The sequence below is a fragment of the Manacus vitellinus genome, unplaced genomic scaffold (genome assembly GCF_001715985.3).
Source record: "Manacus vitellinus isolate BGI_N305 unplaced genomic scaffold, ASM171598v3 scaffold_15_pilon, whole genome shotgun sequence".
Classification (NCBI taxonomy): domain Eukaryota; kingdom Metazoa; phylum Chordata; class Aves; order Passeriformes; family Pipridae; genus Manacus; species Manacus vitellinus.
Window position 1 is genome coordinate 6,253,371 of NW_021939122.1, and position 118,555 is coordinate 6,371,925.

General features: G+C 38.7%; 2 protein-coding genes across 2 annotated transcripts; both read right to left on the minus strand.

Moving 5' to 3' along the window:
* Window positions 1–28,326: 28,326 nt before the first annotated feature.
* PTPN20 (protein tyrosine phosphatase non-receptor type 20) lies at window positions 28,327–51,881 on the minus strand. Its single transcript, XM_025894755.1, has 14 exons — window positions 51,842–51,881; window positions 51,008–51,182; window positions 45,922–46,008; window positions 45,427–45,491; window positions 43,664–43,825; window positions 42,632–42,800; window positions 41,301–41,377; window positions 39,188–39,276; window positions 37,680–37,795; window positions 35,644–35,792; window positions 33,879–33,969; window positions 32,427–32,761; window positions 30,403–30,465; window positions 28,327–29,602 (listed from the first exon to the last, which is right to left on the minus strand). Exons 1-14 carry the CDS (start codon window positions 51,842–51,844, stop codon window positions 29,531–29,533), a joined length of 1,653 nt encoding a protein of 550 aa, XP_025750540.1. The 5' UTR covers window positions 51,845–51,881; the 3' UTR covers window positions 28,327–29,530.
* A 999-nt stretch (window positions 51,882–52,880) lies between these two features.
* On the minus strand, window positions 52,881–106,852 carry FRMPD2 (FERM and PDZ domain containing 2). The gene is made up of 29 exons (XM_029958551.1): window positions 106,829–106,852; window positions 91,600–91,756; window positions 89,447–89,604; window positions 88,440–88,505; window positions 87,038–87,227; window positions 86,054–86,176; window positions 84,205–84,336; window positions 83,260–83,339; window positions 76,115–76,186; window positions 75,279–75,453; window positions 74,443–74,593; window positions 74,208–74,346; window positions 73,161–73,313; window positions 70,846–71,031; window positions 69,816–69,972; window positions 67,134–67,344; window positions 66,144–66,247; window positions 65,033–65,131; window positions 63,882–63,989; window positions 63,644–63,760; window positions 62,943–63,178; window positions 62,271–62,375; window positions 60,961–61,054; window positions 60,402–60,487; window positions 60,064–60,211; window positions 58,873–59,087; window positions 57,901–57,999; window positions 56,390–56,742; window positions 52,881–53,208 (listed from the first exon to the last, which is right to left on the minus strand). Exons 1-29 carry the CDS (start codon window positions 106,850–106,852, stop codon window positions 52,881–52,883), a joined length of 4,266 nt encoding a protein of 1,421 aa, XP_029814411.1.
* Between the last annotated feature and the right edge of the window lie 11,703 nt (window positions 106,853–118,555).

The window sequence follows — 118,555 nt, forward strand, 5'->3', positions numbered from 1 at the left end:
TTCCTTTCTTTTATACACTGAAGTTCACTCACCTTGTTGCTTTTGTGGATCAAATGTAATGGACCAAGGAGGAGCTCCCTGCAAGCCCTTTCTGTGTCACCCTGTTTCTGATTTCCTGCATTGCTGGGGATAGTAGTAGATCACAGCCATAAGGGTAAAGCGAAGTTCATTTGGTCACACATGGCCTTAAAGTTGAACAGTGATGAGCTGGAGAGGTGTGCTGCAATAGTAGTGGTGATCTCTGTGCAGTAGCTGGTTACATAGCCTCCCCTCCTATATAACCATAAAATTTTGTGTTTGCAACATATTTATATTTCTTTGCACCTTTCCACAAAGGACAAGTGTTTTCCTACAGAAATACATCCCATGGTCAGAAAAACACCTGCAGAACAAAGTGCCAGAGGCACTTTGGTCTCATTATGTGGCACAGTTTCAGCTGTTCCATCCTTTTGAGATGATGAGCACCTCTAGGTTGATATTTTACAGCTATTATCTAGAATATAGGGCACTTTGATGTTATGGGATTCACTTCTAGGGTAGAGCACTAAGACAGAAAAAAACTTACTCCATTATCTCATGGTATGTATTTGTACTGGTGAAAGAGTAAGGAGTTAATATTTAACAGAAATCGGTGCTTAATTACAGCCTGTAGATACTAATAGTCCAAATAGTCTAAAACAATAGAATGGTGCAGCTGTCAATGGGAATAATTGATGTACTTCGTTCTGAAAATGCTCCCTTGTACCTACCAAGATAAAAATCCCACACTGCTCTCTCTGCCTTAGCCGGTAAAACAGCTCCCTCTACTGCAGCCACGTCAGAAGTCTCGTCTGTAACAACCTGTGCTTCAGGTTCTTTGCCAACAGTATATATATTATTTATGAGCTACTTTCAAAGAGCAAAATAGGTGTTTTCAAGGCCAGTTGAGATGTTGAACATTACAGCTGAACGGTTTTTGTCTTTCCACTTGCACCATATCACAGTTTGACAGGGATCCTTCTATGATACAAGAAAACCTCAGCATCTCAGCACTTTGATGACAATATTTACTGAAAAGTGGACAAATATTTTCACCTACAAACTAAAGGGATATTTAAATCTTGTTCTTAAATGTGGGTAAAATATGTGAAATAAGGAATTTGGAATGTGAAACCTGTTCAAAATAGAAAGAATTATGAAAATTATGAATGAAGTCTGGCCTTGCATTCCAGAGAACAGAAATCCAATTTCTGACCATTGGCTGATTGCATCATGTCTCTGGGACGGGTTCAGGATTTCCTTGGCAAACAGGGATAGTATAAGAATAATTCCTAATGATTGTAGATGGCTCAGAAGCATTAGTGAATGTGATTTGAAAAACAGCAGGCCCACAGCAACTCAGTCTGGTGCCTCAGTGGTAAAAGATTGATGACAAATATTGGCTTAGTCCATTACAAAACTCAAACCCAGCTGTTGCTTTAATACGGTTGGATTTTCAAGAGCATTCACTGAAAAAATATGCATATGAGAGTTTACACTTTACCTAATCAGCATGCCAATTCTCTGCAATACTATAATAGACATCAGTTTTCAAATGCCTTTAACCTATAATGTGAATTAAATTGATCAAATTGGGTTTTCTCTTCCTAATATTATCTGAAATATTTTGCTGAAATTACACAGGCAATAGGATCTGTAACACAGAGATACATATAACCATATGGTGACAGATAAATGCTTTGAAATGTTTTGAGGCAGTTTCACAAAATTAAATAGTCTGTACTTTTTGCAGAACAAACTCAAAAGGATGATTTTTGTTTTTCTGGCTCAAAGCTCACCTCTTTTTAAAGATTTTCCAAAATACTGTTATGGAGTAGACCTTATCTTAAGTTTCCCAGCTGGGTCTCAAGGAAGCAGAGAAGCCAGATCATTCTCTTCCTGCTGCCCTGCCACAACTGCGATCAGTTATAATACCAGACGTACAATAGGCTTATACTTGTGCAGACTGGCAGCTGACCCAGGGGAACCTCTGTCTGCGGATGTGTTGGAAGATGTTTAGAGAGCAAAGCCTTTGAAAAGAAGGGATGGAAGGCCTTGGATAAAATTCTGAGACTTCAATTGTTTGTGGGGTGGGAGAGGTTCATGACAGAGACTGATAAAAGAGAAATAAACAAAAACCATGTGGCTGCCTTGCTACGGCTCTTTCATCAGCAGAAATTGTGTGGGGATTGAGAACTAAGCATGATGCCGACTCCTTGGGTCTGTTCTGGAAGGAACTGGAGACAGGCATGTATGGAGAAGTTGGGACACCTTGTGTTCCTTGCTTTTTAGTCTGTCTAAGGGAAAAGTGTCTCATTCCAGGCCTCATTTACAAGTAGTTCCAAATCAGTTTTGCAGGAAATGGCCCCTCAAATGCAGAGCATAGTGGGAGAAAGAGAGTAAGGAGGGAAGCTGTACAGGTTCCTCTTCCAGTCTGGCAACCAGCTGGAAGAGGAACCCTTCCCATATACAAATTCTGAGGAAGAAATTGGATACAGCAGCAGCTCCCCATCACTCAAGCAGGATCACTGGGCCCAGGCAGAATAGACCCAGAACAAGGGGAAAAATACAGAGATTTCACCAAGAATTCTTGGACAGAGCAAGACATGTTTAGTGTTATGTGAGTGTGTGACGGGAAAAATAAAGAATAGGCGGTTGCAACCCCAGCAGCTAATGAGGCTTTGGAAAGACCAGATATGACTGTTAGCTCAGAGCTGGAGTGGGAAGAGAAGAAAAAGGCTGTTGCTAAAGTTAGGAGAGAAAACAGACAATGTGGAGGAGGAGAAAGTCTTTAAGTGGGGGAAAGGAAACAGAGACAAGAAATAAAGGAATCTGCATGGGAAGAGAAAGAATAGGAAGGCTGAGATGTTGAAAGAGATTAAAAAGGGGATTCATTGCAGAAAGAGCTGTGTGAATATACAATGCAGTCTTCTGATTTGATCTCCAGAGCAACTGAGTTTCCATACCAGTTTCAACACTAAATGCAAATTACTAGCTGATCCCCTCTGGGATCTTTCTTGTTAGCTAAGGAGCCTCAGTTAGGCCTGTTAGCTTAAGCTGATAGCTCCACAACATGGCTGCACAGACACAAGTCCAGTGTGGGGCAACTGTGAATAAAAGTCTGAATTAAGTCTACAGTAAAGATTTACTGTGTGCTTTACAGAGCATTTACTGTAATGTGACAATGCTCTCAGCTGGAACTATGGGCTCCTAATGATGTACAGATAATATTTAAAGGAGAAAAACTGATGTTAGATTGATATTGGAGAGGGAGGAGGAATGAAGTTATGCTTTTTTGGTCCTTGCAGTAAAAAAATGGGTAATAAGCCTTGAACTTCTTGTGCTACTGTTTTTGACATGGAGAGTGGCCAATGAAGCCTTATTTTCTGCTTGAATGCAAGGAGCAGATTTGCTGTTGGACTTGCGGAAGGTCATACAGTGATGCAAGTGATTCATAGTAGCAGGACGGTGTTCTCCAGAGAGCATCCATGAAATCTGAATTTGCTAACTGGAAATAATGATATTGTGGTGGAAGGCTCTCATCTGTTGCCAAAGCCTCTTAGTGGAAGCTTGTTCCAAACCATGTTTACCACAGTTGTCTCTTTTCCTTTCTCTCACTGTGATCCTTTCCTGGCACTTAAAGACGAGAAGTATCATGCAATTTGCCACTTTTCTTGTCCAGACAAAAAAAATTTGGAAATTCTGACTTTGCTCAGAAGAGGCTTTAGGGGAAACAAATCAACTCTGTTCACCTCAGTAGTGCTTAAATGTCAGTAAAAGTTTTATTTATGTGAAATAGAACTTACTGACAGCTAGACCCATTTTTGAACCTCTCCAACCTCTGCTGAGTACATGACAGTTGGACTGGAGCTCCTTGCTCCTGCGGAGGCTGTGAGGTTGTGGAGGCATTGTTTGTGACAGACCATGAGGACAGAACAATTAGGGACTTGGAGGGCAGAGCAGGACAGGCTTCTCTTCTCTGCAGCTTTTACGAGATGTTTTACCGTTATACAAGATTTACTTAAGCAGAATCAAATTCATGGTGCAAAATGCTTTGAAACGGGAACTGCTCACGATGTCCCATTTAGTTTGTTTTGATCATGGATTGAAACCTAGCAAGAGGTTGCTGCCTCTGAAGTTCAAAGTGATTCAGAACAGAACTCAAGAAACATTTCAAATATTAAAAACAACCTCCTTTTGTTTCTGTGGTGCTTACTAATGCTTGCCATGGAAACGCCTGCAAGCCTTACTCTGACATTTTTATGACAGTCCAGTTCTTACAAAAAAATCTCTTACTACTCTTATCTCCTTTAGAAGTTATATGGACTTACAGAGATTTGTTTCTCTTGTGATTTGGGTTTTGCGGCTTTGTGGGGGATCTTTTTGGTTGGGTTTTTGTTTTTTTTTTTTTTTTCCCCGATGGGAAATGAGAGAGTAAAAAAATTGGGTATTTCCTTTTATTTACTGGAATAAAAAATTGAAATCTAGAAAATTGCTAGTCAGAATAAAAAATAATAAAAAGAGGTTGAATTTCTTGAAATGTTTTTTCAGTAGTTTAAAAACATTGCTTCACTTTGATCTTTTAAAATGCCTGCACTTTGTGTGTAGAAATTTCATTTCTAAATAAAATTTCACATTGAGAAGAAAAATAAAATTATGAGGGTCTGCAATCCTCATAGATTTTACAAGTTGTGCTTTTTAGAAGGTGTGGTTTGTCTGCATAAGAGTCCAGTGACTCTGCTTTGGTTTTCAATACATTGCTCTTGGCTTGATATCCCCTAAAGATGGGTTATCTGTTGTCTTCTGCTCACAAGCCGAAATTATTTCTAATCTATTGACTAGGACAACTTGCTCATGGTCCATTTTTTTCCCCATGCTCAGATTTCTGAAAACAATATAAAGGAAATGGAGGAATATTGTTTTGAAATGGATCAGCCCACCTTTTCTATGGAGACTAGTGAAATCCTTGTGTTTTCAAACCATTTTACGTGTCAGTTACAGTGTAATGTTCAGATTCATATACACAGAGGTACAAGGCAAGTTAGTAAATACTAAAGTGATTAATAGCTCTTTTTCAAATTTATCTAGGCAGCCACAGCAGGTTGCTACTGTTACTGCCCTCCACCCACAATATGTAAAGTGGATTGTGTGTGCTTCTGAAGCAAATGAAAATGATGCCACAACAAAAGGATTCTGAAAGAGAAATCAATTCCAATTGGGAGTTCAAGTTTGTTCTTATCAAATCAAAAGTGAAGCAAAGAGCTGTGGAGGTGTAAACTGGATTATATTCAGGAGGTATAATGAGGCAGCACAGGCAAACTATTCTCTCATCCTTTGCCATTATGTCATTATGAGACACTAACTGTATTGCATGTAACAGTATTGCTTGGGAAAAAAAGTCTCTCCACAGTCCTGTTTCAGCAACACAAGATTCTAGATTTGGTGCTGTGGGTGGGACAGTAAAAGCTGACTTCAGCAGTAGCGTGTGTCTTATGATAAAGAACAAAATTGAATATGATATTGTTCATCAAGAGCAACAAACAAGTAATTTGTTGTTAAACTGCTTACCAGAACCCGAGCAGCACTCTGTAAATTTCAAGGAAATCTTTGGCCACACCACCTTGAGTTTTTCTAGGCTTTATGGGGTTAGGCTGCAAGCATGGAAATTCATGCATTGAGTATGCAATGGGAGGACTTTCTTATTGTTCCTGGAACACAGCAGAAAAGCATGCTGAGAACTGGAAGAACAACTTGGCAATAAAAAGGTGAATACGACAAATAGTTCCCATGGTATGAGCTTTCAGGCAATGCAAATTAATTCCCCATCCCATCTGGTCTGCAAGTAATGGGTGAACCTCAAAATAAGCGGAGTTTGGTTAAGAATTCAATAGCTGGAATCTCCCAGCAGTCAGAATCATATGACTGTGCTTTATCTCCAAAACACGAATCCTCACAAAACCCGAGCAGCAGAGCACTCGTTCAGGAATGAGCACACAGATTCATTCCTGAAACTGGAAGTACAGCAATTACCACAAAAAGAAAAAAAATTAGCACCATCTGCTGCAGTCTTCAGGTTGTCTTTCAACATTTCCTCTAACATACTGAACAAGATCATGATGGTGTTTGGTCCTGAGGTTTGGTTAGACTCCTCTCCAGCAGGGAAGGCTGGCTTGGAGCAGGCTTCACATGTAGACTTGATCCTGGAATTATAACAGAATGCATCACTGAAATGAGGAAACTGTTTGCTGCAGGAGGCAGAGGGTCTAAGCAAAGAAATTCTGGTATAAACAAGTGAAAAATCAGCATTACTGATCAGAATTACTTTTATGAGTTAGCAGGCTGAAAAAGCCTGACATTCCTCTGGGCATGTCTGATTGGCATGTTTGCTGCAGATAACCCAGGCTGCCATTGACTTGGCCAGAAAATGAAGGACTAATATTTTCCTTGTATAAACTGTTCCTGAGCTTTTTTTCCCCAAAGTATTGGACATACTTTTCATCAATATATGTTGGCATGACTTCTTTTTCCATCTGCTTTGAGGAGTGGGGCAGGATGGAGTCAGTATTTTAATTTCTAAAAATAAACATACCAGTTACACTGCCAAAAAGTTGGAAACCTTCACTCAACAACAGTATTTAGAGTTTCCATTTGCTTTGGCTTCCTCCTCTAGATGCCAGTGTTGTGGAAGAATATTTCCTGTATGAGCAGTACAGGTTTATATGAACGAAAGCTTAATCATGCCAATCCAGCCAGTCAGTAGATATGGCACCTCAATGAGAACAAGGTGCATGAGTTTACAGAACAAAGTGGGGTAGGAGGGGCTGTTCTTCTTAAGGCATTGAAAATTCCAGATGGAAAATCCAAAGAGAAGCAGATCCCCAGCCCAGCCCCTGTAGGTCATCACAGATGCTTTTGCTTGTGCTTGTGCTTGCTTTTTTTTCATGTAAAAGCTGCTGCTCTGGCAAGTGCATGGAATGGGGTGATTGGGGACATAATGACAATTGTAGTTATGGGAGCTATCATCTGCCACCTACTGAACAGTAATTAATAAAATCTGCCCTGAACAATTCTGCTGGCTTGTTGAATGCTGACATGTGCAACAAATTCTAAAGGGAAGAGACGCTCCATCTGAGGTCCCACCCATCCATCCCCCATCTTCTACCTCATCTTCTTGCCCTACTTAGAAGCAATTTTTTTTTCCCTTTTTTGTTTTGTCTCTGCCCCTCTTCTACTCTCCCCCCCAGCCCCCCCCCCGCCCTCAGCATGACTGGAATTAAATTTACATCTGTTCTTAATCATGCTGCAGTCATTGCTTTCCATTAATTTTATTGGACATATCAGGTGTAATTTTATCAGATGAGTCCCATGAAATTGTAGACAATGCACATTATTCCATGGCTGCTTTTTAGCATTTGGAAACAGGTGCTACTGACCCACTTTTGTGGAATACAAAACTGAATGAGAAGGAAGAGACTACCCACTTCTCCCACAAAAAGTTTAGACAGGAGTGAACTGTCCTGAATTTGACTACTTTGAATAAAAGTGAGAAAGTGCAGAGTATAAGTGAGAAACTGCTGAGTATGTTTTATATACATGCACATTTTCTTTTTTAGCAGTAGTGACTCAAGACAACTGGAAACTTGGCACCTTTCCTTATCCCAGGTCTGGCATTGTGCCCACTCTGTACATAGAGGGAGTGAAAAGCTTTTCAATTTCTCCAATCCAATTTATTATGCAGCAGTTGCACAAGTTGCCACATGTGTGCTGTTTCAGGAAGTCTCAGCACAAATGGAAATAGACCTTGTCACAAAATATAGGCATTCCTCACTGGTGATGCTGAGCTTCCCCACTTGGAGAATGATTAGTTGTCTTGAAGTTCATTTACAAATTGATCAAAGCCATGAAATGGGGCTGACTCGGCTAATCCTGTTTATTCCCTCGTGCCATTTGGAATAAATTGGAGAAAGACCAAAGGATGAATATTGTATATCTCAGGTAAGAAAGGCTGTCTGCTCTGAGATTTGTAAATCCCCTTTTCACTAGAATAAATGGCAAATTTTTACAATTACTTTTTGAATTGACATGATGTATGGATTTAGCATAGCAAAAAACCCCAAAACCTGAGGTTAAATAATTTATGATCAGGCCCTACTCAGAGCAGCCACTGACTGTATAAAACATGTGGGAGATCCTTAGAAGTTGATTATTTCTCATTGTATGTCAAATAGTACAAATGGCTGGACTGGTTCTTTTTGTTGTTTGTTTCTCCTTATGATCTGGACAGTCCTAAGCACTTGCAGCTTTGCTTGAGTTCACTGAAGTGCTAATGGAATATAGGCAGGGGTAAAATATCTGGTTTGAACTTCAGAGGTTTGAGGCTTACAGTAATTCACCTCTGAAGACTACATGTCCAGGAGAATAGGAGAAACTGAAACCTTCACAAGAAAATGGTGGCAATGTCACTTAGATTACTAACTGGCAATGTCTCTGTTAGCAACAGGAAGGGTTATGCTGAGTGAAGTCACCTCCTGAACAGTGAATTAAATCTTACTGATTTTTTCCTAGCACTGTTTTGGTTTTGGTCATTCCTAAAATCAAAAAAGTGGAAAACAGTTTTAATATAAACTTTATGAGTGTTTGGAGCAGAGGTTTTGGTATTGGATATATCTCCAGTGCAAATGTACATAAAATCAGATATGATGTTTCATAGACTAATTTTAGAAGACAGCTACTGAACAGCACCCATTACAATGAAGTCTCAGCTCTGGTGGGAGACAATTTGCACAGTGTAATCAAATAATTTCTGTGATAACAGCAGAGATTCCTTTCATATTAAGATGATAACCTTTCATATTAGGAAGATATCAGTTCCTTTCCTTATTTGATAATGCCATGAGACAGCAATATTCCACCTGCTTGCATTGCACCCAAATGGATGCAGACTCGTCTTTCCAGTTCTGTTCTACTTGAAACAGTGTCTGCTCAAATGGATTCTGTGGTTCATCTTGGCAGCTTGAAAAAGTTTGGTTCAAGGGGTCCCTTTTTTGTTAACAGTGGTTCTTTTCATGGCTGTCTCTATGGCCCCCAATTCCAGCTGGAGTCTGAAATGGAAGTTCTGTGTTAATGCTCCACAGCACAGGCTGAGGTTTTCCAACCCAGCCAGATGCTGGAAGTCTTGGAAATCTGGCCAAAGAGCCTGAATATATCTGCCAGCTCAGTTGTTGCTTGGTGTTCTACAGCTGTGGAGGACTGGCTTTGATGGCCTGGATGCCCCCTACCAGGCCTGTGTTCACATATTCAGATTTAGATGGTTTGGTTGGGATTTAGAGAGAAAAACAGAATTTTTAAGATACTTTGCCAATTTTTACCCTACCCTCTCCACATAAAGTTAGTACTGGCAGGTTGCAGTGTATCTTGAGAATGGTATGGCAAAAAGCTGTAAAGGCCAAGGCTGGAAGCAGATTGTCACTTGAAGGAGAAAGAGTGGCTGTGCTTCTTCTTTTTACACTAAAATTGTATTAAACCTTACCAACTATTTTTTTTTTCTGGGTAGCTTTTTCTTGTGCCAGATCATTTATGCTGGGCAATGTACTGAGAAGGCAGAACTCATCTTTTCTGTACCTGGCCTTTTCCTCTTGTAAGGACAGGGCTAATGACAATTCTGCACTGAGAGTGTAAGGAACTTTAAGTACTTCATTTATTCCCTCTGTTCTGAACAATTGCATGGATAGTACACTTGCTTGTGATATTAGCTTGGTACACAAAATGCTGCTCTTTCTTTATTTTTTGCATCTTCTACCCAGTGTCAAGTGTTAGGCTGCTGCTGCCTGTTAGGTTAAGAGTGTAACTGCTGATTTGCCAGGTAACACCAGGGATCAGTGAGTATGCACTGACAGACACAGATATCAGTAATACTAGATTCTGTTACATGTTAGATGTACATTTTAGAGGAGAGAGTAAGTAAAGCAAGCAAACATCTTACCATAACCTGAGTCTAGGTGGGAACAGGGAAAAATTGTTTGTGCCAACCCTTTTCCTCTCTCCCCCCACTTTTGTCCTACCATTTTAGTATCAAATAAACTCAAACCTTTGGAGTATCTAAGCTATTGGAATAAGATGTTCTTTCATGTCTGGTTTCCATCTGGGTCTGGAGGCAGAAATGCCAGAACACCACAAGACAAGCCTCTTGCATACTACTTCTGATCATGGGCAGGAATCTGGCCTGCTCCCCAGAAGGGCCTAGATGTGTTACAGGATTAGCAGGCAACCCCCAGAGCTCTGGGAAGTAAAGAAGGGTCAGACCATCAACTCCTTATACTGTACTTTCTTGGTTACTGGGCACATGCAGACCTTTTCATGCAACTGTATGAAGCACATGAGGGCTTTCTAAGCACAGAACAGGGCCAGTTTGTGGCAACTTTTGTGAGCAGATCATGAAAAGTATTGCCCAAAATGCCCAACAAAAGTGTGTAGATCTCAGCTGTTCTCAATTGTCTTTCAATTTACAGCTCTCCCTCTATGTTGTTAAGTCACAAATATATTAATATATGAAAGAGGACCTTTCCATAAAAATAAAAATGGCATTTCTGAAAACGTGCAAATAAGTGCAAGTTTCTCGGAGTACAAAGATAAGAAGTAAGAATGTGTTGTGATATTGGTTACGTTTGTTAGTTTAAGAGCATTCTTTGGGCTTCTGTGTATAGCAGCAAAATCCCTCCAGTCTGTCTATCTTCCCTTACCCTGACAAAGTGCTCTCATTAAGGGCTTAAAGATGTTATTGCAATACTATTCATAATGTATACACTTTGCAGCCCCTCACATCTGTTTGCTGCACTATTTATCTAATCATCAAGACCCTTATTCATATTTGCCTTGGAGATAACGGGCCAGGATACCAAAGGATTCCTGGGCTGAGAGGAAATGGCAGAGAGTTGCTGTAATGGAATAATTAAAGACTTCAAGGTCAGACTAGGGAAATCCAGAATGCTATGGTGTGGAGAGAATCACAGGACACACAGCACTATCCCATTTTTAATGGCACTGGTGTGATGAAAACCACCTGAACATTACATTCCAACAAAAATGCCTGTACCAGAACTTCTGACAAATGACTGATGCTCTCAGCCACACATTAAGAGAGATGACAGGTTTTACTTTGCATATGAGGAATTATGAGGAATCCAGGCTGCTTGTGAGAGCAGAGAGCTTGCTCTCCATCAGGCACTGTCAGGCCACATGTGAGTCAGTCAGACTTTGCTCTCTTCTTGCTGACCTCTCAGTTGTTTGACTGTCTTGCCTAAAAGAGCTCTGATGGCAGAGTAAAATATAGTATGAAGGTGAAGTCTGTGTTCTTTTCAGTATGTAGTTGTAGATAAAATGCCTTCCCATATCACTTCTACTGCCAATATGTGGAGTTGCAGAATATTCCTCTATGTGATTTATTATAGAAATGGGCTCAGTGGCCAAGGTCCCTGGGTGCTACTTAGGTTTCATTTCAAAAATTCCAAGAGAAAGAGAACTATAGAAAATTGCACTGCAGAACAATGCTTTATAAGACAACACTTTTAAATTATATCATATATCTCTTCACTGAGAGATGTGTATGTTCTATATAAGATGGATGAAATTAATACAAATTTTCAAGTCAAACCTAAATAATTTAAGAGTTGGAATTATGAAATAAGGTTTCCTGGATACTTTTCAGGTGTTACTTTGCAGATAGCAGTAGAGAGCAATGAAACTTCCACTGGAAATGCTGCAAGTAGTTCCATATGGCACCTAAATATGGCTTGTGAAGCAAGAGTTAAGGGAAACACAAGGAAAGATGCATATTGTAAAAGGTAAAGAATAAGGATATGTGTAATAAACAGAAGTTACAGAGTGCAGGCTATTTTCTGGACCAACATGAGTTTTATTATCAAAATTTTATCATCAAAAATAAAAGCTTCTGAGCTGCTAGGCTTAATGAATTAGAGCCATACTCAAGAAGGGATGGCTGTAGCAAACTCAGACTCTTTGTGACCTGGCAATTGGATACTTAAAACAAGTGTGAGGACATTTCAGCTGTCTAAACATTGCCCAGTGTTTTGTAGAGATCTTTATGTAAGAGAATTTTAAAGAGACATTTGAAGAATTTTAGGGTCACATGCTCCTTCATCTGGTTAATGTCACTAGCAAATCAATTCTAAACAAACGACTGTTGAAGTGTGTATTTAAGGAATTGAGAAGACTTGCCAAAATAAAAGAGATTCAAAGTTTAGAAAAAGAGGGAGCTTCAGTCTGCAAGAGTAATTTACCAGCCTCCAGGCAATACTGCAGCTTCTCATTTTCCTCAGCTATAGAGACAGCCTAAATGAATCGTTTTGGCAACCAAGTCCTTTCTTCTATTACAGACCAAAAGGATATTTTGCAGAAGGGCATATGGTGGGTCCCCTTGACTATCATGTCCCATAGCAGGGTAAGTCCTACTATGAGACAGGGGATGCATTCTGCATGGCCAGAATTCCCACACGCTCTGCAATGCTACTGTGCTCATTTGGAGGATATTGGCCTCTGCTCACTCAGTGGACGTAGCTGCAGTTGCCCAACAACCTTAGCCTCTGTAACCGGCTGTGAAGGTGTTCTGCTTGGAAAGTTCCTGTCTCTGCTTTAGAACACCCAGAGCACAAATCCATTTTCTGTCATTGTATCAAAAGCTCAGTTTGGTTATGGATTTAGGAAGAACTAGTAATATAATCATTGACTTCTCTGACTTGGAAATACAGTAGAAGCAACTGGAACTGGCTGTACCCTAAAGCTTCAATGGAAAATCCCTTTTGAATTTGCTCTAAAGTTCTGCCTTCTTTCAACTTCTTCCCACACTGTATCTCCTTTATTTATAGTGGTCTGACTCAAACAGCCCTACATGAACTCTGCTGAACTAACAGAAATTGATAGTACAGATAAGAGCAGCTCTTCAGACACATTTCTGTTTTCTTACCTGGGTATTAGGAAGTGTTTATCTGCCACTGGTTTCCCCCAGAAAGTGAATTGGCATAGGGGCTTGCTGAAAATTGGTGTGGCCTCACCTGCAACATTGTGTGCAGTTTTGGTCACTGCAACGTGACCAAGAAAGATATTAAGAATTAGAAAGCATCCAAAGGAGGGCAACAAAGATGGTGAAGGACCTTGAGGGGAAGCCCTATGAGGAGTGGCTGAGTGGTCTATGAGGAGTGGTCTGTTCAGCCTGGAGAGGAGGAGACTGAGGGGAGATTTCATTGCAGTTACAACTTCCTTGTGAGGGGAAGAGGACAGACAGACACTGATCTCTTCTCTGTGGTGACCAGTGACAGGACCCGAGGGAATGGCCTGAAGTTGTGTCAGGGGAGGTTTAGGTTGGATATTATAAAGAGATTCTTCACCCAGAGGGTTGTTGGGCACTGCAACAGGCTCCCCAGGGAAGTGGTCACAGCACCAAGCTTGACAGAGTTCCAGAAGTGTTTGAATGATACTCTTGGGCACATGTGACTCTTGGGGTTGGTCCTGTGCAGGGTCAGGAGTTGGACTTGATGATCCTTATTGGATATCTTCCAAATCTGCATATTCTGTGATTCTGTGAAAATTACCTTAAGGTCAGGGAATGGAATGAGCTTTTTTTTGGCCAGAAGTGGCTATTGTAGCAAACTATAACCTCTGAATTTCAGAGGAGTGGACAAGAGACTCAGGGCTGAACCCAGAGATGGGCTAGCAAACAATCTCACTGCAGTAGGTATCACAGGTATTTAGCTACTAAATCTCCTCTCCATTTCCTGTCATCCACGCACAGGACCTCTGGAGCTGGTTTACATTGTGGAAGAACATGTTAAACATGTTGCACTGATTCTAGTTTGATTTTGATTGTCACAAAAGAAAAGTACACTAGGATTTGTACAGTTTTATTGTGCCAAATTACATGGCTAGTGGTTCAAAATATGTGAATTCCGCTTTTTTTTCCCTGGCTTCTCAGGTGACCATGAGAAAGTCACTTTATGAATTTTCTTCTTTTCCCTTTCCCCACCACCTAAGTTGAATCTCCTTTGTAAAACACTTGAAAATCAGTGGATGAGAAGTATAAGATACTGGTCCACACTGGTGAGATTATGTAGTATTATAGTCATATTAATAGCAAAGAAGGTGACTTTTGTGTAGTCTTATATATCTGGTCTGAAGATTAGGACCTAATCAGAGATGTGATTAATTGGGTTTTCACAACCTGGCTAGGGCTTTGTCCACTACTTCCTGGCAGACCCAAGGCATCATTAAAGGGCAGGAGGCCACTTCCTTATGTGTTCTTACTATTTAGTGATCTGAGGAGAGACAGTGACCAGCAGGAATGGCCATGATGAGCAGCACACCCCCTGCCTGTCACAGTCACAGGTTAATCAGGGTACAGTAATTTGTGAGAACATTAATAAATACAAATCACTCTCCAGAGGGCTGCAATACATTATTTTACCTCTCAACAATAACAGACCTTATTATCTTTCAGGGAGAAGCTCCTGTCAGGGCAATCAAGGATGGCTACTTTTAATGAAGACAAATGATCTCCTTCAAAGGAGCGGTGAGCCTTGATTTGGCTTAATGGCTCACTAGTATGAAGCATGGATTTAATCAGAGCTCCAGCTTCTGTCATGCATGGGTCTTGAAGTCAGGTAATTGGAGGCAGGTGCTTAGTACAATTTAAATGAAATGTCTAGTTAATAAGGACAGTTTGAAACATGCAATTTATACACCTCCCCCAAGCCCTAGTCCTCTCAGGGACATGAAGGCAGCCAGCTGTGCTCAGGAATCAAATGACTTAATTTCTCAGCATTGCCTTTCTCACTCCCAGCATTGTGCTACTACTTTTAGCTTGCCAGATGTTCCAGTTGGAGTGATCTTCTTTCAGACAAGATGGGCAACTGAGGGACTATCAGAGCTCAGTATGCTTTGTTTTGTGCTGGAAGAGGCAGCTGAGCCAAAATCTGGACAGAGGTGAGGTCCATAATATTCTGGCTCTTAGGCATCTCAAAGTCTGGTGAGGGAAAGAGAAGGAACAGGGTAGTTTCCCTAAAATGTGTATTACCCCTAACTGTGGAGCTGAATGAGGGAATTTGGCTTTCCAGGCTGTATTGTGCAGGCCATTTTAGATGGTCACAACTGCTGTGGCTGTATGACCCCCAGTGCCTCTCATAATCGAAACTGAGGAACCTTCTGAAGAACACTAAGGCCCCCTTTCTCCTGCCTGCTAACCTGTTATGTTTCTTTCCAAGAACATCATCACAGTTTGTATTTACATGCATATCTTTTTCCTTTTTGGTGGTGATGGGGCATGAAGGGGATCAGATCCTCTGAACTTGTGGGTGCCAACAAGAAGCTTCCTACTACCTGGGATCTATGTGTGTTTTCCTTTGGAACCATGTAGGAATTGTTGTCATCACTAAGTCTTATACTTTAAAGAGAAGTCTTATGACATTTGTGTTTGTTTTTTCCCCTTGATGACCTAGATCATGGAGTCATTCTGCTTATGAAGTAAAAAATGCTTGTGTCTGGGGAAGAAAATCTGAACATATTATTTCAAGCAACAACACTTCAATGCCTCACTGAAAAATACTTTTTTAATGAATCTTACAGTTTTGAAGAAAGACCTCTCTTATATTCACCATTTGATACCAGCAACACTGAACCTTATAGAGTATATAGGGAGTTATAGGAGGTTCAGTGAATTATCCATAATACGTTTGTCATATTTTTGATTTCCAGACATGAATCAACAGAAAACCAAACTGGGTTTTAAACTCTTACTATCAGTTACTTAAAAGTAAAGTCTAACAAGCAAAAGCATAAGAGCAGTACTGCAGGCACTACAGAATCTTCTTTGTCCCTTTTAGGCCTTTCTGCCATTCCTTGAAAATAACAGTTAAGAGGTGGTGAATTTATAACTAAAACAAGATTTTACTTCTGAGGGAGAAAGTAATTAGCCACTGGGTGTGGAAGTATTTTCCATTAGCAATTTTTTAAACTCAGACTGGAATGCAACTATGCCTGTAGGGACTGCTTGACTGGGAGAAACCACAAGTCTTCACTACAGAGAGATTTCTATAATCAGCTGCTGTAAGACTCATTTCTTAGTCAAGGAAATACAGGAAACAAGGACCACTGATGCAATTAAGGAGTCAGAAATTTCTATGTGCTTTCTCAGGGTGCCGTGTGCTGTTCTGCTTTGCAGCAGGGCCAGGCAAAAGGTAGGGCTGCCTCTATACAGCAGGACTAAAGTTACTAAACCTGAGCCATGGTAGGTAGGTGCACCTATTCCTAAGAGCATGAGATGGCAGTGTCATTGGAAATTGATTTCTCTCCATTAATGCTTCATTACAGCAGGACTGTTCAAGATTAGCTTCCCTCTAAGGAATCTTTTTAAGAGAAGAATTAAAGTAATCCCACTTACTGAACTGCTTGAAAACAAGAATTGTTCCTGGGGCCCCCTGCAGTTTTGCCTAGATTTTGGGAAACCAAAGAGAGTTTGGCTTTACAGATACATTTTGAAATTTATTGTTGATTTTTTTTTCATTCTTTTACCTTCATCTGTTTTTTTTTTTAATTGGGAGAAAAATTATGAGCTACAATTAACAGACAAGAAATAGAACAATATTGAGAAGGCAAATGGATCAGGAAAAGAGTCATAACTAAAATATGGGCTTTTTAGATTGGAAGTTAATGTTCAGCTGATCAGTCCTGCTACCCTCCTGCATTTTGGCTTGAATTCCTTACAGTAGCCTCAAAGGTGCAAATTTTCCCACTAGTTATAAAACAAATAACAAGCAGAATGTTCAGATGGCCTTTCAAGTTCATAGCAAAATTGTGGTCCCAGATGTCTTTGCAACTCAGGCAGTGCAAAAGAGCTGCCAGCTGTTAGATTACTAAGTCTGGCTAAGTTGGATACCAGAAGTAGTGGACATTCAATAGCATGGGCTGCACAACAAACTGAACAAGGCTGGTTGATGAGTGAGCAAATGCATTGTGTAGATTGTGATCATGTCTGCCTAGTGAAGGAGAGAAGGAATGTTCTGTAAGTGACAGAGGTTTGTGCTTCCAGTCCTATAGTCACTTCTTATTCATGTGTGTGTAAGCAGGGCTTGTCATGGGCATGCATGACAATAAATGCTGATGGGAGGGAGAAAAGAAGAGTAATTTGATTCTGGATCAGATGACAAGGTCTTACAATGTCCACCTTGCATTTTAAATGTTGGTTGTTTCTGTGGACCTGTAAAAGCGAGATGTTTATGGCAGGAAGAGAAACTATTATTCCATCAGAAAATGAAGCATTGGAAATACAATGATACTGGTTTTGTCATTGACCCAGCTGAGGGAAAAGAGAAGTTCCCAGAAGAAGAGAAGGTATTTGTGATAACTGTAGAGATCACTTTTGTTGATGTAGGAAAAAAACAGTGGAGAGAAAGCCCAGGCTGGAATTGTAGTTCCACTCTCCTTCTTAGGAAGAAGAATTGGGACCATGTAATCATGAAGTGATGAGTGGTTTTTCTGTGTTCTGTCTGCAGCCATGAACTTCTCAAAAGATATATACAACTCTTACAGATAACTCATACATTAAAATGAATTCCAGTTCTAGATTGGAAGCTATTTTGGTAGGCCAGGAGAACACAACACTGCAGTGTGCAGGGCACAAAACTAAGCAGGGTTACCTGCCGAGTCACAGGAATAATGCATGAGCTAATTCCTGAGCTGAATCACCCTATGACTGTAGTCAGCTTGTCAGGGCACCAACAAGTAAGGCCAAACTGTGTTTGTTCTTCTGCATGCCCTTGTCTGCTGTGTACACTGTAGGGACCAACGTGCAATCCCAGCTACACAGGCTGGGACAAACAGGCTTTGCTATTTTTATGGACAAAGATCTCTTAAGTACAATCTCACTTGTGAGAGCTGGTGCAATGGAAACCAGCTGCCATGCTTCCCTATGAGCAAGGTTGCAGAAATAAGGCACTAGGCCAGAGGTTCATTGATACTGGTCAGGATTCACTTTCCCAGATCAGGGATTTGTTCACCCTAAGGCCAAGTCATTTTGCATCCATGTGTACTTCAGTGTCTGTAAAAAAGCCCATAAATAATGCTCTCAGAAGAAAAATTATTTGAAGCCCTCCATGAAAGGTGCTATGCAAGCCCAAACTGCCATAGTCAAGCCAGCCCCAACAATACCTCATGGAATGTGTGCCTTTCACATTTGTTCTGAGGCTATGGGGAACAATGCCCTTTCAGGACAAGAGATGTCTGCAATTCATGGTGAATTTCCCTCCCTTCTCTCATTAAAATCCATTCATTTTCAGTTCAGCCTCTTCATTCTCAAAAATACATCTTGGATATTTGTCAACTTCTATTCATCTTACTTAGTCTGTGCATCTAATCTCTTTGAGACTAAACATTCCCTCCAATGGCAGACCCTTAGGAGTGTTATTCTGCCAATTGGGACACATAAGGAGAGCCTCTTGGCAAGCTGGCTTACTCTTGGGGAACAGAGAGACATTTTTGATTAGTGAGACCTCAGGCATTTATGCTGTGCAGGACACCACAATGCTCAGCACTCAGTGAAATCAGAAGAGAACCACTGCCTTGAAAAGCAAAATGCTTACTGGCAAATGTTTTTTCAAAATGGGTATTGGAAAGCTGGCTTCAGTGCCCAGTTTAGTTCACTACTCCCTGTGCAGTTTCAGGCAGGCCACTTCATCTGAGCCTGTAGCCTGGAAAGCAGTAACACAAACTTCCTTCTTCTGCATGTTATTCTATCTGCTTCATGCTCTGACATGAGGAGAGCAGAACTGTGATGGTGTTATTCCCTAGTAGTAAGTGAAGGGAGATTGACTCCTATCAGATTAAACTGGTCCAACTGTGAAATCATAGCAGCTTCGGCTCACTAGCAATTTAGAAGTGTTTCATCCGCTGACAAAGAAAGACTCTGTCCTCAGCTCCTTACATTTGCTGGTTTACCCTGTCCTCTTTAAAAGGGAAAGGAATTGTCCGTGACAGCCTCTCAAGCAGGACGCTTCTACTGCACTTCTACTGCCCTACCTCGAGAGATTTCTTGAGAGCTTAGTGACATCTGGTGGAAACTGGAAGGATCACAAGACTTTTGTGATCACTGACGTAATTTATAAAAACAAATTTTCAAAATAGTCCCCGAAAAACAAACAACAAAAATGTATTGATTTTATTCTCAGAACCACAAGAGTAAAAAATCAAAGCACGATGTTATAATGATACATACCAAATATTGTACAGTTTGGAGATCAAAGTGCTTGAAATGCTGATGAGACAGAACAGAGCTGAAATATGAGGAATTTGGCAGTGGATTTTTGCAGGCATGTAAATTATCAGCCTGATCAAAATACCAGTATAAAAACCAAATTATGCGGGTCACATTTGCTCATCATGCAGTGCCAGGCCCCTGTGACATAACCAGTCTCCATCGTGTTTAAACTTTGCACAAAGCACGTGTATGCCTTCGCCTGGAACGTACCATTGTGGGTTTTGTTCCACAACCCACTTGTGAGCAGTTAGATATGTGTGCCCAGAGTTAGGATGAGGTGTGGGTCTGGAAATGGACCTAGTTACAAGCATTTATTGTATTTGCCAAAGGTTTTGTGAGGCCTTTGATAAAGGGGAAAAATCTGAAATATTACTAATCAGTCTCCTTTTCCCCTTCATCCCTTTTTAGAATTTGTAGTGGAAAAGAATGAATTTAGAAGGAGGAAATCAGTAAAATGATGGTCAAAGTTTTCAGAAGCAACTGTGAAGGCTACAGCACAGATCCAGCTGCTACTGAGAATCCAGAATGTGGATACACATTGAAGAGTCCTGAACTGGGATCTTAATGCCGCTGGTAAGTTTAACAATCGCAGCCTGGTGCTACAACTTACCTTCTCATTCTCTGGTAAGAAAGAATTAGGTTAGAGGACAAAGGAGGGTGGATTTTCAGCCTACCAAGTCCAAAGTGGATACCCTCTTTGCTACTCAGGAGAAAATTTTTCAGTCTAAGGATTCATGTTGTCTGCCCCGAGCTCCTCAGACCTCTGCCTGCCTTCACATGCAAGCTCATCTCTGCAGTGGTGTCATGATGTATAGTATCACTGCTGGTAACCTTATTAGCAGAGCCAATTGTCCAAAGACCTTCATGGATGAGGCTGCTTGCTATTGTATGAGCTCTAGCCCTATTGTTCATGACAGCACTAGGTGACCTAATTCACTCCAGTGGGTCCATCACACTTATCCTCACACCCTCTGACAGTCCGTTGTCGCCATCCGTCCTGTTAGTGCTCTGCGAGCCCTCGCTTCGTGTTCGTACAAGCACAGAGCTACACACAGATGGGGCCCTGACCAAAAGGCATACCAGTCAGTGGGGATTTACATGGGCACAGGACATGAGCCTAAAGCTGCTTGGGCATACCTTAGGCCTTTAACATAGCAGACAATATGGAGTCTTTGGAGTTTTGAGTAAGCCCGTTATTTTAGCTTCCCTGACCAGCACTGGAGGAGGATAGGGTTCTGCTGATACTGAGGAACTCGTGGAACTAATATGAAAGAGTAATAAGCCATTAAGTCCATACACAGAGAGAAAGCCATGTTCAGCACCACGCTATACACATGCCATCTTCTGAGGCAGAAAGATTGTCCCATACAGATAAGAATGAAGATAAATTCCCCACATACAAAGTCTCTGGTAGCTGTAAAAGGTTGAATGTTTTTGATTCTTTTCTATAGAGAGCAGTGTTACGTACATGCACTCACACACAAGCACACACGTTGTAGCTTGCTTTTGTGTAGATTAGTCTCTGATTTGGCAGAACAAAGGAAAAAGAACATTATTACAAGAAGTTAAAGAAAGGTGGGAATTCTCTCTGCTTGCCCCAATTCCTATATGATTTGTTGGCAGCCTGCATCCATCATCATCCTGGGTCTAGTGAATGCATCCACACTAATACAGATGCCCTTCCCAATCTTGCCAGTTTCCTCACAGACCAGTAGAGATCAGGTATGTTTGTGATATGAGATCGATTGGGAATGAGTATATTCTGTCTCTTCCAGAAGCCAAGACAGTTGCAATGCACAGGCTTGGCCCTGCCTGAACTGTTGAAGAAGCAGTTGAGAGTTAAAAGCAGATCAGCCACATCCCAGTCACTGTTCAAAGAACAGCCTGACAGGAAGAGAAGTGCTGACATTTTGGAGGGAAACCACAAAGGGAATTGAACATGTGTATGCCCTGTGGCTGAAAGCTGTGGAGAGGACAGGGTGTCCTCCCTTTGGTGGGCAGAAGGGCAGCCAGAATGTATCTCACAAACACATTAGTTACAGATCATTTTGGTGTAAATGGTGGAAAAGGAGAGATGAGGGTGTGATTAAGGTTTACCAACATTGCATTGGTAAGAAGCAGACAAGTGAACAATACCAAATGTGCTTTGATTATGGGCCAGCCTCATCTATCAGAGCAGAGTGGTAGAAGTGAGGTGTACAAACCTGTTGCTCTATTGACTGAAGAGCTGAGAGGGGAGAAATATTGACAAAGGGGAACTAAAAAAGTTTTATGGAATGAATATTTTTAACATGTTTACTTGTTGTTTGTGCTCCCAGTTTAATCTGTGTCCTTCTCCAAGGAAGTAATTGAATTTCATCAGATGCTTTGATAGAGCTCAAAACAGTGTTATGTAGGTCTCCAGAAGGACTCTGTGTGTAATTGAACCTGGCCTTTTGAGCCACTGACAAAGTCTAGCAGAAGAACATAACTCAGCAGCCACCCAGCTCTTAGCTAGGGATCTAAGTGAATGTTGATGAGAAGGCGAGTAGGTGGAGAAGTCTCTATGAGATTGAAAATCTCAGCAGGAGCTGGCATGGAATGCTTTGGAAGGAGATGCTCTTGCCTAGAGCAATATTGCTCCGAAGGAGCCGGGCATTTGTATTGAGCTGAGTGGTGTGGTCATCCCAGTGCTGCTGGCATTCCAGGCTTTGTCTGGGCTCTGACTATGGGAACAGTTTTCAAACTTTTGATCTAAAATTGCTGTCAAGCAGAAGCCTGTGCTAAGTGACTCAAGTTAGGTGATGCTAGCAGAATTTCTATCTGTCAAAAAACTACTTTGTCCCTACTCACTTTTCCAATGATACATTAACAGAATCCTACTCTTTCCCCTGGTGAAATGTTTCCCTCAATGATGCAGCAATAATTTCCTAATAATAGAGATAGATATATGCTACATGTATCCTAATTCATGCGCAGAGGTGAAGGGGAATGTGTGGTAGCTGAAAAGTGCAAGAATGAAGAATATTTTATGCTTCATATCGTCTTTTCCTTGAGTACTCACTGGACACTTAGCAAGCATTGCCTGTGACTCATGCGTCTTCTTTAAGACAGCAAAGCAGCAGACAAGGAAATGCTGTCAAGAAACTTATCTTACAATAAATTATCCATATGGTGAAGAGAGGAACCTAGGAGTTCTGGAGGAATATGTGTAATGCTATTACAAGTTAAATAAACTAACGTTTTATTTCTTAGATCTACTGAAAGTCAAAATTCCCCAAGAGTCATTCAATTATTTTATTTTAAGATTAAAAAAAAAAAGGTCAGAAAGCATTGTCCGTGCTCCTGTTGAATCCTTAACTACAAGTTTTGCCTGGTTTCAGTGGATAAAAAAGGATGAAGGCAGTATAGTTTAATGAGAGACCAAGGCTCATTTCCTGCTTCTGGAACGATGCCAGCCTCTTGAGCACCATGAGAATGTTACCAGGATGGTTCCTTTGACAACATAGTGCTAAACCTGCAGTAAAGTCAGGAGCAGTAAAACCAAGACTGAGTGAGGTTTGAGATTTTCTTATGAAGACTCAGTTTTGATCCGTTGTTTCACCCAGCATTTCTGAAAGTGTGTGAGCTAAGTTTCTGTCTGCTACAGGTGTACTTTTGTTACCTTTTGTGGCAAGACTGCAGGCCTGGCATGCTTTCTCCTGATGCTGTAGCCCAAGCTCCTGCTTTATCAGCACTTTTACACGTACAATAACAGCAGTTTCCTTGCACTCTTAGTGGGGATTTGCTTTGTGAATACTAGTGTTGCTATAGCTACATTTCCCTAATGTTCATTATTTCTCATAGTGTCCTTGTCACTCATCCAAAGATGCCAGCATTAAGCAAGCTCACAGCAGTCGTTTCTGCCTTGGGAGCTATTGGTAGGTGTACTGAATGAGCCAAGAGGTACTACAGCTCGTGCTTTGCCTGGGATAAATCTGCTTCAGTCATGAAGGAAGTGGTAATGGGAGTAGTTAGGAGCTTTTTTACAGCAGTGTGATTGGAAAGGAAAGCCTACAATCATTGGCATGCCTTTCAAAGAGGGTTGAACAGGAAGGAGGAGAAGGAATTGTCATCCCTCAAGAGAACAAATGCAGGGAGGGGAGGGAGCACAGGCAACTTCAGTTAATTGCTCAGTTGTGTAATGAGCTGGGGTGCTGGACAGCTACTGTATAGTCCCTATTGTGTCTGTCGCCTGGTTGGGGGTGTACTGCTCTCAGGCATTTTAGCTGCTTTTTGTTTTTTTGGTTTTGAATGGTTCAATGAGCAAGCTAAATAACACTGTAATTCAGAGTAGGATTGCAAAAAGTTCACTGTCCCTCAGGCGTGCATGTGTAGCTGCTGCTGTGCAGAAAAGGTGATGAATTCTGAACAGCCACCTACTTCATATGGGAGGACACTGAAGAGTTAAGACTAACCAAAAAAGTAGAGATGGTCACTGGCAGATCTTGCAGACTGGCATCCAAGAGATGGTCAATACTCTGCGCCTTCACTTAAACTCTCATATTGATCAGTCCTCAAGTGCTACTAAAACAGCAAAAAGCTCTCACAGGTAAAGTAGGCACCAAAAAACTATATCTCCTAATTTCAGTAGACATGCAGCTGTTGAATGGAATCTTATCCTCTCCCTAAACAAGTACTGGCATATTAAGGCCACTGTGATGATTAAGAAATTGGAATGTCTGTTCTATAAGAAGTTGAGACAATTGTGCTTGTTTAGTTTAGAGAAGAGAATGCTCAGAGGGAACTTATCAATAGATACAAATTCCTAAAAGGGAGGAAGTAAATAAGAAGGAGGAAAGAGAGTCCTCTTAGTGGTGTCCAGAGACAGGATAAGTTGCAATGGGTGCAAACTGAAATCCAGGAGGATGGTCAAATATCAGAACAGGTTGCCTAGCCTCCACCCTGAGGTATCCAAAACTCACCTGAACATAGTCTTGAGCTCTAGGTGACACTGCTGTGAGTTTAAGGGTTTAGACTAGATGCTTCCCAGAGGTTCCTTCCAATCTCAACTATTTTCTGTCATGGTTCTTATTAGTTTTTGGTTGTTCCATCTATTGGGTCTGGAGATGGAGGAATGAAGTATGAGGTTCTGTTATTCCTGGTATGCACAAAGTAAGTAAACAAGGAAAAAAAAAAACTTATTTCTGTATGGCACTAGAGAACACTCTTATGGTTTCACAAGCTTGTTTCTAAACCTGCAGAGCTACATCAGTGCAAGATTATGTGCAAATCATAAAACTTTACTGTTACACATATCTTTATAAGTGCTGTGCCCTTCCATCACACACGTTGCTGGACATTTAAAGATTCATCAGATATTGGACTGTAACCCTCAATATGCTTAGCCTGTAAGGGAGACCTCTCTTTTCAGTATAAAGATCTCAACTGATATCTATTTTTTGTAGTATTACAATATATTTGGTCATCTTTGCAAGCAGTAGGTAGGCAATCTTCATTTTGAGTCAGCTTTGTGATTTAACAGCTCTGAGAAATACTGTTGTCCTTCACTGGAGTGTTTTGCATCTGGAGTTGCTGTTCCAATGTAATTTCAGTAAATAAGGCACTCAGATTATGCTAAGTGTCATTTAAAGTGCTATTAATTAGCCCTAACACTGTAAACGAAGAGACGATAGTATAGATAAACTTAAATCCTCAAATGCTGAGAGCTCTTCGAGTTGTGGAGCATCAAACAGGCATCTGGTCTGGGTGCAGCACACCGTGCAGACACTGTCTGTGGAAGAATCACCCTGTTTTGGTCATTGAACTATTGTATTATTTCCCAGAATGAAACAATTCTGTTGAGTATTACTACTGTCCACTAGAAAGAATGTTCATATGATAACTTCTTGCTGCACTTTTAGGCAAAGGCAAGAACTCACGGTGACTTAATTTCGAGTAGCAAGTGAGAGCAGCCTACAAGCCCTCTGTTACACTTAACTGGCTATGTTTATTCTGAAGCTAAGAGATATTCACAGCACAGCACAGCACAGGCTTGGGCCTGCTCAGGTTAACCCTCATGGGGATCACATTCCGTAGTATGCAATGATCAGGGTTATCACACCACGATGTGTGATGTTACCTCTAGCCCTCATTCTGCAGATGAATTTGCAATATAGTGGAAAAAGAAACCAGTTTACAGAGATTATCTCACACTAAATAAACTCCAACTGAATTAGATTCAGACACTCACAGTGTTCTATAAAACCAATTTTTGTAAAACTCTGGGAGGATTTCCCATTACTCACAATTTTCAATAAGAAAGTGCTTCATTCCAAAAGCACTCCTGCTTTAAGGTCAAGAGCAAGGTTATTCATAAATTAGCCTCTTATCAGATTTAGACAGATCTTTTCCTGAGGCTGTCTGAGCACTTCATTATCATTATTTTAGGCTCTGTAGGACCAGGAGCAGTATGGGTGTATAGTTGTCAAAAGCATGCAGCACCTGCGTGGCCAGGCAGGAATTTGCCAGGCTGGAGCAAGAGCACTGCGTCCTGCCAAGCCTGTCTTGGTAACACTTTTGAGTGAACTTCAGTGAAAGTTCATGGAATGGTTCTGTGCAAAGGGCACGGGCGACTAATTGCGATTAATGCTGTCACAGTGACAGTCACGATTTGCCCCTAGATGGCAGTGATTGCTGCTCTTTGGCAGTACGAGCCGTGTTTGCACGTATTTTTTCCATCACAGAAGGACCTGTTCAGTAAAAAATCCTCATCTCTTGTATATTAGGATGTGTGCAAATTCCAGTCAGAGCACTTTATATGCTAAATAATATCTCATCAGAAATTGGCCAGAGCAGTATGATCCTATTTTCTGACTGAGGAAAGATAGTTTTATGTGTAGACAAAGAATCAGAGCTTTCATCAACTAGGTTTAGTTCCTAAGTTTTTCAAAGCTCTGTAGACCTTCACCAAATCACCAACCATTGCTTCACTTCCCTATGATTGAAATAGGACAGTAGGTTTTCCTTTCTTTCCAGTTTATCCTGATTTCTCAAGTCGTTTGAGCTCTTTAAAGAGTGGATTACCTTTTGTTCCAAATGAATGCATATCAGTGAGCCTTGATCTCCACAGGAGTTCTATGTGAATGAAGAATGAAGGAGTGGAACTCTGATTTCTGCTGTGTATGGGGGGAAATGCTTATCAGCTGCTGGATGTAGCCAGAATCCCCTATACTTAAATGGTTAAGTCTTTAACTGTTCTCAGTTTATCTACACTTTGAGCTCAGTAGTCCTATCTACAAAGGATGTGAGTGTACCCCAGTAGTACAGTGTAAAAGAAGAAAACTCTTAGGTCCAGATAATCCTGCTTAAGTGGTTTGGCCTCTTCAGGAAGTCTGCAGCAAAGCTCGAAGCTGAATCCCTGAATCCTGCCTTTAAAGAGGGAGCTGACAACATATGATTCCTTACCATCTCCAAGAGACCATATATAGCAGTCACATCTGCCAAGCACTTTCTCGTGATGACTCATTGTTTATTTCTCCAAACATGGTGTCTATTGTAGGATAAGCTGTGTCTATCATTTCAGTCCTTCCATTCCTCAAATTATGTGCTGTCTAGGCTGACTGTCAGCATGGAGATCAGGAGCAGACCTGGACTGAGGTGACCACCTTTAGCTTCAAACATGTACAGAACCCTTGCAAGTCTTCAGTTTTCTTAAAATATTTTCAAACCGTGGATTGAGAGACTTGCTCTGTAGGATTGCCCCAGAACTGTGACAGATGTAGGGCTTGTCACCCAGCATATGGTAAATTGTGTCCATTTGGCTCTGCCTAAAGTTGGTCTCAGAGCCTAGGAGATTTTCTGTGAGTGAGAGTTTCTTTGTTATGAAACAGATTACAGAATATCTGGAAGGACAATTCTGTTTTATCTTACTCTGCAGCAGCCTTAGAGGACCAGACCTGTATAAAAGTGTATGTCTCATCCAAACTCAAGTCCAGTTTGAGGGAGTATGTCATTATGGGGATCATAACCATAGTATCTTTATCTGTATAAAGGTATTTAATTATCATGTTCCCAAAGAATAAGATCATGACATATGGCAAAATGTTTAGAGGTCAGTAATAAGGGCTTCAGAGCAATTTACAAAAGGTACCATCATCACAAAATCTGCCTTTAGAGGAATTTTAAATATAAGCTTCAATTAATAAAATATTTTTCCCTAGAGCTCTTATTAGTTAGTAGTTAAGTATTGCAGCTGCTCTTTCATAAAACAAAATTGAAATTAAACAAATTATTTTCAGAAATCTTTTTAATATCCCTGTAAAACAGGAAAAACTTATGTCAAACAGCAAACACATCTGTCAAACAGCTGCAAAGATGATGCACAAATGTGGAGAAACAAATAATGCTGTGAGGATTGTCTTCTAAATCCAGAATGCTTGTTCTAAACTACAGAAAAAAACACCTTTGCATCAAGTACAGGAATATTTTCAGAGATGCTTATTGAAATTGTTGTGGTACAAAAAGTCAATTGTGCATTCATGCGCAGTGTAGTGCATTCATTGCCTAGTACTTGTGCAGTAATTAAAGTCAAAGTGAAAGGCCAAATACCAAATGAAAGTAACAAAGGTATGAAAAAAATTTGGCTGATGACATTTGAAAAAATTGTGCGAACAGTCCCTTAAATGCAACATGAAATAGTAAATGCAGAATGTATGGAAAGTAATGCTGAAAGAAAGGAACAAATCCAATGAATTTAAGACAAAACATTGAATTCTGCTTATGTTTATACCACTATAAATCCAGGGTTACTCCTGGATTTATTTAGCATTATTCTGAAACTTTATCAATATGTTTGAAATTAACATCTGGCTCAAATAATAAACTGCATTTCTGTCTTTTGCTGCCTTCTAGCAGACCATTGGAGTCCAGAAAGAAAAAATTGGCCTTGGCCTCAATTATGGTTATATTACAGTGGATTTTTCTAAAAGTCATACTTTTAATTAGCATTTAATCTCCTGTTCTTTCTGAAAAATAAGCCTCTTATTCATAATGAAAATAGACAGGCATTTTATTGTCTTACTTCTACTTCAGTTTTATATCCAATGCCTCTTAATATTTTTTTCTTTTCCTGAAATCAAAGAATTTTTAAAAATATGTACAATTCAGTCGGATTGCTACAGTTTCCTGTGTTTAAAAGTTATTCTTCCAATGGACATGTAATCACTTCCATATACATCACCTTCTAGATAAAGGACTTAGAAGTAGTACTATAGAAACAAGTGCAATCTTACAACTTTAACAGCATATTTGTGCTCAAATCCATTCACATGAACAGAAATACTTTTTACAAGAGAAATAAACTGTACAGAGAGTTCTTTACTCTAATTTAAAGATTTGATTCAGCCCCTACTGAAATCAGTGGGACTTCCCATAGATCAGTTCAAATCCTAGGTAAGAATTACAAGATAGTTAATCAGTGGAAAGGATCAGGGGAAGATGAAATGTATGCATGTGCCACAACGCACATACAGTCATTTCACCTGGCTTAGTGTTGCATTCCTTTTTATACAGATGTAGAATGAAAGAATACTGTTCATCTACATCTGTGCATATTGCTGGGTTCTTCCTTTGAAGAGAACCAATGAGAGTTTAAAGGCATTCTATTTTTACTGTTAGTTTCTTGATTTAAGATGACTATTGAAGGTGGTATAAAACCCTAGGCTGGAGTGATGACTGGAAATGGTTCTACATTGTTCAAGCAACCAAAGGTAATCAAATTGAGTCCTTCCACACAAAAGCATAACTACTCTAATAAATACTGCTTTGCAGTCCAGAAGCCAGTAGTGCATAACAATAGATGAGGAACAACTAATCTTCCACAAACACCAGCAAAACCTTAGATCTTTATAGTTGCCGTCTGGAAAGTAAAGCTAATATCCTTGACACAGTCCCAAAATATTTTCATAACAATTAATATATTATTACACAGAATGTAAAAATTGTCCATGGCAATTTAAAGCAGCAGTGTTGCAGTGCTGGCTGGCTGCTTCTCCAAACTTTGAGCCAAGATTTAAATGACTTACCCTTAAGCAAGGTTTTGAAATGCCTTAGAAATCAGAGTAATCTAAAAAAACACATAATAACACTCATCTGTCCTGGCTTAACATCTCTTTAAAGTAACTGTTGAGTGGTCCCTGGAGTCCAAGGGGAAAGCAACAGGGAAGAGTCATATTGTAGTCAGTGGGAATCCATTGTTCGGAGGATCTGAAGGACTTCCAGCACAACTTCATAACAGAATAAATACTCATCCTGTATGAAGAGACACCAGTGTGAAACACCTGGTAACATTCAACATAAATTCTAGACAAAGAAGGACAGACTAGTTGAATCGCTGTTTATAACATCATCATCTTTGTAATATGGATACAAAACCTTACATATTACAGAGAGTCCTTGTTCTTTTTTTCCATCACTTGCAGAAGTTCAGGAATGCTGTATTTTAAGCATGTGTTCAACTCTCATGTAGGTCAGTGAAGGTTATCTGTCTACTTAATTTTAGTCACATGCTCAATCATTACACTGAAGAAAAATGTATCAAAGCATGTGCTAAAATGGAAGGAAGAACTTATCCTAGTCTTCTCTTGCTTTTATTCCCACCACCTGTTTTCTCTGAATTGACTTAGCTGCATCTTGTCTTTTGCTGTGGGAAAAGTCTTTTTGAGAGTTGTTTTAACTCAGCAGTAGAAGGGTTTACTTGGTGATGATAACTCAGCAATAGCAAGAATTCAGCTGAAGGCTGCAATTTTGCAGGGTAGAGTTTATAGTATCTCACTGTTTTTGTGAGCCTTGCTTTTCTTCTTGCTTTAGAAACAGAAAGAGGTGTATGTTTTATCTGTACTATACTACTGCTTGGCTTTTATTTCAATTATTTAGTGAGGGACAGACTTCCATATTTTAAACTAGACACCACTTGCCTGGAAGGCTGTTATTTTCCACAAATGAGAGCACTAAAATTATATTTTAAGCCCCAGATTTATCAAAGTATGTGGATATGTACCACTAATTGAGGCTTTTAAAAATCATAGTCTAGTTGAATATTGAGAACTTACCTTAGTTTGGATCATGCCAAAACGCTGATCTCTCAAATCCCTCACTATCTGCTTGATGTTGAACTATAGGAAGAGGACAATTTTTATTTGGTTGACATGCAAATTATAAAGAAAGATTTAAGCATATTCAGGTGGGGAAGCTGTGACACTTCTTTTAGAGATAGTATATTAACTTATTAACTTTGTTGTTCGAAACAAAAGCTGGGTTTATTCACCTGTTTTGTTAGGGTGAATTCTAAGAGGAATTACTCTGTTCTAAGATGCCCCCACCATGCTATTGACATCCATACCAGTTTGCAATACTTAACAATGATCTGTTTGATACTTACACATAAATCTTTTTCTATATAGCTGAGCAGAATTTCAGTACACAACAAAACTCCACTTCTTCCAATGCCAGTGCTGCAGTGAGCAACAATAGGTCCTGTACTGTGAGCTTTTCTCATGTGACAAATAAATTTTACAAGCTGCTCGGCCAGTTTGGGAATATTGTGGTCTGGCCAAGTGGTGAATTGCAAATGACTTATAAAGCGCTTCTCTTCTGTCTGGAAGAGAGAGACCAAAAAGGTTAAAAGTTATCGGTCCTAAAACCAATTTTCAGGGAATTCTACTAAAAATTTTCCTTTATCCTCATTCTTAGTCAATTGTTTGTGTACCCTGAAATTCTTCAGCTTTTAATATTTGGCTCTAATAAGATTTCTTTAGGTTTCCAGTAGTGCACTCAGAAGACACAAACCTAGGAAATTTACTTTGTATGATTTCGATGTGACACTGAAGTTATTCTGTTGCCTCAAAAGGATGTAGTTATCTCATTTGTTGTTTAGAAAGGAAAAAAAAAACCAAAAACATTTGTTAAATTGGAACATTACAGTACTGTTTGCTAAAACTGTTATTTTAGCTGAATTAAGCCTTACTAATAGAAGGGCAGTAATATGAATGCCATGATATTAAGATCATAAATGCTATTCTGGCTATCAGACATAAAAGAATAACTTTTAATTAGATACCCAACAAGAAAACTAACTTAAAATTGCTTACAATACTAAATAAAATGTAGGTTAAATAAAGACTGATATTAATTGAATGGTCCTGGGTCAATACTTCTTGTTGCCAGCTCCTTAGTGCTAAAGAACTACCTGGATTTTTACTGTCAGAAGAATTGGAATGCAAATATGGATTTCTGCTGAAACAAACCCATAGCTTTCTGTAGTAGTTTGATATTGGTCCAGTACAAATATAACAAACTTAAAATTGTCATTTAAACAATCACATATAACATACCATCTTCCCATCTTAAGAGTCTTTTGGAAAGATTCTCATCAAATGCTTTACTATGCTTCACACTTAATAGCATATGATGAACTGTCTTTTCCTCAAATAGAAAAACTGTCTTGATAGAAAAGACACCAAGTTAGTCTGGCACAGGTACAAGTCTTTTCGTTATTCCACTAAATATGTGTCCTGTAGAAAATTTTACAGTTACTATTGAGGCAAGACTGAGAGACTTATAGTTGCCCTGATTTCCCTGTTCTTACACCTGGATTCTGTATTTGCTAAGTTTCTAAGAATTTGCTGCTAGATTCATAGTTTCACATGTATTCATGTCTTTTGATGAATGAAAAAAGTATCATTTGATCTAAATTCTAGGATAAAAACCACCTTCTTCCCCTCTTTCCATTCAGCCACCATTAGAGGATATGAATCTACTCTGGCACAGATGTGATTTGATGAGAACCATAAGCAATTCTGCAAAACACTAAACACACCAGCTCTGTGACTGTTAGAGGACCCATTTTTCAAAGTTCTTGTCTAAAAGTCTGTAATATCAAATCCATTGCTTGTGGAATGAGCAAAGAAATATTATTTCATTAACCCTAAATTCATGCCTGTTATTCAGATTTTTACATTCCTAAAAAATCCAAGCACATGTTATGGAAGAATCAAGCAGTACTACTGGTATCTACTCATTTTAAATATATAATCAATTTCATCATATATAAAAGTATTAAGTCTACTCAACTTACCTGCTTGTTGATCACTTCTATTTTTCTAATTACAAAGTATTCCAGAATCTGGTAATTGTCTAGCCTGAGATGGAAATTTGCCAGGTCTTTAGAATCATTGGGAGGCTCAGGCCAGTATCGATGACATTTGACTTCCCCTAACTCCACTTCTTTTGTCATCATGGCAATCACGTTTGATTCACTCTCCCAGACCATTTGCCAGAAATCTGCCATAGTGGATGGCAGAGGCCCTTGGGTTATGATATAAAAATGTTCCTCTTCTCCAACTTTCATTCTAATATAACTTGCGTTAATGTAGCCATTCTTTTCTCCCAGAGGAACTCGTGTCTTATCATCTGTACAGAAACAGAAAGATCCTTTTGAGCTGTGAATCCGAATTGGAGTTCTACTATCTCCAGCACTCATGAGATAGGGAACCTCAGTCTCTCCATCAAAGTATGGCTCTGGATTCTAGAATAGAATTTGACTAGTAGCACTGATATTAATCACTGCTTATAGGAATTTCCACAGATAAATTGTATTGTTCACTACAGCTTTATTTCTCTTAAGATCCTTGTGTAATACTCTGACAAGACTTCTAATTACCGTGGAATTGTTTGGCAGTGATTCAACATAGTGTGTCCAGTGCTGCTTTTAATATATTGCATAGGAATATTGACACTGGATTTTGGTGTTCTAAATCAGGAAAACTTTTAAGAATATACTGCATTTACTGATAAATAGAGATGCTGCAAATTTTTACATGTGTTGTCCTGCTGCTGCAGTTTACAAAGACATCAAGTGTTCAGAAAGTGTTTTCTTTCTGTCATGATACCTCTCAGGGAATTATTGGGCAGTACATTATTTTTTCTTGGATCCTTGCTAATAGCAGTCATTCAGTGCTTGGACCCAAATCTTTCTAAAATGACTTCTCGTCAGCGATGAAATTTGTTTCTGACTCTGATCAGAGCTGAGCAGCTGAAGGGTCTGGTTGGATAATATATTTTCAAATACTTTTGGAAGAATCTTTATCTTTTGAAGAGTTACATAACTTCGTGATTTCCACTGTACTTTTCAGAATTCCACTGTGTCACAAGCAGTAGATGTAGCTGTACATTTAAATAGGTTTAAAGAAATGGTATAATTCAATGTCCACAGAAATGTAGATCAGTAATTCTGAGAACAAGGGAAGGAAACACCAAGACAACTAGTCCCCTACCAGACCAAGTCCTGCCTTGTGGAAGATGATACTTTGAATAATTACATATTGTACAATGCAGACATGCTTATGTGAACTCTATCTCTTTTGGAAAAATCTCATTAATCATAATGAATAATTCCATTATTAGCAAAGCTCTCTGTGACTAAGGATATGGTGAGATTTGCACCTCCTACGTCTCTGTTATAACTGTTTTTCTGTTTTCTGATGTCTTTGTTCACCCAGTGTATGTTTTTGTTACTGTGCATACTTACATGGAAGAATGTCTTGGTATCTGTTTTTATGCCGGTTTTCTGGTGCTTTGCCAGTTCTGCACTCATCTATTGGTTTCACATGTTCTAAAGCCTAGATCAAAAAGAAATAGTCAATCCATGATGTTCACATCCTCTATAGATAACTTTCACAGTGTCAGTGTGAGAAAACTTTACTGCAGCATATGACCCAAGACTAGCAAATAGACTTCTTACAGAAGAGAATCAGTACACCATTCTCTAAACTCCTAGGTAAGGAATTCAAGTTGCTTTATATTTTCTTCAGCCTGAATAACATTTCTAGGCTTTTCAAGTGAGATTTCCAACCTTCATCCTCAGCCTCTGTCATTACAAATCCCTGTTGTATATTGCTGTATGACAGATGTTTGGAATAGTGTCTCGGCCAAATGTCAGCATTTATAATGGATAATCTACTGACTAAAGCACTAACTGTTGCACTATTAGCAGTGCAATAATGACAGTGAGTACTTTTCAGTGATAAAGTGATTAATATAGAGAACACCATCAATGGTACTGAGTGCAAATCATATGGTTGTTAAGTACTTCATAGTAGATTTAGGGGAACATAATACAGTGTTGTTGGAAGCAGAAATGTGGAAGTTCATTTCATTTACAGTTTTGAGTTACCTTGACTCTTTTTTACTCTTGTACCTATTTGATATGCATTGCATAATGCTCAGCCATCACATTATGCTGTTATACAGTCTATATGAACTGAAATACATGTTACAATTCTTGAACACCTTCATCAGTTACTAGAGGTTTTACTCAGTTAAAATATCCATTGGCTTTAGTAACCAGTTCCCTATTAGATCTTTACGTGCAGACATGTGACTCAGCTCATAGTATGCTATACCTACATTAGCAATGGAATAGAATGGAATGAATGGAAATTAATACGTGCCCTTGAGCCTTCAGGGAAAGTCAGCAAATCCTGTACACTTGAGCCTGTTGGATTTTGTACCCAGAAAGTCAGAGATATAAAGGCAAGTGAAAGAAACTGATAATGTTGCAATTACTGTGGAAAAGTGGCAGCAATCCATTTCACTGCTACATCCTTTTCACTGGTACATCCTTTAAGGGAAAATTCAGCACTGTGTTGAAGAGTTATGAATCTATTCTTTGGGAATTTGATGATAACTGAGTACTCTATTTACGCCCTGAAACAAGCGATTTTATATGCCTTCCTAATTTTACATTTTTTCATTCTTTAAATGCCATCAGATGTAATTATGTGTTTTCAATACCTATGGAGTTACATTACTTTTTGTTTTAATTTCACAAAATTCCTGACTTTTTTAGCACCTTGTGGCAATGAGTTCCGTGGATAACTGTAGCATTGTGTGAAATATTTTCCTTTCAACTGAGTGTTTCTGCATTAGTGAATCCCTGGAAGCATGAATTTCTTGCTTAGTGCAGCCCTTGGGGTAGTTCTTAGGCAGATGTTCAGCAGAGCTGAGGGGGTAATGGGAAATCAGTCTAGGAAAAAGTGATTCATTACACATGGGCAGTATCTTTGGACAGAGAACAGTGTAAGCCTGACCTACGTGGAAAGAGGAAGATACAAATACTCAGTATCTGCCAAACAGCAGAATAGAAACCCCATTCTAGCTGGAATAATTCTCAGGGAAAGTGGATTGAATAAAGACATACAAGTTGATCTCCCATGCAGTATGAAGAAAGCTATTAAAACCCACTTTCTTAGCTGTGCTAAACAGTTAGATCTTAAAAAGGAATCACACTTTACCATAAACTCCTTTAACACCTCTTGATTCTCAATCCGCAACTGAAGGCCTTGAATAAGACCTGTGATGCCAGTCCTTGGATCTAGTCCAGACCGTGATGGTTTCAAGTTAATTAACTGAGTCAGCTCATCTCCAGAAGCAAAGGTTCTGTCTATATATCAACAACAACAACAAAAACCACAAAACCAAAACACAGCAACAAAAAAAACAAACAAGAAGTTTTTAATTATAATTGTTCATAGTGCAAGGTCCTGGCCTAAAAAAACTAGGGAGCTGGAGTAGGTATGTACATTTTGATGCTTGTATTGTGGAAGCAAAATGTGAGAGAATGTGAGAAAATATTTTTGGCTTACTTATGTTCACAGCAGAAAGAAGAATAAGTCAGCACCATGGATACAACCAGCACTACATTTCATGTTATTTGGAAGTAGATCCAACTGTTGCAACTTATTGCCTCATACAGTTTCTAAATACAGTCTGTTCTAAATAAACCATTCTTGCTGAATTGTAAACTTTATACTGGTATAGGAGACTGGCTACATCTTCACAGGGAATCATCTTCATGTTTCCAACACTTCCCTGAAAATTAGTATTGCCACACCCCACTGCTAGGAATAATCACTGCACATTCTTCTTTCCTGAAGTTAGAAAATATTTTTTCTTCTCATCTTATCTCACACTCCACTTCAAAAAAAAAGGTGTGAACTACCTTTCATGCACCAAAGTCAGGTTTCAGTTTTACTAAGTTGCTCATCCTGAAGTACATATTCTGATCCAATACTTGACAAATTAAGAAAATGGATAAATATTATCTCTCCGGAAATATCACTGCTCTACTGGAAAAACTTTTGTTACCATGTTGAGTAAGAACAGTAGCTTGTTTGGTAAAAATTAATGGTTTGAGGTGGGGGGAATTATGGAATTTGTCTTTTTTATTCATAGGCTACTGTTGGCAAAGAATAACATGCCAGCTGTCTCAAAGAAAACCTGATTATATGTTTCACGGGTTTGTTATAGGCTGAAGACAAGGAGCAATGCTGTGTTCTCCTCTTGTAAGATATCATTGCTACTTGGCACTATTCTCTGTTAGAAAAGTGTTGTGCTTGCTGTGTTTCTGTCTGGGCTACAACTTTCCTCTGCCTTTCCTGAGCTTCTAAGACACTTTCTGCTCACTTTCTGTTCTCTGACTCTCACAAGTGTGAGGGTGTTCCTATTAGCTATTCAAGAGTGCCGGTGAAGAGAGATCCTCACTCCAGACAGAGGACACTATTTCCCATATACCTCTCTTTCCTTCCAGATCAAATGGAATTTAAAACTCCTGAACTCTGAGCAGGTAGTAGATGATAGATCAGTTATAATTTTCTGTTTGCTCTCCAGCATGGCTTGGTAGTCTGAGGGAGATAACTGTGGTTTGCTTCTGATAAGAGTTATCAGCAATTCATTGTTTCCACAGGGCAAGAAGAAGCAGAGAGAGAGAGACCTGCATTTCAGATAATCTATGAGATACTGCAGCATCCTGAGTGTGATTCCTTTCACAAATTATTCTGATCTGGGGCAGAAAGAGTTTAATTTCCATAAAGGAACAATTAGGTGGATTCTCTCTGTAAACTCTTCTGGTGTCGAAGAGGCTTTGGCACCTGAGCTGTGAAAGTGCTTCAGTATGTGCTTAAGCACATCAGTTCTAGAGGTTTTAATGAAGTTGTTATGTGAAGTGAAATTCAGTGATTCTGGGAACAAAGTCTTGAGATATAATTTGGCCCTTCATTGTGCGTTTTTGTTTAAGTGTTTAATTTACTTTTCTGAAAAGTCGTATGAGAGCAGTAAGGGAGATAGAAGAGAGCTCCTGCTGTATGTCTTCTTTTGGAGATGCCTTCATATGTGAAAGTGGTAAAAATTGTGTCTTGAGTGCCCTGGTTTTTGAGACTCAAAGAGCAAATCCTTAGCTTGTGCACAAGGGACTACTGTTGTTCTCAATGTACATATATGGAGGAGGGGGGCTATAATGTTAAAGAAACAAAAGAAGTTTTTGCATGGTTACTTCTAGGTAGAACAGGAATCCTGTGGGGCATAACATCATCTTCATTGTTCCAGCTGTCTGACTCAGACTGATGATTTTCTCTTCTGCAGCCTTCACATTCTGAATATTTCTGTGACCTGTAAAACAGCGTTAGTTGAAGTGGCAGACGCTTTGATACTCTGAACTGTATAAAGATCCTAGGTTTAATATATTTTTGATCACTTTCAACTTTCTTGAGCAACTACTTGCAAGAATTAATCTGAACTCTAAAGAACATAAGTTCAAGGAGTAGTAGGAGCATTTTGTCTGGAGTATTGTTCGCAACTATAGCTGGTGAAAACCACTATTATTTGTATTGTATGTGGTGGTTGTTGGGGTTTTTTTCTCAGAGATAAGAGCATACTTAGAATAAAAAGCTGCTCAAAGTTGACTGGAAGTAACATTTCCCACAGTCATAGACAATTTTTCATGTATGACCTATTTCAGTTGTTAGGCAATTACAGCTTAATTGGCTTTGAGTGTTAATTTTTCCTAAAATATTTAGAACATTTTAGGGCACTGTAATATGTTTTAGGTAGAAGCTAATTCTGCAATCCAGAATATAGCTATAACATGTGCAGCATGGTTTAAATATTCCTCTACTGACTAACTCAGATACCCTTTAGTAGGCTTAAGCATATCACAGTCTTACACTACCCTGTCCTATGTGTGATCATAATGTTAGAAACAGTAAAAGGTACACTTAATAGTGAGGGGCATCGAGTCTGTGTTCACATGGATGTTCTCAATTGCAGATGCTCTCAGAACTTTAAAAACTTATCTCTGCAAGCAGATAGGGAAGATTTTCATCGCTAATTGATTGGCCAAATAATGTTTTACAAAATTTTGTTTTAAATGTGAATATTTGTCCTTTTTTTCATTTATTTGGGTTATAAATGCTAAAAAAGATCATATTTCATATATTTGGCATAATTGTAATAAAACTGTCCACATATTACCAATACTCAATTATTCTTAGATTTCCCATTATCTTAAAGATTTAAAATTTGAAGTAAAATTCTTCCCTTCTTGTACTATGTACTTGCTTTGGAGTAACATCCTCTAATTCTCTGGATTCTTGTATGTCTGGACTTCAGCATCTGTATCGTTACAGCCATAGTGCCGCAGGGTCCAGCCCAGGCTGCAAGATCTGCTTGGAACTCTTAGTAAAACCCACGGGGACCCTGCCCACTAAGGTGGCAGTGCTACCACTGTTCTCTCCCCTCCTCAGCTGGAAAGGCCAAAGCTGGTTTAGGCAATTCTTCATGAGCTGTTACACCTGGAAGCTTACATTCCATTTGTCTTAGTAATTGTGTGGAAGCTGTTTAGCAGCTCTTGCTGCAGATGGAGCTGCATTCCAATAGATCTGTATTTCTGTCGTTTGGGACATGAGTGCATTTGCATACCATTATTAGGACAGCTCTGGAAATATAAGCATAAATTATCCATACTATTTATTTTAATAGTTTTACTTCATTTGAAAGACTTACCTGTCTGAAATGTTACTGATGATATCCCTATAGTCTTGTCCAGCCAGCTGACCTTGAAGAGAATTGTGTGTACTTTCTAGATCCCGCAGCTGTGAAAAAATCAGTACACAGAAACGTCAAGAATATAGTTACTTTCATCAGCATTCTTTCTTATTTCTGACAGAAATGTGTCCTTCACTCAAGAAGGAAAATAGTTTCCTCTTTCAGAAGAAAGTATGTATTGCAATATCTACTGGGAGTAAAAAGCCCTTTCAGCTGCATTTATGAGTTTCAGAACAATACAGTCTTCAGACATCTCTACAGCTTAGCATGCATGAATGAACTTTGAAAAGGTTCATATTTGTTATATCCTCTTTGATCTCATAAAGAGAATTCAATCACAGGAATCAGGAGTCACACTCCTCACCAGCTCTTGGCAGCAGAAAGCACATGTTCAGTGTCTGAGATGGAACTGTTGGTAATAATTTACTTTTTTTTATCTCAGACACAAAGATGCCAGTGGAAGAAGTAGGATGCAGCTGCTCTGCTGGAGAAGTGCTCAGCTAGCAGAGAAGACAGACTCTTGATCACTCTCCATATGCAGTAGAAGCAATAGTATTGGTGGTTGGTTTTCCATCCTAGAGAGTAATTCTAGGTCCTGCATTTAAATAATGATGCAGGACATCTGCTGTTGGTATGTGAAAGAAGTTCCTTTTCAGCTGTAACAGTGATAGAAAATTATTTAAATATTAGTTCAAAGTGGTGTTTCTTCTTTCCTTGTTTGATATTCCAGATGCACTCAGAAAGTGCCCTGGCATACTACACAGTATAAAGTAGTGAATGCCCCACAGAATCTTAATGGTAGCCACCACTTATACATATTTTCTTACTTTTGTGCATGTTTTTCCACACTAGAATGGGGACATTCATAGCTGCCTATTTAACCATGAATTCATCTACCCGGTTTCTGCACCTTCTGACTATATAGATTGGAGACTGTTATATTGATTTTTGGTTTTAATTTGCAAAGGAAAGGTATTTTACTGCTTCTCCTTTTTTGCATATATATTTTTTCAGTAGTTTGTCATTTTCAAAGTCTACATCTTTGGAGTAGATGATAGTTGTGCTCTACAAAGTAAAGCATAAATAGTTTCTATTCATAGGAGACAGCTAAAGGTAAACTGGAAATAATGAAGAAGAGAGAGTTAATGGAACCAATTCAACAAAAACACTTAGCATGTGCTTTAGGTTAGGCATGTGCTATGCTGAACTAGACAGACTTAACCCTATTTACTTTAAAACCACTTTAAAACTAAATTTGTGCCTTAATACCTTATAACTCAGGGATCTGATAAGGAACCTGTAACCCTACCACTATCTCCTACTTCTGATATTATTTCTTGGGTGTACTTTTTTGTCAGATCTTAGACATGACCTTGTTTTGATATTAAATTTCACCTATCTCTAAAAGTTTGGTTCCAACACCCATTCCAACACTGTATTTAAAACCTCCTCAAAGAAATTCCTCTTCAAGGTTTTCTCAGCTTAGTCATATCAAGGATTTCTATCACTTTTTCTAGTTTGATTATATTGGTTGAATCAGGGTTTAGTTTTTTTATTTGAGAAGACCTAAATTTCTCATATTTTCTGAGGGGCTTTACAGTTGTGAACTTAGAAATATTGTGAAATTTGATGTGGAATGTTTTTGTGGACTTATTAAGATTCAAAACATAACCATGTTTGAAGTTTAGATGCCTTGGACTCATGAATATTAGTGAAAGACAATTGAATAGAAATCTTTTAATGTATATACTTTAGAAATACTGAAAGGATAGTAAAATTAATAAATTATTTATTTCAGTATTATAAAGAATCAGAACAGGACTTGCATATGCAACCTTCCTTCCCCCCAACCATTTTGCATATGTATTATATTAATAATATGCTCTTATTTCAGTTGAATTCCCTGACTCACTCCAGTGTCAGCAGCTCCAGTCATTGCAGCACATTTCCCTCACATTAATCTTTTTTCAACAAGAAAGTGTGGTTCTTGCCCACATTGCAGCAAACCCATTTTGTAAACAAACATATGAGTACATTGCCCAATAACTTCTGATAACTTCTCCAATTTTACCTTACTGCACATCTGGTTGGAGCCTTCTTCCTTGAAACTGAAAACAGGTTGAGCTCGCAGACTTTCCTCAGCGCTAGCTGAATACCAGAAAGCAAAATCAAAACAAAATGTGTGAAAATATAGATCCACAGATCTTCTCTGACAGCTACATCAAAGGACTTTGACCTTGGAAGAGGCACTGAGATAAGTGTAAGAAACTGGCATGGAATATCCCTTTCATGGATGGTCTGAGAGGGTTAGTACAGCACAAATACCATGTATCACCACTGAAGAAGCCAGCATAATTCAGACTTGAAAGATACACTGAAGTACAGCCCTGTATAAACAGCAGTTATAAATAAAAAAACTGAAACAGACTTTAAATCTGCCCTCCCTAACCCAGCCCATTCCTTTGCAGTGCTAAGGGGCAAATACCATAGATTAACTTTGGTGTCAGTGCTTCTATAATACCACTGGGTTTTGCTGGTCCAGGAAATCAGTTTAAACTTCTCAGAAACTGTGTAATTCACCGATGTCATGTAAGATGAAAATAGCAATGGCAGTGTCTTCTTGACTGAGAATACTTGAAAGAGAGGCTCCAGTTTGTAACCAGCAGGTCAGAAGGAGGAATTCTATATGCTTCCCACTGGAGTTTGTCCACATTACAGGAAACATTTCAGTATTCAAAGAAATAGGAAGTTGAGGACCACAATCTATTGGTAATATTATATCCTTGCTTCCACTCTCAGCTTTAATTAGTGTTTAATTTCTGAGTATTCAGTAGAGCAGAGCATAGAGCACAAGTTTCTTCCATAGAGTTAGTCAGCTCTCTTAGTACTGCCCTGTGCAAGATGGGTGTGCTCTCAAATTAATAACAATCAACCTGGGAGCAGAGGCTTCTGGATTTGATCAAGAATAAGCATAGAAGAGAAATTGTCTGCCAGACAGAACAGGAGGTGTAGTAGGAATGTAGGAATGGTGGGATGTGAATTATTGGGAAATGTATTTTAGCAGCTGGCTGTGATTCCATCAGTGAGTTGTATAAAATGAGGTAAAATCAGACCAGGATTCGTGACTAAAAAACACAAGCTGAGTTAAAGCATTTTTGAGGGCCTTGCAGCTTTGCTTCCACTGTTCCTAGACTTAAAAATCACACTTGGATATTCCTTTCCTGTGGTCCTGTGTCTTGAATAGTTTAGACAGTGCTGCAGATCAAGGTGAAGAATGTGTTTGTATCTACAGCTATGAATCAAACTAACTGCAAAATTGAACTGTTTTGCTAATAGGAAATATGAGTTCAGGCAACACATAATCCCTCTTTTATCATATACTGAGTGGATGTAGCTGCTTACCAGGCTCTGCTTTTGTGTTTGTGGGGGAAGGTCTGTTACTCTGGTTGCCTGAATAAGCCCAGTGCAAAGCCACACTTCGACAGACTGTGAGTTGGACGGTTCCTTGAGCCTTGCGCAGCAAATCCGTAACTGTTTGGCGTGGCAGACCAGAGACAAAAGTCTCATTCACCTGAAAAACACAATGATTTGTATTTCCAGATTCCTGTAACAGAAAGATTTTTTTTTGATCACATATCCTAGCCTTGAGCAATCTTTGCATAACTTCTTTGCACTTCATGTGCCCTCATTTTCTCCAGTTTTTGCTTGATCCTCTCCTCTCTACGTCTTATAGTATAATTGCCAGCAGGACACCACAAAAGTACAGTCTGAGACAGTAAGAGGACAGTGTTTCCCCCATTCTTCAGACAGAAGATGGAGAAGCGAAGGAAGTAAGTGAAAAACAGAAAAGCAAAGAGAAAATACTGAAACTCCTGGAGGGGGAAGAAAAAATAATTTGAGGTAAAAAAAAAAAAAAAAGGATGATTTATATTAAAAGGTGGTAAGGTAAGGTGGTTAGGATAGTAAGATTTTAAATAAATAATCAAAATCTCTGTATTCAGCTTTGCTTCTCTTCATAATACCTAACTGGCATCATGAAGGTTCTTCCCAGTGTCCCCATGGTTAGCTGTTACATGCAGGCTTGGTCAGCTAACAGTTGTTTCCCTGATCTTTTCATCTGTAATCTTCAGTGGGCACAAATACAGTATGGTGTAGTTACAGTTTACTGCTTGCTTTGCTATTCTGGGTCTGCCTCTGCTGGAGTGTCCAACTGCCAGCTGTGGAGAGGCCCAGTCCCACAGGAGGCTGAACTCTAGGAAAGAAGTAGGGGCCCCTACTTCTCTGACCATCAGGAGGTGAGGGACATCACCTTCTACATATTACCATGCCAAGCAGCACCAGATTTCCAATATGCACAATCTTTATACTGAACAGAGGCTCGTTATAGACTATATAGAGAAAATGGAGGCCAAAGCAATGAAGAACAAGCATTACCTTAAGTAGAATGTCACCAACTTGAAGCCTCCCATCTAGGTCTGCAATGCTGTCTGGGCTGATGGCTTTTATTAGGATGGCCCTGCCATTTCTTCCACCTACCAGTGCAAATCCTAGGCTTCCATTTTCTGCTTTTTCCAGCTCGATCTTAATAATGAAGTCCTACAACAGAGAAGGATGCAGTCTAAAGTGGAGTTTATTCAGGGCTGTGGTTTTTTTGCATTTTTATTACCAAGAAATCCCATTATACTTCACTGGCTGATGTAGATTATGGGATATATCCTAGTCTTGAATAGATGTATAGAGCTTCCAGGGATCAACATAGCAGCTCCATGTATGTATCAGAATGAAAATAGTACATACTATTTTCATAATCTTTTTAATAATTGCTGCTGGGGAAAATAACCTCTTAAGAGCAAAGAAATGTGTGCTTCTATAATCCTTTTATAATATTTCAAATAAATCACCGTCATTGACAAACAAGGCACTCCGATCTCCAGCGTGACATTAATGCAGTACATAGTTCATTCTTTTATTGTTCTATAATGAAAATCTTAATCTTGCAACCTCTACATTCCACCTCTTTGGCTTTAGCACTTCATTTGGTTTTAAAATCAGCTGCCTTTTTAGGGTCAAGTACTATGTCAGAAATAGCAGCAAACTAGAAATGTTTAGGACTTGCAGCATGACTAGTTCCAATGTCACAAATATCAATCTTGGAAATTATTTTTGCAAGTTGAACAGATAAACCATCATGGATTAAATGGTGCAGAAGAAGCAGTAATAGGGATGACTTAATCAAAAGTGAGGAAATTGTTGCAATTTTTCTGCCAGGTTGGAGGTCTAATTTTAACAAAAGGCAGCCTTTTTTGCAAACCATGATCAAGAGAAAACTAGTACATCTATTCACATGAAATATCAGTCCATGTAGATAATTTCAATTAACATTGTTTTGCATGTGTTTTCACAAACAGAAATTATGTTTGGACTTGTAAGAATTTTGAAGCACCGAATGTTGGTATTTTCCTGAAGAAAAATTCCTGTGTATTTTAGGAATTCATAATTTCAAAAATGGCATTCCTCTTGCCAAATTCAAACCATTATGATCTATGTCAGTGCTGCATAATAGTCCAAGGGCTGGGGTAATTTTACCCTCTTTTCAAATGTCCATCTGGTAATTTCAGAATGAAACCTATTACAGAATCACACAATCACAGAAATCACAGAATATGCAGAGTTGGAAGAGACCCAACAAGGATCATGGAGTCCAACTCCTGGCCCTGCACAGGACCATCCCCAAGAGTCACACCATCTGCTTGAGAGTATCATCCAAATGCTTCTTGGACTCCATCAGGATTGGTGCTGTGACCACTTCCCCAGAGAGTCTGTTACAGTGCCCAACCATCCCCTGGGTTTACTCTCAGGTTTCAAAGATTGTTGTGGAAAATGTTTCACAATTACACCTGTTTTCCCAAGAATCCCATGCTATGACATTCTGTGTCTTTTTCCTGTGCTACTTTCTTTTCTAAGCATTGAAAAACAGCAACAGAAGAGTTGGCCCCAGGAAGTGCTTAGTACATTCTAGTCCATGAATGCTGAAGCAATTCCATACTTCAAAGTACACTCTCCAAGTGTATTATATTCATATTTTCAAAGAAACTGGAGAGGAAGAAAATACATTAAATACCACTATTGAAAAAACCTCCCCTCTGTATAGCCCACTTCATTTGATTGACCATCTCGCACTTAAAGTTATCACTTACTTTACATTCTGGAGAATCAGGAGTGTTTTGCTCAGCACCACAGTTTGTTTCCTCCAAATGTTTCTCTGTGAAAAAAGCAGCAGTAATTTTTACGTAGTTGTACTGGTAAACTGTTCTATGGTATAACACTCAAAATCTTACTCAGAGACATAATAAAACATTTTATATTTGATATATGACATACAAAAAAATCTGGTGGATTTCTGTGGGCTCAAACTCCTGAACTGTGAACTGAGCCTTCTGTGCATTATCCCTGGAGACTTTTTACCTTTCTGTGAGCAGGTTCCAAAACAAGCTTTAAAAGCTGCGTGTTATAGCATCTAAGACACCAGATGGACAACAGGTATAAAGGTTCTTTGCAACTCCAAAGAAGGCGGGTTTTTTATGAAGCATTAATCTTTCCCAGGTGCTGCCAGTACCACCTAGAGACTTAGTTTCTTTTAGAGAAGGCATAAAATTTTACAAATTCTAATTGAAAAATGCAAAGTTACTTACCATGTTGATGCAACAGATGCTGTTCTCTGGAATTCAGGTTTTCATTTGACAAAGAAATATTGGCTTTCTCTGTCTCAGCCAGTGGCCCTGAAAACATACAGGTATGTTTGTTCTGACAGGCCTCCTGCTACCCTTCATCTACACATGGGAATGTAAACCTTGTGCTTAGATTATTAAACAAAGCTTCAAAATCCAATATTGATAGTATACAAGGCAATTTGAGACACTTACTACTGCGTGATTAAGTTTGCCAATTTGCATATGGATATAAACAATTGCAGAGATATTGCATCTCTGCCACTGCTGTTTTAAAAATTGTAACAACAATCAGAGAATAGACTGAATCATTCTAAACATGTGGCAATGATCAGGCAGACAAAGAAACACACCTCTACCCACCCACACCCAGTTTTGAGGTTTTGCTTTATCATATGTTGGTGATCTTAGTTGACTTCCACAAAGTACTCTTAATATGTGAATTATAGAAAATGATGAATGTTCTGTTGTTTAAAAAAAAGCTACCTGTTGCAGTTGCAATTTTAGTATGCATTTTTATAATTATGAGAGTCTATAAAAATGAAGGCTTGCTTTCTTAATAACAAATTATTACAGATTTCTCTATAAATCTATCAGTGATGATAGCAAACAGAACATCAAATACCACAGTACTGTAGATTTTTTAAAGATTTTTAAAAGAGAAAAATCATAGAAGAGTTTGAGTTGGAAGGGACCTTAAAGACCATCTAGTTCCCACCCTCTGCCATGGGCAGGGACACCTTTCACTAGACCAGGTTGCTCAAAGCCTCATCCAGCCTAGACCTGAAGACCTCCAGGTACGGGGCATTCACAATTTCCCTGGGCAGTCTGTTCCAGTGTCTCACCACCCTCACAGTAAAGACTTTTCCCCTAATATCTAATCTAAACCTGCCCTCTTTCACTTTGAAGCCATTCCCCCTTATCCTGTCACTATATGCTTTTGTCAAAAGTCCCTCTAGCTCTTCTGTAGCCCCTTTAGATACTGGAAGGTGCTGTGAGGTCTTCATGGAACCTTCTCTTCTCCAGGCTGAACACACCCCAACTCTCTCAGCCTGTCTTCATTGGAGAGGTGCTCCAGCCCCCTGATCATCTTCATGGTCCTCCTCTGGACTCACTTCTTTCTTGAGGGTCCCACAGTCAGATGCAGCACTTGTGGTGGGGTCTTACAGAGTAGAGGGGCAGAATCACCTCCCTCAACCTGCTGGTCATTCTTCTTTTCATGCAGCCCAGAACATGGTTGGATCCCTGGGCTGCAAGTGCACATTGCTGGGTCATGTTGAGCTTCTCATCTACCAACACCTCAAGTGGTTTTCCTCAGGGCTGATCTCAATCCATTCTTCACCCAGCTTGTGTTTGTGCTTGGGATTGCCCCGACCCAGGTGCAGGACCTTACACATCCTGTTGTGTAAGAGAGGCAGGTAACTGTACCGGTGTAGAGTTCATAACTCTGTATCAGAGGTGGATCAGACCTGGTTACTTATTCTGAAGGTGTCTTGAGAAATCTTCAAATCTGCAAAGCTCACGGAGCAAGGCTGTATAACCAAGGTCCTACCAGGATATACATTTGCCATGCTTTAGTTATACCACATTAACTGAGAGTACACAAAGCTTTATTTATGTCTTCTGGTAAACCGCTTCAGCTGATAGAAACAAACACATGGGTACATGTGGTAGAGTAGGAAATCTGTAACTAGCTTGACTTGGAATAATTTCTTCAGGTAACCATATGCCAGTATTCAGATGAGTGTAGGCATGTGAACAATTCTGGTCCAGGGTTACTTTTTGAGATCATCTTTGCGTGATTAAAAAATTAAAAAATTCAAATATCCAGTCAGGTAAATGAAACTGGGGTTAGGCCTGACTTAATCCTGCAGCCAAATGTACACTGGAATTCCTACTTTCATAGGTAACACACTTTGCATGTGGTGACCTAGATATGATACCTATCCTTCCACCTGATGGTGCAGATGCAACCTCTGCTTGCTGAGGGTCTTTCTACAGCTAGAGCAATACTGGTCAAGTATTTGTAGTGAAGATGTATACTGAAGTTTTGTATCAGTTATAGTATTGAATATCTCCTGACAAGAATGCTCTTATGTTAACTGAGAAATATTGGTTCTGCCTCTTTCTGATTTTCTATAGTTTATTGATAACAGTTTTGAAAGGTGGGCTAGATGATGAAGTAGTGGCTCATAGTAAACAGTGGCTCAAAAAGGGTAGAAAACTTGTTAAAGAATAGTTTCAGTCAAAACAGATGTTGAAATATGACCACATAAAATTCCCATTTAATAACAACAAATTAGAAATAGAAACAGACTATGCAAAATGCAACAAATTATTTTTTTTACAGAGAACTATACATTTTATTTCTGTCTTTAAATAGCCACCGAATTTTCTTCAGAACCTTAGAATGGCTGTAACAGAAATACTGAATGCCAAATTACAATCTGTTAATAGCTTTTTAAATGCAATGAATCAAGAGTTTATGCTTATTTTCAAAATCAGAAGCAAGTTTTGAACTAAAACCCAAAAATATTAGCCTTACTTACTATTTTCCTGCTCTATAGGAACCACTGGATTGCCATTTCTGAGGGCAGAAAAAGTGAAATATGTGAGCCATTAAGAGCTGCATGCTTCGTAAAGCACATATTAAAATTATTTTTAGAAAGGTAGTTGTCTAAATTGTAGTTGTGCTTCTATGATTTTGTAAATGGTGCCTTTCTAAAGAGCATTTATATCAGTATATAAAATATTTTATTTTATTTAACAGTAGTGAAACATTTTATTTAAGTGGGTTTGGGGGAAATGGGAATGTTAAATCACCTGTGCCAAAACAGAACTGCTTTCTGGTACATTTGGAATTCAGCTTCGGTTACTTCTTTATAAAGTGGGAATGCTCTTTTTTAAGTTCTTTTACCCTGTTTCTCCTATTTGTCTCCTTAGAATGTAAATTCTGATGATCAGAGGGTGCTACCTACTGACTAAGTGTAATGAGGCGGCAATTTCTTCTACTAGACAAGTGAAAGTTAATAAAACATTGATAAAGGTTTGAACTATGTTGAAACAGAGATGACAGCCATACTATCACTCATTCTGGTTATGTAACTTAGTTTTTCACATGCTTTTGGGTTAATATTTGACTGCTCCTCTGAGATCTTTGAAAGCTATTTCTGTATGGCTGCAGGACCTGTGCTGGTGCTATACCAGACTGTGGAACATAATTAATCTAAACTGCAGCCATGAACTAATGAGGGAAATCCATTACTGTAGGTTGTTGTTTAAGCCTGGGATGACTTTTTGTTACATGCTGCAGATTAAATGCTGCATTTTTAGTACCTAACTAAAATGTTTGGCTGTTAGAAGGAACTCAGAATTTCTCATCAGAGGTAGTTTCTTGCCTGTAGTTGTGTATCTGAGACTGTATGGAGAAGATTGACGCAAGTAGTGTAAATATAAAGATTTTCCCTAGAGAATGAGATACATGAAAATGGTGGTCAGCCTCACAGTTAAAGGTTCACATTTGTATTTGGACGATGAAATTTGAAGAGTTCTCATTTGTGGTGTGAGTCTACTTGTACTCGCTGTGTTAGTTGTAGTTACATGGAGTTAAGATATTTTATGAATGTTATTTATCAGGTTGAAAAATTCAGACCTTTGAGATAAAGCATTTTTCTTGTAGTTTGTCTTGTGCTGATTGACTTGCTGATGTAAAAATTTAGAAACCTGCTTCACCATTAGGACTGAGATCGAGTATGCACAGATTTACCTTGTGGCTTTGATTTGAACATTCTGCGTGGCAGCTTCACACACTCTCACTGCATCATCCAGGCTAATGCCCTCAGTCCATAGTCCACAGATGTAAACAATCTGATCTCGTGGCTGCAAACTGCCTTCCACACTGGCAGGAGAGCCGGGCACTATCTCTAGCACATAAATACCTTGTAACTTGCTTCCAGCTCCTCCTGTCAGCTTCAAGCCTAGAATAATGCAGAGAAAGCATCTTTTGTGGCAGTGTGCTTTGAATTTCACTGTCAGCGACATAAAGTCTAGCGGAATTGATGTGAGTCATTGAAATATAGGCTGAATAAATCACTGACTTTATAAACAACAGTCTTGCCCCAATAAGATGGGGTATACAAGCTGGACTGAGAGTGAAATGCCATTAGATGTTAGAAAAAGTATGGAAAAACTTAAATGATGCTGTCCATCTCTATGCTTCAGTGATTCCGTAGTGCTTTATTTCACCTGATGTTCAATAATCTTTTCAATAGGACTCTCAGCTGCATAGCAGTAACTCCCTCATTACCAGAGCACTTAAGTGCCTCACAGTCTTCAGATAGGGAATGGAGGCCTATGACAACTGAGGAGATACCTATACAATGGAAGTCTGAACGGTGCAGTGACATTCAAGGAATCTCTGAAGAAAGTAGTTTCTCACCTGAAAACAGGATATAGTACCTGAGCAAAGATAGCCATACTGTTTCCTGAGACTACAGTTTTATCTGTGTCCAGTACTCACCACATTCTGCAGAAATACCAAGATACTCACATTGTGGGGATTTCCTTTTATCATTTGTATTGCACAATGCCTTATGCCTGTGGTGAATCAAGGATTTGAGTGGAGATTTTTTGAGTAGCAAAATGTAGCCCTAACCTGTGGCTCATCCCTCTCAAACTTTACCTTTTTTCTTTTTTTTTTCTTTCTCTCCAAATAGATCTTTATGTATTTCCACAGGTAGTAGACATTATTATCTAACTGCCCACAACTTATGTATATCAGTAACATAAAAATATGAGACTGAAGGTCAGCCAGAAACTTCAGCTGATAGGGTGATAATGCAAAGATAATTTTTCCAACTCTCTTCATTGGTCTAATAAGAGTCTTCCCTCTTAGGCCTTGCTCAAAATAAAGCTCATGGGTGATGGCAGAGACCATAAAGGTGTCAAGGTCACTCTGAATCATATTGATCCAAGACCACAGTTGCTTATGGTTATCTTATGATTGCTGTAATCCCCGTCCAAAATAGAAAGCACAGTATTTACTACACACCTAGCTGTCCATTGGCACCTTTTGTGAGAGTAATTACAGGAATCTCATCTGGCCTAATAGAGGGATGTGGATCATTGTCAGCACGACCAACCACGAGGTGCAGATCAGGAGGAGAGCTTTGCAGTAAAGTCAGGACTTCATTGCATGGTAAAGATGTGACATCAATTCCATTCACCTAAATGACAAACAAGGAAAATCATGTCATAGATCTCATTGATAATCATGTACTTGTCCCTCCACTCTAGTTTTGCATATGAACTTAAATTGGTTTTCACTTTCATGTTACTGCTTTGCTGTGGTATTCATTTCAGTGAATGCAACAGTTAAAATTGCAGTAAGTTTTCCTTCTTGAACTTTTATATTTCTGAATACAGAGCTTTCATAAAAATAGCTTTTTTTTTTTTCTTGAAACTCAAGGTCTTCTTGCAAAAAAACAAGGAAGAGAGTCTAATGCAACAAATTGTACATGAACCAGGCTGGAAAAAAAAAGGGTTTATTCATACATTACAAAGGACATAACTCCTGCATCCTTTGTACGTCACCTATCTTATTACACTAATTCAGTTTATGTCATTTAATTGGGAAAGCATTTAATGTCTCATTTGTCTTGCGTTGGTGCTAGATGATTCATGTAATTTGCCTGGTCATAAAATCTATTTGGTCTGAAATTTATCCAACTGAAGTCAGCAGAATTAGGTTTATTATATGATTAATTTGCACTGGCATACCTTAATGTGCGATAAACTGGATGCTACCAAAGGAAGAATGCCAAAGCTAAATGAGATTGATCTGCAAATATTTTCTCCTCTGTATAAACTCCAACAGTTACTGTACCATAATGATTCTGTCTCCCCTTCTCAGTCTTCCATCAGAAAGAGCAGGGTCATTCAAGATTTCATCAACATACAGGCAGGTATCCACTTTGTTAAGAACTACAGAGAATCCATACCCGTTGTTCTCTGACTTGGTCAAAGTCACAAATATCTCCGTTTCCTATTAAAAACACGCACAAGATATGTTTGATGTAGGCTTTTCTGTTGCTTTATTAACATCTTCCATTATGTTTTATATGCAGATAGGAATCAGATCCTCAGGCGGTATAAACAAGAGTATACATAAGGGTTTCTCTGACTATGTTCCAGAATTAATTTTCCTTCTTTTTACCTTGTGGAGTTTCATGTTGATTGATTGATAGGGCCTAATAAGGCAGAGAATGCCACCTGGGCCTGGAATTTTGCTTTTGAAATATGTAAAGAAAGGCCTGGAGTCCTCTGAGCTGACAAGTGTTGCAATAGGAGGGTGCAAAGATTATTGTTGTCATTGCTATTACTGTCCCACTGAAGGAAATGGATGGAGCTAAATTTTGTCCACAGTGCTCCCAAATTAATAGGAATTCAAAGCTCATTAGTCAGTAGGAATGCAAGATGTTCCGCATTTGGCAGGAGATTGAGCCTTATATTTTGAATAGTAATTAGCACAAAAATCATACTTTCTTATCAGAACATTACAGTAATATCACTGTAACAAAGTGATTTTCCACATGGGCTTTAAAGATGACAGAAAAAACCCAAGTAGCTGACTCCAATTAATTTTAGAGGCTACTAGAGGACTTTGAAGCCCTTGTACACTGAGAATAATACTGCAAAATGCTGGAAAGTTGGAGAAATAGTAAGATGTAAAGACCAAGGAAATGGCCTTAAGGCAAATAGTTAAGAATTCTGGAGAGATAGACTTAGTGGAAGGTCTGCTTTACTTGAAGATTGTGGATATTCAGGAAAGAAAAAAAAATTCATGTAGAAATAGCATAGAAAATAAGTTAAAAGTAATGTTTAAGAATGTAACACTCTTAAAGTTGTTTCTTTTCCCTTGTATTCTACTGGTTAATGATTTGGTGCCTATCACAAACCTGAGTGCAATCTTCATTTTCTTCCTTCTCTTCCTCTGGTTCCTCCAAGTCTTCCCATTCATTGTCACTGTCATGTGTCTCTCTGGCAGGTGGGGATGATGATAAGGGACCACAAACACGTGCTTGTGGGGTCGCAGTGGTTGCAGAGAGAGTCTCAAAGCTTCCTCCTCGTGAAAGTGGAGCCACAGGCATTGAGCTGACAGTGAGATACTCTTCATCAATAGGGGTTAGAGAGAGAGTTTCAGGCATACATTTTGTGTTCGATAGGTCATCATGATTCTTATTAAATACGCGGCTGGAAAATAAAAAGATTGCAGTACTGGGGTTTTCCTCCATATGCTTTATTAAATGGCCACTGAAAAGTCTACTGCTTATGCATGACCTTATTTTCACTTTAACTGAAGTAGTAGTTATGATATTGAATTGCTGTCTGAATTCTTCAATGTTAGTATAAAATGGGGAAAAAATCAATATTTTGCTAAGCTACTTGAAAGATTAAAAAGCTTTCATAATACAAAAACTGCCTTTGCAAAATATTACACTCTTTTTTTTTTGAGGCATTAGTTCATACTTGTGTTGTTTCTTGAAAAAAAGAATCAGACAATGCCCAAATTACTTATTATTTCATCTTCCATAAACAAATTAACTTTTCTGGTAGGTGGTATGCACATTACAATACTACTACAATTTTTATATTTTCATTTTTCTTGAAAAAGGAATGATAACCACATTTCTGGTTTCTACTGGTCTTTCTTGGTATCTGAGCAAAGACGAGAAACATGAAATATGAAATGATTCCCATCTCTCCATGAAAAATGTAAGTCCTAACTTCTTTCTGTAAGCCTTGAAGCATAAAAGTTGTCCTACAGAAATCAATGGATTTATTCAACTACTAGAACTAAAATTATTATTGATTTAATTCTACTATATTGCAGACAAAGTATTCAGCACTTTTGATGTTCCAGCCCAGACTGTAATCATATATGTTGTGTTTAATATCGTTTTGGCTGTTGTCATAAATGAACCCTAATAAAGTGCTATGACATTGTCTCCCATTAAATTAATCATTAAAGCTCATAAAAATGCTTGAAATACCATTTTTTTCGAAGTAGGTTTTCTTCATATCTATCCTTATTGAAATATTGCTAAACCTCATTCATCTTAAAAACACTTAAAATGGCATAGCTTTTATTAATGCCGTGTCATTTCTTATATAAGTCACCCAGGATCTTTTGTTCTTTCATAAAAATGAGTTACCATCTCCCAAGCAAACACAGACAACTAAAAGAAAAACTAATTGCGTTTCTTGTATGAAATCACAGAAGATCCCCATTGTTAAGCTTTTGATTCAAAAGTTGTCTATAGTCAGAAGGAAACTGTAAAACAGAGTAGCAAAACATGCACTTTGGTTGGATGTAGTTAGGAGCCTTCCATGGTATTTTTGAAATACTGATGGAAGTAAAGAAAACGAATGGGCTGGTGCTGTATGCCCTCAGTGAGGGAAGCGATCTAGTCTGGTAGCATGTGTCTGTGCAGGGAGGAAATGAGAAGCTGGACATCTCCAGTAGCACAGGGAAGATGAGAATGAGGTTGACAGTTTCTACTTTAATAGCTGGACAAGATACTTAGAATAGTGTGGAAGAAAAGTGTGATAATTAAAAGAAATGTTTATGGATAGCCACAAATACAGTCTGCTCCTTTCTTTTGGAGAGAGGAAAGAAAAGAGTGTGTTCAACGGACGTTGGTCCAAGTGGATGTCATAGTGAAGTGCTAGTGAAGTGCTGACTGACCTTCAGAGGGTGTGAAAGGTGTTTGGCAGAGCTACACAAGCTCAAGGCAACAAGCCAGCAGCGAGTGGCATAATCATAGCACAGCTTCTACCACAGTTCTATATCATCACAGGAAATAACACGAGTCTTGGTTCTGCAGGCCCACACATGGGCTCCGCTGAGATGCTTGAATTTCTTTTGGAGTCCTGTGACCCCTACACAGGACTTCACAGAGGAAGCTATGGGCTGAAGTTTTTTCTTATTGATGGTGACAAAGAGTGAAAGGAATTTTCCATGTGAAACTCTGAGCAGGGAACTTCTAAAATTCATATCAGAAGATTTATACACTTGCATGAAATGTTTTGAGCAATCTGAAGAAATTTCTTCATTAATCAAAAGGAATTCCTTTATTAAAGCCTATTTCCTTCTGGGGGAGTTGTGTGTTTTTAGCTGGAAGGATCATTTAGACTGAGATGATGTTTAAAATATTGTTTAAAATGTATACCATCTTAAACTGCTCTGGCTGCCTTTTGAAAATGCAAAAGCTGAAACTAAATAATAATGAAAATCTATCAAACAAAAACATTTACTTCAGAACTTCCTTCTTGGAAATAATCCAAAACTTTTCTTGGAATTGATATTTTCCCACAATAAATGTAGTTTTGATGAATCTGTATTTCTTAGCAAATATGTTTGCTACAGACGTATTTCTGCTGGTTTTGCTCTCAGCAGTAGAGAAGCAGATTTGTAAGCAGGAGCTTCATTCATTAATCAAGTGAAGCTTGTCCTTTCAACAAAGAGAAGCTAAAATTATGAAGTGCCATTATGGCCCCACCTGACTTTCAGTCACCTAGTGCAATAACTTCCTAGACACCGGAATATCTGTCTGATTCTGTGCTTGATGAGTGTTAAAAGTAACAAAAAGATTTCAAGAGACTGTGTGGAAAAATAGAAATTAGTTTTCAATAAAATTACTAAAGTTGTAAGTTAAAGGCCAGTAGAAGACCTTTAATTTGTCTTTGCACCAGTCTTTTCTGTTCTGATAATTTATATTCTTGTGCACTGGGAAAGATGATGAAAATTAAATGGATTGTCTTCTGTTTACCAGTGTCTGATAGATCCAAAAGAGTGTAAAAGGAGACTGAATCCATTTGCACTGTATTTTATTGTATAATTCCTCTGTCTCAGGGCTGCTATTGGCTTGTGAAGATCAGAAAACAGAAAATAACCTTTTTTTTTCTCCTTGATCACAGTTTGTCTTCTGATTTTTTTTTTTAATTCCTATGAAAAAAATTTTAAATTAAAAGATCACACAATAAGAAAAAAATTTCATGGTTAAGTCAATTCTGAAAAAGGTTGAAATAAAAAAATTATATAATAAATAAGAAAGTATTTGCTTCCTATTTAAGTCAAGAGTCTTTCCACTAATTTCAAATGGCAACCAGATTCAGCTGAACAACATAAATGATTACAGTAGTGTAGCACTTGTAACAACAGTCTTGCAATGCATACTTATGCAAAATTCTAAGAAAATGACAGTAAATAGGGAAAGCAGATTAGGAGAGTCAGAATAAGATGGTAAAACAAAATCTTCAGTAATCAGTAGTGATTAGAAGCAGAGGCCCCTGTACTTAAACCTCAGCAATTCATTTTCAGAATTCTAAGAGTCGAAGGAAATATTGCAGAGCAGATTTTGGTATTTCCTACCTTTTGACCTGTCCAAATTCACATGGTGAGTAGCAGTTCTGCTTCATTTCTTCCTCTAGGGAGTGTAATACTTCAGAACTGGAAGCTTCTTGATGAAACTTCCAAAGATGCTTATAGAAGATCTCCCTGGAAGTCGTGAGCTTCTCTATGGTCTTCCCTTGAAACTCAGCTTCCTGCTCTTCATAAGCTGAGCTGTCATCTTCAGGAGGCTCACTGAAATCTTCTGCCACTGGAGAATCCAGGCAGTCTTCCAGGTCTGGAGAGGTACTACCTCCATCACTGGTAGATTGATCCATACTGTTTCCACCTGGCATTTCTGCCACAAACTCCTTGACTGGAGATGGTGCTGGAGTCTATCAAAGTAACAGAAAGTTTAGTGTAACTCCTTTTTAATATCCTATCATTTTCCCTTTAAGAGCAAAATATTTTGAAAAGGCAACATTAATAAGCTTCTGAATCGGAAAATATCAAATGGTAGCTGGAAGGGAGAGAAAAGTGTAAGGGAGGTACTCTCTCACTAAAGAACTCTTTTGTCTTTATGCTTATCTTTCACCTTCTTCAGAAGTGCCAGGTGGAACTACTGCATGAGTTCACAATGAATTATTTTCTAGAGGTTCCTTTTTTTTATTTATTTATTTCTGTTCATCTCATTCCTCAATGCTCTGTCTATGTGCTCTTCAATCTGTAGAAGTAGCTTCCAGACTTGACCCTTCTGCAACTGACCATAGAAATCAGCCAAGGACATGTTGCAGGGGAGCAACAGGAGACAGTTTGTTATCTGGAGATGGTTCTGACAGTCATTTCTGTCTGTCCATGGACTGCTATAAATCCTAGTGGGACAGGAACCATAAACAGGCCATTCTGCATGGAGCATGAGTAATGCAAATGCATGTTCATTTTAAAAGTACTTGTGTATGTGTCTATGAGTTGTGTTCAAGAAGCAGGAATAATAATGCTAGCACATCCAATGGCACTGTTTTAGCTCTGCAGTCTCTACTGTTTGGGGGTTTTTTGTTTGTTTTTTGTTCTTCCCCCTGCAGACTGTTAACTCTCAGTAGGAAGCTGGATAACCTGCTGAAACCATTATTTCATTTATTTAACTTCATTAAGAGATAGTCTGGATAGGGAAAGCTCTTTAGTTTCCTCTCACTTTTGAGAGTAATATAGCTACTCCAAGCCTGTGAGTTACAATAGCTTCTGGCTGAGGATCTAATAGAACATTTTTAGAACCACCACTAGAAGACCTGCTTGGGTATGTGCTGTTTCATTCCAATGACAGTACTGCAACTCAAAAGTTGTTGGACTGGGATAAATATGTTTCACATCTGCCAGATTTGTATTATTTTGTTTGCTAAGGAAATATCAATTGAACTCTAGAGGTTGAGTTGAAGCCAGGAAGGGAAAGAAATGGAATAGAGGGCCTTGGAGAAAAGGGAAGGTTGCCTTATTCAAAATTGGATAGTAGTGCCTTTCCAGGTTTACAGAAGTTTCTGTCAGAAGCTTTGCCTTACCAGGGCAAACTGCTCTATTTCTGGAAGAACACCTTTTGGTGGTCTGCAGAGTAGCAGTGTGACTTCTCGAGGAGCTCCTCTCAACAAGTGCAGGACATCCTAAGCAGAAAGGAATAATATTTCTGATGGAACACAGTCAATAGTACACATCATTTTACCAACTGAGAGGAAGACATTTTTTATTGTGAATGCCAAATTCCTGGTGTTTGTGCCTCTCAGCAGTTTCTGAGGGCCAAAATTTTCTACTGAAGGATTGTCATATATTGTTATATTTTATATGGGAACATGTATCTAGTTAATTGGTTATCAAGTAAAGTTAGTTTTGTTTACAAACCTCTGTTCCACCAACAGATACATAGGTTTAAATTAATTAATTTTCTTTCTTGAAGAAAAACAGAATTTTCTGACAAATTCATTCAAACCACATGTGGCAGCGACACATCTTCGGTCAATTACATCAGCACAGCTCCCCAAACTGCCATATTATGATGAAAAAAAATAAATCCATATGTAGCCTACTTTTACCATTTAATTTCTTCATGTAAGTGTGGAATTTTTCATTCCAGGTAAAAAAGTTACACTGGATTTGCCTCACCTGGTGGAAATTTGAATCTGGGACATTTGAATCTGCATGACATTACAAAGCACAAATGATCCACAAGGGGAAAATGCTCCAATCATGCGTAGCAGCAACAAAGATTCCAACTAATTAACAACTGGTGTGCATCTAACAATAGAATTCATGCATTAGTGGTAGAACGTTATGAATTAAATAGCAGAAGAAATTCTCTCTAAGAATTTTTTAGAAGAAAATTCTCCATAAGGGTTCTAGAGAAGAATCCTACAAAGAAATCAGATTATATGCAAATTCTGCCACCCCCTGGTGACAATGAAGTTTAAATACAGTTTTATCTCATTGTCTTTATTAACCTGTTATCCATCCAGAGCCTCAGTAATAGTACTGCCTGGTACCTGATATAAAAGCCCTCGAAGAGGTTTCCCATTCACAGCTAAAATGATGTCTCCAACTTCAATTTCTCCATTCTCTTCAGCTGGCTGCCCTGGAAACAGTCTTTTGATCCTTACAATAGCTCCTCCAAGGTGTTCGCAAGAATCTTCTTCCATTTGCAGAACACTGAATCCAAGGCCTCCAGAATTCTTTGTTAATCTCACTTCAAATGTATTATCTGTTCAAAGCAGAGATTGGAAAAGAAGTGGGAACCATGACATATGTACCCCCTAAGGAGCTGATGTACTATACTCTCAACAGACATTTTCCCTCTGTGCTGCAGAGGTAGGTCTACTCCTAGTAGTGGCAAAAGAAGGGTTTGGTGTTCCTTTATCTTACATAAGTTCTTGAAATCTCTCTAGCAGAATAGGGAGAACTGGAATCTATTCCACCTTTTGTTTGCAATCTGGTACAAAAGCAGAAGCCTTTTGTACCAACATAAAGAGTTCACATGCTATCCTCTTCTGACATTCTCCTGTAAATGTTGCATAAATTTTACTATTCTGTAGCTGCCCAAGGTTAGTTTATTTCCAGCACTAACCAGCATAAGCTGGAACTACTGCTCTTTCAGTTGAGAATGAGAGATCAGGCCATTCCCAAATTCCATGCTTGTAGCTGAATTCCATACTCCTAGGAACAACGTAGAGGAGTAACTTCCCAGTGGAAAGGTATGGTTCAAACTTAGTGTTTATGAGACAATCTTCAGTAAAAAATCTGGTGTTTATTTGTTGGCTAAATTCTATGAAAGTGATCTCTGAATCTTCTGTTTTTAAGAAATTAAATGATGACAGTCTCCAGTCCTGCCCTGGGGCAGCAGTTCACCCCAGCTTCATCACTGTCACAGCATGAGCAGTTGTGCTGGTGATGCTCTCTCTGGGTAACAGCCTGAACACATTGACACAGCTGCTTCCTGCCTGAGAGTGTCATAGAGTACAGGCCCTTGCCAGCCTCATCTCACCAAGTCTGAGATACAGTATTTATATCTAGGATAAGTTCAGCTACATTTAGCAATTGTAACTCTAAGTACATCAGAAATCATTTTATTCAGCATACAGTTTACCTTCCAACTCACAGAAAATTCACAGAATTGTTTTCATTCATTCCTTTCTTGTACACTGTAGGAAGTCACCCTGAGTTCCTTTTTTATGGCTTACCATCTGTCAAAAAGCAGTAGTCCTTGGTACCATCTGTGAAGGATGTTGCCACAGAAACAACTGCACATTGGTCCTCCTTTCTGTCATTAGCAGTCACACCTGGCTCTGTCAGTTGGTAGTTTCCCCTTTCTAGAACCAGCTTGGCAATCTAAGACAATGATGAACAGGTTCCAGTTACACAGTACACAGTGAGCCCTAAGTCTTTCTACTTTTCAGGAGAATGGGGTTGGAGGGGGAATGGATTGGGGGTGGGGGGTGGATTTCCTTTGCTACTGTGCTTCATACTAAGTCCAGTTTAGTCTACTGTGTATCTTATTGAGCTCTGCTGTTGTACAAACCTGGCCAGATTTCTTCAGGTGTTCCACAGCCTGTTTGTGGGTGACGCCACAGAGGCTGATGCCATCTACTTCCAGCAGACGATCACCTGAGGCAAAAGGAAAAAAAAAGGGTCAAGTTGTTTTGATGTTCAGGTTCAGAGGGTATAAACCTTGAGGCTACCCATGTTACAGTAGGACTTCATGCTTACATGTGTCAAATTAATATCAATTCATAGGAAAGCAATACTGCTTGTTGTACAGCATTCTATAACTAGCTCATAAAACATACCAGGGTATTCTCTAAGTAAATGCAGTGATAGCGTCTGGTTATACCAGTAACACGGAAAGTAGATGTCAGAGTCAGTAGTCTGATGGCACCTACGGAGAGTAACTCTACAGTGTTGGTGTGAGGCTTCTGATTTTTTCAGTGGGATATCTATATGTAGTACAGGGACAGGCTGAGGAATGATGGAGTGCATATTACATTTCACAATTGTAAAATCTCTAATCCCAAATGTGTTTCATTGTCCGCACTAACACTGAGTTCTGCAGCCCAAAGTTTTATTGCCAGACATGTTACCTATCTTTATTTGTCCGTCTTTATCTGCTGGTCCCCTGGGAATAATTGACTTCACGTATATCCCACCATGACGCACACTAGTGTTAATTCCACCCTGCAAAACATATGCCCACAGATTAGAGTGGAGTCTTCATATGTTCTTCCTGTGATAAAAATCAAAGCAACTTATACATGCATTGCAAAGCGACTGTTTCAGCAATTACTTTTTTTTTTTTTAATATAGGAAAAAGGGGAAAGAGGATGTTACTCCAAACCCCCATCTAGTTGTAACATACTTCCATAGACAGTAATCTTGTTTTATTTTCTCAGGAAAATGCGATGCATTTCTGTGTGGCTATATAAAAACATTAAGTAAATGTTCATAAATTTTTCCCTGTGCTCACATAAAGATGAGGTTGCATCTTTCAGTTAGTCTCCTGCCCAGCTTCTAAGCTATGCAATATCCATTCTGCAATTATTAACCTTTCTGACAATATATAAAGCATGGACCTCAACTTTTGCAGCTCAGAAAAATTCCAGATTAGCCTAAGAATTATGTTCTGTCCATCTATATCCTCTGGCCAAATTCAGATGAAGAAACAGCCCTTAATTTCTTCTGCAGGCAATGGAGTGGCTGTTGCTTCCTACTCAATTTCAGCAAAGACTGTGAAGACATCTCAGCCTGGAGGGGTAAATTCAACTTTGATAGGCAGGACAACTAATTATTATTCAAATGTGGCAGACAGTTTTCACTGCTGCCTTCCCCAGTCCTCTAAATACACAGAGAACTGCTTTTCCTTATATTACAAAATAAAGTTGTCTAGGGCCCTTTCTCTGACCTTCAGAGTGAGATTCACAGTTTATCTTGAATCTACATAGCAAAACTTTCAGCTCCCCAGCATGGGATGACTTCCATTATACTGCTTGTTGAGGCACAGGCCAGAGCCATGTCAGGGGCTCTCAACAATTAAATAGTGCCTGTGGCCACTGCTTGAGCTCTGCCATGGTCCCATGTAATCTGCTTATGGACACAGGCTTGAAGTTACAGGAGCTGCAGAGGAGCCACAAAACCCATCCTGACTTGGAGAATTCTTTGTGTCATGTTTTCTAGAGTCTCTGGCTATATCCCTCCCTGACCAAATTCCACTTTCAGTAGTAGATCTTGTTCTTAAATTGAGAAAGGATGAAAAGGGTTTGTACTGCCATGTGCTTTATGCCAGGACACTTCTTTCACAGATTGTGCAGGTAAGAACCAGGGAATGAGCAGAGCCTTTGTTCTTGATCATGAAACAGTTTGACAGACAAAATGAAAGATTAACAGTAACACTTGCAGTCACACTGATTCCAAAAGTCCCATCTTCTTTAAGAAGCTCCACCGTGTAGATTTCCTTTGAGTTCGTTTCTGATGGAGATGGTAAGTGGGCAGAATCAGCTACCTGTCTCAAAAATATAAACACTAATGACATTACAGTATCTCAGTTTAAAAAGAAAAAAGCTGTGGGGGGGGGAATGAAGAGAGCATTTGCAGAAGATATAAAGGATTTGATCCTGCTGTCACTGCAAACCTAGAATGATACAATTTCTATCTCTGATATTATTTGAAGCTTATGCTAATGGTACTCAAAATACAATCTGTCTAAATGTACATAAGCTGAGTATATATAGGGAGGATGTCTAATAGTAGGAAATTAGACACAAAATGTTGTTGTTCTGTGACTGGTTGAAAACTTAAAAGAGAGTTTGAGAAAATAATCAAAACTTTGTGCCTCCACTGAAAAAGGAAGGAAAATTTTTAATAACATTTTGTAGAACAGTTTCCCCATTCACATATTTCAGACGTGTCTATGATTTTGACATTTCCAGTGTAATTTATTCCAAGGTTTTCATTCTCCTTTTCACATGTTTTTAATTTCTCAGTTACCTTCCATTCTTAATAGCTGCTGTGTTGTTATATGTTATATGCTGGGTGTAACATTACTGAGCAGCATCAAAATCTCAGTTACCTCTGCATCCAGGCTATCAGCTGAAGGAGCTGGAGTCCTAGAGCCCAATTTTGGTGCTATACTCCAGGAAAGAGGCTTTTCAAGTTCATCTATGTTTATGTCTTGTTCTTTGGGGAGAGCCGTATGACAATCCTGAATCTTTTTTCTCCCACTGTCTACACAAGAGATCTCAGATCCACTAGTGCTGTTTCCTCTTGATAGAATCTTTTCTTCATTTAATCCTTCTTCATACAAGTCTGTAAAGCCATACCAAAATAAAACATTGCTGAATGTAAGTAAATTCGAAGGCAAATATTGCTATACCCCAGAACAGGAGGACAAAGTAACTTCCTATTTCAACTGATTGTGAGATCTGATCCATAAAATGAGTTAGTCACCGTACAATGGAGCACTGCTATTATAAGTGTGGAGAAATGTGTTTGCTTCATCACTGCAGAGGACTATGACTCTCCATCAGATAAAGAAATGCCAAAATTCCCTTAGTGTTCAGCAATGCAGCCCATAATAGATTTTTTCACACTGACATAGAACAGAGATCACATGATACCTGCTAGAAGTTGACTATTTTCACTGCTTGCATGGTTATTATAACTGGCACTGAGTAGCAAGAACCTACCACTACATCCCAGTGCCTAATAAATCTGAGTGTCCTGAGTTAACTATTAGTGTTCCATAGATAGCAAAGGCATTTGCCTTTATACCTTTAGGTTGAGAGATGATGAGCTCCACTTCGTCAGGAGAGTTCTGTATGATTTTAACTGCAGTATTAAATGAAACACCCTCAAGGCTAATATTATTCACAGAGATGAGTCGTCCGCCTTGAAAAAAAAAAAAGATAAAACCAAGACAAAGTACATCTAAATGAGGAAATAAATCCAGAGTAGCTAACTTTAAACTATGCAAGTATTTTAATTCTAATTAAAAACTAAGGATAATGACCTGGTTTGATATTTCCAGCTTTGTCTGCAGGTCCACCAGGGATAATTGAAGCGATAAAGATACCAAGGTCTAATTTTCCTACATTTTCTCCTCCAATAATTACAAAACCTGCAAAAATGAGATAGCATGAAAATGCAGAGACACTGGCAGTATTAGAAAAGATGAACCTTAGGAGCACAAAAGGCTCTTACTCCAATGGTGTAAGTTTATACATGGTCTGAGGAATAGGGAGCTCTGATTTACATGGCATCAAGGTCTTGATTTGGGAGAGCTTTAAACTTACATTATAATTAAAGTGTGCTGGTGACTTTGGTCGCTATTTAAATATAATGTCTCAGTAAGAATGCTTTCCTGGTTTTCTACTTTTAAAGACCCCCAACTACATTCTTGTAAGAGTCATGAATTAGGTGGACCTGCAGTGTTTAACACCTGCAGGAGCAAAATGGTATAAAAGCTTTTCAGATAATTTTTAACATTATTCTACATCATGCAACCAGGAAATCTAAGGTGGGCCATGTAAACTTTGTCAAGTAGTTCAATTTCACTATCCTAGCTCTGCCTATTGCAGAATATATTCTTCTCACTGCTATAAGAGTTGGGTTTGGGATTAGGAAATTACCCACAGACCTGCACCATCTAGAAATTTGATTTTTAGTTGTATTAATGGTCAGCTGTGAAACCGGATGGTCCTCTGAATTCATCCACAGGAACAGGATACAGTGTTATTACAGTATTAGATAACTAGATGGTTATTATCCAAATAATCATCCAAAAGTTGACAAACATTCACGTTGAGTTTGTGTACATATTTTGCACCCTCACATGTAAAACCTGTGAGGCTTAAGATAAATAAAATCAGTACACATGTATTTCAGATACAAAACTAAAACCATGTTCCTTTCATTCTACTCTTTGCACTTGGTCCCCTTGATCTCTGTGGCCTTAGTTACTCCTCTTAAAACATAGTGGTCTTGAGTTATGTGCTTAGTCCTTTTCAGTCTTGGAAATTCTAAATCCTTTACAAAGGCTGGTAGTCTTCTATAAGAAGTATAAATGGAGAGAACAAGTTTACGGTCTTGCCCAGCTTAACTCAGCAAGTATCAGTGTTAGCACCAGAATCTGTTAGTCCCAGGAATATGTTCCTTACTTACCAAATCCATTCTTAGGGTCACGTTTTAGGCTGACACAAATGATTTCTCTTTCTAGACCACTTAGAAAAACTTCCTTTTGAATGGCTGGTGATGCAGGTGCTGCAGAAACAAAACAGCTAGAATAAATGTAGATTAATGCAGGGAGACAGTAGATTCATATATTTTACAAAACTGGAGTTCCAAAAATTAAAATATATTTTGTCCTTGATTTCAACATTGCCACTACTTCTGAATTAATATAATTCAGGAAGGAAGCTCAAACAAGTGTTCAGAAGTTTTCATTCTTCAGAAAAGTCTATGTACAGAGTTGTGTAAGCTCTTCCTATAATATTCCTTTCTGTGAGACTATGCATTTTTCTGCAATGTTTTTATTAAGGTTAGGATTTTTAAAGAGTTAGGCATGTAGTGCCCACTGAACCTGGCCATGATTTGGACACAAAATCTTCTATGGCTTCCTTTGGAAACTCTAGTCTGTGGGCACTTTTGGCTCTGAAGATGCAATTCAACCAACACTGATTGCATGGTGACTTCAGTATTGTTACCAGTACTTAAAATTGTGCAATTGCCACAGTGTTTTTGAAGTACAGTTCTATTTTTAAAATGGACTAACCAATTAAGCATAGCTTCATATTCCATAGATCTACTCACTGTGTGCATGCAATATAGCTTCTGCTAGAAAATTAGGTATCCAGGCCTTAGTCCAGTTAGTGCCACACAAATGCAAAAAGAGAGGAGCACCTGGAGCCTATGCTGTCTTATGCATTATATATTGATTTGTAGATCTCAACTACCAACCAAACCTCTGCAAACCTCTGAGCAGAGGGACACTGCCCTGTGCAAGAGTCTCTGGGTGTACTGAACTACGTCTCTGTAGAGCAATAGGCACCATTATAGAATAATTTTATTGTGAAGTCCCTTATCACTGATCCAGACAGAAAGCAGGAGTTAAAGGGAAGAAAACAGTTTGTCTTGCTAAACTCTGGGTTAATTCCCAGAACTAGAAGTACAATAGGCTATTCTTTAATCTGTAAGTAGAATATATCTTGTTATCCTGATATTGAAACAGCAAATATGGGAGGATAATGTCTCCCTTTATGATTATTATACTTACCACTGATTGTGTTCTGAGTTGAATGGATAGAGAGGTAGTCATAGCTCCTTTGCTTTTCATTCAAATTGATGTGCATTTCTGACTGGGATAGGCCTGATAAGGACCTGCAGGAAGGTATGTTAAAATAACAAATCAGCAAGGGTATTTAGCACCCTTCATTGTCAGTCTGTCAGCGCCAAGTTGGGAAGGCACATGTTTATATCTTTTCAGCAAGCATTTCATTGTAGGGGAGAGGTAATTTATCCTTGCCAGCATTTACTTCCAAATAACAGCTGCCATTAGACCATTCATATGACTGATTTTGCCCTGTGTTTTTCTCTGAGCTGAGTGCAGGCATCAGGAAAACACAGCATAGTCTCAGCATGATTCATTTAGCCCTGCTGTTTGTTTAGACAAAACTGTGTCTAAAAATTTTCCTGGTAATTCATGTTCTTCTTGGCTCTATTCTAACTTCTAGTATTCTAAAAGGCACTAGAATTCATCAAAGGCCTTGAGACTGGGTGCAGCTATAGTAACCACCTACACAGGTGAGTGTACCAACACAAATGAGGAGAGGGAAGTTCTTGTACTGTTCCCTATGATTTGCACCTTTAGACATGGAGGAATCAAGTTGATTCCTCCATTCCTGATCAAAAACAGCTTCCACTGTGCATTTAGTTCACATATTACCATTTCCAAGAAGATACACAAACAGATTTTACATTTATTCTCCCTTTTTTTTATACTTCCCCATAACCCAGTAAATGGTTCGTTCCTGAGTCTGGTACAAATTTAAATGTCATTCTTTTTCAAGTTCTTATCTGTTGGTCTGTTAGTTTCCTGCCTGTGTTTGTGCTACTGCTGGCACCATGGAGCCCCCAGACTTTTGATGTGACCACAATAAAAACTTTTTAAAAAAAAGTTTGCCTCATAGTTTAGCACAGAGGTTTGCAATTATATAATCTACGACTGAGTATTCTTACACATGTTTAGAGGAAAAAGCAAACCTACCTGCCAAGATTGCTTTTGTCTCTCATCCTGTTGTTGGTTTCCACACTGAGGTTATCACAAGATTTGCTCATCATCCCAGCAGAAAGGTTTTCCAGATTTGCTCCATAGAGCACATTCTCTGAACGAGACAGTCTCTGGATAAGAGCAAGGTGTTCACGCTGAGCTGCATATGCAGAATTTGATTTGTCTATTTCCACAAATTTACTGTCCTCTGAATAAGAAGGGAGAGAGGGAAGTAAGGAAAGACAAATCCACTGATATTGTCCCATCTTTTTAAGCTCGAAGGAACTTTCCATCTAACCTTTTGAACATGCCAAAAAAAAATAAGATCGACATTACAGATATATTTTTCTTTTATCTTTGAGAATATCCAGGCCTTGGAGTGAGTAGTTTTAAATCCATTTCTTTCACAGAAAGCATATACTATATTTAGGTTTCATTTCTGTGAATTATACTACAAATTCACTTTCCACAAAGACAGATGAAATGTACAACCCTATATAATTTAAACCTGAATATCTCTGTAAAGTGTATTTTGTAAATATTTGGTATATGAGACATATCTGTCTGTCAAAGTCTGAATTAGCCATCTTGGTAGTAATTTCTGATCCTTCACAGGCCCTCCCCTCCATTATATGTATATCTGAGAAGACAGGAGCTCTACTCACACATACTTTCCAACATTCAGAGAGGTGCCAAAGAGCTGAGTGATTTGCACAAGTGAAGTTAATTAGGGGACCATCTTGGTGGCCAGTTTTCCACTTTCCTGTGAAATCTACTACTTGCTTAATGACACCTGGGCTCTACTGTATACAAAAAGGATTTTATTTTTCTGAAACAAGATAGTGCTTAAGGAGGCATTAATTTATTTAGGTTCTCAGCTGGTGGTCTGAAGAGGGAATTTGGAGAGAGAAGGACAGCAGAAAATTGAAGACAAACCCAAAAACTCTGCTTGATACAGGCCAGCATCAATATGGGCTTTAATTCTGCTTATAAATGACAGCTAACCTCCCGTGTGTTTTCCTAATAAATATTAACCTGAATACAACTTTCTAGAACACTACTCTGCAGCATTAAATCTAGGCTCTTCTTTCCTTGGTGGCTTTGATCAAAGGCATTTCTTAAGGCATCAGAAGGCTTAACTGTCCACAGTATTAGTGCAGTCTGGAGTTGCTATGGTGATTCCGAAGCAGGGGGTTGCTATCAAGTTTTGAAGTGATGGTGACTTATACATCTGAACAGTGCAACAGAAGCAGAAGTGTGCAGAAAGAGTCTCATAATCTTTTACAGCCTCACTGTGTTGGCAAAAGCAGCATTTTGTACTACTGTCTGTCATTGCCTTCACAAAGCTTTTTTTCTGGGACAGCAAGCACACACTGAACCTCAGAACCTGTGGTCACATGCTTTGTGTAAGTCTGGCTTGTTTCAGTGGTTTGGTGTACTTGTAATCAGGTCTTGGGTTATAATTTTCTTAGTTCTCAATCATTTATTCTGTTATATATGGAATGTAATAATTTTTATTAGGACATATTACTACAAACGAATGTGACACAGGAAACTGTAGCATTTGCTACTAGCACTCATTTGCATGCTAAAAAGCACAGTCCCACTAAATTATGTTTGAAGCTACAGGCATCAATCAACAAAAGGTGCTTTGAACCTAAATGCTATCCTAGCATTTTTTTCCATGGGAACAAATTTGTGCTGGTGGAATTTCACCTTTCATTAAATGATTTTAGTGAGAAGGAGGCAATATTTCAATAGTCCTGTTATATCCCATGGTATAATTTGTTTACAGTTTTACTGCAGAAAAGAGTATGCCAACAGATAAGGCGTGACACTTTACTCTCCTCTTAGGACTTACTGGGTCAAACACTCAGGGGTTGTAAATGATTATGGTTCTGTTCCAGGCAGTGAAATGATGAGCTAGTGAAAATTCCTTTTGCTTCACTGAAGTCAAGAGTGATGACAGTGGTCAGCTTAGACTGTTATTTCTTATGTGCCTCAGTTTCCCCATAATGATCCTCACCCATTTTTACAGAACATGCTGAGAATTGTGGGTGAGAAGTGCTATGTAACTGCCCTGGGTTGAGCAGAACCTTGTCTTAGAAACTATGGAAAATCTGAAGTCTTAAGGAGATATTAGTAATATCTTCCACAGACATGGCAAAATCTAAGATAAGAGCTGCTAGCAGCTACGTAGTTGAGAGGGTATGACTCACTTGCCTTTGGTTTAGTGGTTTTGTCCTGGGACTGAACCGTGGAGTTGAATCCCTGTCTTATGCAAAGATAACTAAATTCAGCTCCAGCATATCTGGGCACTACTATAGTTCTAATTTGTGTGGAATATTTTCATGTTACATTTGGGGTATAATTCTAAGCAGGTCTCCTGAAGGGAAGTGACATCATGCTTATTATTTTTTTTAAATCTGAGTTTAGCTACATAGTTGTTATTATCATCAGAGAACCCCTCTTCACCTGCTACACATGCCCATTCACATGCACATGCCAAGTTAGACTTACACTCCTCTAACTTCCAGTGTAGTAGGAGGCATTATTTTCTAACTGCAGCAGATTGAAACTAATGTGGCGGGTTCTAATTCTCAGCTTTGGTGAATGCACCTTTCCTAAAACATAACCCTGTCCTATGGGCCCAGTAATGAAAGTGCATTTATACCTCACCTGATGAAGTTTGCCGAAGTTGCCTAGAATTCATCTGTGCATTGAATTTGTGCTGGGCAGAACAGAGGTCCAGTAGATATTTACATGTCTTCGCTGTATCAGTAATGAAGGTGTGTTTCTTGCCACTGAAGCTGCTTTCAATCATGAATTTTTTTCTCTGAAGGGAAAAAAACCAGCACAGTTTGTTTTATATATCAGTCACTACACTGAGGTACTGAAAGTTCATTTATATAATCTTGTTTTGTCCAGTTGTATTTATACCTGACTGCAAGCCTTTTTGGGTGCAGTAAATGCCTGTTGTAAATTCAACAGTTGTTAGCAAAATGTCTATGTATCTTCTATGTGACAAGTCAAGAGCCTTTGGACATTGAATGCATTGAGAGCAGGTTGCTAGAACTGCAAAATTTGGCCCTACAGATGTTAAAATTATTAAACAAATTTAATGTGAAAATGGACATATCTTCAAGGAGCAGCAGGACCATTTTGGGAGAGCAAACAAGCTGAGAAGTATGTGATGCAGTCTGACACACCTAGACTGTATGACAGTAGATGGATATACCTCTAATGTCAAAATCCCACTTAGAAAGGATCACAATCTTGTCACCAATACTAGTTTGTTAATATAGTCAGAGATAGGGGTAGGAATAATGAGATCTGGAAGCAGGAGACATGATCCTATTACCTGGTGTAGGTAAGAAAACAGAAGAAAAAAGAGAGAGCAGTAAAGACAAGAGAGGAATGAATATGCAATATGCCATAGAGAGGTTCGACATAGTCTCTCTGTAATAGTCAACACCAGATTATTCAGTGTTATAGTAATTCAACTCCAGTTTTGGCAAAAACCCTCTAGAACTATACCTCATGAAGAACTGGGTATCTTCACATCCAGATCCAGCTTTGATTTGAAACTATTTTCAAAAATGACTTGCCTGTATGGAATGAGTCTAATTCTGGCTCTTAATGCAAAGTGTCAGGAAGAAGAGGAGTAAAGTCATGAAGTGGAGATGAGGTTCAGTTAGTTCCAACTCACATGAGCTGAAATTCTCTCTGTTTCACGCCACTGGAATCGTAAACTGGCAATTCTTGTGTGATTTTTGATCTCATAGACAATGATGCCTTTGGCACAGATTCCCAGGATTATGTCCCCTTCTGCTCCTTTCTTCTCTTGGGACACACGATAGAATAGCACTCCATATTCGGGAAGTTGCTGAGTCACCTTGTAGAGAAAAAGGACTTTTACCATGCATTACTGAAAAACATTCATTACTGAAAAGGCAGGTAGATGGGAGAGGAAATGTTTTTGAGTCTCTTTGCTGAGTGTTCTTTCAGTCTGTCAAGGATCCTTTGAAAACTCTTACCAAATTTTCATGCCTACTGCCTCACAGAGTCATCACCTTACTTTAGGATGTCATAGAGTTACTACATACACTAATTTTCCACGTGTAAAATTGAAATAACACTTCCCACATACTTCATTTGAAGATGTAGGGGTGTTATGTAGCTTCCTGCACAATCATGTAAACGTTACAGTGGCACTGAGGTACTCAGCATTTTTGCCACTGCATTTCTGAATAGAAATCCACACAGGATTAGTGCAGCTAACTACTGTGAAACCTTGTTTATTTCTATTTTCTTTTCTATTTCCTTGAGCAAACCCAGAAAACACGAGGTACAGCAAATATCACTATCTTAATAAAACTACTAATATTTTGGTGCCAGGGCTACTCTGACATTATTATGGGCTTGTGGGGTTTCCTCTCTACAACATTGACGGTCAACTGGAAATCTTAACCTCAGTGACATTACAGCTCCCAGCTTGCAACAAACTCACTCAGGTATGTATGCCCATTCCTTCATGGCTATCATCTTTGAAAATAAGACATTATATATTTCCATTGCCAACATCTTAAGTTACAGGTTTGGCTAAATTGTACCTCAAAGTATTTCACCTAAATATACTGGTGTCTTTGGATGGAATTTCACTGCCTTAGATATCCCTTCAGTGCCAGACTTTATAGTAACAGATCTTCAGTGTCACTTCTTTCTTCCACAGTGCTCATTTCTGGGCAAAAAGTTAAGTAGGATTAAACTTCAAGGGACTGAGGAGCTGGGTTCTGCTCCAGCCCTCCAGCTGTGCCGAGAATACTCTGAGGAACTCATCCAGAGGCTCTGGGTGTTGATGCTTGTCTTTCTACCTCCTGTACTTGGCCTCAAAAATGTTAAAATGTGACTACAGAATATGAGGAGGGTTTGCTGTCCTCTTTTGTGATCTGCGGATCAACATGAGTTTGTGCTAAAACTTTTTTTTCATTCTAGGAAGCTGCTGTAGAACCCCCAAATGACTTCTACACCATGAATAGAAATTTTCAGTGACCAAAATAAAACACTTTAAGAAGATCCGTTTTTCAGGAAGTATCCATAGTACAAATGTTCAGGTCCTCAAAACTGGGGCATCTATAATCACTAGCTGAATCTGGATTTTAATTTTTAATCCCTTTCATATTTGGAATTTACATGTTCTTGCCATGGGGGCTATCTTTCTCACTTTGTGTGATGTGTTGGCTCCTTCTATAGACTTATTCATTGAAACAGATACTAACAAAGCTACTTTTCTTCACTGGATTTGCCACACATGATGGGACTGTCATTAAGACTAAGCTTCAATCTATTTCTTCAATTCCACTGACAGTGTTAGATGGGGAACTAATATAATTAAATAGCAGCTGAAATAAAATGATGCTATAAATAAAAGCATGTGGCACTGCAGCAAAATGGGTGCTAATATTTATCCCTTATTTAATCTCGGATATTATTCATTTGATGGAAAGCAGAGAAGTTTAGGGAGAAGTAGAAATTAGCAGGAAAAAATTAAATCCCACATCATCATGACACTTTTGAGCCCTAGAGATATAGTCATGTGAGGAAATACTTCAGAGAACTCCTCCCTCACTTCCAGGGTTCACAGATAATTTTGAACAAACAATCACTACATGTTTAGAAAGTGGCTGAACAGCTGCTGTAATTTCAGAAGTCCAAAAAAGGGCTTATTCCCATGTTTTATAATCATCTGGAACCCAGACACGTTAGTAACATGCCAAAAATTTGCATCAAGCCTTAGGATGCTGAAAATACACTAAAATGTGCTTTAACACTTTATATAAACTCTCAGTGAAAGTATCTACAGCAGAATGAAACTCAGAGTTTTTTGTTGACTATTTAAATTTGTTCACCATATCTAAAATCCACTGTATCAGGCAAGAAGGAAATAAGAGAAAATGCTAAATAGAGAGGGGCTTTCCACCTCAAAATAAATAAATAAATAATGTTTGGGGTATGGCAAGTTACCTTTAAAAATTCTAGTTCAGCTTCATCCTCAAATAGGGAACGATTCATACGATGTAATTTAGCAAGCTCTCGCTGTACATACGCCAGGGTCATTTTCTCTATTCGACTTGCTGGAACATAGTCTTCGACACGAAAATAGTTCTTTCCATGCATCTGTGGGGAAAAAAAACCAAACAAAAACCCCAGAGAAACAAGAGCCTTTTGTTCTTACTTGACTTTTCTTATTCTTTGCATTTCATTTTCGGGGTGGCCCATATGCAGAAGCCACCATGTTTCCTAGAGGAAGGTGGAGAACAACAGGTAGAGTCCTGACAGCCTGTATCTTTTGTATCTGTGCTCAGCCAGGTGCTCAAAGCACATACCACTTCTTTGTGCAGAGAGGACAAAGGTGTGTCCTACAGTATGTTCCACACTTCGAGCTGACAGCTACAGTGCAACCTACACTGGGGGACCATGGCCGTGATGGATCCGATCAGATGGATCAGACCACTCAGAGTTCAATTAGTAGAGCTACACTAATTTATATAACTAATTTATACAACTTAGGATATGGAAGAGAACATAAATGGGCATTTTCTATACACTTCAAAACTAGGACAACTAGTTCAGATATACCGTCTGTGACCTTCCTGTCTTTGTGGCTTGTGGATCTGAGCCTACACATAAAATAGCTGTGAATTCTGCAGTGTTCATTTGTTTTTCTCTTCCATGTTTACTACTCTCTAAGCCCCTCTGCACATCCATGCTGTGCCTATGTTGGAAATTTTCTACAGATTTTCTGGGGTTTCTAGAATATGTTATCAGTTATGAAGGATAAAGAATCTCTCATCACTCTGCTATATTTCCTGCCAAATTCACCTGGCTCATTACTGCTCCTTAATTGGGAAAATTTTGTAATTCTTTTAATTAAATCTGAAGGATTTAACTGGAGGACTTAAATGAAATTCTGCACTATTCACATTTCTTCTTTAAATGCTATGTGACAAACAAAAGCTGCAAAAGTTGTTGAGAGAGACCTCAGAGAAATATTGTATTATTTATCCACACCTCAGAAGCATAATTGCCAAGCTCTGCCTGTAAAGCCAAAGCGCCGAGTTTCAGGGCAGTCTCGTCATTGCAATATAATCGTTCTTCCAAAATGTCTTTACGAAGCTGCAGGTAAAACTGATGCCTTGTCAAGCCGTGCCTGGAATACAGAAGGGTTTAGGAACACAGGAGGAGCTTTAAAGGGTATCCCTAAAAGTTACTGTTTTTCCTGCAGCCAGCAGAACTGTGCACTTACTGGATAACATTAAAGTGGTTGACAAAGAATTTTATCCTTAGAAAGAGTGTGAAATTAATGATGGAGGTTTTCTTCTTGGGTTGGTCATTCCAGCCATCTGGGGCCACTTTGTAGAGTTTGGTCTCCTCATCCAAAAAGAAGAATTCTTTACCTGAAATGAGAATGTTGGGTTCTGTAATAAATCTGGATATACTTCAGCAGCTCAAAGTTCTGCTATCTTCATATAGTGCATCACCAGCAATAAAATATAAAATGGATTGTGGATGTCAGTGAGATTCACTTCTCTGTGTCATGGCTTAACTTTCTGCTCTTTGATGGAGAATTAGGATAACAGTATGTAATTTAGGATTACAACTGTTAGATGCTGGATTAGTGTGGTATCTGTGGAATCACATAGAATTGATGGAGCTTGCATTCCTAGGCACAAGGTATGCTTCTCAGCCATGCTTGCCACCAGAAATGGACTAGGGAGAGGTGGATCTTGTAGATGACATAGCTGAAGCTGTAGTCCTATCCAGGGACAAAGATAGTCAGCCTTCCTCAGTACAGTGCTTCCTGGAATTTCTGCTGGAGCTACATGGCTCAGTATTATTCCAGGTCAAGGCTGAGACACAGCCTTTTCTAAGTGGGAATATCATCTAGTAATATGCACAGTTCTAGGATAGACATGCTTTAACTCAGTGCAGTAGAGTTTAAACCAATGTACCTTACTTTTGCTTAAGCTTTTTGTCTGCTTTCATCTGAGTATCTTAAAAGATCTTACTGGAATTCATTAATGAAGTGACTACAGAGGCACAGAGGGAGAAAGCTGTTGCTGTATTTAGCTGTCTCATTACCTTTCAGGTAAGCCAAGCCAAAGTAGAAATGTTCCACCAAGTTTGCATATGCCACCACGGTGTTGAAAACATCTCTTGCCTTGGTCTTGATGTCACATTGCACCTCGAGGCACTGCCCATTGAGTAGAATCACATTGAGATCCCTTTGGGACAAATAGGATTTCCCTTTTTTAGTCTAAGAATGTACAACAAAGAATGAAGAATGAGTGCCAAATACAAGCAATTCAGGTTCCACAGCATTTTATTACTGAGGTCCCTTAGTCTCCTATCTCTACATAACCTCACTAAAATGGTCACAACATTATGCTATTCCCTGTCTTCTCATAAATTAATATCACAAACATTTATAATTTTTAAAAAACCCAGAGAATCCCAACAAAACAGCTGACCGTACCCAGACTCTATAGTCACCAGGGTTATTCTAGATTTGGAGGTAATTCCAAATTCTCTTTGCCCTCATTTTTATTGCTGTATGCTGTCACCTTTTTACCTTATCTCAATGAAAGTTAAAGAATGTGGCTGCAAGCTGGAGAAGTCCCATACATTGGCATTAGATGTCACATTGCATATTTGTTGTATAATCTTTGTCTCAAAAGTCTTGGGCTAAAGTGAGCATTCTTAGCTCAGAAGGATAAATTAAGCTAATTTTAAACTAACAGAAATAACTAAATAGCAGTGAGAATTAAATCACTTCCTTCCAATTCTCAATACCTCTGAAGGTAATATGTTTTGAGAGGAAGACATGATGAGAAAACTGAGTTGGGACTCAGATGCAACTTACAAAGAGCCCCAACTAAAAGGTAGCTAGATTAGTCCTAAATTCTTTATGTACTTACCACAATTGATCCAGGCAGCTGCAAGGTCACTGGTGGTTCACCAGACAAAATAATAAATTCTGGACCTGAAAACTGCAAGGAGGAAATTTAGAAATTTAGTAAATTGTCTCCATAATGTAATGAAAATCCCAAACACAAGTATCAATGAAATCCATTTCTGTTGATCTATGTGCTGGAGCTAATTGACTTCAGTGTCTAATAATGTGCAAATGCTGACTGAAGACTTCTCTCTGTGTGAGGTCTCTCCTGTGTGGAGACTCTGTGGTCTAAGTGGGGGTAAGCTCATGCTGAAGCCTTTTCTTCTATAAAGGAACTTAACCAAGATTAATTTCCTTTACAAGGCACCTATTTTCATGTCACTTACGGATACTTAATTTATTCTGAGACCTTTTCCCATTTGATTCTCAAGTTATTCTGAGGACAGTCACAGACATGTAAACACATACATACACACCACTGTGATTTCATAAGCCTGGTTTACATAGGAACCAGACTGAAAAACAGAGCTGCTTTCTTCCCTATAATAAAGGCTGACTGATAGTTCTTATTAGTAGACATTTAATTATTTTTTTTTACTTCAACAAACTTTAACAGGGCAAGATGGTTTTTTTCTTGCTGAGTATCCACCTCAAGTAATTTTGCACATTGGGTTTTCACCAGATTTATCTATGCTTTTAGATACCTTATGCAGAGAGAAATAACTAAATGTCTGCAAGTGATAAGATGTGAATCCTTCCAGCCATTGTCCATGACTTAGTAACTTGACTCATTTAGATCCTTTAAAAAAAAAATTAGGGTTTATTTCATAATAATACTATTGTCCTGCCAACAGAGAGTGCACTTTTATATTACATTAAAGAGGGACTAGCACTTTGTTATAACGGTTGCTGAACTCCTTCTGAGAAACTCAATTATTATCTCAACAAAAATCATATTAATAAAATTTAAAACCAAATTTATATGTAAAAGGATAATTTTCCAAACTATCTAACTGAAGCTCTTGACCAAATGTCTGCTACTGGTCAGTCCTGAGCTTCTGAACTGAGACAAGGTGAAAGGGCTCATCAGCCTAAAATCTGTCTCTACTTCCACAAGAGAAAGCTCCATAGGAAAAATCATTGTGGAGTTTTCTGTGATTCAATTATTTCTGGATTTTTGTGATTCAGTTGCCAAAGAAACATTACCCTTCACTTTTAACATAGTCTTACAACAAATTAGCAACTACAAGTAGACAGTTAGGACAACTATTGGTTTGGCACACTCGGTGCTAGCCTATGATTTCTGTAACAAAACTTTTAAGTCCTTGGAGCACCATTGACCAGCAAACGTTTGGGTTCAGTATCTTTGCAAATTTTGTTGGTGTTCTGAAGCTCCTGTTAAAGTGGTTGGTGAAAACAGTCCATATGGTGTTTGATGCTTGCAGAAATCACACGTAGTTAGAGAGGGTTCAATTATCAGCTTTTGCATAGTCTTTACGAACATGAGCTGTTCACTGTTGTCAGTTCTGAGATATCACAACTGGATCATGCCTGATTTGGAGTCTGTCAGTTTAGAATACTCATAGAATGAGATGGTTCAGCAGCTAATATGCAGGTTGCTGCTGAACAACAATTAAATGAGAGGTTTCTCTTTAGTGATATTTACATTTTGAAATAAGCCTATATGTTTTTCATCATTCACCTTTTCCTTCCTGTGGAATAAACACTTCTGTGATGAAGCAGCTGCTGTGTAGTCTTTTGTAGACACAGAGAAGGTGGAACCTAAGCTTAACAGGTTCTGTCGGTTGTTCTTCTGAGTTCCACCAGGGATTTCTTCTACAGCACTGACCGACCTTCAATGGAAATGTCACAGTGAGCAATATATATATAGCATGCAATCAAAACAGCACTGACTTGAGGACAAAGAGCTTAAGGTACATTAACTAGGAATATTGTGGGGTATTATGAAGTCCAGGGAAATGTCGGTTATAAGTTCTTAAATGTTTCTTTACAGAAAAAGAAAAATAATTTAGCGGGAATAATATTACTGATGCCCTTTGTAAATAAATCTAAACTCTGCTTTAATTAGGTAAGTCTTTTTTTTTCTTTTTTTTTCATTTGGTGAACCAGATCTAGCTGGTTTAAGTTTTGTGAAGCCAACAAGCAAAGAGTTTAGCCCCATACCCTTCTTGGAATTCTACAGGACTAAGTAAATTTCTCATTTCTTATATTCTCAAGGAAAAATCTGCAGAAAGCCTTATAATTCATTGTTACATTATTCAGAATTTTCCAGGAATGGTAATTAAATTATTTGAATACTAATCCATCAGAATAAATTAATGTCTTAGGGAACTGAGGGAATTTTCAATTTAATTACTAGAAAGATGTATGAAATCTCAGATCAGAAAGCTGTCTTTGTACTACAGTTTTAACGCCTGAAGTAATGGTGTTTTCCACCTTAGCAGACACATGTACCCTTAGAATAAACTTAAAATATACTATGTACTCTTGCCAATGAGGAAAGAATGAATATGTGGCTCAGGAGAGGTTATATTGAGGTGGATTTTTGTTAATTACATTTTTTAACAAATGCCAAAGTCACATGGAAGCTTTTTCATTATTCCAAAGTTTCATCCTTTTCTTTTGCATGTTGCAAACTTGCTTCAGGAGACTATTCAGGGAGTTTCAAAAAAATTTTAACAAATGTACTTGAGTAGTTGCTCATCTCTTGTGCCTAGTATCCAGTGTCAGGGAACATGGGAATGGTTCAAAGCTACATTCTGTGGGGTTCAGACATCATATTAAGAAGCATTTCTTTACTTAGAGGGTGGCCAAATGTTGGCACAGGGTTTCTAGAGAGGTGGTCACTGGCCCATTTTAAAGGTATTTGGACATACGCTTAATAACTCACTTTAACTTTTGGTCAGCCCTGACGTGGTCAGGCAGTTGGACTATGTGATTATTGCAGGTCTCTTCCAACTGAACTATTCTGTTCTGTTCTGTCATATCCTAGTTTACATTCTTCTGTCTATAAACATATCTAGGTATTTTTGTTTCTATCAATACAACTTCATAAAAATCAACATTTACCTAAGAAATATACCTAAAAATTACCTGAAGTGACTTTTGTGAGCATAAAAATACTTTTAGCTCAAAACCCAAGATTCTTTATTAAGAAGGCTTTCTTTTCCTGAGGAAAACACTTCCAGTTATTAGTCCTGTGAGGTGAGAGATGCCAGATTTGACAGCTGTGTCTTCTTTATATCTAGCCCAGAGCCCTGCATATACTTACAAGCTTAACATGTAAATGTCAGTTGGACTGCCTACAGAACTGAGCATGATGAAAAGCTTTATAGCTAGTAAATCCATCACTATGTTTTGTATTGGTTGTCCTTCTGCATGGCAAACTGGTGTTTTCCAAAGTGGTTATTTCATCTCCATTGCTGTTCAGGTACTTGCAATAGGATGGTGACCTTGGTAGAAATTCAGTTGCAGATGCTTACAACCAAAAGTGGGGTTTACAGTCCTTGAAGTTCTATGGGAAATAGCTTGCTGGAGATTTGGAGAAGAGAGTTCATCTTTCAGCAGAGGAGGGGAACTTATCCTTGGCATCATGATTTTAGATCAAGGATATCAAGATCATACCCAAGTTGTTAATCAGAGGCATGGCTGTTGCTCCAAAATACTCGGAAAATAAATCCTCTGTTACTGATATAATTGCCAGGTATAAGATGCATATATAGATGTCTATATACACATATATATATGTGTGTGTGTAGTTAGACAGGTACACAGAGACTTCTTTTTTTCACTAAAGCAGACACTATCCTGCAACCTGATTGTTATTCGTTCTTGTTGCAGTTTTAGAGGTGTACTGGGGTGTTTCATATCGCCCAGATTATCCTGGCTGATTTATCAGGAATTTCAAACTGTCTACTTGGGATACATTTAGCTGGGAATTGATCTAAATGGAGCATTTCCTGTGGGCCTGAATTTCTCATGTCATGGTTAAAAGAAGAAACTCCTGCTTAACTGGGTCAAGAACTCTATTAAATGGGATGTCTGTAGGGATTACATGGTGCTTAACTATGGGATTCTGGTCTTTGTGGTGCCTAGAGGCTAACAGTGCTGACATCTCTTCTTCATTTGGAAACAGCCATGATTATAGCTGCACTGTGCTAACACCCAGTCTAGAAAACTCTTGTGTAGCAGCAGTGATGTGTCCCTGGCTTTTGAAAAGGAGTTAGTATCAGCTGTACAATTCTCAGTTTTCTTTGTCAGTGTCTACAGGACTGCTGTACATGCCATGGCTGAAATGAGGCTAATCCTCATGGCAGAGCAGAGGTCTTTACTGCTTGTGTCCCTGGGTCACCTATAACTCTTCAGTAAAGTAGTGGTGCAGGGCTGAATACGGCTGATACAAGTGAGAAAAATCAGTCTAAGTACCTAGATGGAAATGCAAAAAGCCACTGAAAATTATGGATCACATGGTCTACCATAACCACTCCAGAACACAAAAGGCCTCTGCTAATGTGACAGCAAGGGAAAACCACATCCAAATTCTGAATACAGAAAAATAAGGACTCCGCCAGAATGCCTTGACAGGAAAAGTGATGACTGTTCATACCTTTTCAACAGGTTTTTCCCTTCATAGAATCATATAACCATTAAGGTCAGAAGAGACCTGCGAGATCATCAAGTCCAACCTTCCATGGTCTTTGTGGAGCTGCTTCCCAGTTGTTTCAGTGACATAGGGCTATTGCTGCTTGCCCGATTCTGATGGAGACACAGCCAGGGGCAGCTGTTCTGGGAGGCCCATGGCATCTGGCAGGACACAGTGGTAAAGGTGGAGATCTTGAACACGCTTTTTTTGTGTGGATTGTTCAGGGCCCAAGTTTCATTTCACTAGAGCATTTGGATTGTTCCACTTGGAACCAAATTAAGTCTAGGTGCACATTATTTATTTATTCTACATAGTAGAATGTGATGTATTATTAAGGTATTTATTCTACATAAATAGTATCTATTCTCAAAACAGCCCAGATGGCCATCCAGGCATTTTCTGCTAGTGGCACTGCCACACTAGTTGTCTGTTTCGCTTGGTTATAAAACAGTTTTCATCTTGTAGAAATATGATTTGAGATTACCTGTTTATGAAGAGCTTGTAGCTACTTTGTGTCCTTGACCCACTAAGTGTGGGGTCACATGACCTGTGCATCTCTGGAACTTTCCCTAAAATAAATAAAGGAAATTTCACAATTGAAGCAGTTGTAGCAGCACTTAGCATCCAATGTTTGGACAATAAAAACAGGCAAGAAATTTATACTGCTTACTTCCTCTCTTTTAGACTGGTTACTGTCCTCACTTGGACATAAATGGCTATTTAATAAGGTTAAGTGAATACTACCAGCAGTATTCCCAGTTCCCTAGTTATTGTTACCTCCTCTTCATAATCCTTTGTGTGAATGTAATTTAGAAAATAGCTGCATAGGTACACTGGCTGTCATTTCCATCTGTATGGGGGTAATTTGTGAAACAGCTTCTTCTCAGAAACCATGCCAAATTTTTGCATAAAATTGAGTGGGAAAAGCCATGACATTTCTCTGGATTAATCAAAGTAGGATATAAAATCACTGAAATGAAAATATTTGTAAATATTCCACCGGTTATTTGGTACATTAAATATATTGTGAATGTTTTCACATCATAAAAATATGATGGGAGTATAGGATGGTTTGTGAGTTCTTAGCAAATGAGATTTGTACTGTTTTTCACCTTCAGTAATCTCTGCTGCTATAGAAAGGATAGGTGTTGCATTGTTCAAATACATGAAAGCTGAAATTTAGAGGCAGAACCAGAAAGGGTATGCAAGTGGTAGCTCTATTAATGATTTTTGTAGCAGCAAAGATGTTTTAAATCATGCTTTCATGCACACAGTGTGGCTATTGGGGATGGTCCTGTGCAGGGCTAAGGGTTGAGCTCAATGATCCTTATGGGGCACTTCCAACTCAGCATATTCTGTGATACTATGATTTAGGGAAGGAGGGAGAGGTTAAATTTTACTTCATTTAGATAATTTAATTGGTCTTATTTGAAGAATTACATATCAAACTATTACATGGGCAGAAAGATAGTGTGATAAGATGAACTATGTGGAAGCAATCATTTAGGTCAGCTTTTTCTCCAGATGAAATATTCATGCACTACACCCTGAGACCTCACTTCGAATTCCAAATGAAAACGTGACATTGAATTCTGGTATACCAACCAACCAAGTACAGTTTTACAAACTAGAAAATCTACAGTCATGTTCCTAAAATAAGCACAAACATGTGTTGGTTTTTTCCAAGCTGCAGATGGTAGTGACAAAATGTGAGATTTGAGATAAACTAGTTACCAAAGTTAAGATTCATTCCCATGTTCTAAAACGACATGCTTTTTAATGAGAAAACCTTGCAAAATTCTCTGCTTACACTGTGCTTTTCACATAATTGTACAAAAATACTTTGACAAGGACATAAAATTCCCCTTAGTTTTTCTGTATTGGCTGTTATGACAGTGGGACAACTTGGCTAATTTCAGTGGCCAGATTGCCATGCTTTGATCACAGATTTAACACATTTCTGATGTTAAATTAACATGTGGTCCTCAAAGTAGTCAATCCTGTAGATTATTATTTGATTATATCTTTAAAAGTACAGTCTTGATAAAGGTACTGATCTCCCTTGATAATGGTGCTCTACTAAATGGTAGCAGTTCTTTTCAGAGAAAAATGCATTTTCTTAATATATTATCTCATGAAAGAATGTCTGTGGCAAACAAGTTCTCACATTCCGTGTTGACTCATGTATTTTTAGAGTCCTGCATTACAAAATCTTGAGTATGAACAGCTACCAGTGTTTCAGTGGAGACTGAGACATACGCAAAGTCACTGGGATGAGCCTTTGTCCAGTTTATGACCAAATCTTTTTTTTTGAAAGGGCTTACAAAACAGTAAGTTTACCTTCACTGTGTGCAGTTAAGTATGTGACTGACACATATGAGTCACACAGTGAGAAGCTGCAGTCTCAGGTTTTTATTGCTGCTGATATTGACTGCAATTCTGGAGCTTCCGAAAAGTGTCTTTCAGGAGAAGAGCATTAACAGCAGTTGCACAACTAACCTCACTTTCCTCATTCTTGGAGCAACAGCAACTCTTTGCTCTTGGGAAGTATGAACACCTTGTCTAGGTGATCCTAGCTCAGATTCTAATTTATACATAAAGATAAACATGCACAGCAGTGCTCCTCTTCCTGCTAAATTCCCTTCTTTGCTTCATAGCATCCCCCTACACTGTGATTTACGTGCCTTGGGAAGGAACTTGAATGATGTCTAACACAGTGTCTTCACTGAATGAATTCTCTCCTAAACAGTTTCTTTCATGCTGTTCCTGCCACAAAAGGATTGAAAGTGAAGATAAAACTCCAACTCTGATATCTCCAGACAAAGTAAATCAGAAGAATGACCTGGCATTTAGTACAACAAAACCAACACGCTTAGCAGGAAATATAAAATGGTCCTAGGACAAAAATGAAAAGAAAACAAAGGGTTTTTTGTTTTTTCCCTCAGATTTCAGAATCAGTCCCTTTATTTTTTAAAGGGTTTGAAGAAACATTAATCTCCACCCTTCAAGACTTAGGTATTACTTATATATTCAACTGATTTCAGTGCTGCCATCTTGACACTGCCCATCATATGCGTTTGTGGGGTAGCTCCACCATTTCTCATCTGTAGCAAGACCCCATGTGCTATAAACATACTCTCAGGCTTTGTGATCTGCTGAACAGCTTCACCTCAAAAAGGGGGCATAAAGCAAGAAAGAGGTGATGGTGCTGCATGGTAACCAGGGAATATATAGCTTCACATTAGGACACAAGTGAAAAAGAAACTAATCTAAGTATCTTTCTTCTCTGCGACTTAGCACAAATATACTTCCCAAGTTACATAACCACAAGTTGCACGGGAATACCTATCACCTGGTACACCTACACGTGGGTAGTGCCACATATACAAGCAAAGGACAAAAAAGATCAATACATAATTCATAAACATAATCTTTCATAAAAATCTTACCTCTCCTGTGTCCTCGGTTAGACAGTATCAAAGATGCACTTTCAGAAATACTATTTGAGTCACTATAGTCTGCAGAGAGTTGTCTGTAATCTTCTGTTGACTGACTATAATTCATTAATCTGGACCCTTTATCTGGAAACAGAAAAGGAATACGGTAATTCACATACTCAGTTATAAATCATTCTATTTGCATGGTAATGTAAATAATGTTTGGCTTAACTAATTTTTATATAGTCCACATCTGTCTGTCTTCTAACACTGACTCCAGTTCCTTAAGAACTGGGGAAAGCTTGATGACTTCTATTATTTTCATAATCATATTCTGACCAAAACTAGTTTTCATAGTTCTCCTCAACCATTCCAAATAAAACAAATCTAATACATTAATTCTAGGCTACGTGTTTAACTGAAAGGTTACAAAGTGCAGATAACCTGCAAAGTTCTCATTCCTTATACTATGAGGCCCAAAACCTTCTGCTATAAAGTATTCTTTCTGTGTGCAGGGTGGACAATGCCTAGACACAATCCCCTACCAGAGTAAGATGCAGAAATTCCATTAAGGAGTCATCCTAAGTCATAAGGATGTACATATTTCTCTTGCATACTGACTTTTCTTTGGTTGCATTGTCTCTTATCCTTTTACAGAATCTCTGAGTGTGATAATTTTTAATTAAAAAAAAAAAAGGAAAGAAATGGAAGGCTGCCTTGTAAAGTATGGCTCACACATTTTCAATGTAATCAACATCCTAATTCATTGAAGTCCTTCAGCAAGTGTAAGCCAAGTGACCCAAATTCCTGGAAAACACAGAGATCACACCAGTTACATAATCACTAGAATGAGTGTAAGGAAAATGGCAGGAATTTGGGGCTAATAGAGGGAGCAGCAGAATTTCCACCAGCTTATGCAACTGTGAAACTGTAAGCTCAGTTTCTGAGTAAGTGAGTCAATATGTTTTGAGGGATGGTTTGTCTGTATGTTTTGAAAAGAATCTCCTTTTCTTATAACCCATAATACCTCATAGAAATGTTCCACATGTATTTAAGCATGTGTTTGATTTCTAACTGATTTAATGGAACATATATGTGATTTGCTGAATAGGAATTGGACTGCTCATATACCTAATGTTGAGCATATCCAAAACAAGCCTGCATAGCTTGGGCCAACATTTCCCTTGCTCCAGGGTCACAGATCTCTGCTGAAGTGAACAGTACAATATAGAGACGAGAAAAACGATAGAGTTAGATAATTACTCTGAGAGATAATAAAATCTTGATCTTAGTCAAATGAAATGCAAAGTTGGTATATACTGCTTTATTTGTATAGTGACCAGGATTTGGCCTTGCATCTTGAAATCAATCCAGCAATTCATGTGTGAATTTATAAAACATCTTTTGAATAGAAAAATTAAATCAAAAAGAAACCACAAATCTTTGCATGAATAATCAAGTAGGAAGGATGACTATATATTCCTTAATGGCAACAGGATAACCTCACAGAATCCATTGGAGTGTACAAAACACAAAAACTGTTTTCAAAGTAGAGGTGTTTTATATGCACAGGTTTTATGCAAAGAGCTTTGAGAGTCGAATCTGTGCAAGCTGATTCGTTATCATTGCTTTGCAGCCCTGAGAGTACTGTCCTTTGTGGAACAAGGAAAAGAAACCTCGCTGACTTGCCTCAGAGTCTTTCCATCATGAAGTAATTTATATGTAAAGCAATAACTATCCTATCCAACACTACATGTAATCACTACAGCATGAAATTAAACAATTCATCTAGCTTGGGAAAGACTCAGAAAGGGCTGGCTGTATCCTTATTAGAAAGTTCAGCTTATAAATCTTTCTTTACCTTGGTGAAAATTCATCTGGGAGGACAGTGGTGAGGTGTCCGGTATTTTCTCGTGCAGCCTTTTCCTTATCACATGACTCCTGTTCAGCTGGGAGGCTGTGCTGTCTTCGGTGACCACCTGCTCTATCTAGAAGACAGTAATCTTGCAAGTCAATGCCATTTGATATGTGGACTTTAGACTCTCATACTGAAGCGATCCTTGCCCTCTGGCTGTCAGAGGCTGCTGATTTGCTTTGTATAAACAACTTCATCTCAGATTAACACAAAGCTGGACTGAGTATTGTTGGCTCCATGCTCTCATGCCAGCTGAGTTTAAGAGGGGACACCCTCTGTAACAGTAGTAAATAGAGTAGTAAAGAGTGCAAGTGGAAAAGTCATCTCAGAATGTTAATGACTACTGGTTGAAAACAGAAAAAAAATTGTGGTGTGTTTTCTTCCATTGTCTTGAAGTTTGTCAATAAAAATGTTTTTTGATATTTCAAATTTTGAAAAAGACTCAGGTGTTCACATACTAAAGACCTCATGTGGTCAGGCTTGATTGCACGGCAAATGTTCAGTTCCACTCAAGGACAATGAATTAATTTCTCAATATGATGTAAATGTGATTTCTTTGAATTTCACAAAGTCTGAAACCAGAGTGGCAATGGAGAAATCTTTTGTCTATAGTCCATTCCTTTGGCCAATATGAAGTCCCTGTAAAGGTTATGGTTGCTTCAGTATTAACCAAAGAAATTAAGATACTGTAAGTGCAAAAGCTGGATTTGTATCACTTCCCTGGAGTGTACAAGTGATGTCTGAGACAGCTTCATTGCTTCATTTGCTTGTACACATGTCGACTCAATTTCCTGTTTAGAAGTTTTGAAACAAATCTCACTTCCTTAATCCATACAAACATTAATTTCAGCCAATTGTTTACCTATATCCCATGTTGCTGTCACCTCTCTCACCAGAGAAATGGAAATGATTAGAGTATGAGAGTAGTACCTACCTCACTGACACTTCCCAGTGCAAACTGGACCATTTTCTTTACATAGACATTTGCTGGTAAGGAAGCAGATTCCTTCTGATGTGCCTCACATGCTTCCAGGATTGATTCAGGAGAAAATCTTTTATGTGGCAGATCTTCACAAAGTGTTAGAAGGAGTGTGTGTAGTTGGTCACTCAGCTGGAGGGACTGAGCCAAAATAGAAGTAGTGTTAAATAACATCTCCCAGGGGATTGAAATCCTGTGTAAACTGGGACCAGGAATTTCTGTAAGCCTTTCACCCTGAGTGAGAAATGGGCACTGAATTCCTTTAGACTTTGGGAACATTCCAGACAAGCAGCCAAACAGCACTAAATGAAGCCTCTAATGGGATCCAGGATAGCCTTGGAGGGAATTGGCATCTCTAAGAAGTCATCAGCCCAATTAGGCACTTCTTGGTGACAGACAACAGTTCAGTTTGCTCCAGAGCTCTGCTAATTAGACTATGAATCAAAGATCCTTGCAAGTAAGATATGTGGTAGCGTTAGCTTCAAAAAGGTGAGGACTTATACCCACCAAAACGGTTGCCATAGAGACCAGATACTTAAATTTTAGGGCCATTTAGCTTATAAAGCCTTTTCTCTTAGAACATGTATACACGTGAAAAGGAGGTTAAATCTACTAAAAGCTTGTGCTTTTCAAATCAAGAACAAGCACCCAAAAGCATCAATATAGAAATGAAGCAAAATGTGTGCTACAAGTCTTAGAAAGGATTCCCAGTAAGCAAGAAATTCATAATTTCAGCTAGTAGAGATACTAGTAGAATTTGCTCAGAAATAAAGACAGTTACTTAGTTTTAATCTTGCATCCTATTTTTGAAAAAGCACATAAATGTGCACAGCACTTCAATCATGCCAATGTGATATTTTTCTTTTAGCCCTTCCAATCTTAGAATAATAGAATCATAGAATAACTTAGGTTGGAAAATACCTTTAATATTGAATCAATCATAAACCCAGCACTGGAAAATCGACCACTAAATCATGTCCCCAAGTGCCACATCTACACATCTTTTAGATACATCCAGGGATGGTGACTCAGCAACTTCCCTGGGTAGCTTGTTCCTTATTGTCTTGGAATAAATAATCTTCACTCTTGAAACTGAGGTATAATTCATCTTAATGAGAACAATTCTGGTTTTTGAAGAAAAAGGGAAAAAAAAAGGAAAGTAAAGATGAGGTCCAACTAAATTTCCTGATTTGGGTGAATTGGTATTTTTGGTGCAGAATGAATCTTGACACAAGCTTTCCAATTCTTTCTAGTGATCCCAAACATAAAGCCCCTCTTACCAAGACCTCAGATTATGCCTCTCAATCTTTGAACCTACCAGAATAAAAGAAAACAACAGTTTGTGTTACTGGCCTGGTTTGGAGGAACCTGGTAATCTGCTGACCAGTAGAGGGTCATTCCTAAAGAATACACCAACATCTGTCAAAACAGGAAAGAAAACCCTGTGTGAAGTCATTATTAAGTACGGAAAAGCCTCATATGAGAGATACCATCTTTTTGTGGCTTTGGTCACAAAATGGTACAAGTCAAACAGATAATTTTTTTTTTAAACTAGACTAAACTTATCTGAAAGTACAATAGCTGATCTTGTAGCATGCAGCTAGTAATGTCCAGCCTGAGGGACTGAGGCAGGTTGCTCTCTACTCAGTTATGTCTTAAGTAGGGAAAGAAATTTGAACTCCTTTCTTAATTTTGAAGTTCTCCCACTGCCAATTAAAGATCTCCCCTACCTGTGGGACTGACTAGTACTCACATCCAGGAAAAGAATTACTGGACTAAGGGCTGCCTATTCCACAGCATCATGTTTTTGCCTGGTCTCTAAATGATCAGTTATGTGGGAACCTGAAAATACTTTGTTCTGCCTGAGGGAAGTATGCACTGATGTAATCTGAGTGGTATTTAAGACTTTTAGGTACCTGAGTGTTGTATCTTACTGTCTTGCCAGAGAGACTCATTTGTCAGAGAGAAGAAAAATAAATTGTCCACAAAGCTGAATGTATTTCTGACTTCCTGGAAGTGCTTCCACTCTCTGATTGTATAGATACTGCAATCCTACTGCCTCTGGGATTGCAATTACCATATCTGGTGAAACAGTGTTCATAGAAATATTCTTCCTTTCTGTGGGCCTTTGCAAATAATACATTTCCGCAGATCTTGAGGACTGATGTTCAAAATTGATTTTGATGTTGACATGCATGCTAGTGCAATGGCAAGACACATGTAAATCTTTCTAACTGTAGTCTAATTTGATTAGTCATATTAAAATGGAGTGGGGCAGCAGGTACCTGGTATGCTACATTAAAACTCACAGGCTTGTCTTCAAGAGGTACCGTCAAGATTTACTTTGTAATATACCTCACCTTTGTTAGTCCAAAGCGCTGGTTTTTACTTTGCCTGTGGAGCAGTTCTGGTGGACTGAAAGGCAGAGCTTCTGTCTGAGATGCATTGTTTTGGAAGGACAAATTTCCTTCAGCAGACAGTAGTACTGACCATGGGCAAATCACACAGATGGCAGGGTCTGAAAAATATTGAGGTAGGTAAGGGAGACCTTAGTATTGAATTCACTGCACTCAGAAAATCATATTTCTGGCATCTCACCTGTATAGCCAAACTAATCACTGATGTTTCCTGAAGATGTACCCAAAATGCCTTGCCTGACTTCCCAGCCTGACCTCAGACTTGCCTTGTCACTGTGGCCTTGCCTGCTGATCGCTGGGCTGTCTGACCCTGGTTGTCCACACCACACCTGATCCTGACTCAGTTTCCCAGCTTGACCTCTGACCTGCCTTGTTACTACAAACTTGTGTGGTGGTTGGATTCTCAGTTATCAACCCCAGACCTACTCTGGTCATCTTCTTTGGATACTGTGGGATAGAGCCCTGGCTGGCACAGCCCCTGCTGACACCCTTGTGGGTCCTTGAGTCTGGGCTCCTTCCTAAGAAACATCTTGCCCTCTCTCTTCCTTGAAAAAAATCTGTTTGAAGGTAGCTCAGAAATGGACTGGATTCTACTTGCAAATGTCTAAATACTCTTAAAAAAATATCACTGCAGAGATCCACTGAGGTTGGTCCCAGTGGTGTGAAGCAGGAATGGCAGCATGAGGATGTGTAGCCTGCTGTAAACACTGAACTTGCATACATGCAGTAAATGAATTTGACCAAAGACATCCAAGTGATTTCATTAAAATACTCATTAAAAAACAATGATAAACAACATCTAAGATCAATATGTTTACTCCAGAAAGAGGAAAAGCTGCATTAACTATGGCAATATTTAGTCACTGTGTTTCAGGAAATATAGGTAATTCAAAAATAAAAAGTTGGCTGTTAAACCACTCTTCAGTCTAGAATGTGAGAAGAGAGACCATTCGGATCTTTGCTGGAGAAGTGCTCAGAAATGTGCCCTAGATGCTTTAGTATTTTAGCATTTAAGAACTGTATATAAAAAAAGGTCTACTTAGTTCTTATGCATGGTGACCTTAACAACAGGAAAATGGATAGTAAAGATAGGTAAAATGTTAAGCTGGGAATTCATACACACCTAGAAGATTTGTATAGCCAGAGGACCCAAAGATTCAAGACTTAGGGACAGACCACTGGTATTTGCAACAATTGAGGCATTTATTTCTTTAGAAAATTAAAAGTCTTAAAATCATCAGCTAGCCTTCTCTTTTGCTCCTTCCTCATTTTCTGTAGTTAAAGTAAACAAGTACAAGTAGCACATGCTAGGAAGCTTGTCTGTTTTAGAAATAGGCAGTCAGCTTATACTTCAGCCTCCATGAAGAACACCTGGCCTTCTGTCGTGTTGGCCAGCCAATGTCTGAGCATTCCTGCCTAACCCATCGGTGCCCAAGCACACTGGAAATATTGCTATTAGCAAGTGGTGTTTACCATCACAAGGTCTAGCAGGATTTATTACATCAAGCACAGTGAAGCAAACGTGGCAGTACTAGCCCTGAGAAGAATCTGATTCCAAAAGCAATATAATTGTAATTAAGTGATGTGGAGCCACAGATATGCCTTAGTCAGCTGGGATGATGCTATGCAGAGGCAGGTGACCTCCCCTGCTCTGCAAGAAACTGGAGGACTGGGCATTCAGCTTCAAAATGTCTCCAGCTTGGCATCACTTCTGGACTTCAGCTCTCTAAAAACAGCAGCACTAAAAGACTCAGTTTCTGGGGAGGTGTGCTGGGAGGCAGATCTGTGGAGGATCTGGGGGTGGATACTTCTTGGATCAGACCATAACCTGTGGAACCCCTAGACACAGGTGCATGCCTTTGTACTCCTTGCACCAGAAGGTCTTCATTAAAGACCTGCTCTGTATCTTACCTATACTAAATTTGCCTGGTGAGTTTTTTTTCTCCCTGATCTTTAGGCAACATTATTAGCAGCATGCTGTCATTGCCGTTAGTGCTTTTTGTCTTAAAAACAAACAGACAAATGCAACAGAAGTAAAATAACTCAATAATTAATTTCCAATGGTAAGAACTATGAAAAGATACTTTTCACCTCACCTTTGTGAAGATCCTCCAGAAGCTGTATTGTGGACAGGTACAGAAGTGCCCATATTTCTTCTTCCTCCAAAGGGCTTCCTTTTGCCCACAGGACCTCGGCCAATGTTACACAGGAACTGCTCATGCCTGCTGCAGTAAATACCAGATTTTGGACACACTAAAAAAGACTGAATTGCTCAAGACAAGCCATACTGATTATAACTGTACCCTTCTCTCACAGGAAGAAATACATTGTAAAACATCCTGCTTTTTTGTTCAGAAAAGGTAGATATTGCTGATCCCTGTCTTAATCTGAGTAAGAGTAAATAAAAGAGACTGGACTAAGTGATTTCATGTAATCTTTTTGAGCCCTTTTATTCATCATTTGAAACCAAACACAAGATTCTGTGGAGCAAATAGCTTTTACTCAAGAGATCCTTCATGAATATGTGCTGTTCAGACTTTGTGAGTAGTTATTTGAATGGCAGGGGATTGATTTTGCTGCTTAATTGGATGCTCTTTTCTGTAAAAATGTGACAGAGTTAATCTAGGAAAAAAAGAATGGCAAAGCAAAAGATGCACTGTAACATAAAAGATTTATAAACAGTCCAACAGAACAACTGAGTTTCATTCATTGCTCAGCAGATTGATCAGTAAGAGCTTCAGCTCTTACTGAATTCACTGATGATAGATTTTCTTGTTCAGATATCTGAGACTCAATACTTGCAGTTCATCCATTCCAATATACATATAAACTTGCTTTATTTCACTAAACCAAATTAAAAGATGGTTCTCCCTTTGGGCTGCCAAATAGCATTTTAGTGGCTCCCAGCACACTGTCCTGTCTGATGGGTACATAAGACCTGGTGTATTGAAAAAGAATGTGGGTCCACACAGTCTCCCTATTTTGTCTTAGTTGCAACACAGCATCAGATCATTTAGACAAAGGGATTCTGTAGTGAATCATAATTTCATGTGTTACCTACTGGAAAAGTATTTTCCTAATCCCAGCCAACTACAAACTGACTTGTGACTTGAAGTATCAAGGCTGCTTTTCCTTCAAATGTTTTTTCATGCTAAATATTGTCAAAGAAGGTTTTGTTCTTCATCAACGGGTCTGATCTTTCCATTTAACCAGTTTTACATTTTTATAAATTACTAATTTAGGCAGAACTGTTCTAGGTCTGTACAAGCTTAAAATTTCAAAAAAATTTTTAACAGCTTTTGCTGTTACTCTCCTGTAACAGAGAGCTCCACAGGTTCCTTTTAGGCTGTGTTAATAGGGGCATAATGAGAAAAGTTAGAAGTGATCCACTTATTTGAGGTTTTGACAATGTCTGTAGACCAGCAAGTGAGGACACTATAGCCTGGGATGCTATTGTCTCATACAAGACTATAAACACCACTGTAAATTGAGTTCACTTACAGCCTGAAAACTCATCTTCCCTCCTAACAATTTCTTCACTCTCTGTACACAGTCCACTTACTGCTACTGTTTGCTCTCTGCCTGCAATGGAATTCACTGTGTCTTACAGCTGATTGCTTTGCCAGCTTCCCATTCGTTATGGAGTCTTCAAGGGGTCACTGCAAGAGCATTACAGTGTTCTGCAGGACCAACTTGTTGCTGATTAACAGACTACTCAGACTTTGCTTCATGGGGTCTTGTCCTGGCTCACTAGCTTCCAAACAAGGAATCACAACATAGGAAGAATGATCCCTTGTTGCAATCACTACAGGATTATAAACCAACCTAGTGACATTTTAAACACAACCAGAGTCCTAATTTTAGTCTCTGCATCTTCAAAGGGCAGTAAATCTTCTTACAAACCTAACCTTAATTAGAAGAGACAGACAAATCTTCTTAGTCTAAGCCATCACCATTTCTCTTAATAATAAATTACTGTGATAGCATTTCACTTAACCCTATGGTACTGGGACTAAGCAATCAATTCACCTTCCCAGAGCTAAAATCTTTGTGGGTTCTCCATATAGGTAATCCACCAGATTGTACTTAGTGCAGTTTTATTTGAGACTGTGATGGGGGAAGGAGCACTACATCCCCCATTTTAGATAGAAAGTGCTTTAACCAGTTTTATTTCAGTGCTGATATTTCTAACTAGCTTAAGTTAGTCAATAAGCAACTAAAGTGCAGGTGTTACAACTCCATAGAACCGAAGTGAAATCAGCAGTCCCATCAGAGATGCTTAACTTTTGTAGTGAATCCTTTTTTCTAAGAGTAAAAGTAATGTCTCAGATCAATACTAAATTTGAATTAAATGAATTCTGCTATCAATGATGTGCAAACTTCTTGCAAAAAGTGTTAGACTGTATGGCCATGGAAATCATAATCTCTTTAAAGTGTAATAAATTATTGCTTTAAAGTAATGTATAATTAAGCAATGTGCTATTTTACAAGCAAATTGCTAATTGGTTTTTAAACACACTCAGAATGTCCTGTAGTTTTAGGCTGTATTTTTAACTTCTGATTTTGAAGACCAACATGATGTGATATTTGACAAAAATGTAACTGTGTGAATGCTTGGGGAAAAAAATACATCTCATTTCCTTTTATAGCCAGGCTATGCTATGTAAATTATACAACACTAAAAGTGATGGAAGGACATTGTTATCATTATAGCACTGCCCATATTCATGGTCCCTCAATTTAATAAAAGCTGTGATCCAGAACCAAACAATTCTGACCTTTAAACAAGATACAAGTGATAAGACAAAGCAGACAAATTAGGAGGCAAGAAGGAAAAAGTTAACAGCAACCTTGCAAAAACGGACTTCTTTTGCAGTAACACTGCATATCAGGAAATGATGCTGGATCTGGTTGAGCCTGCATGGAAAAATTAGAGCAGCAGAATGTAATCACCCACTTTGGAGTTTACCTAGAATATAGAGGTTAATGTTTTTGTGACTGGAAAAAGTAGCGAAGGGCTTCTAGTGCCAATTTGTGCTTTGAGATCAAAGGTGAATTCTGCTGATTTCTATGGAAGAAGGTAGTGCCATCCAAATGAGCCTAAAATGTCCTCTCCATTCTAATCTTTGTAACACAGTTTTTTATTATATGGACTCTCTCAAATCAAAAGATTTTCCCCTACTCTTCTTGCATAGATATGAAAGGTACATTGAGGTGAGGATAACCCTCCATTTTCCCACCAACATCCACCTATTTATCACATTTCTTTCTAAATTATATTATTCAATTTTGGTACGTTTCATTTTATCATTTGTGCAAACTTTTATCTATTGAAAGCTAGAATCAATGAAGGAAATTTAATTTATCATAAAAGTTAATGAACTACAGCTTTGCATCTGAACTTGACACTTAATAATAATTGTGCATTAGTAATTTCATATGCCAGGGTCACTTCATGTGCAATTTGGCTTCATTAGATTTGGCAGGCATATTTAGCAAAAAGTAAAAGAGCAACTTGACTTTTGTCAATCTTCATCTTTACTTTTGCTATTTTGTTTACTGTATAAAGACAACAAAAGAGCTAAAAACTATTACTTTTGTAGGAAAACTGACCTTCCCTTATCAAACACAGTCATGTGCATTAAATATCCTAAAGAGGAATGGATCATCTGGATTCCTAACTAAACTTTTCATGCACGCTTCTCAGAGGGAATTTACTGCAGAGTCGGTTCAGCTGTAGAATCAGTTTCATGGCATGAAAGTCTTAATCCACTATCTGGATGATGGTGAAAAACTCAGATAAAGGAGATCATAGGACACATCAGGGAACAAGATGATGAGGAAGGAGAAATCACACTTAGGTTTTGAAAATATGGAGTCAAGTTTGTTTCTGGTCTACTTTTAAAGACATGAAACGAGAACAGATTTGCCCCATTTGGGCACCCTGAAGAACAACTGGAAATTAAGACTTTGGCAAAAAAGTTTCTGTATGAACACAACAACAACAATAACAACAAAGGATTAACCTTGGTAGGAACCAAGCATTCTGTGAGCTGGAAAGGCTTCTGTCTAATTAGAAATGCCTTTCAATTTTTACTGCCTGGAAGGTGTTCTTGCAGAAGTCTTGTCTTTCATCTGACTGAACTTTCAGTTCTGCTTCATTACTCCATCTGTATATTGCAAAATACCTAGCTGGAAGTGTAACCAACTTTTAATTTGCTGGATGGTGTAAACAAATGTAGATTTTTTAAAAAGTTCTGTCTGGGAAGGGTGTATTGCCTATTTATGGTTTGGACATAAATGCCCATCACAGCCCCTCTACTAGAGGTGAATAATTGATTTTGACATGAGCGAGTCAGAGAGAGGCCACTCAAGTAGGTCCTCTCACAGATCTGAGAGGTTGCTAACATCGTCCACTAACCTCACTAAAAGAGTTGGAGTGCAGGCTTGTATTGACAGGAAAGTGAGAAGGGGCTTGGAGTGTAATTTCTTCCATTTGCACCACTGTATCCAGAAAAAGTTCTATACTCATAACATTCCATGGAAACTGGTGTAAACCCACTGCACTTGAAAATGCATGAAATTGGCTAATACTGATTTTGATTAATTTAACTGCAATGACTGAATATTCATCTGTCACTTTCAAGGACAACTTTAGAGACAAGGATTTGTTTCTTCTAGTGTGGCGTTGAAGGACACACTGATAAAACTACACACAAGTCTATAAAAAGATGGTCTTTAGCCAGCTTTCTCTAGATACAGTATTTTTCTTAGCCTCCTATCCCTTTCAGCTGTTGTACTCCGATTTCTTAGCTATATTAGTGGTCCCTTTTGGGATTCAGGGCTATCTGATAGTCAAAAAGCACCTTCTGTAAATAAATGACCAAACCCAAGGGGACCCAATCCTCCTTCAGTATAGCCAAAGGAAAAACTTCTTGTATCCGTGGCAGCAAGATGCAATGGAGGGAAAAAACTTCCTGGAAGAAGGGAATTAGCCAGAGGACCTCAGGCACTCTTCTGCAAGATGTCAAGCAATCTGCTTTCAAGATTTCTGATCAAACTCCAGGAAATATGGGAACCTGAAGTGATATTTTTCTAGAGTATTGGAGGGCTAATAGACTGATTTTAAGGGCTGAAAAGGGGTCCAGAAAGACAGATTAGCAAAACAGATTTGCTAATTCTGAAATATCTTTTAGAGAGAAAAGTAACTAGGAAAATGCATTTTTAGTCATCATTCTTTTACTTGACCTGAGGTGCTGGACAATGGGTTAATTAACATATCAATAATGCAATTTCTGATCGTACCCAGGTGAAGACTTTGACTGAGATAAAATCAGTCTGGATATCCTATCTCTTGGTTTTCCTCTGTGGTTCCACCCCTCAAAGATTAATAACTTACAGTAACACATTGCTTTGAAGTGCCTTATGTTTGACAGTAGCCCAGTGATGAATGTGTATCTTTACATCTTTATGACACAAAAGTTCAGAAACTTCATCAAAAGGGACTGAAAATTCATGGATAACTAGAAGTAAATTAAAACACAAATATTCTCTCACTAAAGGCAACACAAATTCTTTTTTAATACCAAGTATTCCAAATACCCTAAGAGAAGTTCTTGCAGTGCATCTCAGGACTGGCTGCATAATAAATCAAATTTGGAATACAAAATTAGCAGGATTAAAAACAGGACCAGCATTAACATTTAGATTGAGCTATAGTTTCAAAATCATCAGTGATAATTCTGAAGTAAATTTACAAAATTTATCAACAGTCTGTCCTGAGCCTAGCAGTACATTGATGTGACACAACAAAGGAAGAACCATTTCTGTAGTCACAAAGGGAGAAGGAATGATGCACCGAGCATCAATCTTACTGCCTTTGACATCTCTGAGTCGTGGTGGCAGGAACAGCATTTGGCATGAACCTGAACCAGGGCCAGAATCATCTTTCTGCATTCAGTAGGAGGTATTTCCAGAAAGATATTTAACAGATTTGCTTATACTCTTAAAAATTATATAGTTATAAAAATGAATGTAGAGACAGTTTTGAAATTTAAAATTATCCTAGTGTGCATAAAGATTAAATATTTGATGTACATAATAATTTCTCAATTGAAATGGGAAAATATGGCTTGCTTTTTATAGAGGCACAAGATTCTTCCATATTACTTGTGTATTAATCTGATTTTAGGTCTCTACAGACAGTTTGGGATCAGTGAAACAATTTGCCCCACTCCTGAGTGTCTACACTAAAATACTCTTAAATGAACAATTTTCACATGAGAATCACAATCTTCTGTTGCTCAAGGTTGAATTTTTTGCTTCTTAAAAACAAATAAACAAACAAAAACAATAAACAAACCCTGTAAATTAGAATACTGCATAGCGATTATTCAAGATGTTGGTCTCCAAAATATCTATGACTAGGTATCTAGGAGATACTGAAGAATCAGTGAAAGTTGTGGCCAAACTGTCAGTGACAACCCTAAATTTCTTTTGGTTTGCATCTGATTCATAACAAGGTTCAAAACTGTAATGTGCAAGTGGCTACAGAGGAAAGAAGATGATCACATCAGTCTGTAACTGTGAGCTTTGAATAGGGTCTGACTGTATATATTGTGTTGATGATTGTTCTATTTAAGATTTCAAGTTGTGTTCTGTTTCTGAAGAACAGTACTCTTCCATAAGAAAAATTAAGGTTATAAAAAGTACAGTGTAGAAAGTATTTACTAAGAAATGACAACTAAATATATTTGGGTTATAGGCACTATTCATCTATAGCATTTAAAATTGAAAACCCCAGTAAATTCTCAAAATATATTAAAATGTTCAAATTGAATTGAGTGAATATTGTTGCTATCACCAAACTAATGACTGTTACTGATAATCTATGGGAAAATAGAGAAAAAAACTGTATTGAAAATAAATGTAATATAGTATCTTAATCATAAATGTATGCCTATGTTAGAGAAATGTAAAGGGAAAGAATTTAGGGAGAGTAGGTGCCCTCACCATGTACTTTAGACTTTCTTAAATGTTACATCAAACTCCGAGCTTCTTCTGTATATAATGAATGTTGGGCCCAATACAGTAACCTTTGATATATTTAAATGGTTCTTAATACATGCTATCATTCATGATAACATGGTTTTTATCTGGATACATAAGCGTAGTAACTGGATAAAAAGCTGGATATGTTACTTTGCTTAAGTACAAACTACTGTATTCCAGTGCTGCTTGCCCATAAAATACCAATAAATTTTAGCTATATGGAAAGTTGCAAGAGACTGAAGAGAGCACATTTTTTAAAAGTTCAGGTTTAAAATTAATTTAAGTCATAATGTGATTTATTCATATATATTCCATATACAAATTTTATACTCCAATTTACTGTACATTTGTTATAATTGTGGAGAGAATATACCTTATTCCTCATACCAGAGAGATGAATCGCATTAAGTATGAAATTTACCTCTCTGAAATATGGGTTTATAATTGGAATAAACTCTTAAAATGCTGTTAAAAACTTCTGTTTGAGTAAAGTAGACAGGCGGAACCAAATATGTAAACACTGACGAGTCAATAAGGGAGTTGCCTTGTTGCTAAAGAATGACTTTCCTTAGAAAGATTACATCCCAGAAATCATAGCTGGAATGATACGGCCTTCACTACACAGTATTTTTTCACTCTCTAATGTAAATTTCTTTATTTTATTTTCTTCCTAAGAACATATACTTTAATCAATAGGAGACTTAATCAGACTATTGTAAAATATTCAGCACTCAAGGGGGATAAAATTTCATTGCTGCAGAGAGACACATTTCTTTGCTACGAAATCATAAACTTAACATGGGTTGGGCCAGTCTCTAAAAAAAGTCTAATCTTTGAAAGAGAGAGTTGAAATCTGGTTCCTGAATAGTGTGGTTATGTGCCTCTCTGTAGTGACTTTCATGAGCTGAGTGCTAAAAGATGTGACTTCATTACAAGATCTTCATCACAAGATATTGTTCCTCAAAGACACAAAACATTATTGATTCCAAAAGAAAACGTAGAAAACCCTGGCACCCTACAGAATCAGACTTACAGGGCCAAATTCTTATTTCCTCTCTACCTCAAAGGGAACCCACCTGTGAATTTCAGAGGAGAATATTCCACTGTCTGCAGCCAGTTTGCAAATAGATATTCTTTCAGTAGAAATGCATAAAAACATGACACAGGATAACTGCAATCGAAAGTGGTGCTCTGCTTGTTCTTGCTAACTTTATATGCCCTTTCTCCTCTGCCCTTTGGCTGATGCCAAATACCAAGGACCTCCTAGAGTATCTCTCTATGACAGAGAGCCACAGCCATTCTTCCTTTTTTTTCTTTTTTTCATGCACCTTTCATAAAAGCTCATTCTACATGACAGTAGACCAGACTGGTGACCTAGAACTGAATCTAACACATCTAATACATAATCCACATACTAGCACTTCAAAGATTGAAGCTTCAAAGCCATGCTGTCTGCTGCTGCCATGCCAGAAATAATAGAACCCAAGCACCACAGTAGTATTTCTCTTTTATGTTTATTGATTTATGTCCTTTTTAAGGCATTATGTAATTCTCTGCAATGAGGCAGCCTCCTTCCAGACAGAGGAACAGGGAATGAAGGGCCAAATGATATGCTGATGCTGAGGTTAACAGGCAGCACCACAACACAGGTAAAAGAACCTGAACAGACTTTTACACTTTCTTCTTCATGTACCAAAGAAAAAGGAAGTCCTAAATGAAAGATGAAGAGCTAAGATTTTAGCTTATACTGTCCACTCCTCTCAAAGTCTGTCCATAGCTCCTCAAGCAGCTAATCTTATTGTAGTCAATGTTGCTGTGGTTTGCTTATTGCTAATAAGTTAAAGCTTATTAGCTTTATTATCTTGAATTCTAAAAGTGCCACAGTTATACCTTTGCTTGCAGAAGAGAGATATTCAAAGCTTCTGATCCTGATTTTGATGCTGACTGGTTCTATTGGCTGACAAAGACTCAGGGTCTTCTTTCACCACATCATTGAGGATGATGTGGTTTCCAATCATTAGCGATACACAATAGATGTAAATAGTAAATTATCATTATTTGTACTCTTCTGGAATCTCAATCTAAAAATCTCTAAATCAGTAATGTTTATGAAGCATATGCCAAAACTTCCATAAAATCAGGCTGCTTTTATTTTAGAAACTGCAAACTGTAATGTAGGGACTTGCCTAAAAACACATTAGAGAGCTGTAGAGAAGAAATTAGGAAACCAGTTTCTTAACTGAGAGTCTTTAGTCACAGGTTATAATCACTGGTAATCTTTCTGCTGTTTGGAGTTCAGTGCTGTTTCCTAAGTAATAGTACTTAGTACAAATCCATGAATAAATAATATACTTAAATGTGTTTTCCAGAACCATGTGAACTGTGCTATGCAAATGAAGATTTATCCCTGCTGTAAGAGCAGTAGCAATTTAGCACCTTCTATTCCTTTGCCTTCAAGAGAAAATAAAAATATGCTGAGGTACTCTGATTTTTAGTCAGTGCAATTCTGTCATATGAAATGAGATTTAATGTAACCCCCCCCCCCAGGGTAATTATTAGATACTGCTGTGCAAAGCCAGGAAGATGAGTGATTTAATACTTATTTAATTGATAATGAGATTAAGAGAAATACGTAAGAACCTACCTGTACCAGTTGGACAGATGCCGCATCCAGAATAGTCTGAAATCTTCTATATTTTTGCCCAATAATGATTGTTTAGACCATAATAGTTGTAAATATAACATTAAACATATTCAGGACCTGATTGGACTTTTTTTCTTGGGTTTTTTTTTCTCTCTTTCTCTTTCTTTCCTTCCGTCTTCTCTCTTTTTTTCCCTTTTTCTTCCTTTCTCTCTTTCTACTGCTTTGTTTGTATCTCGTAACCAAGCACTGTGTGGTCCGGCAAGTGGTTAAGCAAGTAAACAGTGAGGTTCCTTTTCTTGCTTGCAAGCCAAGCCTAGCAGCTCCTGGTTTGAAGCTGAGGGCAACGTCATGTCTACTAAGGCTGTTTACACTCCTTCCTTTTTTTTTTCCTTTCCTTTTTTTTTTTTTTCCCCCCCTCTGGCAGTTCACCCGCCAGGTAATGAGAGTCAGCTTTTAGGAAGTGGCTCAGTATAAATCTCTGGGTCCGTCGACTTACAAGAACTCAATTGGATTACCTGACGCACACGGGAGCATTAGATCTAAAACCCCACAGACTGATGTCCCTTTCAGCCCCTGCCAATCCAGGGAGCAACTGTACAGCACAGCAGAGACTGATGGTCTAAGGGTGTGAGTGTGTCTTTTATGAGCAGCAAAATCCTTCAGATTCAATCAACAATGCAGATAAGATTTTGATGGGTCTATCTGGCATGAAAAAAAACAACCTGAAAGAAGGGAATTTGGTGTTTTCTTATTATAGCCTAGTCTGAAAAGTTTTAGTTAGTTATGGCAGGGTGCAGCTGTGCTCAGATCAAGGCAAAGGGATGCTGCAGGGCAACTGTGAGCTGAGCATAAGAAAGTGAAGGTAAAAAAAGCTTAGCAAAACAGAAGAAAGTTCTATTGGAATTATTCAATAAGCTCTTCACATTAATTGTTCCTCCATTTTTCCAGCTCTGTTTCTCTTGTATTCTATTTTTGTATTATTTTTATAAGAAGTCCACAAAACTGCATTTATTTACTCTTTCTCTATATATTTTGTTCCTGAGCAATGACATTTGCAAATGCATTTTCAGCTACAGTCTTTATGGCAATACCTCACAGACATCTCTAGTGTATATTTCTCTCTTCATGTCAAAATGAAAACCTTGGATTGTCTCTCATTGCCTAACTTCATGCAATAGGTGAACAGTTCATTTAAGTTCAATGTGGCCACAGAAAAATAAAAAAACCAAAAGTCCCCTATTTCCATATTTTTCACTCCTTTTTCCTTTCTTAGTCGCTGTGAATGCTGCCACTGTTATCCCCAGCCCACGTCCTGAGTTTCACATTCAGTTTGTTCAACCCTTCCACTGTATCTGGATCTTGACATGTACTTTTAAAGAAAATATACAAGCTATGGTCTTCTTTATTAATCTTTAAAGAAAATGTATTCAGGCTTTCATCATCTCAAGTGCTGTAAATCACTCTCTTTTGACACTGAGAAATTCAATATTGCCTTATCCAAAATGTTACATAAAATATCCATTTTGCTGAATCCTCACACTGGGCACATCACCCATCCTTTGGTATCCCCTCTCCGATCCCTTTACTTTATAGCACAAAAATAAAAGTATTTCTTTTCTAAATATGCTCTTGCTCCACAAGTCATAAATCTGATCTGATGGGCAGTCTGACAGAACTGCAGGCAGGATTAAAACTAGATAGAAAAGTCTCACATCTATGATGTCCCAGACAGAACATTTTGGAATTGGCAAACCAACATCTACTGATAAACCTTACCAACTGTGCAATAAAAATTATTTGTTGACCCTTTTCCTGTGACCACTGGGACTGACAATGCTCTTCAATTTTTGAATTCATGGATCCAAATACGAACAGATCAGCAAAAAGGCTGTTAATGATAAGAAGAAACTGAGCACTGATGCACCTCAGGAAGTATTCTGCCTGATGGTCTGATACAGTCATACTAGCAGGAGAAAAGCAACACAGAAGTTTGTAGCTGCTCCTTCCCCAGGTAATGAGTGGGGAGGAGATAGGAAGTTATTTATAGTGGTGCATTTGTAGCTACCAGATTAGATTTAAGTAGATGTGTGTATAATGCTGTTTGTGGGGTTAACAGGGGTGTGTTGAATCATTTTGCTAGGAATAATATGTTGTGTGAACATGCTCCTGTTAAATAAGGTAGAAATGTTGTTCTGATTAACTAATCAGAGCTCCTACATAATTTATGCTTTATTGCTTTAAGAAAAGACTTGATCATTCTTCTCATGAAAACATGCAAATGCAAACCTGTGGTAGTTGTTTTGGTGTCAGCAACAGTTCCAGATTTATGAGATCAAATTCTCGTTCATGGTTCCTTCTTTATTCTAAATAATCATTGAAAACAGACATTTTAGAAAATTATTCACGACCTATGGGCTTAAACCAGTAGTATTTCAGACTCCTAAACTCAAAGTAGACAGTATGAGAGCTTCAGATGAATTAATTCTGTTCACCTATTGAATCCATAGGGTGTACAGATTACATGTATGGAATTGCAGCAGTTTATGTAACTAGATCACTATGAAAGAAGGTTAACAAGATGAAAGACTATTTATCCCAGTGAGGGAACTGCTGGATGGAGGCTTAGGATCCCCCTTATGTTCCTTCCAGCCTTGTGAGAACTGGCAATGGTTAGAATCCAATTATTCTCTGACATTAATGCCTTTTTATCCCACAGAAGCTGAAGTGTGGGAAGCTCTTAAAGTTTACATAAAGGTGAAGATTGCTATTTACTTCTCAGCTGATGGTGGTACAAGCAAGCTGTCAAAACTACAACCACAGCTCAGGCCTGGGGTTTTTGTTAAATGGAGATCTATAGTGCTTCTGTTAAGGTTTAACTGGTTTTAGTTCAGAGTCCCATGTGGTGGATCATAAACTTCTTGAGCTGTCAGAGCTAAATAGAGATCACTTAAGCCTTCAGAAAAATTGGGGAATCTCCCTTTTTGTTTTAAATCTACTCAAGACATATAATAGGACTTAACCACTTTTTCTGATAGTGAACTTCCACACATCATCCTTATGCCCAGTAGATATACAAATTAAAGTTTTATTTCCATCATGGTTTCTAAGCAGATTGGAATTTGTCCACTATATTTAGCTTAGCAAAGTAACATAGGGATGTGAGTCTATGCTCTTGTTCTGGTCTTTGCTTCCAAGGGTGTTTCACAGCAGTATCTTCATGGGAATTAAAAAAAAAAGAAGAAGAGGCCAGTATCTGAATAGCCTGTTTCCCTTTAGAAATAATCCATAAGATAATTAAAAACACCTCTAAACTGAGAGTGGAGGTATTTTGGGGTTTGTTTCTAAGTTTGTGTTTGAAGAAGGCAGGAAGGCAGCACAACATTTATTGTCACTCGTGACAGTATCCGCTTTTCCTTAAGAACAACAGCTGGCAAAATCTGGCTGAAAGTTCCTATATCTTTAGCAAGTTCTATGAATGGATGAGACCAAATTAAAATACTACTTTCAATACAATCTCTTTTATTTGCTTTTGCTTCTTACACCGCTTTTGAAATGTGATGTAAGGCAAAAAGCATTACTGGACAAGCAGCTCATGTTTGTGATACCTGATTTACAGCTCTGCTGATCCCAGAAGTAATTCAATGAGAAGCCAGTATTCCTATGAAACATACTCTAATGCATTTATCTAGGATACAAGAAGAGAGGGTGTGAAATGATTACTATTTAATGCCAAATGTTCTCAGATTGTAATGCAGCCACTCTCAAAATAAGAACAGTAAGTTCAGGCCATTAATCTGAGGAAAGAAAGATTAAAACTTCTTTAAAGGTTTCTGGAATATCGTGATGGAATTCCGTGTATACACTCAATGTATAGTTTCATGACCAGCAGTTACATGGATGCTGATTATAAGGGAAAAAAAAAAATCATCTCCTTTCTCTCTTGGAATAGAAATTTTATATTTGTTATGCTCTTTGTCAAAACAACGAAACCTGTGTACATTCATGTATACTTGTGTATATTAAATTAACATTTTCTTACAGAGTGAAAATAATTTTTTCTACAGTAGATGAAGTGATCAAAATATATCTTTATTTCAAAATCCTAGAATGAGTGTACATAAGTGGTTACAGGGTACTATTCCATAAGGCAGAGATGTTTGCAGGCACCAAACTAGCACAAAGAAGTACAGTTTCACCCAAGGGGAATCATTTGCTGTTGAAGGTATCCTCCTTATTCTGCCTGGTTCACTGAATGCTAAGTACTGTATTGCACAGTGTGGACATAAAACACACTATTAATTATCTTCAAAATGCTTTGGTAAAATCATGAACCGGTAAGATGAACCAAGGCAAAAGAGATAAAACTAAGTTATCTGTATTCCTCTACCTGCCATTTAGCTCACTGTCCCCACATTTGGTTGTTTTTCAAAACTACTTTCAGAAGTCAGCAGGTTTTGTATTGGAATCATTATATGGAATTCTAGATTGAACTAGCATTTAGACAGGATGTAAGATAATTGGTGTTGGCCAATTTAATTTTCTAGCTCTTTTCAGAGATACTGTATGACACATTATTTGCTATAGGAGAGGTGTTTGCAGTTGAAACTAAAAAACTGTGAGAAGAATTGGTACGTTCCTGGGAAGTAATTTTTTTAACCAGAAGGACAAGTTTGGGAATGAAGAACACAGAATGCTGGTTGGAGAGATTGTGACTGAAAGTTAGCCTTCAGTATCCCCCAAGTTCAGTGCCAGAGTCATCAGTAGTGTTGTTCTTTATAAGGTCACTAAGTTTTTGTTAACTTTGGATGGTCTCATGTAGCAGAAGCTATGAACAGAGGATGGTACAGGAGCTTTCCCAACTATAATCACCTTCTAATGACAAGGGAGAAGAAGATGATGTAAAAGTCCTTTATGGCCTTGTTCTGAATCCTGGAAATGCCTTTTGCACTGGAATTATTCTTAGAAAGGCAAAAACTAAGTCTTCATTGATAAGGGTGCAGGAAGGAATATCAGTATGTAATTTAGAAAGACAGGCATGGGGTACAGATATAAATTATGTTTGGCAGATTCCTGAACTAAAACCCACAGCTGGAAAGCTGCACACAATTACAGTCAGTCTTTGCCCACTAAAGAAACCACAACAACTTCTTTGTGACTGAAGTAGAACATATTGTCACAATCCAACCCAGTGAACCCTCTGTCTAATGTTATCCTCAGTCAATGCTAAACCCCAAGAACTTTTCTTGAATTTACCTGTGAAAAGTTTCCACTGAATAATAGAATAAATAAACACCCTATGATGTGCTAATATCACTGTATAGAAATATGAGGTATGTGATACCATAAACACTGTTTTGTAAATAGTTAAACTACACTTCCCTCCACAAACCATTTCCAGCTGGCTGAGTATGTCTAATGATTGTAGACTTGGCTGCCTAGTTAATCAGCGTACCAATTAATATAAATTGGCTGCACATCGAATTATGGCAGCTCAGAAAGAACTTGCCAGGGACAGCAAAGAAGAGGTTAATAGTATTAATGATATTTGAGAGAACACAGTTTCTTGACTAGATATTCAGCCATGTCTGAGCTTCAGTATCCCTTAGCCAGGAACACGGCCCCACTCTCACCTTCACATCTATAACCTGTCGCATGGTGCCCCACGGTGGCTGCTTGCCTTCTGTAACATGTGCTCAAGCCAGGACGTGCTCCATTCATTTTGGTTACTGCTAAAAAAAAAAATAAATTTATCCCAGTTCATCATTATTTGCTAATAGTCAGAATTCAAGTGTGTAACAACATTTTGCAACTACTGACTGTTTCTAGTTCCATTCAAAGAGGGAATACAGGTCCCTCTAGCTGGTTACTTGGAGTTGATTTCATGCTGTTTTTCAAGATATAATTAAATAAAAAAATATAATTGTTACAATGTTTCTTTTATTAGATTATTTTTAATTTTTTCATTATTAAAATGAAACATTTTTACATCAGCTGTATTTATCAAGAATTAGTATGTGTGATTTTTCTTTGTACATCTTTTTAGGCTGTAATATGTATATTAGTTTGCGGTTTGGTTGTAATTATTTTCTAGCAAATTTCCATTTCACTTTCTTATGTGAAATGCAGCTTCTTTGCCACAACCAATGATAAACGAAAATGTTTCAGAAAAGATATTATTACCAAACTTCTTTCACATAAACATTTGCATTACTTCTGTAATTTTGTAAAACGTTTCACAGTCTGGATTTTCTTTCCATGTATATCTATCTCCCTTAACAAACAGTATCTTGTTTTCACCTGTTTTCATAAGGTGAAAACATTCATGAATGTTGATCCTGGCTGTGACATTTCAAGCCTCAGCTTGGAAAAACTGGCCCCCGAGTACCCACAACTCCTATTGATGTCTTCTTAATGAAGTAATTAGTGAGGTGAGAGAACCAATTAATTGGCTTAATTTCCAGAAGGTGGTTTTCAGTGCTGCAAGGCACTCCGATGGCTATATAATGATAATATGTATAAATGACTAAAATAAATAATGATAGAATTACAGTGGCTGCATATATGCAGAGGTGGCTCAGCCTGAGAAGTAGAGAGGTGAGCTGCTCACCAAGGGTGTCACTGGAGCACAGGTTGTTATTCAGGGAGCAGATGGGGCTGCCTTACTCAGCTCCAGCATCTCTTCTGATGTGACAGGTCTTTTCTCTTCAGTCTGCAGAGCAGTGAAGCAGGTCTGCAAGGGCACATGCCTAGAATATCTTGATTCTATTTTTAGTTTGTCTAAAAATGACTGTAGGCATAATCAGATATTTACTTGAAAAACAACTATTGTGGTTTAAGCAGTTACCACCTTGTGCCTGTTCACTACAGTCCCACTCCGCTGACTTACTATTTGTATTATGCTAATCCATTTTGCTGCAAAAATAAATCAGTATTCTTTACTATGGCTGTTTTGTGGACAAAAATGACTGCTCCTTCTATCTTTTGGCCTGTTGTTTTATGCTATAGAATCTAATTTTTGACATTTTGATTTTCATACATCAAAATTTGGGTCAGACATTCAGATCCATTGCCTTGACTCCAAAGATTTCGGCCTGAATTGTTTGCTTTGCAGTTTATAAACATCAATATACTTAAACTTTGTTCACTGCCAAGAGTGTGGTAATTGATAAGAACTTAATGAAAATATTAAAAAATTACAAAACTACATTTTAATGTAATGTCATGACTGCTGAATCCAAACATTTTAATATGATTTCATAAACATACTTGTATATCAGAGCATGGGACTGAAAAAGCTTGCAGTATTTTGACATAATTCAGATTTTACTGGCACTTTTAAAATCCAAACATTTATTAAACACTCAACAACTGCTTATTTTAAAGCAGCAGTCCAAATGCAAGACTACTGCTACATGAACACTGAAACTGAGGAGATTAACAATTATGTGTAGGCAGAGGAGGATTTTCATGCTCCAAATTGTTCATTAACTTAATTTTGGAGTTTCTATTACTAAATAAACCTGCTCATCACATTCTTCTCATATATAAAATGTCATGATTATTTTGGAAAAACGATTCAAGTTCTGAGGTTGGTGATTCCCATTATTTTGCAAAGAAGACACTTATCAGTTTTCAGATTTTCTCACTGGCCACTGTGAGAAAATGCACCTTTATTGTCAAACCTATCACCCAAAATTCTGTCAAGTTTATGTCATTCTTTGGCCTCAGCAGGGCCACATCTGAGAGTCCTTGCTGCAAAGACCTTTGCCCCTGCAGGTAGCCAAACTTCCTTCTATAGTCTTCTCTCTTTATATTGTTCTGCAAAACGTTTTTTCCCCTTCTGCTACTGATCCTCTATGAACAAATATGAATCTTCTGTCTGGTTGCCTGTATGTTCTGTCATAATGGATCCATACTCCTGCTCCCTACCCGTATCCTTCTAACCTGTTGAGAGGTCCAGAGCAAAATTCTGGCTCTGTTGAAGCCTGTTGTAAAATACTTGTTTCCTTTCATAGATATCAGGAATTTAGCATTGTATTTTCTTGAATATCATTCAGGACAGTCCAGAAAAGAGTTTTCATCCAGATGTTTGCCATACAGGAGTGCAACCATAATGCTTGTAAGAAAATACTTCTGCAAAACAGTTTCAAAAATAATACTATAGTGATGCTCAATGACATTCTCAAGGTTCCCCTTTCTTATACAGGGACTTGTTTTTGAAAAATTGATATACACCCAATCAAAGAAACCTTTGTCTTTACTCAAAGAGGTATTATTTCAATGTCTTGTAAATTTTGCATAATGTACAGGAAGTTTACAGCCAGTCTATCATATTATCTTTATTTTTAAAACCATTATACTGGTAAGTGACAAATTTACAATATGAAATATTTCCTTTCACATTTTTCCTTCGTAAAATCTTTACATATTTTTAAAAAGTCACACAGAAATATATCTCTGTCTAGAAGCATCAACTTTGTCAACTATAAGATCCAATGAAAATTTTATTATGTCCTAAAAAAAAGAAATGTAACAAATCTGGATCCAAAGCAAGAACTATTTTATACTTTAAAGGAACTGTTGTCCTTTTTCACTTGCAAATCTCGATGCAGTCTAACTTCAGATGGAACAATCAGGAACAATGACTCTCAAGAACACCAGGAGTACCATCAGTCCTGTAAGGCCATGGGACTTGCTGCAAATAACTCAACTGGCCAAACATGATGTCACTCTGCCTGCTTCTTGCTGTGCAGAGAAGACCAGAGATTAACACTGGAGGTCTGTTTGCCAATGGAAATAAACATCTGAGGGTGCCATGACCTGCATCAGCCAAAACCAGCAGGCTGGTTTAATCTGCTGGCCAAGATGAATGTGACCTATCCAGATTAAATTTTGCCTGCAGCGTATTTTGAGGATTCATATTGCCCCTTCTGCCAGCTGAGCTTTGCTTATAGCACATGTCAACATGGAAGGGAGCGCAATGCCTGGGTCTGATCTAACATGCTGCAACAAGAAAAAGCCTTGAAGCTAAAAACTGGCTAATTCTGTTTGGGGTCTGTCCCACGGAAATGATCAGAGGTGATGTGGGAAATGTGTCTTAAAAGCCCAGAGGCATCTAAAGGGGACTGGTGGTGGAGTCTGAACAATAGTGTTTGGTTTTTGGGTTTTTTTTTGTATAGATATAAAGGAGGTGTTATATATATATGTCCTTGGGATCTGTAAAAAAAACACTCTAACATATGGAATGAAAGTGGGCTTGCTTAAATCAAGTGACAATTTTAAGGGCAGTGTGCAGAGATCTCACTAAAATAGGCATATGAGTATGTACATGGACAGTTTATGGAGGTGAAGCTTTTAACACCAAGATAGTAGACAAAACTGGAATATTCTGAAGCACTACCTTTACTTTGTAAAAGTCTATGCTTATTAAAGAGGGATAAAAGCTGCTATCAACAACAATCTTGATAGAATCTCTGGCATCTTGAAAAATGTGACACAGGACACATTTGACAATGAAGTAAATCTGAAATGTCCATTTTCACAGTACTCTCTGCCTAACTGGCAGACTTTATATATTTTTAAAATACTGCTCATAAGGCCTTTTTCTGTACTATGTAGTAAAAATACACAAAGGCTTGCTTCAGGGTGCTGAGTGGCCTCCTTTTGTGTCTAAGCAGGGACATTCCTGGGGAGAAAAAAAAACAACAACAAAAAAAAAACAACAAAAGAACCAACCAACCAACCAAAAAACCAAACAAAAAAATGCAAAAACAAAAACAAAAAAAAATAAACAAAAAACAATAACCAAAAAAACCAAACCAACCAAACAAAAACAACCCCACAAAAAACCCAAACAACCAACCCAAAACACCAAAACCAATTATATGCCAAGGAAAATACTGAAAATCCAAGGAGAGAGTACTCGTGTCAGGTGCCAGGAGCCAAAGGCAATGGTAATGAAAAACTCAAAATCCCACAAAGAGGTACTTAAGATTTAGAGGGAAAACACTACCATCGCAGATACAGAACAATAAAACGTTACACCACTCCAGACACCCAATAATGAGATAAAGCGCTGCCATGCCAGGCCTGCCGCGGGAAGCCTGGAGCTGCCAGGGCCGTGAAGGACGTCTTGGAGCAGCAGCAGCCCCGATGCCAGAGTACGAGGGCTGGGTGCCAGCGCCCTGGCGGAGAAGGCGAGGGCAAGGCCTGGAAACAAGCAAACATTTTACGAAAGCCCCAGCAGGAAGAGAGGCCCGGCCACCGGGCGTCATTCGGGAAAAAGACTGCTCCAGGAAAAGGGCAACATCACACCCCCGCCCGGGGCGGCAGGAGCACCGCAAAGCCCCGACAGGGCCCGGCGGGGCCAGGGCTCGGGGGCCGGGCCGGCGCGGGGCAGCGCCGGGCGGGGCGAGCGCAGGGGCGGTGCAGCCGCAGCCGCAGCCGCGGCGGGGCGGAGCGCGGTGCGCGGTGGGAAGCGCGGCCCGGGCCCCGGCTCATTACTCAGCGGCGAGGCCGGAGCGGGCGGCGGTGGCGGACGGGTGCCCGGGGCGGCCGGCGGTTGCGTGGAGCGGGCGGGCGGCGGAGGGGCGTGAGGGCGGACGACTGGTGGCCGGGCCGCCTCGGCCCGGGCGTTTTGTTTACGTCCGACGGGGCGGGCGGGAAGCGAGCCGGGACGGCCCATGCCCTTGCCCGGGGCGGGCGGCGGGTGCGCGCTCTCTGGCCCGGTGACCCTCCTGCCGTGCTCGGGCTGGGGAGCGGGGATTGCGGTGGGTAATGGCGGGGGGCTCTTTGTTGGTGTGGCAGGAGGGGCAGGAGGCTCGGCGCGGGGCTCCTCCTCCTCCTCCTGGGAGCGGGGGCACCCGGGCAGGCCGAGATGGCCTCTCGTCTGCGAGGAAGGAAGGTTCTGCGGGAGAGGCGGCGAAAATGCAACCTTCCGTGGTCAACTGCCATGACCTTGCTCCTAAAAATGCCTCTTAAAGCGTAAAAATATTCCTCTGGGATAATGTAACTGCTCCAGATCCGGGGGCTGGGGGGTGACCGGCGGCGTCTTTGATTCATTTGCCTTTGAATTCTTACATTTCTTGCAAAAGGAGCCACTGTCTCTTTGCAGAATTTCTTTTGCCCTTTGGTTTCTCTGTGTTGTTACCTCCAATTTTCCTCCCAAAGCGTGTTTCTTTACGCCTTTCTGCTTGGAGTAGTTCTATCAGTGAAGTTTGACCTGAGCTCCTCTAATCTACAAAAACAAATACCACTTGATTATTTATTCCACCCCCAGCTACAGTAATAGTTTTGGACTTATCGTGTCGTTTTAAATCTCAGTGTTGTACAGAACAGGCTTGCTGACGGCTTTCAAGCAATCGAAAAATTCTACACGCTTTGGCCTATCTGATAATATAAACACAAAGGGTGTTATGCTTGTTTGGGGATGGAAAGTATTACTTGCCCTAGGGCATATGCATGTGGAATTGAGCAAGCTTGCTCACTGCAGCTGGGTTTTACTTACAGGTGTGGAGACTTAACCAGTGATGGTCTGGCGGGTCACAGGGGACTTGGTCTCAGTTCTAGAGGTGCCAGCAAATGCAGTTCTAGGCCCGAATAGTGCATGATGTGTGTCTACATGTGCCTGCAGGTATATCAGTGTGTTAGATAACTTGGAAATGGTTTAAACTGTAACATGAAATGAAGCTGGGCCAAACCTTTTTAAGAATACTGTCGAAGTGAGTTCACTGACTTATTTGAGCATTCCTTGTATATAACGAAGGAAACTCTTTATTCTTCTAACGGTAGTTAATAAAAATATTGAATTTCAGATAGTCCCTTGCTTTGATCTCGGTCTGTGGGAACAACCATCTTGCCTTTTTGCCCTGTTTGATTTGAAGATGTGTAACACAGGCTAGTTTGACAGTAGGATGCTGTTCTGGAGTTCTGCAGGACATGTGATGCCAGGGCAGGGACCAGACACGTTGCAGGCTGCCTGCCAGGTCTTGATAGTTTTCAGGAAGGTCAGCTGGGCAAAAGTATAATAGGAGAAGAGAGAGAGAAGCATCTGCTGAACCGAGAATAATTCAGAGTTGCGGAGGGTGTACAAAATTGTACTATGAAACAAGGAATTTTAATAATATTTTCCCCTGCAAAAGTTCCCAAGGCTTTTGGACCATTGGCTTGTATAAGGATTCAAAGTAATCTTGAGGGCTACCATATACTTCATGGAGACTCCGAGATCAGAAATATTAGTGAGGGGATCTGATAGGGTTCCAAGTCCTATAGTTCTGCTTGTTCTAGGCAGAAGTAGAGTTGCCTTTTGTGTGTGGTTTTTGTGTTTTAAGTTTAACCCTGCTCTTTAGGGACCAAGGCTTTTGCTGGCTTTATATGTGTGCAGGTATAAGCTCCTTTGCAAGTGCTTTAGGTAAAATTGTTATGTTAGTGAATTGTTATGCAAAATTAGGGAATAAATGTTTGGAGATGGTAACAGCTGTATTTATTTTTCTGCCCACTACTTACCTGAAATGAATTGGTGTGTTTATTTCATGTGCTGTTTGTTTATTTTCTTAAACAATGAGCTAATGCATTAGGATTTGAGATCATAATCCTACCTGGCTATTTATTTACTGTATATGTGTTTTGGTTTCTTTTTTATCCTTCCTCAACTGCCTTAATTGTTTGGATGCTTATTCTTCAAAAGATGCATGCACCTCCTCATTTCTGAAGATTGATCCAGTACTCTGAACAAATACAAATGGCCTTCCTAATAATTTGCTGATAAGTATGGTGTGCTATTTCTTAAATTTAATTTACCACCACCCCCCTCCCTTGGGGGAAGAAAAGGGCTCTGTGTATATAGTTTTACTGTATGTTATATTTAATATATGTAATGTATCATTTTGGAAGGTAGACAAATGTTGTTTTGCTCCTGGTTTTTTTAATAAAGGCTAAATGTATTGTATTGCTGTAAATGTTCCCTTTAAAAAAAAACCACCTTAGTCCTTAATTCAAAACCTGCAGAAACAGGCTTCTATTTATGTTATGGAAAGATCTTTTGAAAGCTCTTTAAAAATCCAGTTGAGACTACTCATGTTGCTTACCTGCTGTGAAATTCACCACAGTTTTGCCATGAATTCTGAAAACAGTTTTTACTATGATTTAAGAATCTAAACATATAGTTTTCAAATCTTTCAAGAATCCCCTTGTTTATATGGAGTTGGAAATTCACCTTTCAATTTGATAAAGGTCCTTTCTGGCTCATGAAAAGATGAGCTGCATTCAAAGAAGCATTCAGTGCTCTATTACAAGGTGTATTTGTATGAAAGTACAGTCATAGTCTCTTTTTATTTGTGTATGTTCTTTTTAACAAAGACTGTAGTGGCAGTGAAAGATACTTGGTTGATATAATTGCTCTGAAAAGTCAGGACTTAGTGTATGTATTTCTGTGACACCACACCATAGTTTTGTGTTCAGTGCCTGCCTTGCTTAAGCAGTTTCTGTTACCTGCTGTTCCTCCTTGCCAGCTGCTGCGTGGCAAAATAGATCAAGGAGCTAACTGATCCAGCTGAAACAAATCTTCCTCTTGGACTGTTTTTCAGCCTGATTAATTCCCTTATGTGTCTGAACCAAACGGCTGTGCCGCTGCAAGGTTGGAAGACCAGGAGGTTGCTTGGGCGGGGGGAGGATTGCTGTCAGTCAGGGATATGCACAAAGGTATTCACAGATCAAGTGGTGATTGCTGGAAGACTGAAGTGGTGGGAGGGGGCAAACCTCTTGTATTGAGAAGTGCTAGTTTAAAGACCTGTTTGCAGACTTCTGCTGCTGTTACTGAAAAGCATTCTGAACAAGATGTTTATTTTGATTTTTTTAAATGCGCTGTAAAGCCCAGAATTATTGGGGATGAGTATCCATTTGGTAATGAATGTTGATCTAGAAGTTATGTGCCAGTAACTTGATGTGGATGGACATCCTCTTCCACACCTAGCTGTATTAATCATTTCAGAAAACATGTATTATCAATAGGGGCCCTTAAATAAAGTAATCTGGAAATTTTTGGACTGAGGTGGGGCAATGGGGCAGAAGATGCATCTTCCCAGTGCTGAAAACTGTTTGTACTTTCTACTTTAAATACTGTGTGAAGAAAAAAATATTAACTATTTTAGGACTATTTTATGTGAAGGAATGTGAGTGCTCAGTTATCTTTTGTGGCACTTCAAAAATATGTAACATTTATCTTTTAGGGTTTTTTGCTTGGTAGGGGCAGCTTTTAATTCAATGTTCAAAGCTTTCCTTCTAAAAGCTTTTCACAGCTTATTATATCTCAGTAATACATGAAGTCTTCAGGAAAAAGCTGAAAATAATCTACTCTTTTTCTGTCCCAAGTCTTATTCAAAATATGAGACTGCAGATGTAGGTCACTAAGTAGTTTCTGAAGTTGCTTGGATTTACCAAATACTTAGCGGAATTTTATTAGTACTAGACATCTGTATAAGCTTGTCCTGTGGCAGAACTGTAGCCTTCTTAGTGAATGGTGATATTTTTAAGAAATGTGCTGTCTTAAAAGAATTTGAACATGATGCTGGGAAATACATGATGACTTGGCGATGGGTAGAATACATTGCCAATACATTGACTTGAAATGTATGAGAAGGAAATGGCTATAGGTGTAGCAGGGAATAGCAGCTTGCTTGCTGTAGGTTCTACAAAGCCTTTGAGTGAGAACTCCTCCAACAGACTGGAGCTGACTGCGTCAAACTGCGAGAAAGAGATTCATTACTGATGTTGAATCAGATCAGCGTGGGTAACTTCCCAACTAGCTGTTCATATAGTTCTGTTGACTGTTATTTGTTTTGTAAAATATTTTTGTAAGGTTTTCTTTGACTTATGTGTGAAGAGATAATGATCTTTGTGTACCAAGCATGTAATTAATAACCACACATTTCATCTTACCTTTAAATAATTTTTTTCTTCTGTGTGATTAAAAACTAATTCTTGATTCTTTTTCTGTCCAAATTGATTGCCTGTAAGCTTGATACTAAAATAAACCCCACTGTTACCCATATTGTAATTTTTATTGTTGGATAAATGCTGCTTGTTATGTGAACAGACGGGATGCTTATTAATTTTTCTTAGCTGAATATTATAGACTAATGCTAAAATGATGACTGGCAGAAAATATACTTCACATTAATGGTAATCTGTGTTGCAAACAAAGCAAATACTGTGTATGTGTTCATATGTGTGTACACTTAAAATAAACAGAAAGGGCAAACATTAATTTTACAGTGCTACTGGACAGCCTGTTTACTGTGATTATTGATTTTGAGTTTTTTTCTAAGAAAGACAAACACAACTCTAACAACCTTCAATTACTTAATTTTATTGATGTTATACCTAGCATTTTTTGATACAATACATCTTACAAGTGTGCAGAAAAATGTCTTTACTCAATATTTATTCTTTTAACTACAAACTATGGCTAAAATGTGTGTTCCCATCATTGTAGTCTATGTCCATTGAAACATTTACCTTGTCCCTCAGTCTGCTGAGCAAAAGTTGAAATGTCTCCAGTCTGGTCCTTTGCTTGTTGTGAAATCAGGATGAACAGTAGGTATTGTGTTTCTCACCGGGATCTCAAAGTCATGGAAATGCCCAAGTTTATAAAATGAAAATGATTCTTCAGCTGTTGGTTGCTGGCAGAAGGGGATTGGGGGTCCTGCTGGATGAGCAGCTGACCAGGAGTCAGCACGTGCTTCTGTAGCCCTTGAGGCCAATTACTCTGAGCTGCACTAGAAAGGGCCTGACCAGTGGGTACTGGGGAGGAGCTGTTCCCATCTGTGGAGCCACTGTGAAGCCCCACTGAAGAGCTGCTCAGTAGATCACACACCCCTGCACTGTGTGAGAGAGACAAACGAGGGAGTCCAGCACTGAGTGGGGTCTAGAGCACCTGAGGGTACAGAAGGGACTGGGTTTGTAACCTGAGGAAGAGCAGGCTCAGGGAGAATGCAATTGCTGTATTTAACCACCAATTATAAGAGGTGATGGAGCCACTTTCACCTCTAAAGCGTACAGTGAAAAGATGAGCCAAGGTTGCAAATGGAACTTTCAGAAGGACAGGAAGGAAATAAATGTCTTGGTGCAGCAGTCACACCCTCTCATGGATCAAGAGCCCAAAGGGGCCACGGAGTCTTCCTCCAGGGAGACTTTAGATGGAGCAAGGTTCGGAGCAGCCTGAGAGAAATACAGATTTGAAGTTCTGCTTGTTTTGGACAGATAGATGATCTCCAGAGGTTGCTTTCAAGCCATATTATGATTCTTCTGTTAGAGATTTTAAAACTTTATTTTCCAAGTAGCTTGAGGAAGTTGGCAAAACAAAGGCAGGGTGATGTAGATAAACAAGGCTGCCCAGAACTGTGTTAGAAGTTGTGAAGGGAAAAGTAATGAGATGTGATAAGCATCTTAGTTCAAGTCTGCTGGTGGCAATACTGATTTTTCTGCCCTGCATTGAACTTTCCAGCTGACTAGGCCAGAATTGCTTGCAGGCTTAGCATAAAGGACAAAAAAAAAATGGTTATGGTGCCTATTATGCCTGTGATCACTCTAGTGAACACAAAAACCCATCTGCAAAGAAACAGCTGGCAGCGAGCAGCCTGTAGCCAGCTGAAGTTAGTCCATGTCTCGCTTTCCGTAGCAGAGGAGCACTTTGGCAGCTGCTGCTCCAAGGCTTTGATCTGCTGGGTGGGTGATGGTTCCTTACTCTCAACTGGAGCGTGGTTACCCTGGCAAGGGACTTCATGGAGTAAACCAGCTCTGAGCTCCAATGGATCACAATAGCAGTTCATGACTGCAGAGAGGTGGCAGGACTAATTGCTGCTGGGAGAAAGAAAAAGGGACCATGTCAGAATCATAAATCTCTCTGTGCTGTTGTCTTTAATGCTTGTACTGCCTTGAGAAGACCTTGTCCTGCACCTCATTTGTTTCTGTGAGTTCTTATGTATTTGTCTATTTAGCAAAGTCAACAAGAAATCTTAGAGAAAGGGAGGTGAGCAGAACAGAAAGTTACAACCCAGAGTGAGTGTTTTGTATCTTAACAAAGCAGCTGTCCTGGTGTGAACTTGTTGGTATTTAAATATGTGAATACAGGTGCTTATGTGTGACTCTAAGAGAGAATTGTGTGAGAAATCCAGTATTGGGGATGGCACATCCTTGAAAACCCTAGATGTGTTCTTTAGTAGCTTTAATGCTGAGATGATGTTGGAGTAAGTACAAGTCATGATGCTTACTTGCAGTATCTTGGGTGTAAAAGTACATAGTTTTGAGCATGTAATCCCAATTTTAAGTTTTACTATGAAAACAGTAAAAGTGAATGCCAT

Bases quoted from the DNA above. Each gene is read 5' to 3' on its own strand.
- PTPN20 (XM_025894755.1), bottom strand. The intron at 45,492-45,921 runs GTAAGTAACTTT...CTTTTTTCACAG, and splicing joins GCATCTGTTGCATCAACATG to AGAAACATTTGGAGGAAACA. The intron at 37,796-39,187 runs GTAAGTCTTTCA...GCTGTTTTACAG, and splicing joins ATCAGTAACATTTCAGACAG to GTCACAGAAATATTCAGAAT.
- FRMPD2 (XM_029958551.1), bottom strand. From the start codon at position 106,852: ATGCGACAGGTTATAGATGTGAAG. The intron at 63,179-63,643 runs GTATAAAGGCAA...ATGGCTTTACAG, and splicing joins CATCATCTCTCAACCTAAAG to ACTTGTATGAAGAAGGATTA. The intron at 56,743-57,900 runs GTAAGGCAAAGC...TTACTTTGATAG, and splicing joins AAATAGAGCAGTTTGCCCTG to ACTCCAGCACCATCTCCAGT.